Source organism: Cervus elaphus, chromosome 26 (assembly GCF_910594005.1).
Source record: "Cervus elaphus chromosome 26, mCerEla1.1, whole genome shotgun sequence".
In the NCBI taxonomy this organism is placed as follows: Eukaryota; Metazoa; Chordata; class Mammalia; order Artiodactyla; family Cervidae; genus Cervus; species Cervus elaphus.
Genome location: NC_057840.1, coordinates 23,635,166 through 23,738,159, shown reverse-complemented (window position 1 = coordinate 23,738,159; position 102,994 = coordinate 23,635,166). Strand labels below are relative to the sequence as shown.

Genomic DNA, 102,994 nt, shown 5'->3' with positions numbered 1-102,994 from the left:
CACGTGGCTGTCTGCTAAGGTACACAGAGCACTTGTAGGTGGCAGCCGTGTGCTATAAGCATTGAAAACTGCATAAAATTTGTTTGACATAGACAATGAGAGTCGTAACAAAATGCTAGTTGGGAAAAAAATCAAGAAAAAAGCATATCGCTATTTGAGAACCCATGTATTTTTAAAGGCTTAAGACATTATAACCACAGGGTATCCAGCCAAATTCAACATTAACTGAAAATCTTAGAGATTTAAATGTTCATTTAATTCAGAGCCAAATATGCACTAGAACAATCTAGGAGGGTCTCCTTCCTCTTTATTTTCAGCAACTGAACTTCCAAGAATGGGTAAGATTAGATAATCATAGTTAAGTCTCAGTCTCAATGTTTACTGAGAGGAACAGGCAGGAGAGGAGCCAAAATCTAGTAAATCAAATATTCTAATACCCAAAGTTCATTTTTTTTTAATCCAGAAGCTTTCATGGCAACACATTACTCACAACAGTGTATATCCTGGGCAAAATTTCAGATATAATAATGTGCCTAAAATTTGCAAGGTTTAACATAGGCTTTGAAAGAATTATTTTAATATTTAAAGAATGTTTTATTATAGTCCTTTGGCCTTACTAATTAAAACAATAACTCATAAGACCCGAAAGAATAAGTAATTTCTCTTCTTTATCAAGGTCATGTAACTGATTCTAGAGGTAATAAGTCTGCTTTCCAGAAACACTGGAGTTATTGGTATTTTCTAAATTAAATAACTATAATTTATGTATTTATTAAAAAGGCTCCTCTCTTCCCACATGCTCCAGTAGTGGTTTTCTTTTTAAATTTTTTATTTATATTTATTTTTACCTTTTTTACTCCTGTGTTTCAATATTACCTAACACAGATTGTGGTTATATTCTCTTGGTTGAATTTTTAGTCTATGAATAGGATGTACATGGAATGAACACTTTGGAAATCTTGGTTTGTGTGTGTGAGAGAAAGAGAGAGGAAAGAGGGAGGGAGGAAGGGAGCCCGAGAGAACATGACGACCCACATCGAATGAGAGCAAAGAACCCAGTGGATGCCCAGCACTGCCTCAGACCCACCACACTTCAGTGCCAATCTCCCCTGAGACTAGGTTTCCACAGGTTTCTCTGTAAGGTGCCCTCTCTGAAATACCCTGAGGGAGGGAGTGTACAAAGGTGTCAGCTTATTTTCCTTTCTCTACCCAGTTCCTCTAACTGCCTTCAGCATTTTCCTAGTAAGACCAGAAGAGGCCCATTGTTTGCCTTTTGCTTATTCCCTCTCCCCAACCCATCTTGATCCAGGAGGGGCTTCTTGAACACGGCATTTCCTAGCACACTCGGAGAAGAGGATTGCTTAACTAGAATGTAAAGTAAGATTAAACCTTGCCCTTTTTGTATGTGTAGGTACACACTTTTCAAATATCTCCTTTTTCTGAAAGAATAAAAGTATTATGTGTTCATTGCAAAACTGAGGCTGCTTTTCAATAAGGCTAAGATATACCACTAGGAGAGAGATCATTTCAGGAAAATTTCCATAGCCCCTTCTCTAACCAGCAGTTACATCCAGTCTTTAGAAAAACATAAAGGTAATTTAAATGTTAAGAATTCTCTAAAAGAAGATATGAAAAAAAAAAAAAAAAACTCTGGTCTCTAAAATTTGTTCCCATCCTAAGCTGGCAAGTAGGATTTAGGAAGTAAGCAAGTAGAGTATATGGGTTAAATTTGCACAAGGCTTAAATAAAATTGCCATTTCTGAACCCGAAAATTAAAAGTTGTCATTAGCTTATCCATGAGAGCATGCCATGAGAATAGAAACATTCACAAATGATAGCATTAAAGGTTTTCCTTAGCACTGTTCGGTTGTATCCTCAATACCTAAAGTTGAGTCTCCTTGGTGGTATCCCCTGATGGAAGTTCCACAAATGCTAGTTACTGATGCAGATGTCTGTGAATACACACACACAGCACACATGTATAAAATTGACATAGATTTAATTCTGTTCCTATGAGTGAGTCTTTGCACCTGTATTTTCAAAGGATACTTAGCATCATTTTTCCTGGGCTAAGTATAAAAAGGAATCATTTCCTGCATGAATAAGGATATTTGATAGAAACATTTAACTAGCAAAATAAACCTACAAATTCATTGATCCATGGCATAAAAACTATTCATAGAAGCTGTTTCACTCTATCAGGAGATGAGAAATGAGATAAATCATTTCAGCAGGACGATCAAGCTCGGTAAAATCCAAATGCAAGTCCTTCCTGCTGGATATTAAAGCCTCAGACTTTCCATTAACACCGACGTCCATCTCATTTATTTCTTTGCAATATATAACAATACTTTTTGAATGAATGAGTTCAAGTGAGGGTAATAGGTGTTAAGAGCCACCAGATTTGTGTGTTCACACTGTGTATTCAAATTTTATATGCTTACATGTAAGTTTATTATATTACTTATGGAATAAGCATGACTATGCAAAGGCAAATACACAGCACACTTATACGTTGTTTGGAAAAGTTATGCAATGCAATTCACGTACACATTGTACCATTTCCAAGTAAATCTACAGAACATAGGCTAGAGTGAGATGTCTAAACCTAACACAGCTCAAAAATTATATAAAAATCAGAAACCTACTCTAAAGAAATACAAATGCCTTAAATAGCAAAACAAGAAAAAGTCAAACTCCAGTTGATAAAGTGACAGGAAACATATGATAATACCATCAGTTCAGTTCAGCTCAGTTCAGTCACTCCGTTGTGTCCGACTCTTTGGGACCCCATGAACCGCAGCACGCCAGTCCTCCCTGTCCATCACCAATTCCCAGAGTTTACTCAAACCCATGTCCATTGAGTCAGTGATGCCATCCAGCCATCTCATCCTCTGTCATCCCCTTCTCCTCCTGCCCCCAATCCCTCCCAGCATCAGGGTCTTTTCCAATGAGTCAGCTCTTCGAATCAGGTGGCCAAAGTATTGGAGTTTCAGCTTTCAGCATCAGTCCTTCCAATAAAGACCCAGGATTGATCTCCTTTAGGATGGACTGGTTGGATCTCCTTGCAGGCCAAGGGACTCTCAAGCATCTTCTCCAACACCACAGTTCAAAAGCATCAACTCTTCAGCACTCAGCTTTCTTCACCATCCAACTCTCACATCCATACATGACCACTGGAAAAACCATAGCCTTGACCAGATGGACCTTTGTTTGCAAAGTAATGTCTCTGCTTTGTAATATGCTATCTAGGTTGGTCATAACTTTCCTTCCAAGGAGTAAGCATCTTTTAATTTCATGGCTGCAATCACCATCTGCAGTGATTTTGGAGCCCAAAAAATTAAGTCTGACACTGTGTCCACTGTTTCCCCATCTATTTCCCATGAAGTGATGGGACCAGATGCCATGATCTTAGTTTTCTGAACGTTGAGCTTTAAGCCAACTTTTTCATTCTCCTCCTTCACTTTCATCAAGAGGCTTTTTAGTTCCTCTTCGCTTTCTGCCTTAAGGGTGGTGTCATCTGCATATCCGAGGTTATTGATATTTCTCCCAGCAATCTTGATTCCAGCCTGTGCTACTTCCAGCCCAGCGTTTCTCATGATGTACTCTGCATATAAATTAAATAAGCAGGGTGACAATATACAGCCTTGACATACTCCTTTGCCAATTTGGAACCAGTCTGTTGTTCCACGTCCAGTTCTAACTGTTGCTTCCTGACCTGCATACAGGTTTCTCAAGAGGTAGACCAGCTGGTCTTTAAGAATTTTCCATCTCTTTAAGAATTTCCCATCTCTTTCAGAATTTTCCACAGTTTATTGTGATCCACATAGTCAAAGGCTTTGGTATAGTCAATAAAGCAGAAATAAATGTTTTTCTGGAACTCTCTTCCTTCCAGTGGATGTTGGCAATTTGATCTCTGGTTCCTCTGCCTTTTCTAAAACCAGCTTGAACATCTGGAAATTCACGGTTTACGTATCGCTGAAGCCTGGCTTGGAGAACTTTGAGCATTACTTTACTTGCGTGTGAGATGAGTGCAATTGTGCAGTAGTTCGAGCATTCTTTGGCATTGCCTTTCTTTAGGATTGAAATGAAAACTGACCTTTTCCAGTCCTGTGGCCACTGCTGAGTTTTCCAAATTTGCTGACATATTGAGTGCAGCACTTTCATAGCATCATCTTTCAGGATTTGAAATAGCTCAACTGGAATTCCATCACCTCCACTAGCTTTGTTCGTAGTGATACTTTCTAAGGCCCACTTGACTTCACATTCCAGGATGTCTGGCTCTAGGTGAGTGATCACACCATTGTGATTATCTGGGTCGTGAAGATCTTTTTGTACAGTTCTTCTGTGTATTCTTGCCACGTCTTCTTGATATCTTCTGCTTCTGTTAGGTCCATGCCATTTCTGTCCTTCATCGAGCCCATCTTTGCATGAAATATTCCCTTGGTATCTTTAATTTTCTTGAAGAGATCTCTAGTCTTTCCCATTCTACCATCAATCACTGCTAAATAAAGGTCAGTGTTCTAAAGCAAATCTAATTTCTTCAAAGTTAATGAGACCGCTAGTGGTTTTGTTGCTCTAATGAAATGATGGTTGCCAGCACTAGCTATAGTATAGCTATTAAGCCAGGCAAGGCTAAAAACCACTGTAAGCCTGAGATTGCTCTAACATCTACCAGGCAGATGCAAACAGCCATGAAACAGTCAAGGATCCCATATGCTAAGAAAAATCAGAGTCCAAATTTATAAAAATAGTATGACAGAGGTGCCTTTCATCACATCTAAAGTCACATGGTTAAACATGTATTAGTTGGAATACTACCAGTGTGATAGCATAGGCAAGATTTATTAGAATTTAGCAATGCTCTACCCAAACCAGTGTAATTCCTCATAGACTATTGTAATATAGTCTATATTACAAGTAAGTCTCTGTTTTCTTACATTCTAATCAAAGAGCCATTCCCTGGAATAAAATCACTCAAGTCCAATCCGAGTGGAAAATGTAGATAGCACTAATCCAGGAATCAGGCTGTTGAGTCTCTTGTTCCCGTTCTGCTGCCCATTTGCTGTGTGACTTTAGAGAAACCACCTAACATCGCTGGGCCTCAATTCACTGAACTCTAAAATGATTACCTTGGACTAGATGATCTCTGAGGGTTTTGACATCTCTGATTAAATTCTCAAAAGACTTCAGAAGTTATGTGTGTTTTCTGCTCTCTAGGGAGGTTTCAGTCTAAGAGATCTGCACATCACCTTGGGCACGTCTACTTGAAGTTAGGCAAGGGGAAAGAGACAGGAAACTACTCTAATAAATTGTTTTTAATTTTAAACGTTAGACAAAGTGTTAAGGGGTCAATCACAAATTCCTTGATTTTTCTCGACAAATACTGAAGTCCTTCTCTGTGTGAGGTTCCCTAGCGGCCGCTGGAATGGCAGTGGCTACAAGGCTGAGCCAAGGATTTCAGGACCACCCACACCTTAACTCTGCTCCCAATCAGAGCGCCTGGTCATCTGACTCAGACTTGAGCATCCCTCCCACTGCCTGTCCCACAAATTTCAGCAGCCAAACAGCAGGAAGGGAACCTCTCGGAGCATCTTCATTACAAATGCTACCCAGATCCCCAGGTGGGAAAGTGTGTGTTCCTGATAGAGCAGGAAGATCATATGAAAGGTGTGTGTGGTTATTGGTGTGTGAATGTATATGTATATGTACATATGTGTGAATGTATACGTGTCTGAGTGTGTACTCGTGCGTGAGGGCCTTTACAAGATTTGTGTGTTATATGTACCAGTGTATGTATGCAGTTTGGGGCAGGTGTGTGCTATAATGCATCTCTATGTGAATGCTTATAGCTGAATGTAACTATACTGCTGCATAGTAAGTTGACATGAGCCTATGTAAGTGTGTGTAGTTGTGTCTGAGTTTATGGCATGTGCGTGATGTCTGGGAACTGAAAGGCTGAAATGCTATACATGTGCTTTTAGGCATGTGGCTAGCTTGTTTTTATGGGATCATGTCTTGTTGCAGACTTCCGTTTACACAGCTAATCCTTTATTTTTTTTGCTTGCAGTGTCATTCTCTTTTGGCTGACAATCTGCCTCTGAATAAACAGGCAGGTGTGTAAGGCTATAAGTGGTAGTGGCTGCTATTCATGAAATACTTGCACACACCACCAGCCCAAGGTGACATCCACCTTGAGTCCACCCATGAGTCCATCCTCAGGCAAGGCTATGGGTACATCTGGGGACATTTACACGGACCTAATGAGACCTTGTGAGCAAGGAACATAAGCAGCAGCAGCACAAAGGCCCGGTCCTTCCGTATGTAAAGTAAGTTGCTCACATGGTCTCTATCTCTAAAGACAGGATCCTTGGAGGCAGCGTTATAATCTCTATCTCTGCTAAACCAGTTTCCAGCTGAAACCAACCCCCTGAATATCAAGAATGTTTCTCTGAACTAAAAACCAAAGAGATGGTCCCCAATCTGTTTGTGCCTTAATTAGTGAGTCAGAAGGGAACCAGAGTTGATTGCAGACGCTACCAGTCCACCAGTCATGCCCATGATTCATCCTTCGCACAGAGAGCTTTTTGGCTCTAATACAGTTCATCTCCCCAAAATAACTAGTATTGATGAGCTGTGCTGTCATAGCTGGACCATCTGGCTGCTCCCTTGTCCATTATTAGAAAACTGATCCAGAAGTCCTCCAATTCCATCTGGGAGTCATTCAAAGCAACACCCAAAGAAAGGAGAGTGAGATTTCCTTATAACAAATGAACTGCCTGTCATACAAGTTAACTGATGATCTTCAAAAGTTCAGGGGAACAAAACAACTAACCATAAATAAAATTAAAAGACAAGCACAGATTGGGAGGAGTTAGTCACAATAAGTACAACCAAGCATTAACATGCAGAAAACAAACAGAAATCCTACAAAGCAATGTAAACTCAGAAGAGTTTTACACTGCTGGGAGGATGGGAGTTCACAGAAGAAATGTAAGTGACTGAAATACATCAGGCCAACAAAAAGTATAAAACAAACAAAAAAAATACCATCACTTTTGCTCATTAGACTGACAAAAATTTAAATATTGGTAATGTCAAACATTAGCAATTCAACAGACACTTAAATTGGAGCAGCTTGCCTCACCCAATCATCAATTGAAGTGATGTGAAGTTGGGCTTCTGACTTGAAGAGTCTTCTACTTCCTATGATATAGAATTAGAGAGTCCCATCCCACAGCCTGAGTTTTTGCCAGGACCCTAGATCATTGCATGCTCAGTCACTTCAGTTGTGCCTGACTCTTTGTGACTTAAAGAGCCTGGGCTGTAGCCCACCAGCCTCCTCTGTCCATGGGATTCTCCAGACAAGAGTACTGCAGTGGGTTGCCATTTCCTTCTCCAGGGGAAGCTTCCTGACCCAAGGATCAAACCCACATCTCAGGTCTCCTGCATTGGCAAGCAGGTTCTTTACAACTAGCTCCACCTGGGAAGCCTAGATCATCAGCTCTCTAAACACCAATTCTGTTCTTGATGCCCCATAAAACTATAGGAAGCTTTGCTGAGCTTCTCAGCCTCTCAGCCACAGTTCAGATTTTTGCAAGTTCCTTGAGGGAGAAAACCAGTCCAAATGTCACTTCATTTCTGTTTTTTTCCTTTTCTTAAGGACCTGTCCCTTCAAGTTTCTGCTGCCTGAGTAGCACTCCAGGGCCTTCACAGAGGCATTTTATGTATTTTCTTCATCTCTTCTAGTTGTTCTTGGAGCAAAGAACAACTGCAATGAGTGCTTCCTCCCTTACCAAAAGCAGAATTCCCACCCAGCTTGTCTTCTGAGCATCAACTTCATCATCTTGAGATTCTGGAAATTCATCCCATTTCTTTTGAGCTCTAAAATTAAATGATTCCCTATGGCTCTCCTTAGAGTTTCTGTTTCTTTAAAGAACCAAGTCTAGGGGATCTGCTTTGTCGTTTCAGCTAACATTTTGATCTTTATTATCTAATACAATGAAAATATTAAAGATCAACCATAGTTGAAACCAGACAAAGAAGTTTTTTTCCCATGTGCCAAAGACTCTGAGGCCACAACCGGTCCGGTAGGAAAGTGTGCCATGATAAATGAATAGTGCCTACACTTAAGAGCAGTGGTGGCCCATATTTGCCAGGCATTTGTCAGACACAAAGGAAATGCCCCACAAGTGGACTCATCTCTCTGAGAAGTTACTCTGTATCCATTCAGATTTTTAAAAGACACAGCTGATACCTCTCTTTGCAAGGTGGGCAAGGGTTTGCTAACATGGCAGATATTCATCCCATAAACGAAGAGATTGTTGTTGTTCAGTCGCTAAGTCATGTCGGACTCAGCAACCCCATGGACTGCAGCATGCCAGGCTTCCCTGTCCTTCACTGTCTCCCGGAGTTTGCTCAAACTCATGTCCACTGAGTCAGTGATGCAATCTAACCATCTCATCCTCTGCCACCCTCTTCTCCTTTTGCCTTCAATCTTTCCCAGCATCAAGGTTTTTTCCAATGAGTCAGTTCTTTGCATCAGGTGGCCAAAGTATTGGAGCTTCAGCTTCAGCATCAGTCTTTCCCACGAATATTTAGGATTGATTTCCTCTGGACTGACTGGTTTGATCTCCTTGCTGTCCAAGAGATTCTCAGGAATCTTCTCCAGCACCACAATTCAAGCATCAATTCTTCAGCACTCAGCCTTCTTTATGGTGCAACTCTCCCATCTATAATGACTGGAAAAACCATAGCTTTGACTATATAACTCTTTGTCCACAAAGTGATGTCTTTGTTTTTAATACACCGTCTAGGTTTATCATAGCTTTCCTTCCAAGAAGAAAGTGTATTTTAATTACATGGCTGCAGTCACTGTTTACAGTGATTTTGGAGCCCAAGAAAAGAAAATCGGTCACTGCTTCTACTTTTTCCCCTTCTATTTCTAAGAAGTGCTGAGACCTGATGCCATGATCTTAGTTTTTTGAATGTCATTTTCAGTCATCTTTTTCACTCTCCTCTTTCTAAAGAGGAACTAAAGAGGCTCTTTCATTTCCCTTCGATTTGTGCCATTAGGGTCGTATCATCTGCATATATAATGTTGATATTTCTCCTAGCAATCTTGATTCCAGCTTGGGATTCATCCAGTCCAGCATTTCACATGATGTACTCTGCATAGAAGTTAAATAAACAGGGTGAAAATATACAACTTGTATTCCTTTCCCAATTTTGAACCAGTCATTTGTTCCATGTAAGGTTCTAACTGTTGTTTCTTGACCCAAATACAGGTTTCTCAGGAGACAGGTAAGGTGATCTAAGTAATCCCATTTCTTTAAGAGTTTTCCACAGTTTGTTGTGATCCACACAGTCAAAGGCTTTTGCGTAGTCAATGAAGCAGAAGTAGATGTTTTTCTGGAATTCCCTTGCTTTCCCTATGATCCAATGAAAGTTGGCCATTTGATCTCTGGTTCCTCTGCCTTTTCTAAACCCAGTTTGTACATCTGGAAGTTCCTGGTTCACCTAGGGCCAATGCCTAGCTTGAGCATTACCTGACAAGCCTGTGAAATAAGCACAATTGTCCAGTAGTTGAGCATTCTTTGGTGTTGCACTTCTTTGTGATTGGAACGAAAACTGACCTTTCCGAGTCCTGTGGCCACTGCTGAGTTTTCCGAATTTGCTGACATATTGAGTGCAGCACTTCACAGCATCATCTTTTAGGATTTGAAATAGCTCAACTGGAATTCCATCACCTCCACTAGCTTTGTTCATAGTAATGCTTCCTAAGGCCCACTTCATTTCACACTCCAGAATGTCTGGCTCTAGGTGAATAACCACATTGTCATAGTTATCCAGGTCTTTAAGGCTTTTCTTGTATAGTTCTCCTGTGTATTCTTGCCACCTCTTCTTAATCTCTTTTGCCTCTGTTAGGTCCTTACCATTTCTGATGTTTATCGTGCCCATCCTTACCTGAAATGTTCCCTTGATAGCTCCAATTTTCTTAAGGAGATCTTTAGTCCTTCCCATTCTATTGTTTTCTTATACTTCTTTGCATTGTTTATTAAAAGAGATTAAAGTGAAAATCACTCAATCATGTCTGACTTTTTGCAACTCCATGGACTGTAGAGACTTCAGACCAGAATACTGGAATGGGTAGCCATTCCCTTTTCCAGGGGATCTTCCCAACCCAGGGATCAAAGCCAGGTCTCCCAAATGACAGGCAGATTCTTTACCAGCCACCAGGGAAGCCCCAAAATACTGGAGTGGGTAGCCTATCCCTTCTCCAGTGGATCTTCCCAACCCAGGAATTGAACCAGGGTCTCCTGCATTAGGGGCAGATTCTTTACCAGCTGAACTAGCTGAGACTAGCTACCAGAGACTAGCAAAAACCAAATCCCAGTGATTCATGGTTTCCCATCACTTTGTTTATAAGAACTGAAGTTTGAATTAGAAATAGGGGACATGTTGTTGATTGTCTTAGTCTTCATACTGCTATACCAAAATATCACAGACTGAGTGGCTTAAAAACAATACAAATTTACTTTTCACATTTCTGGAGGCTGGAAAGTCCAAGATCAAGGTGCAGGCAGATTCAATGTCTGGTGAGAGCCTGCTTCCTGATTCAGAGCGGGCCATCTTCTGGGTCTTCACCTGCTGGAGGGGGTGAGAAGGCTCTCTGGAACCTCTTTTCCAAGGGCATTCATCCCACTCATGAGGGTTCCACTCTTATGACTGAATCACCTCTCAACAGCCCCACATCTTAACACCATCACATTGTGAGTTAGCCGCTCACTGGTTCCGACTCTATCACCCCATGAGTCTGCCAGGCTCCTCTGTCCATGGAATTCTCCAGGCAAGAATACTGGAATGGGCTGTCACGCCCTCTTTCAGGGGATCTCATCACATTGGGGATTACAATTTCAACATGGGAACTTGGAAGAACACAAACATTCAGTCCATAACATTGCTTGAGACTCAGCTGTCAGAAAGTGGTAATTATGGTGACTATATATTCTACACCCCAAATAGAAAGAGGCACTGGGGGCTATTGCTCTTACATCAGTAATAAGATCGAAGGCTGGAAATCAAGACTGACCAGGAGGAGTCAGCTCATAAGTATAAAAATTATAATTCTGTCACTGGTTCAAAATATTCTTGATTTTCACTAAATTGGCTCCAAAATGGGGCTTTAGAGAGCTGGCCACATTGATGAGATTTTCCAGACCACAGTTACAGGAGAGAAGGGCCTGCCTGGACTCTGGTCTCAGCCTCCAAGCTGCTCCCGGACCCATCTGCAGGGAACCAGATAACAGACTCCTAACCTGCTTATTTCAGTCAGCGGTTTTGCTTCTTGCAGTGCCCAACCTCACAGATTCCAAAGGCCTTTACTCTGAACCTGCCTGCGAGCAAGGACAGTCAGCAGCAGCTGCCACTGCGCCGATAATGGGTTTATGCTGCTGCCGACCCAAGGAAGCCGCTTTGAGTTGACGATTTATCCGCATCCCTGCGGCCCAACCAACACCCTCCGCCATGGCTGCGGCACAGAGAGACCACGAGCGCCACCTACTGAGCGCTGCGCGCGTAGCCGGCTTCGCGGCCAGCAGGGCGGGCGCGGCACCCAGGGCGGGCCTGAAAACCACCTTTGTACAGACACTAAGGAGGCCTCATCTTCTGCCAAGGTTAGTCATTGTGTTTGAGGGTTACGCTGAAAAAAGTCACAAGGAAGTTCATTTTGCTCTGAACAAACTTGAAACTAAAGTACAGTTGGGATCCAGGCTGTATTCCACTTAAGTGAGCCAAGGGCAAGCCAGGAGCTGCAGAGTTTATAGCACACAGTTGAGGACTCACCCTCAAGGCGGCGGTGGGTGAGGCACCAGGGACCGGGAGGAATGATCTACACCAGACCAACAGCAGAAAGTGGGAAAGCTGCGTCTGTACTCCACAGCCAACACACGCGCTCACCGAGCTCAGCCACCATTCACGCCCCAGAGTCTACCTCCAAGGGTACGATCTGGGGGAGCCCGGGTTTTCCATCTTTCCCTGTGTTCTATCACCTCCGTCACTAAGCTGAGAAGGAGAAGTCATGAGGACTTCTTTACTGTTCTGTTTTGGTTTGATTTTTGAGTTGCCGATTGACAAATGATATGTTTGGAATTTTGTTCTCAAAATAGCTGCTTTGCAGATGCCCTAAGCCTGTCCTCTTGGCCAGCCTTTCTGAAAATACTGCCAGGAAAACTCTCAAAGTGTTCAGTCCCGTCCCTGTATTCACAAACTCCTCCACATATGCTAATAGCTCATTTCTGACAATGATCAATAAAATATGGTTTCAAATGTTTTTAGCACCTAATGACCCAATCTTACTTCCTCAATACATACAAACAATAGGTTAGTTAGTAAATAAACAATCTATTCAGTAAAAAACCCCAAACTGGATGATATGGTCATGCACTTTCGCAGCTGGGCAGCAGGACCTGAACACCCCAGGGGACCCTTCCTAATCCAATGAACTGCACAGGTATGCTTCCTTCTGCAGGAAGAGACCAGGTAAACACAAATAACAGGAAATGGGCAAAGAAGTATCATGTTGGATGCAAGATACACAGATTGAAGGGAGAATTTATTATTCACAAGCTAAACTTTCTTAGAGTCTCCCTGTTAGCTCAGTTGGTAAAGAATCCACCTGCAATGCAGGAGACCCCAGTTTGATTCCTGGGTTGGGAAGATCCCCTGGAGAAGGGATAGGCTACCCACCCCAGTATTCTTGGGCTTCCCTTGTGGCTCAGCTGGTAGAAAATCTGCCTGCAATGTGGGAGATCTGGGTTCCATCCCTGGGTTGGGAAGATGCCCTGGAGAAGGGAAAGGTTACCCGCTCTAGTATTCTGGCCTGGAGAATTCCATGGACTGTATTGTCCATGGGGTCACAAAGGGTCGGGCACAACTAAGTGACTTTCACATCACATCACATCACAAACTTTCTTAAGCTACTACTGTGAGAATTGCATTTAAGGCCCTGCTAAAGTTTCTGGTATTTTACTATGATTTTATTTTTGACTACAGTCCAGGTGGGCAATAACTTAAGGTATTAAATATATATGTGAGCTCATAGTTTTACCCATAAAGATTCAATCATCATGTTTTCCATCCATTCCAGCCCCCTTCTTTTTGCAAGGTTCTGTGCAAAGTCGTTTTGAAAACATGTTTCCAAACAATCATTCAACTGCTGACCCAGTAAGATTTCTTAGATGGCTTATTCTTTAATTCCTACAATTCAGTTCAAAGGGGGCACCTAAAGCAACTATCAGCTACTATAAATTCAAGTTTAACCATTAGGTGAGCTGCTGGCAGACACTTCTCTCAGTACCTTGAAAGCTTACTTCCTTGGCCCACATTAGAAATCCGGTCCAGAAATGTGTACTTTCAAAATGAGCACAGCTCCACAAGCAGACCATTTACTTCAAGGCCTTTCTGATTTTCTTCCGTTGGGGTTGAATTATAAATTTTGAAATCTTTAAACTCATAATTAGTATCTTGTTAACTTAAATTATATTTAAACCAAGAAAGGGCTTACCCAGGTGATGCTAGAGGTAAAAGACCCACCCGCCAGTGCAGGAGACCTGAGAAACGCAGGTTCAATCCCTGGATCACGAAGATCCCCTGGAGAAGGGAATGGCAACCCACTCCAGTATTCTTGCCTGGAGAATCCCATGGACAGAGGAGCCTGGCAGGCTACAGTCCACAGGGTCACAAAGAGTCGGACACACAAACCAAGAAAACTGAAAGTGTCCAAGTACCCACTCCAATCTCAAAATAGAGGCAGTTTTAAAAGAAAAAACTTCTCAACTGTTTTAAACATCATTCTTCTTTGACAAAATTATCTCTTTTGAATTTTAGAACTTAGCAATTTTGAATACACTTTTTTCCACAGCTTCAGTGATTTGCTAGAGATATTTTCTTAAAACTTTCAGCTAATACAAACCCAAATATGCACATCAGCTTTAAGAGAAATCATAAGGTTTTTAGCAACAGAAACAGAATTTGCCTGTTACTTCCCTTTTAATTTTTTCACCCCCTAAAGCTATAATAAAACATTAGTACCTCTTACACTCAACATCATATAAATACTTAATGTTAAAATCCCAATTTCAAAAGAGTAGGAACCAGAACCTACATCCCATCTACCTAGATGACAGATTAAAGACATCTGGAAAATGATTGTGATTTCAACACAATTCTTCAAAAAAAACTCTTGCCTCCTTGCACATAATTTGGTACATACGCATTAATAAACCTGACAAAAATGTAAATGAGAGACACGCCAGGAGTGAAACTTCTCCTTCAGAAATTTTTCAAACTAGTAAAATTCTTCTTAATCAAAAAATGCAAATCTTATAAGTCAAATGCTTTGTTAGAATTTCAATTCATTATTTTAAGATGGATCTATATTTAAAATTTCATTTCAGTGTCAGGGAAGATCACAGATGACACAGTAATTCTCAGCAAGAATATTTTAGGTGTACAATCCTTGAGGAGTCTCATCCCCGCTCATGGAATGCCACCACTTCAGAAGTAGAATTCAGCAGTTTTTAAAAGCTGCACACAGCTATCAAATGTGACCAGTCTTCTGAACAATCATGACTCCTTTTGGCTCCTACCCCTGCACATTATATGTGCTCAATAAACACTGAATTGACTAGCATTTAGCATGTCAAGCATGACGTGTGAAAGACAAATTTTAGTGAGATAGTCATAGCTGTTTAACACCAGAAATCAAGAGCATCTGGGATAGATGTTTTTTTTCTTTTAAGTAGAAATGGAGTCATTACTAACATGGTCATTTTAATAACCTCTTATGTCTGTTTCTCAGTGAAGTTTATAAATTCATGAAGCTATTAATTCATTAAACCTCACTCTAAGAATATTAGGAAGTTGGTATTTGTGTTTTCCTGTGGTAACAGAAAGCGTGACCCAAAAGGTTAAGTGATATGCCTGAGCGTGTAGAAGGCACAGTTTAAACCCAGGTTTCCTGCCTCCGAGTCCCCGGGTGGCTGAGTGAGTTCAGATGCCTGTTAGGGGTTACTGATCCTGTAGTATTTCAGCAGGTGCGTCGCAACCTTGATGCCTCAAGCTGGACCGGGCCAGTAGAGGCAGATACCAACACCACAGGGCATCACCCTGGCCAGCACAGTATGACCATGATCTGTTACTATCACACTCCAAGTGTTATCATTCGCAAGTGATGTTCACTGCACTAAGTCAGGAGTATGGATGCCAGCCTTCATGGGCATACTTGAGATGAAAAATATAATCACTTAGCACAACTGACAGGCCCCTGTCTGTTTTCACCATGAAGGGGGAAAAAATGGATTATTTCCCAGCCCAAGAAAGCACAGGTCTCAGTTTGAATCTAAACCCAAATAGGCATAATCAAACATGGCTTTAATGAAATGTCTAACGCACCTTACTAAATCAGATGTCACCTGTTTATTAGTCCCACCACCTTCTCACCCCCTTCTTTCCTCACTGCCTCACTGATGCTGGCTTTAGTTTGCTTCACACACCCACTGCTTTAGGCTGTGGGGAGGAATACTGACACTTCTAGGGCAGAACTCAGCAAACGTTTTTTAAAAGATGTTCACAGCTATTAAGATCTGCCTTCTGAACAAGTAAGCCTGCTCTCAAAAGCAGCTATTTTATGAGTCTGACATAAGGTGTGCAATTCCTCCCCTGGTATTAGAGAACTCTCAATATCTTCAGGAGCCCCTTAGGAAGAAACCTCCTGTGAAGCGCCCTTAGCATTATCCACTTTTGGCAAAATGCTTGCCAATGTGTGTGTTGTTGGGCCACTTTCCTCATCTGTAAAATAAATGGGTTGAGTCCATTTCTAAGGTCCGTCCTGCCCTAATAGTATAAAAATGCTTTCTGAAATAACATACATGATCAAAATAAGGCACATTTTTAGCACTTACTACCTGCCAGGGTATGTGCTAAAGCATTTTATTGCACTAAGCGCTTTATTTACATTCCTTCATTTAAACCTTAATAATACCCTTACCCCCAGGCAGACACTCTTACTATTTACAGCTGATGAAAGACAGCATGAGTGCTTGAGCAGGAGAATTGTCCTCAACCAACCTTGCCTTGGCCAATCTAGCAAGTGCACTGACTCCAGTTCATTTTGTAAATCTACACTGTGATGAATGACCTCAGCACTGTGGATGTTAGTAGCTGGTAGCTGCTCTTAGGCAGGGTCTCCATACAGTTTACCCCTGCAAAGCTGTGTCCTTATCAAGAGTTAGTCGTGTTTGTCCCCAAACTTGTTTGTGCCAGTTATACTTGGCACTGCAAAAATGTAATTTAATAAAAATAGTACATAAGCCAATGACATGTAATTATATAAAGAAAACACCATTTCAGTAACTCAGTAAGATGCTTTGGAGTGACAGGACAAATCATATACACACAAAAATGTTGTTGAGTATAATACACACAGGAGATAATAGTGTCAAAGATTAGGGGCCAGAAATCCCCAAAGTCAAGAGAGTTGGTAAATTTATATTGTTTCTCCTGCGCCTTTAAGTTCTCATTCCATTTTGAAGAAAAGCAAATGGGAGGTTTCTTAGAGAATGCATCACAAAAGGAGATTTTGCAAGAAAGGCAGCCTGGTCCTATAAGTGCCAGAATCACACGTTAAAACAAGCAAAAGAACCACATCTGCCCAATGAATGTGTATGTCTTATATACATTAAAAAAAAAAGGTTGATGGTATATAAGTCATTGGGAGTGGGACTTTTGTGCTTTTTGAAGGGATCAGTTCAGTTGAGTTCAGTCCATCAGTTGTGTCCGACTCTTTGCGACCCCATGAATCACAGCACGCCAGTCCTCCCTGTCCATCACCAACACCCAGAGTTTACTCAAACCCGTGTCCATCGAGTCGGTGATGCCATCCAGCCATCTCATCCTCTGTCGTCCCCTTCTCCTCCTGCCCCCAATCCCTCCCAGCATCAGGGTCTTTTCCAGTGAGTCAACTCTTTGCATCAGGTGGCCAAAGTATTGGAGTTTCTTTGGAGCTTCAGCATCTATAATTCACATAATAAACTACACATATATAAAGTATACAGTAAGTTTTGACATATATATAAGAAGTCATCATCAAAATCAAGATTATGAACACATCTATCACTGCCAATGGAGAAGGAAATGGCAACCCACTCCAGTATTCTTGCCTGGAAAATTCCATGGACAGAGGAGCCTGGCAGGCTACAGTTCATGGTGTCGCCAACAGTCGGACACTGAGTGACTTCACTCACTCACTCATCACCCCCAAAAGGTCCTCATGCCTCTTTGTAATCATTTCATCTACCCTCCCCCTCACTGTGCTCTGCTGTCGTTCAGTCATGTCCAACTCTTTGCAACCATGGACTGTAGCCCGCCAGTTCCTCTGTCCGTGGGGATCCTCCAGGCAAGAATACTAGAGTGGGTTGCCATGTCCTCCTCCAGGGAATCTTCCCAACCGGGGATCGAACCCAGGTCTCCAGCATTATAGGCAGAATTTTTACTGTCTGAGCCACCAAAGAAGCCCTCCCCCTAATATTCCTCTTTCCATCCCCAGACAAAACTGATCTGCCAGTACAGGCTCATTTGCATTTTCTAATTCTACATAAATGGAGTCATAGAGGCTATACTTTCCTCCTCCTGACTTCCCTTTAGTGTAATTATTTTGAGACTCAGCCATGTTGCATGCATCAATAGCTTGTTCCCTTTTATTGTGAAGTACTATTCTATAGTATAGGTAGCCCCCATTTTGTTCATCCATCCTCCTGTTGATATAGACATTTGTGTTGTTCCTGTTAGGTGCTATTACAAATAAAGCTGCCAGAAACTTCTAACCAAGTCTTTTTGTGGACATGCTTTCACTTCTCTGGGGTAAATACATAGAAGTGGAATAGCCGGGACACAGAATAGGTATATGTTTAACTTTTTAAGAAACTACTGGCTATTTTCCATCAGCAGCGTGTGCTTTTTATGTCACATTTTTTGCCAGCAAAAAAAGCGCCTGTTTTTTCTCAATACACCTTTAAAGGTTTTTAAATTGTTTCATATCTGGTCAAGTTGAGATTTTTAAGAACCTCATTTTTAATTTGTAATAAAAGTTTACAGCTTGATTTTTTCAAAAAAAAAAAAGTCAACAAACTGCAAGCACCTGTTAATAAAGGTCTTAAATAATTTAAAAAAAAAAAAAAAAGTCATTCCAATGGGTGTGTAGTGGTATTTCATGATGGTTTTAACTTGCATATCCCTAGTGACTAATGATGTTGAGTATCTTATCATGTGTTTGTCATTTTTATTCTTTTGGCAAAGCATTCAAATATTTTGCACTTTTTTTAAAGTGGCTCATTTGTTTTATTACTACATTTTGGAGTTATTATTTTCTGGATCTAAGCCCTTGTCTTCCCATTTGTGACTTTTTTTCCTTAACAATGTCTTTTGAGAAGCTCTTAATTTTAGTAAAACACAACTTATCTTTTCTAGATTTTACATTTATGATCCACCTTTAAATTTTTTTAATAAGGTAAGAGTCTTGATCCAAGTTTGGTTTTTCACATATGGATATCAAATTCTCCAGTTCCATTTGTTACATTATCTTCTCTTCACTGAATTCTTTTTATGCCTTTGGCAAAAATTAATTGCCCATCTATGTAAGTGTGGTTTACTTTGGGACTCTATCCTTCCATGGATCAAATTGCCCACATCTGTGCAGGCTTTCCTGATGGTTCAGATGGTAAAGAATCTGCCTGCAATGCAGAAGACATGGGGTTCAATCCCTGAATTGGGAAGACCCCATGGAGTAGCAAATGGCAACCCACTCCATTATTCTTGCCTGGGGAAATCCATGGACAGAGAAGCCTGGCGGGCTGCAGTCCATGGGGTCCCAAAGGGTAGACATGACTAAGCGACAACACTTTCCCTTTCCCTTTCCCATTTCTGTGCCAACTGTAGCAATCTATTCTTTTTAACTTTTTTTTGATTTACCAAACCAGCTCATGTCTAGGTTTGTCTGGGGGGTTTTACTGTATTCCTTCAATATGGGAGACCTGGGTTTGATCCCTGGGTTGGGAAGATCCCCTGAAGATGGGAATGGCTACCCACTCCAGTATTCTGGCCTGGAGACGTCCATGAACAGAGAAGGCTGGTGGGCTACAATCCATGGGGTTGCAAAGAGTCAGACACAACTGAGCCACCTTCACTTTACTATATTCCAGTGGTTAAGAAAACTGATAGGGAAGGGAAGGCAGAAGAAAGGACAAGATGGGCAGGTAGAAAAAAAATAAAGCAAAGGTATCACAACAGGTAATAGCACAAAGATTAGAAAAAGCTGACACTTCCCTTAATAAAAAGTGGCTTTTTCTCAACTCTGCCATCAACAAAGACCACTCCCCACCTAACAGAACTCTTATCTTATTCTGAAAGGTTATGTCTATAAAATAAACAGCATTAGATATTAATTCATTTATCTTCTCATGTATTATTCATCAAAGGCATATACCATTGTGTTTCTGAGCAGTATGAGATAACCAAGGTTGCTGTAACTTGTGCCAAAAATAAACTGACCTTTTAGATATCCTGTGCAGTCTTGCGATGGGCAATGTTCTGATCCCCATTAAGTTTTGTGAAATATTCCCAGAATATTTAGTCCCAGAATATCCTGGGACTGCCACCGTCTCAACTCTTGGCCCAAACCACTCTCTTCTGAGAGCCATGGGGTTCTTCTGGAGCTTCAGACAAACTCCAGCCCAGGGGCTTCACCTGGCTTTACTTTCTCCATCAACCACTTGCAGTGTCATCAGAGCCTCAGAAAAATATGTGATTTGTTGATGTAATAAAAAAAAAAATAACAAGAAAGTGTAAGGCACTGATTGCCAATCCATGGTTTTACAATCATTAGGAACGCCACTCATGATTAGTTCAAGAGGTAACCCCTGCACCATGAAGAAATATATTTCTCTCAGCACTACAAATAAACAGTGATCAGGTAGGGCAACTCCAAAAAGTCTGAAATACAAAGAGTACTGAGGAGAAACTAAACATGGAACATCCCAAGAGCAACTGTTTGAAAACTTAGAAAGAAAAACTCTGCCCCAGCTGGCGAGACCCAAGCTATCAAACCTGACAGCCTGACGTGTTTGAATCCAGAAACATCTTGAAGTCAGCTTCCGAGTGAAGAGTGATGGATTCTTAGTGTAGACTGTTACAATGTCACCCGACACTCAGACACAGCTCTCTTCAAGCAATGATTGATTTTAATGAAAGAACAGCAGTCAACAAATGAACGCACAAAAAAATGAGGGAAAAGACACAACTATTCTGATTTCAAATATTATTTCTCCTCTTTAGAAGTGAGAAGTGTTCCCGTTTGTTTTCTTCTTTCTGAAAACAGAAGCTGCTTCCCCACGTGCTTGTCACCCTCACACAGGGGGCTCAGCAAGCCTCTCGGAATTACTTCCATTTTAGCACCACTGCTGCTGAAGTGAGGGCTACTGTTCCTTTGAAATCCAGCACCTTGTCCAAGTGCTTCCCTATGGCTCAGTGGGTGAAGAATCTGCCTGGAATGCAGGAGACACAGGAAACGGGGGTTTGGTCCCTGGGTCAGGAAGATAGGCTGGAGGAGGAAATGGTAACCCACTTCAGTATTCTCAAAAATCCCATGGACAGAGGAGCCTGGCGGGCTACAGTCCACAGGGTTGCAAAGAGTCAGAGGCGACTAAGTACACACATGCCTTGTCAGAACAAATCCAAAGCTCTCTCTTAACTGAAAACAAAGTACACACTCACTGATGTCATTTTGAGAAACAGGAGAGGAAATCCAGACTTAAATCCCAGTCGGCCATTAACTGTGCAGACTTATTTATGTAGATTTCAGTTCTCTGGGCCTCAGTTTATCTTTAAGATGAATAGAACAGTCGATAAGATTGAAACGAACAAATGAAAATAACAACACAGAGAACAAAACTACTGGTTACCAACGGGGAGAGGGAAGTGGGGAGGGGCATGATAGAAGGGATTAAGAGGTACAAATTACTATGTATAAAATATGTAAGCTTTAAGGATATATGGTACAGCAGAGGGAATATAGCCAAACTTTTACAACTGTAAATTGAATATAATATATAAACACATAGAATCACTATGTTGCACATGTGAAACTGATATAATATTGTAAAGCAACTATACTTCAACTAAATGTATGTATGCGTGTGTATGCTGTCGTGTCCAACTCTTTGCAGCCCTAGCCTGCCAGGCTCTTCTGTTCATGGAATTTTCAAGGCAAGAATACTGGAGCAGGTTGCCATTTCCTCCTCTAGATCTTCCCCACCCAGGGATCGAACCCGTGTCTCTTGCACTCCTGCACTGGCAGGCAGATTCTTTACCACTGAGCCACCTGGGAAGCCCCCCCACCCCCACCCCCACACACGCACAACGTGAACATGACAAAAAACACAGTCCTCGCTCTAAATTCTGGGATCTCTAATTCTATGACTGTTACAGCTATGAATTTTCTACTTTTAGGCTTATGGGGAATGTAATTAGATAATTCCAAACTTGATTTTAGTTATGATCTAAACTCTCAAACAACTGTATCAGAACCCCTGGCATGGTGTCCATCACCAGGAAATGGTGCTATGGGGCCAGATTCCATTTGGATTCCACTTGGATACTGACAAATGTAATCAGTGTGTGTACTGAATACCATGAGACAAAGTGCTTTATTTATTTTTGCTGTCCCTGAGACAATACCAAATTGAGCTTATATGAATTAATTATCACAGTGTCAAAGATTGTCATTAGAATAAAAAGTATTCTTTAAAAATACATTATTTCTAGTATATCTGCATGACACTTTACTATCTTCAAAAATATTTCATATTCATTAGATAAGGTTTATCCCAGGTATAGAGAACTGAAAGAACATAAAAAGAATAAAAGCTCAAGCAAAGCTTTTTTTTCTTCCAAAATTTAACTCTTTACTAAACAGCCTATAAAATTAGCAATCTAACTGCTGCTAAATTTAAGTCAAAGCTACATAAGCAAGATTTAGAGAAATGGAAACCACTAGGAACAAATAAAATTTTCCTCCATTAAACATAATTCTTAATAATCAGTTTAACTTTTTTTCTTCCTGCCACAGTAAGAACTATATGTTCCTTACAACTGCAAAGGAATTTTGTTGAAATAAATTACACTAGTAGCAATCATGAGATCCCAAGTCATTAAGGCTTTGAATAAATAAGATTTATATCTCAGATGTCTGTAGGAAATAATGGTAAAACAAGCTTAGAATCCCCTGGAGACTCTTTCCTCACCCTCCTTTCCACATGTTATTATGTACTCTAATGATTTTGTGGATTTCAATTCTTTGACTAAGAATAATATGTGAAATGAAGGGAACAAGGAAATTTGAAACATAAAATAAACTAGATCACAGTGCCTCAAGTTAGCAAGAAGTTTAACAACTCAGTTCTCATTTTCTTATAACGAAAAAGGATATAATCTAGTCTTTTCATTATGCAAATTGTTACAGGCCTAGAAACAACAACAACAAATTGTAGAACAGGATTATCTACTTAGTCAGATATAATTCCCTATAACCAGAACAATAATTGTGGATCATCCACATGGAACCAACTCTGTTATGCAGAATGCTTGTTTTGTTGTAAAGGGAATTTGTATGTGATGCATCACTTTTAAACAGCAAAAAAAGTTCTGAGTCTTTATTAGCTGCAGTAGTGACTTTGAAATGGCTACATGAATAGTGACCAAACCTTTGGAAAGACGTCTATATTGTCTTTTCTGACCAAACAATCCCAAGCTCAAAAACCTAAAATCCCAACAGAAAATAAAGCGGCACGCTAAAGAGAGAATACAATATTAGTTTCTAAAATTTTATTATTTTTAATACATACATTTCACAAACAGAAACCTTCTAACACCACACAATTCCAAATGTTTCGGTTTTATCAACATTCTTTAACTATTTACACAGTCTTCTCTCAACCAAAGTGCAATCCAAGACATCTTGACAAGAAATCTTTACTGACAAGAACGTATTTTTGAGCTGGTGTTAATGACGCCCATCCATTATGTTTTCTTTCAATGACCTGGAATAATAATAAAGTCGACAGGACACAGAGATGAGTTGGGTTAGGCAGTATCCTTTTACAGGAACCAAAACATGAACAAGAGCACCTTCTCCTCACCTCCTCCCCAACAATGACCCAACAGCTGCCACCATGAGACCAAAGAGAAGAGCAAACTGGAGTGCCTGACCCGGATACAGGAGCAGAGACTGTGTGTTTAGCACTGATCTTACAGGACAAAAAGAAAGATTTCAGCAAGTTAGTCTGGGTGATCTAACAAGTTACATTCAAAGTTTTTCTGTTAGTTTTAGGATTTAAACACCTAGGGATAGTCTTTCCTGAGGAGTTAATTTCCCCCCAGACAGATATGAAAATAATTTTTATTCCCAAAATGAATACACTTCTTTTACAAAAACTGGAAATTAAAGACTGTTTGGAGAAAGCTCTTTCTTAATTACAATGGGATAATTCAGCCCACTCCCTAACTTCACGGCCATAGGTGTATCAATTGCTTCAAATGCAACCAGAAAACAGAAGAGAGTGAAGAACTGAGCTAGCCTGAAGAGAAGATGACGATACGATCAGAAATAGTCATCCCACTAAACTAAAGCAGGTAATTTTATTTGTTCAAGGTTTAACTCTTAAAAATAAATGATAAAACAAGTTAAAGTAGATAAAAATTACCTATAAGTGGGTTCATGTCATTGAACACTATCAGAAAAACAGAAAATGGACCTTTTGGGTGACTAATATCCTTTAACATCTGAACCTCAACCAAAATAATCATCTTTTTTGGTACATTCCAATTCTTATCAAGGTACTCAGAGCAAAGTACTTCTAGAAAGTACGATAAAAATACTAAGGTCAGCAGATTCCAAAATAAAATTTATTCTTCACATGGTTGCATACTCAATTATATTTTATTCTCGAATCTGCCAAATTTTCCATTTTAGTCAAGAATGCAATGCCGTAAAGGCATTATCAATTTAGCACCCACAGAATCTTAACAGAACCATCAAAACAAAGGCCACAAGCAAATTTTACTCAATTATAGTGAAACCTCCTCATACTTATTTCTCCAAGAGTAGACAACAATGTTAGGGGAAAATGTTGAACACATCTGCGCTTGCACTAGTTTTAGGCTGAGGGGCATGTAGGTGATCTACATGTAAGCTTTTAAGCTTCAGAACAACAATACAAGCAGGTTTCTCTTTAGAAATTTAGGTGGGTTAAAGAACAGCATTACAAATATTTTACTACTCATTTGAAATTCAGAAATAAAATCCAATGGTACTCTGAAAAGACAAACTCCTCAATTTTTTTATACCTGGTACATGACAGAGAATCAGTAAGGAAACAGCTGATTCAGTTACAGTTTTGTATATCAAAGACAGCTTTGCAAGAGCTATGTCCTATAGACCTCGTTTCCTTGCATCAAACACTGTCAGACCAGTAACAACTTTCTGTGTCATACGAGCGTTGAGCATCTCCCCCCACTGTGAAATACTCTTCAGGTCATCAAACATCAAACTACATGTGGTCAGCCAATTATCATCATCCAAACCAAAGACGAAGAGTATTAGTCAGACTCTCACAGTCGGCTGTGTTCCTTCAAACAAAACATCAAATATTCCACGTAGCAGAGCTGAAACTCACTTGCAATGATGCTTAAACACTTCTGAGAGGAAAAACAACTGTTTTTTCTGGAGGGTGAGGGAGGTAAATGATATAAACTAAATAACAGAAAATATCCACATAACCCCAAATTTAGTTACCCATAAAAGGATATTCTCAGCATCCTTATAACACATATGTGTATTATAGTTGAAATTACCAAATTCATTTCTTGAGAAATCATATTCCAATTCCAGTTTTATAAAGATATGGGGTGTCAGTCTATTTAAATCAGGAAACTCTAATAAACAGAGGCTGTATTTTAGAAAGCTCAATGCTCTGACTAACAAAGTTCTATAAATTACCATCTTTTTCACCAGTGGTAAGGTATCATGGAGATCTTCAGAATAATCTATTCTCAAACATATTGTTATGCATTATAATTGGTGATCTTCCAAAATGAAACACTTTAAAAAGAAATACTAAAATTATTCTTTTCCTCAAAGCTTCACAAATAATTTTTTTCCATTCCTTCTGAAGGTCAAATCTTTGATTTTGGAAACTCAGCACTAACAGAGTAAAATGCAGCCATAAGCAGTTTGGGGGGAAGGTAAGTGTGGCAATGATTGCTTGTGAAACTCACCAGTTAGGGTCTGTGGCTGTGAGATTTACCTGTGAGAAGGATCTGACATCAAATGACACTTCGCCAGTGTGAACCTATATAAATCAGTACCGCCCACATCATGTTATTCATGGAATTCTCCTTACAAGCTTGTTTGACCAACCTCAAAGACACAGTTCAAATGACTGGGCTCTGCCCTTGCGCCCTTGGAGTCAGTGTGCATCATTTCCAAATTCTTCTAGCATATTCTCTTTGTTACGCGTCAGTTTTACCTAAAAGTATGTGCAACACCCATTGTTTTCCTGTGCCTTTTAATTCGGATATCATTTTCAGTATGAAAACTGGCTGCTAGAACACCACAGGGACAGAACCAGGGCTCCGGTCCTTCCCGGTGACCTGTCAGTGGCGGAAGCTGCAGGGCAGGGTGTGCGGCAGGGTGCCAGACTAACGCGGACGAGCGCACCAGCAGCTCTCCAGGCACAGCTTACATTCACTTGTCGCATGTTTTCCCCAAGGCCCAGAGAAGACCTAAAAGCGGATCTTTAGACAGTTATACCTTAGTAAGAGTTTCTTCCCAGCTCCTTCCATGCTCTCAGTGTATGACCATGTGATCCCTTTCCTAAAGTCACCCCATCCTCCCCACCACCCTAAAAGCTGCCTGAGAGACTCTTAGTGAACCGCTCCCCCAAGCTCACAGGAGTACCTGGCTGGGCTCTGGTCATGGCCACAGACTAACACGTGGGAGTCAAGAGAGGGCAAGGGGCAGGCGCCCTGGAAGTGGCAAGTACACAAAGGAACTCTCCTTTCAATTAGAAAAGAAACGAATGTCACAGAAGGCTTCCCTAGAAAAGATATGTAACAAAGTAATACCAATAAAATAGCTATTACTAAAGCAAAGCTTTCATCAATAAGCTTCAAGAACTTTGAAGGAGGAAAATGGCTTCACGAAATGGTAGTCCAGGTTGCCACAGTGTGGACACTGCTGGACGTTGCTGTACTCGGAGAAGTACTGCATGCCAATCCGCACGTCGATCACCGGCTTCCCGCAGTGCTTGCAGTTCAGGCGGGCCTGCGGGGGGACACGAGATGCCGTGAGCCACACTAGCCCTCTGCCCCCCAGCGTTGCCGACCAACACTCAAGACTGCTTACCTGGGAAACGGATCAAGAGTTTAATAAAGCATCCCTTTATTACCCCAAACAGAGTGGGCAGAGCATCAGATAAGCAGGAGATATCATACAGGCAAACATTTACCCATCCGCCTAATAGATTAAAGATTCTTCATTTCTCTCCTGATGTGCAGCACTGCTTATAATTACTCTACTAATGGGAAGAAACCTGTACTGCCTAAACTTCTCCAGTAAAACACCTAACAAGCGAAAATCTCTTCCCTGTGGGTTTTAAAAAGTGGCTGAAACCAACCTCTCTCATCCGAACCTGCATGAAATTTCTTTGAAGATTGTTTTTGAGTTTATTTCTTAAATGTATATACATTTTTCATTCTACTCCTAACTATACTTCTGCTTTCTTTGAGGTAAAAATAAAATTTCCCTCAAATACTCTAGTAAAATTGAGGATCTGGAAATAAGGGCCAAGTTTACGCTGAGGCTTATGGAACCTGCAAGAACACTGTACCTTCATCCATGCCCTGGCCCCCCTCTATTAGCACCAGACCTAAGCTTTCAGCAACAGGTCCAAGGACTTCAGTGAATAATAGGAAATTATAAAGCAGCATCTAACATTTGTACCTTTCTCAGTGAACATAGTTAATTGATTTTTTTTAAGTCAAAAAATTTATTTTTTTTTTAAGTCCACTCCACTAAGGGGCCAGAATAAAAAAAAAACAAAGTGTCTGGGATTAAATTGTTGTAAGGAAGAAATATATGGTGAGTAACAACAGGCTGGGTGTGGCACGATACCACTCTGCTTTTCTCCCTGAAGATAAGACAGCAATCCCAGGGCCTGTCAGTGGGGAAGTAGAAAGAGCACCAGGCGAGGAGTGACAGAGGTGTGTGGTCATGCTGTGATACGTGTGGGTAGACCTGGGGAGTTCTAATTGTTCAGGCCTCCACTGCATGTGAAAAATAGAGTCCTTTCCAGTGCTAGCACTCTTACGAGTTATAGGCCCACACATTCTTTCACTTCCCCATTTCTTTAAAAGGTAACTGGTGTGTGTGGGAGAGAACTCTTCCTTTTGTTTCTCTCATCTCAAGAGCAGGCATCAAGGTACACTGAGTATTATAAAATGCTACAAGGAATAACTATTAGTAAAAGACAATGACATCTAATTTCCAAGGCTAAGTTTTAAAATGGAAATGTGGTCTGTGTATGAGAATAGCATAAAAGCAATCAATTATATCTAGAATCAGATGACAGGCTACGAATGACCATTCAGGGCTCTCACAACTACATTTCTCTTCTAAGATCAGTAGTACAGACACAGAAAGACTGAAATACCAACCCCGTCAACTTCTTCATTCAACCAACACAGCTTATCTTCTGAATAAATTGCTAATGGTAAGGATGTTCTCTTTATAAAAATCAAATCATAATGCTAAAGATATAAAACTATTAATAAACCACTGAAATGTTTATCAGGTGTTTATATTAAAGGCTTAACCACTTAAGAGGAAAGGAAAATAATCTCTCCAGCCTGTAAATATCAAGGAATTATACAAAAAGCATTTCCTTTTCCAAAGCACTTGGAAACAAATCAAGATATTTCCAAGGATTTTGTTTTGTCTCCTGTTTCTATGGACTTATTTAATGCATTTTCACATGCTAATACTTCCCTCTTTTCCTCATGACAGCTAAATTTCAGATGCTTTCTTAGCATCAGAATATGCCTCCCCTTAGCAGAGCTTTAAGGATTACAAATCTTTCCAGTCAGCCTCAGACACATTCCATGGCAGGCAGATCCTATATAAACTGCACTGTCCCACACAAAGGAAACAAAGAGAAAATCCTGTCTACGAGAGGAAGTGAGACTTTCTTCTTTCCTTTTAAATGACAACTTTTTCTTACATCTAAAGCTTTAGAAACTCTAAGTAAGCAAGAAGAAAACTAAAGGAACCATTGAGCATCCTACCCCATCATCCAGAGACAACCTCTAGTAACAGGCTAGCAGAGTCCTTTTCATGTTCACTTTTTACAAATCAAAGTGTGCTTTTCTGCCATTTAAGATGTGCTTTTTATGACTTAAAAGACTGAAACTATTTCCCACAGAATTATACATTATCCTGCAAGGTCCTGTTTAATGACCACCAAGTATTCCGGGAACAGCGGCCCCCCTCACCGCTGGACTCCTGGAGGCCCTTGGCCGCTCCTTCCTACGAGAGGTTCTGCGCGCCCTCCCACCCCTCCAGCGCCGCCCCAGGACTCTCCCATGTCCCCGGGGACAGAGCCCAAGCCCCCCGCTTGCCCCGCGGGTCGTCACCAACCTGGCAGCATGGCGAGGCGGCCAGGATGTCATAGGTGTACATGGTGCCCAGCTGGTGCCAGCTGCCGTCCCATCGCGACTTACACTTGATGCAGATGATCTTGTGCACACCCTCCAGGCAGTCCACGCACACGGCATACAGGTGCATGAGCCTCCCTGTGCAGAGAAGACAGGGGCTGAGAGGCTGAGAGCAGTCCCCTCTGGTCACCAAGGGGACTCAACAGTCGCTTACGTATCAGTTATGAGCCAACACTTCTTCATCTGAACAAATATAGAAAGCAAAATAGATGGTACACATCATATATCCCCAAGTTGTCCTTTTAGAATAATGATGGATTACCAACTACTGTCAATGAGACATGTACTGTAAGTTCAACCTTATTAAACACTGGCTTCAACTCACTTTTCTGAAAAGTGCTGCCAAGTTTACAATACGTATATCCAAACTCATGTGACCAAGCCACAGAGGCTCATAACCAACCTGGGATCATGCAGGACTTTCTGCTCAGAGGTCTACTGTGGAATATGGAGGCTGAACCAGTAATGCTGGTCTGTGCTCAGGGGTTCTCATTGTCCCCTCATAAAAAGCCCAGAGTCTGTCTTGGTATTGATAGCCCAGAATTATGCCACAACCAAAATTACTACGTTAACCATTCTTGCCTCCAAAATTGCTCAGCCATCACCACATCCAATTTAGGAACCAGAATTATATCTTACTTGTGTTTTTTTCCAAAAGGAGTTCGATGTCTTGTTATTTACTAGGCTCTTGAAAGTCGCAACCTCACCCCTCTACCATTTATCGATACCTAATGCTTATAAAGGAAAGACATCACCCTAGTTTATATGGAATGGTTTAGGTTCAAATCAGGAAGAGTTAGAATGTCCAGCACCAGGCAACAGGTAGCAGCCACAACGTGCTCTCCTCGTGGGGATCAGGGTTCCACTATGCTAAAAAACACCGTCAGCAGGACACATGCTCCCACGCGGTTTCTTATTCAGAATGTGGGGCCCACTGCCATCTTTTCAGTGGTTAAGGGCCAGCCTGCTCCTTACCCGTTGGAAAGGGATATATACAGTACTTATGAGGAAACCTTTCATTTCATTCGTTTACAAGACTCTCTCCACCTCTGTGAGAACTATGCCCTCCTTGAAGGTGCAATGTCTAGCACGGTATCTGGAACATGGAAAGCACTCCATAATGGTATGTTGCATGAACGGATGGAACATGTCAACAGCCAAAGACATTTTAACCTTGGCGGCCTCTGCCAAAAATGGGATGGGTGACAAGAGTTTCTTGCAATACTGCCCACCTCTGCTCTGTAGTGTTCTGAAAATAAAATGATCTCACATGCCATGCCCACTCAGAGTGGCCGAGGGCATTTCAGGATGTCAGTTCAGTATCCAGCTGCCACTGGAAAAGGCTTCATTTCCAATCCCTCTCCTAGACTTACTCACTGCAGTTCTCCAACACTCAAAGACACCCCGGTGGCTGGTTGGGGCAGGGACAGATGGAGAAGTCACATGTTGGTAGCAATAACCACTATGATGAAGTTGACAGTGAACCTCACTGAGTGCTTACCCAGGGCCTGGCACTGTGCTTGGAGGCTATGTGACTCATTATTGTTATTCCCACTTCAGATAGAAGGAAGTAAAACTTACTAGAGCTGAAGTAGCTTGCTCAAGTTCAAAAAGATAGTAAGTAGCAAAGTCCAGTCTTAAATTTCTATCTGACTCTTAACCTCCACTCTACAGCATGGGAATTCCTGGCTTGGACTGAGTCTCTGGATTTGTTTCAATTACTGTTTACACATTGTCCTAAGTACTGAGAATTTAAAATTTCTAAATCTATTCTAGGATTGTGAATTCAAACAAATAGTAGATTTCTGTTGTTCTAAGTGGTAAAGAAGTACCAAAAGAAATTCTTAAGTCCATCTTATCAGTAAATTAATAAATTATTAAATCTTCATAAATGATCACAACTAAGCAAAAGCTTCTTCGTCTGGAAAAGTCAGGGAAGAGGAGCTGGAAGCTAGGGACGACAGTGACGGGGACAGGCCCCAGGGCAAGGGAATGACAATCCACAGGATCCACCACTGGAAATAATACAATATTTCAGGAGTGTATCACCAACTGCAGCCTGGAATCTTACGGCCTGTAATGGGCCTTTCTACTGGAACTGAAAAGGCTTTGAGGAATACATGGTTGAAACTCTGGAATGGAAGAAAGAGTGACACTGGCTTGTTATATAAAAGACTGCACAGACTGCTCTTAGATGTGGCAATAAAAACACGGACATACGCCAAGGCCCCACTTGTGCACTGACTTGTCGGGTACTGATAAAACACCCAGATCCTCAGATTTTTATTATCAACAATCAAACTGTTCAAGACCTTTGTGGTACACACCTAATGCACTCATTATCTGTGGATGTATATGTACTTCAGGTGTGTACAGACACACGAATTTTCAGGCTATCTAATTTTTACCCTTCTCATCCACTCTCTGATGGGTATCCAAGATCAGTCCTGGGCTCGGTCATATACTCCTGCTTTTCCTTCTCTTTTCTCCCCACTCAAGAGCTCTTCCACTCTTTTAGCCACTAACATTATAAATAAGCTTCAATGTTCATCTTAGGTGTTTATTTCTCATAGCACTTGTGAGAGACATCTCCACACAAAAGTCCCAGCATCTCTTCAAACCCAATACACAAAAATGCCTCATCTTCTTTCGTCTAAGGCCTGGTCCCTTCCCCAATTTTCTCCACTCCTGTTCATGATACCATTTACTTTGTCTACACTAAGAGTGAGCCAACAAGGACATATCTTCATGCTCCACAGTCAAGCTGTCTTCAAAGCTGTAATCTTCCCTTTAACATAACCTCTTACAGCTATTCCCACCTTTCAATCTCCACTGTCACCACTCGGCTGGTCCCTTTTCTCCTTGCATCTAGAATGGAGATTTAAGTTACAACTGCATAACTTCCACCCCTTGCAAACAATTTTTCTCCCAAGCTACCATTGGCTTTTAAAAAAAAAAAACTTTGCTAAATTCTTCAACTCATCAACATGGCAAAGCTCTTTGTTATGGCTTGAAAGGACATCTATTATCTGTTCTCCACGTACTTTATACTCATTTTCCACTCGAGAGCCTCTGCTCCAGCCAAACGGTTCTCTCAGTTCTCTGTCTCCTGACCTTTTTATGAACCATCATTCCTTTGCTCACACTACTCCTTATCAACAAACACCTGACGTAGTAGTTAGACCCTGAGTTTATCAAAGTCCAGCACACCTCCTGATCTGTCTTCACACTGCCTCCTTTGACTATCCAGGTCAAAGTGCCCCCTTCCTCCTTGGAAATGATAAGATGCTGCTGTATGTACATAATAGCCAGGTGATACCACTTCCACAGGTGAGACTAGTGCCTTAGGCCTGGTAAGTTACATTTTTATAAATGCATCTTACATCCTAAGATTATAGACTGATGAGTAGCAAGAACTGATAGTACCCAGTTCAAGTATGCAATGTGTAAGTCTGGCTGGTTGATGAACTGACTAAATGAAAGGAATCTGTCCATCATGAATAGAAAAAGGACAACTCTCCTCTCTTGTACCCTATACCCTTGTATCCTCATTCATTTTCATGAAGAATACTTCCAGTCATGAAATGATGAAGATGTTTCCATCTTCTTTCCTCTATAATTATCCCTGCACAGTAGAAAGATCATGTAACAAAATACAAATTCCATCTTCCATGAAACAATGACATACTTGTAACTGTGAACCAAAATATGAGGTCAGAAATAAAATGGAGAAATAGTAAATGGTGCAGCTCTGAAACTGGACAAAAAGCACAGGGGAGGTTGAGATGAAGTGCTAAAGGAGAAAGAGTAATTTATTACTAAATAACCACACAGTGTATACTTTCATCAAGAAGCAGAGTCTACTGAATGATCCCCTGAATTTGGGATAGCCTGACAGCTTATTTTGAAGAACAGAATGTGACTGAAGTGAGTTACTCAGTCCCAAGCTTAAGTATCAAGACGGAAAGGCCATGCAGCTCCATTCTCCCCATCTTCACTGCCGTCCTGAAAACAGCATGTGAAAAAGCCCCGGCTGGTCTACTGGTGCATGAAAGGATGTATAAGCAGGGATAAGCCATTCTAGCCAAGGCTCCCAAGGTCAACCAGTCTGCCAACTGCGAGACGTGTAAGATGCCATCCTAACCAACCAACTCATAGAACTGTGAGAAATTATAAATCATCACTGTTTCACACCACTAAGTTTCAGAGTGGTTTGCCCAATAACAAAGGCGAAAAGACATAGAGGAATAGGTGAAATTCCAGAAAACGAGTAAGACCAAATTCAGCTCACTTTCCCTGCTGAGAAACATAAAATAGAAATAGCATCCATGAAATAAGAACAGGATGCTATTAAAAAGAACTTTAGGAAATTACAAATACAACACAGAATAGAAAACCTTAAACTCAGTAGAAATATTGGAATATAAAATCACAGAAATCTTCCAGAGAAAAGAATGATAAAGAGATGAACAACAGGACCAAAAACATAATGAAGCATCTCTTCCACCTCAAAAAAAAAAAAAAAAAAGACCAGTCTAAGAGGTCCAACATCTGATTAACTGTTTTACAGAGTTAAAAAAAAAAAAGGGAAGAAAATGAATATGGGAGTAAATCAAAGAAATAAATCAAAAGAAAATTTCCCCAAACTGAAGACTCTAAGTTTACAAAATCATAAAGTTAAGAAAGCATCTTGCACAATGAATGGAAAAAGAGAGTCACATCATGGTGAAACTTCAGAATACTAGAAAGAGAAAATCTAAAAACCTTTGGAGGATAGGAAGCCGGGATGAAGGAACAGGAGTAAGAATAATATTAGATTTCTCAGTAGCAACATGGGACGACAGGAGTCAGTGAAGAAAAGCCTTCAAAATTCCAAAGGGAAAATAATTATAACTTGGAAGACTATACGCAGCCAACTACCAATCAAGTGTGAAAAGAGAATCAAGATACTATCAGACTTTCAACATCTGAAAACATCTATTCCCAAGTCTCCTTTCTCAGAAAGTTCCTAAAGGATGCTTCTCAACAAACAGGAAATTAAGAATAAAAAAGAAAGTGTGAGATCAAGGAAGCAGAAGATAAAAAACAGGAAAGAGATGAAGGAATTCCTAGGACACCTAAATAGTACAACTAGGTAGTATTTAGGTGCACAAGGATGGACAGGAGCAGGAAGGTGAAAGTGTCCACAAAAAAAATTTCTAGAAAAAAATTCATAAAATATTTGACTGGTAATGTGGAAATGTTTTTGAAAGGTGGTTTGTAGAGTTGCTGGAGAGTTAGAACTACCAACCAAAGCTTCAATAAAGGTTAAGCAATTATTAACTCTGATAAAAACAAAAGGTGTCCTGGAACACATGACTCTCTATACAGGAAATACATCTATACTTGCTGGCTCAGAACAAAATATTTACATACTCATAACAGCAAAATCACTAAGGATTCAACTAAGAATTGTGATGTATTCAACTAAGAATTCTGATGCATTATCCTGAGAGAAAGGGGAAGATACAAGAAAGCATAAATCATCATCCACCTTAAAAGTAGATCAATACTTTACTTCTCTGTGGGTAGCGGTAAAGAATCCACCTGCCAATACAGGAGATACAGGTTTGATCCCTGGTCCAGGAAGACCCCACATACGGCAGAGCAACTAAGCCAGTGAGGCCAACTATTGAGCCTGTGCTCTAGAGCTGGGAGCTGAAACTACTGAGCCCAAATGCTGTAACTACTGAAGCCCTCGCGCCCTGGAGCCCAGGCTCCACCTTAAGAGAAGCCACCACAAGAAGCCCGCCCACGGCAACTACAGACTAGCCCCCCCCCCCCCCACCCCATAGCAACTAGAGAAAAGCCCACAGCCCAAAAATTTTTTTTTAATTTTTAAAGATATATCAATAGGTAATACCTAAAATTGGAGAATGAAGTTAGCCGTTTTAAAATTATGATGGTAAAAATATGAAGTTAGTTAAGATTTGAGTGTCTCTGAGAAGTGAGACAGCAGGGACTGGTAGGAAGAAGTTACGTGGGGATATATCCTTCTTACTATAGGCTTTCTCAGCACAGTTTTAAAGTTATAAACAGCTCGTATGTCATATATCCCATATTTATATAAACGCAACAGTTTTACGTGAATTGACAGAGTCTTCTGTCCACTGACCAAGGCCGTCCTTCACTTTTCAGCTGAGATGTCCCAGTCTCCGTATGCTGTCCGCAGCACTGACAAGCTCCCCACCTCCTGCTCTCGCCTGTGTGTGCTAAGTCGCTCAGTCAATCTCCGACTCTTTGTGACCCCATGTACTGCAGCCCGCCAGGCTCTTCTGTCCATAGGGATTCTCCAGGCAAGAATACTGGAGTGGGTTGCCATGGCCTCCTCCAGGGTATCATCCCAACCTAGGGATCAAACCCAGGTCTTCAGCATTGCAGGAAGATTCTTTACCTTCTGAGCCACCAAGGAAGCCTGAGAATACTGGAGTGGGTAGCCTATCCCTCCTCCAGGGGATCTTCCCGACCCCAGGAATCGAACCGAGGTCTCCTGCATCACAGGCAGGTTCTTCACCAGCTGACCTACCAGGGAAGCCACCCCTCACTACCAGAGTAATATCTGACTTTTCCTTTTGCTGTGATCAAGAAAGTCTCACCTTCCACAAATTTTAAGATTAATTCAACTAATCTAAAAACTCACTGTCTCTGACCCCTCCTTTTCCTTCACTGTGTTATGTTTACAAGGATCAAAGAGAATATACTATAGCTTGCTGAGTATATTAACACAGATTTCAAAGGCAACTATTTTATAGCAAGTAAAACATTTTTATGCAATTCCTTCTCTAACTTTCTTCCCAATTACTAAACACTACACATCCGAATCCTCTCTTCAAATTAGAGCAAGACAAAAACATAAAATTACCCACCAGGACCACTGTATACTTGGTATACCGTGACATCAGAGTGAAGGATACTATCTCCACCACCTCACTGGGCAGAGCTGAAATATTCAAATGTTAGCTAGCTCCTGACTAGAACAAAAACACACCCGCAGTTAAAATGAAGCCCAAACACAGCCATCCCTTCTCGTTGGCTTTTCACTTCTCACACACAGAAAACAGGCAAGGTGAGTGAACACCTGTACCTTGAAGGTGACAGGGAACATCGTATTCGATCTCATCGTGTCTCGAGGGGCTTAAGAACAGAGTTCCGTCCACCAGCGGGAACTGCTCGAACACCGGGAGCGCCCGGTGGCACAGGGCGCAGTTCACCACGTTCCTGTGGCTGGCGCTCAGGGCTGCCAGGATGAACTTGCGCAGGTCCTCGCCCTGGCCCATCTGGGCATCGTCCTCCATCCGCACGTGGAAAGTGTTCAGCTTGTGCCGGGGGATGTGAGTCAGGAGCTCGGACAGGTCCAGGCGCCGGAGGAACTGCACGGGCGCATCGAAGTGGCCCCCCCTATGAACGGACAACCCCGCCGGACTGTAGTCAAAGTGGGCGTTTCGGAACACGTGGCCCCCGACCAGGGCCTTTTTGTGAGGCTCCAGGTGGATGGCGTTCTTGAGGAACTCCCCGAGGTACCTGGAGGAGCGGGGGCCGCTGAAGTGGGCGGGGGAGAGGATGGAGTAGCCGGTGGGCGGGGACTGGCCCGGGGAGCCGCAGGGCGAGCGCGCCCCGTAGGCTGCCGCGCCGGCCCCGGCGCCGCCCTTCTCCTGCGAGTTCTGCCGGTCCATGGAGTGCCGGCGGGGCAGGTCGTGGCTCAGGCCTTTCTGGGGCTTGGAGGGCGGCCGGCACTTCTTGGCCTCCTCCACCGCCTCGCCGGGGGGCCTCCCGCTGTTCTTCTCCGACCCCGACTTCTTCTTCTTCTCGTCCTGCAGCCGCTTCACCGGGTACCAGTCCGTGTCCTTCTTCAGGTGGCCCTGGCCGCAGCGGCAGGAGCAGAAGCGGAAGGCCAGGTCGTAGCCCTTCTTGGTCCACATGTTCTGGCGGCACTGCTTCTCGTTCCAGCTGCGCGCGCGGCCGATGCAGTTGAACTGGACCAGGATGCTGCTCTCCCACTCGTAGAAGCACTGCAGGTGCATCCAGGAGCTGTGCGGGCACTGCTCGTTGTTGCACACCACCTTCTGGGAGTCGTCCTTCTCCAGGTCCACCGGCCTCCCGAAGCTGCAGATCAGGGGCGTCGCACAAGGGGCTTCTGGGGAGAAGCAGAGAGAGAGAGATTCAGCGGGCGCGCTCTGCCATTCCAGCCGGCGCCAAGAGTGAGGGCAAAGCGCACTCACCATCCCGCCTGAGCCCCTTCATGCCAAAGGGACAGCACGTTTCTGGTGTGGAGATTCCCACTTCTGGAATAACACCAGACCGGGTTAGAAAACGTTCACCACTTTCTTTGGGTGGGATGAATTTATTCTGTGACATTTGTTATCAGCTGAAAAAACCATTTAGCTTGAAAAAGCCCAAATCCTTCACAGTGCAATTAGCTGCACATCAGTACTTGCAACAGTCGTATGAGGTCTTCCTGAGACACGAGCGTAATGACAGGCAGTTTCAGGGCTCTTTTAAAAATGAATCACTCCGCTGAACTAGAAAATAGGATGCAGCTAAGGAACCAACAAGAGGGCTTCCCCAGTGGCTCAACCATAAAGAATCTGCTGGCCCAGCAGGAGATGTGGGTTCCACCCCTGGGTCGGGAAGATCCCCTGGAGGAGGACATGGCAACCCACTCCAGTATTCTTGCCTGGAAAATCCCATGGACAGAGGAGCCTGGTGGGCTACAGTTCATGAAGTCGCAAAGAGTTGGACACGACTTAGCAACTAAATAACAAGAACAACTGAACCAACAAGTTCAGATGGTAGCTCCAGAAGGGCTCTCAAACCCTTTCTCACAGGGTTGGGTAATCCTGAATACCATGGAGAAAAGAAAACAGACTTGCCTCATCCCCAGCACTCTAGAATGATCTGATACCTAATGGCGGGATGTTTGATTAAACTAATTGTTTGTCTACAGAGAATTACACTGCCAGTTCATGAAGAAAAAAACAATTCTCCTTAAGCTATGAGGACAGCAAGCAGGAACACAAAGGTATCTCTACCCACAGGGTGTACAAAAGGCCAAGCAGGTTCCCAGAAGGGAGGTAAAACTTGGTAACACAGAGTAGACCCCATTTCAAGAAGTAAATAAGATTTATGAACATTTGGAAGCTATGCAATTTCCCTAAACCTTCCCAGCATCCCCGCTGCCCACCGATGACAAGTACAACATGCCACCAAACGAAGCGACGCCAATGATGGGGCCCATCAAGCCGATGGTCCTCTATGGCCCAATCATCCCCTTCAGTGTGGGATTCCAGGAACTCAGCAAAGTGGCCCAAACTGACTTATCCACCTCCATGACTACTATGGCTTCCCCATCTACCTCCTGGGAGTCACAGTGCTTCATCTTCACTTGTCCAAGCCCCAAGTGCCCAGGGTAGCAATTTGCAGCATGAACTCTGCAGCCTGACTGCCTGGCTGAGATCTCCAGCAGTACCACCGATGAGCTGTGTGCTCGCCGACAGCTTACTTCTCTTTGTGTCAGCTTCCTCTGTATAAAACGCAAGTGTCAACTGAATAGACTTTATATGGTTCTTAAAAGGATGAAATATATGGACACACAGGTGGTGCTGAGAGCAGAGCCTGGCATGCAGTAAACCACCTCTGCTTCTTCCCATTCTTCAAGGCCCACCTCTAGACACCAGGACCCCCCTCTTGCCTTGCATCCTGATCTCCCCACTCCCAGGAAGGTTCTGATCTGAACCTTTTCTGAGTCCACACTGTGGTCTCATCAGGTGATAACTTAGGTGAGGATGCCTATTACACTTATCTGATTTCCTGGCACCACTGGGCTCAGATCTTGCACACATCCAGTGCTGCATAAAGGCTCCCTAAAAAGACACTGGCACATGAAACCCACACATGATAAGCAGAGCAGAAGGGAGAGGCTGTGATCCCAGCAGAAAGACTAGGGTAGGGAAGCACACTGCAAAGAAGAGTTGTGTGTACACTGGGTAAATTAGCTGTAGTCACCTAGGCTCCAGGTGACATTTTAAAACATAGTGTTTTAAATGTTAATTAGTCAATTAAACAAAGTTCAGTGGCTTTTATCATCAATCCTGCAGAGCAACAGCTTTGAAGGGAGCAACTCTGAAATGTACAGACAAAAACCAAAATGATATTAACCCAGGACTAAGGAAATCAAATTTAAGAATGACCCAGGAGTACCTCTGCATTCACAATATCCAAAACTTTAAATTTTAAATGTTGAGATTGACTTGATGTTTCTTTTAAAAGTATTTTTCACATTAAAGAAAGGTAGACTAAAAGGGGAAAAATTATTCTTACATCTTTTTTTTAAAGTTCCAAGTGCATATCATTCAACCAATCCTGAGCACTTCCTACATATCATGTCTTTGGACTTGGAAAGATTGGCAAGCCATGGTAAGAGCTCTAAAGATGTTCGTGCCTGGACCACATGCACAGAGGAGAGAACACAGCCCCACGTCCCTGTCCCTCTAACACTGTCCGTCTTCATCGCAGCCATTCCCACCTGCTTCTCCAGGGCGGACTCCACAGCGAAGTGTCTCCACTCCAACCTGCCAGCTCTGCTGGTTCACATGGCAGCCACTCTGATGTGGCCTTATGGTTAGATCTCATAAACATACATAAAACCAAGTGTATGCATGCTAAGACACTTCAGTCTTGTCCAACTCTCTGCAACCCTATGGACTGTAGCCCACCAAGCTCCTCTGTCCATGGGATTCTCCAGGCAAGAATACTGGAGTGGGGTTGCCATTTCCTTCTCCGGGAGATCTTCCCGACCCAGGGGTTGAACCCGGGTATCCTGTGTCTCTTGCATTGGCAGGCAGGTTCCTTACCACTAGCGCCACCTGGGAAGTGCTAAATATAGCATTAGCATGCGTGCGAAGATATGAAGTCAGGGCTTGTTTAACACCAAACATATGCAAAAATAGACACCTCACCCTGTTACATACCTCCAGCCTTAGGGCGAGCCTCTGAGGAACAGGGTGAGGAATAGGGGAGCCTTGGGAAAGCGCCTCTGACAAGGCTTTTATATCTACACAGCCTTCTTTTTCTTCCCCCCTTTTCTTTTTCTTACACAGGCTTCTAGTGAAGCCATGGAGGGCTTGCCTTCCTGCTCAAAGACACGATTTCCTCCAGGATTTGTTTGGAAAGGCAGCTGGGAAGAATGAAAGGGGTGTGGGCGCCAGTTCCTCTACTGACTAGTTGTTTGACTTGGAGCAGTTTCCTCATCTGTAAAGTAAGGATACAAATGCCTGCGCTCACTCACCTCAAATACAGGTGCAAGCGCTCTGTGACTGTACAGTTCCATAAAAACTCTTCTAAATTTAGTGCTCCCCCACTAAATGCAAGCTGCTCCAAGACATTTAGAAAGTAAGTCAATAAATGAATTATGTCATGCCTTTTTTTCAGTTTCCTAAGTTTTGCAATTTACTGAAACATATAGCAAACGTTCTTTTAACTGTAAAAAACAGCACTAGTGGCATTCAAATATCACACCTGTAACAAAACTTGCCACATTATAGAACGTATTTGATTGTTTCCTGAAAGCTACTTCTAAATTTAGAAAATTCCTAGCTATCAAGAATAGTAGTCACATAAAGGTATAAATGAGGGGAAGTGAGGAGAAGGGAATCCTCACGTTCAGTGAGGGCCTCTGATACACGCAGCCCTCGGGACTCTAGTCTGAGCTGTGTTGCCTAACAAGCAAAATAAGAAAATGTTCCTTTATATGAAGACAGTGTGGCTTTAAAAAACATACAGGAACTCTCCAGTACATGTTTTTACGGCTTCACCATCAAACATCTCACACTGTTTCTATTTCTCCCTGCCCAAGTGAAAATAATCAGGGCTCACCTCCTTCTGCTCCCTGATGGCTCAGTTCATAAAGAATCGCTTGCAATGCAGGAGACCCCAGTTCGATTCCTGGGTGGGGTAGATTCCCTGGAGGGATAGGCTACCCACTCCAGTATTCTTGGGCTTCCCTTGTGGCTCAGCTGGTAAAGAATCCACCTGCAACCAACTCAGGAGACCTAGGTTCGATCCCTGGGTTGGAAAGATCCTCTGGAGAAGGGAAAGGCTACCCACTCCAGTACTGGCCTGGAGTCGGACATGACTGAGTGACTTTCACTTCCACTTTCACCTCATTCTGGGCAAAAATCTCAAGTCGTTTCCAGTCTGGACAATAAGATAAGGAGGCTGACATCACTTGGGCAACATCTGTCCCTCTCCATCTCCTCCTGTATCCTTCCTCCCACCTCAGGCCTTGGTGTCCCCCTCCCCACCCCCACCCCCGGGACCTAATGAAAGGGAAGGATCTGACAGTGGCCATTTACACTGGCTGCCCAACCAACCCAATGCTCTTGATGATAAACTCGTTCACACTGACAGGAACCCCCAAACCAGACACTGCCATTTTCAGCTTCTTAACTGTGAAATTAACTGTTCTCACAGCTCTTAAAATAATTTCAAGCATCACAGGCAGGTGGGGAGTTTGGCGGGGTGGAGAGGCTTCTGAAGTCATGTGAGGCTTTCTAGACAAAGCCTAAGGTAGGGACTCGGTCACATTCATCCTTGCAAACCCACTACAGTGAAAACTATGTCATGTGTCTAATGAGCGTCTCGTGGAAGGCAACTAGGGCCCAGTTAGATTTAGATTTAGGAGTCTGCAGTGACGGAGTGCTGCAGGAGGGAAGGCGGGGAAGGTGGCCCCCGGGGAGCTCGGCCCCCTGTGCATCAGTCTCCCCAGGCCTTGGAGACTCAGCCAGGAGTCCCTCTCGGGCAGCACCTGGCCCTCACACTCACTTCCTCAAACTCACCGTGATCTGTTCCACCCTCCTTCAGCATCCAGGTACCAAATGCAAACTTTAAGGTTTCTGAACAACTGTTTTATGATACGGCTCTGTTCCCTGTTCCATACAGTAACTCCTCTTAGTGGGAGCACACCCTCGTGTCTGCAGAGCAAGTTCCCCGGGCGGGGTGGGGGTGGGGGGAGCGACTGTTCTGACCGGAGGATGCGCATCTATCTCCAAGCTTCCTGAGGGGCCAGAGCATGGTGATTGAGGATGCTGAGTCTGGAGCCAGCCAACCAGCCTGGATTGACTCTCAGCTCTGCACTTAGCAGTTTTAAGACCTCTGACTAGTCACTTCAACCTCCCTGGGCTCCTTCTCACCTGTAAAACGGCAGCAACAAGAGTGAGCACCTACCTCAGAGGGTTGCCGTGAATATCAAAGGGGTTATTGAGGCAGTTTGAATGATGCCCCGCCCATAATGAGCACCATTTAAATACAAGCTGTTATTATTAAAAGTCCTATCACTTTATATTACTTGATGCAGAAACAAAAGGACTGCATTTAGAGCAAAGCTACAACCAGGAAGTGACCATCCTCCTTTCTCCATCTGTAAGTAAGTGCAAAAAATAAGTGCTTTCCCCCCACAAACAAAGCAGGGTGGCATGCATAAAATAAGTCACTAAATATGTACTGACAAATTTTAAAGAAGTAGAAGGAAAATTCTGTTCTCCTAGCCCCTTAAAGATCTTCTACTCAGTGTCAGCCAAGTACCTTGCTATATGTAGTTTTCAACCTAAAAAGATCTTTTCCAAGCCTGGGTAACAGGGATTCACAAAAAGCATGGCTGCCTTTGATTCATGAGATGTGTTCCTAAAGAACTTACATAATTCAAGACTGATTATCTCACAGTCTGCGGGTGGAGTATGGGGAATGCATCCTCGGAACACATAAATCTGCAGCCCAGCCGCTGCGCTGCATTTTTGCTTTACTGCTGCTTTTTAATATCAGCATTATCTCTAATATTTCTCAGTTGTACCTCATAAATTGACAGTATGGCATAGCACAGTGTTTTATCCTATTTCTGTTCCAAAATTACAGATTTTCAGGATGTTTTCCAGCATGAGTATTATTAGCACAACTCAGATACTCTGAACGCTGTAATAAAGGTTTGAGTTATAAGCTAATTTGAAAATAATAACACAAATGTCACTTAAATCCATGAAGGATATCTGTAAGCAACAAGAGTTCACATAGTATTGCCAAGGGTTAGAAGGTATTTCTCTTAAAAAGAAAAGGATGTGACATTGGGTAACAAAGCATTTTTACAATTCAGTTGACCTGTTGGCTTTGAAAACAGAGATGGCCTGATGCATAATTTGGGCAATGTGCCTGCCGAAATTTTGCACATAACATGGAACTTTTATTATCATTTATGTTGCCATATGCTGCCATATGTTGCCATATCATTATGCTGCCATATGACCCAGCAATCCCACTTCTGGGCATACACACTGAGAAAACCAGATCTGAAAGAGACACGTGCACCCCAATGTTCATCGCAGCACTGTTTATAATAGCCAGGACATGGAAGCAACCTAGATGCCCATCAGCAGATGAATGGATAAGGAAGCTGTGGTACATATACACCATGGAATATTACTCAGCTGTTAAAAAGAATTCATTTGAACCAGTCCTAATGAGATGGATGAAACTGGAGCCCCTTATACAGAGTGAAGTAAGCCAGAAAGATAAAGAACATTACAGCATACTAACGCATATATATGGAATTTAGAAAGATGGTAACGATAACCCTATATGCAAAACAGAAAAAGAGACACAGAAATACAGAACAGACTATTGAACTCTGTGGGAGAATGTGAGGGTGGGATATTTCAAAAGAACAGCATGTATATTATCTATGGTGAAACAGATCCCCAGCCCAGGTGGGATGCATGAGACAAGTGCTCGGGCCTGGTGCACTGGGAAGACCCAGAGGAATCGGGTGGAGAGGGAGGTGGGAGGGGGAATCGGGATGGGGAATACGTGTAAATCTATGGCTGATTCATATCAATGTATGACAAAACCCACTGAAATGTTGTGAAGTAATTAGCCTCCAACTAATAAAAAATTAAAAAAATAAAAATAAATAAATAAATAAATAAATAAAAAACATGAAACTTTTATTATCATTTATGTATCAGTTGAAATTTACATAATTAAATTTGCATACAATGGGGTCACGTGATACTAGGAAATAAATTAGCAGGCTGCCTTTTCTCCTGCTTGGAGATTTAGATCTTGAGGGCACTGGATCACAGAGAACTACACAGCACCCTGGCATTTCATGTACTGCATGCACTCACTCTGAAGACTGGTCCATGAGCTCTCGGAACCAAACCACAATATCACAGGACGAAGACAGAACTCCAGGTTAAGTACATGTGTATGTGCACGTGTGTGCCTGGATGTGTGCATATATGTAACAACAGACAGACTGCCCAGCTATTAAACCATCCCACTGTTGAGCCTCCAGAAAAGACCTCATGTTATCCTCCAGTACTGTAATCCAATTTTAAAGTATTTTCCTTGCTTCCATGAAACACTAAAAAACCTGATTCTGATTATCCCTGTCAATGGCCTCCCCTTTGCATGCACAAATATTCCAAATACAGACATAATCAAAACTTCAAAATAATATTTTTATGTGATTCCCATTTACCACCTAAGTTATAAGTACAGTGTCCCAAAACTGTTGGCTTACTTCTCTCATGGTGCATCCAGAATGGTGCCTGAAGGCCAGAGGCCACAGTGGAGTTGGGCCCTCCCCTTGCCTCTGGATTCCCAAAGGCCTCAGCTGAAAAAACAAATGGCTTCACCTCCCCCCAGTCTGTCCGACGGGTAAAACATCCAGCTGTGTGATCAACTGGCAACAGGGGTCATCTGCAGACGAGGCACCTGTCAGAAAATATGCCCACGACTGACTGCTCTTCAATACCGTCCAAACATTCTACTGAGGGAAACAAATTTTAGGAAAGATGTCATAGATGATGTCCACACTCTTCTAGATCTGAGCTCCAGTGGGGTGGTCTGGCCTGCAGTGTCTTATTAAACCAATACAGGGGTTCTTGTTATGAAGTGTAAATGCCTTTTAGATGCATCGTGCCCTCTCTGGGTCATTCAGGTCTCCACTCCAGCCCTGTTCATGTACTTATTCACACGCCAGGACCCTGGAGGCATCTGAGTGCGTCAGCCTTGCACCAGGTAAAAGCGCTCTCTTAGTTGAGCCAGGTGTCACAGGGCTGGTCACCTGGACCACACTGTTTTATTCCCTGGACAGGCTGCTTTTCATGATGCGCACGCATGCATGCTCAGTTGCTCCATGTGTCCGACTCTTTGTGACCCCAGGGACTGGAGCCAACCAGGCTCCTCTGTCCATGGGATTCTCAGGCAAGAACACTGCAGTGGGTTGCAGTGGCCTCCTCCAGGGGATCTTCCCGACCCAGGGATTTGAACCCGTTGTCTCTCATAGTATGAAGGTATTACATGCATTGGCAGGTGAATTCTCTATCACTAGTGACACCTGGGAAGCCCCTTAATGATGTGAGCAGGCCTGATAAATCTGTTTTATTTATGAAAGGATATTGTTGTGGACAGTGCTCAGTATTTTATGACATTCTGTGACTCACTGGTTTTGTTTCACTTTGCTTTTTGCCTGATGGACCCTGGAGTGCAGGCCTCTGCCTCTGTTTGCCTCTTCCCTCCGGGTACGAGAAATCAGAAAGCCGCGTTTGTGACCCACCTCTTGCAATGCCCTAAGATATCCACTATTTTTCCTAACAGTATCATCCCTATTGCTAATATTCTCACTTATTTATTATTTCTTATAGTATTACATGTATTTTTGAAAGCCACTTTATTTGTAGGAGGAGGCTATAAATGATCAAAACAAAAATCCATTCCCCACCTTTTCCTGTAAATTTCAAACCAGCTTTGCCTAATTCATATCAAACTGTGGACTTGGGGTGGGGGCCAGATGATCTCCTCCCTCCTCACTTTCCAAAGTCGGCCAGAAAAGGAGGCAAACTGAGAGGAGAGGCCAGTGCTGACCCACAGAGCCCATGAGCCCCCACAAACACAGCTGTCCCCTCTGCCTGCCTGCACCCCACCCCTGAGGAGCGGCTGCTGCGGCATAAGCGCTGAGTCCTGGAGCCGCGGTGCTCACTGGCTCCACACTCGCACTCCTTCCCCTGGGTTCAGCCCCTTCAGCTTCCCATCCTGCTGTTCCTACCTAGCCATCCACCTGTTCCCAACCGGCCTGGTGTCTCTCAGACACATCCCAGGCTGACTCCTGCTGCTCAGAGCTCTGCCGGCCAATCCAGCCCCTCCGGCCTCCTTGTCCCACCTGGACCAGACAGATGCCTCGTCCATCACCTGCTCCCAGCCTCCCTGGTGAAGTTGAGACATGATGAAGTGGGCTCTGGCGCCTGCCAACTCCAACCTACCTCGTCGTCTTCTGGGAAGAAGGGATCCTGTCTCTGGGACTCTAACCCACAAAGCCTAGACTCTGTCATCCCCATGTGGGCCCAGTCTTGTCTCTACTCAGCTCTTCCCAACAGCAGACTCTTTACCTCCCCTTCTTCCCACTCCTCCCTCACCTAGCAAACCCAGGAATTCATTTCCGGCAAATAGGCAAAGGACAGTCCCATGTTCACTGCAGAGACTAGCTCTAAGGGGAAAGGCAGACAAAAGAGCAATGAACTGCGAAACGGCAAGTATTACAGATGTGGCCACACAATCTGAACCTGCTGCGAGGTTACGTGGCCACTGACAGCTACAAGAGTCCAACCAGCTTCACCTTCCAAGGATGAACGTGTCAATCGCTCAGCTGTGTTTGGCTCTTTGCGACCCTATGGGGAGGGTAGCCATTCCCTTCTCCAGGGGATCTTCCCCACCCAGGGATCGAACCGGGGTCTCCTGCACTGCAGGCAGATTCTTTACCATCTGAGCCCTTAGAGGATGGCAAGTAAAAAAAATGCCACTGTACAACCTAACAACAAGAATAGCAGATTACTACAGCCATCGAGCCTTTATTAATGGCATTAGCAATTATAATGACAACTTGTTTTAATAGTAAAAGTCACGTCCATTGGTACACTAATTATAAACACATGTACTCACATATAAGAATATAAGAAAAAAACAAGTTTATAACATGCCAACTGAAATAAGGCACACAGTCATACATAGGGGTATGAGTGTATCTATGGATAACCAGATATCCCCCTAACAGTGTAATTTCATACACATGCATGTTTACATGCATACACACCTACTCTAGATGCAATATTACTTCCACAGTGAACAACAACAAAAGACCCTGGCTTTTCCTAACCAAGTTCTTCAACAGTTAAATTTTAGCCTCAAGATCCACTGTAAACCCCAGTCCTTTTGGCAATTACAATTGCCAGTAAACAACTATTAGCTTTATAGTTTGCTCCTTCTCACGTCACTGTTTGAATATTGCCAGCCTAGCATTAGCCTCGGCAGGGATCTGTCAACACCTTTTGGAATTCTGACCACATTCTCCAAGATATTAATCTTCCCTTGCCTTCCTGCCTGGCATCAATGCAAATTCAGTGAGCATCTTCTCCTTGCAGTAATATGGGGTTTTGAGGCTTGCAGGTCCAGTAGGTTTGCTTCATCTTTCTTTTACAGACACTGGAGAAAAGAATCATGAAAAATATAGAAAAATAAATACACAAATAAATATCTGAAATCAGGATATACTGATAACACTCTGTGCACTGATGTGATGTCTTCAACAGTTCCACTTTCCTCCTCTGCTCCTGGGATGAATCAGGGGATGTCAATACAGTACATAACAACCCTGAATTTCTGCCATCCTCAAGACTAATCGTGAACACAGTAAAGGTTTATTTATCATCGGCAAATATTACGGATTTGAGGCCAGATTTGGTTTCCAGGTTTTTTAATAAGCATATCCAGATATGTAGATGTAACACTGGTTTACTAGGTCTGACACACTAGTTTTGGAATCTTTACTATAAGGAAGTCAAATACTGGATAACATGAGCACTTGATTACAGGTCTCTAGAGAGCTGGACATTTGCAAAACAGTACAGTAGTTATATTCTCAAAATGCTGTAAAAAGTCAAACTACACAGGCAAACTTCACACACAAAATATTTCAAACTAATCTGGTCTCTGAATGAGGTGGTTTTCTTAGCAGATTTATTATACCTAATTAATTAAAGAAAGAGCTTTCAAATTTTCCAGAATACTAATAAACACTCATCTGAGCAAATGTATGGCTTCTTTTAATAGTTATCATTTAATAAAGACCCTGTTCTAGGGGACAAAATAAACACACCAGGGTCTGTCTCAGGGTTAAACACTTAATACAAAAGGAAAGACACTTAGGGTCTCTGAAAATCAGCTAATTACAGGTCAATTCATTAACACTTCTGAACACCTGTTATGTGCCCCGTGCAGAGCTTCATATAGGGGCTGCAAATGATGAATAAATTTGTTAGCCACACTTTCCTGTGTCTTTGAGTATCTTATACTTTTCTTGTTGAAAACTAGACACTTTTAATAACCGTGGCAACTCTGAAAATCAGAGTGGCAACTCTGAAAACCAGATTTTCCCTCCTTCCAGGATGCTGCTGCTGTTCCTGCTGCTTGTTCGGTGACTAACTCTGTGAGGTCTCTCTTTTTCCATCACATGCAGCCACCGGAGTCTCTGCTCAGCTAGTTTAGTGGTCAGCTAATAGCTGGATGGAGACCTCCTCAAAGGCCCTGAACAGTAAGTGTCCCACCCTGTGCCAAGGGGCTGTGTGTGTGCTGGGTAAGCCTTCAACGCTTCAACAGTTTACAACCCTACTGGCCTTTACTTTCAGCTTTTCTGGAGTCTCAAAATCAGCCAGAATCAAGAATGAGGGGCTCTTCAAGTCTTCCCTGGGCATGCTCTGAGCCCTGCCCACGTGCACCGTCTTCTAGAGCAGCAGTCCCCAACTTCTTTGGCACCAGGGATCGGTTTCATGGAAGACAACTTTTCCATAGACTAAGGGTTGGGGGGATGGTTTCGGGATGGCTCAAGTGCATTACATTTACTGTGCACATTATTTCTATTATTACTGCATCAACTCCACCTCAGATCATCAGGCATTAGATCCTGGAGGCTAGGGACCCCTGCTCTAGGGCACCAGGAATGTGTCAGAGCTTCTCAAAACCACTGATGGACTTCGCACTTTCAGGACATTCTTCTTAAGTGTTTTGACCCATTTCTTGTTTGCTCCAACTGGTATCATGGCTGCTGGCTAGTATCACAATTAAAAGGACAAACAACTGTTGCTGAGTGTGTTCAGCAGACATCCTAAGAGGGCTTCTAACACTGGGTAACCTCTGAGCCAGGTCAAATAAAGACCAGCCTGTGAATGAGGTTTTACCAGGCAGCTTCCAGACACGTCAAACAATGGCAGGTCTCTGGGACTAGAGTTTTCTGGGAAGCTTCAAACCTGTTCTTCCCCCTCCAATGACTACTAGGCTGCTTGTTTTAAAACTACCATGCATATTACAGGGCTTCCCTCGGCGCTGAGCTGGTAAAGCACCCACCAGCAATGCAGGAGACCTGAGTTCGATCCCTGGGTTGGGAAGATCCCCTGGAGAAGTGAACAGCTACCCACTCCAGTATGCTGGCCTGGAGAATTCCATGCACTGTATAGTCTATGGGCTCGCAAAGAGTCAGGCACTACTTTCACAATGCATACTACTATGTATAAAATAGATAAACAACAAGGTCCTACTGTACAGCAGAAGGAATTATATTCAATATCTTATAACAACCAAAGGAAAAGAATCTGAAAAGTATACATATACATATGCATGTAGAAAACTAAATCACTTTGCTATACACCAGAAACTAACACAACATTGCAAATCAACCATCAACCATACTTCAGACACACACATACATATGTAAATATAAATTTTTAAAAAAAAAACACACAAGCTACCATGGAGCCAGGGAGAGGGAACAGGAACAGAGCAAGTTAAGAGTAAACAAAATTCATTGTTCCTACTATGACTCAGTCATTTCCCTTGAATAAAAACTCCAAGGATTATAGCAAGTCTTTTGTTAATTTCTAGAATTCTGAAAAGTTGATTTTGATCATTTTTTCCGGTGTTCACATTGTTTTTAAGGAGAGGCAGATATCTAGAGGTCTTTCTGCCATTCCGGAAGTAGTTCTTAATATAAATTTAAGTTTAAAGACATTTTGTTATAGAAAAATGACAGGATAATAAAAATAGAAAAAAATGTAAAATTTCTGACCATGATCTTTTAAATGACTATGGCTATCAAGTTACTATGCTATTTGGATTCTGTTTAAATACATCAAAATGACAAGATTTACAATAAACTGAAGACTGTACCCTCTGCATTTAAACTTAAACAAACAAACAAAAACAGGGTGAAATAGTATTAAGTAAACGGGACTTTGCTTTCTCAAATTCCTTTAGGGGATACACAAGCAAAAAAAGTATTTTTCAAGTATTTTGTCAACTTGTTTTAATACAGGAGCTATAATAAAGCTCACTTAAGTATATCTGTCTTAAAAAAGTTTTATCAACACCTTCAAATCAGCCTGCTGAAGATTACACGATGATGACATCACACATGCTTTCAGCAATCTCAGAAACTCCCAGCCCAAAGCCCCACGTCCCTCAGCTACACTCAGAGAGCGCCACGACCAGGCCCAGGCCTGGATCTCCCACCCGGCCACCCACGAGGCCCGTGTGCCTAGCCTCTGCTGCGGTCACCAGCCGGCCCCGTGGGGCAGCACTGAGCGCAGACCAGAGGAGGAGGAGACCGGTGCCCACAGCACACCTCAGGCTCACCGGGGGTTAGAAATCATTTCTTGACTAACTGCTGAGTATTTTCTCAAGTGAAAACTAAAAAAGTTTTTAAGTAAATTTTCTCAACTATTTCGAGACCTTTCTCTACTAAAACTTTTTAAAAGATACTAAGTCCTGTAACGAAGGGAAACTAATACTTTCAAAGTATTTTGTCAACTTGTTTTAATTAGTATGGGAGCTATAGAAAAGCTCACTTAAGCATATCAGTCTTAACCTATGATTTAGTTTATCCTCTCTGATGTTATTTTAGTGTGTGAGACTGTTCCAAAGAGGGTAGCAAGTTGAGTACATGGAGATTAAATTCAGTTAAACATGTTTTCATGCTTTGAATAGGATTTAAACACAAGACTTTTACTCAGACAAACCACTCTACCCAAATAAACATGGAAGCCTCATATTTCCCCCACCAACCAAAAAAATAAAGAACAACAATGTGCTCTTCAACTATATTTAACAACTTGGGTTTTTAAAGTTGTCTCAATAGATTCAGTTTATTCTCCTAGACTCACTCTTTCTTAGGTTCAGTTAAAATTCACAAGCCTACCTAGTCTGAAGTTAAAACTAAATAGAAAGCTACAGACTTACATTTTATCCATCTTTAAACTTCCATTCTGGCTCAAAAACCCTGATACCAGTAAGAAATCTGTGTCAGTAATGACTTTAAAGTAGAAAACTGACAGTTTTCTTGTCTACCAGAGATCATGTCAAGACCTAAAAAGACCCAGACCCTAAATACGTCTGCTTTAGGCTGAATTTCAGGATGAAGATAAAGGTTTCATAATTTTCCCTGAATGTTCCTTAAAAATACCAAAATTTCACACAATGCAAATAAGACAATCCCTTGGTTCAGATTCTACAAACATGTCCTAAGTCCACAAGGGAATCCTTTAGTGCTCTGCCCAAGGTCATTAAGCTAGCAAGGCGCCTTCCCTCTTCCATACCCACCCACACTGCAGAGATCAATAAAGAGCACAGAGCCAGCTTAAAAAGAGAGGCAGTGACCAATAATTCTGTGTAACAAGATATAGTAAGCAGTTCTCGAATTTGAAATAGTGTCTCATTCAAAATTATCAAACTACCTACTATGATCTGGTTACACAAGTTTATTCAGAACAGTCAATGCCCACATCAATCCAGAATTATTTAAAAACTAGGTCTACAGAAAGTCAAGTGAAAGAAACATGTGCTTAAACCCAATTACAATATAAAGATTTCCTGGCCCCAATCTTTGCACTCCTTAAAAACAAAGAAAGAGTGAGGTAAATCTACTCTAGCTAACAGAAGTACTAATCTCAAAAAAAAAAAAAAAAGCCATGAGCAAAGGCTTACTCGTCAACAAGGATAAAACAACTTTTCTTGGAAAGAACATACAGATTTGGCATTGTATCAGTAGACACTGTGGAATGAGACAGCAGAAAGAGCTGGCGTTGAGAAGCAGAACCTCAACCTGCTTTGCCTGAACCCTGCTTGGGTCAACATGCCAACAATCCCCAAGAAGATTTTCAGGCTACTGTTGTCATTAAATCAATAAATCCCCAGCACAACGTGGCTAAATTCATTTCCCTACTCTATCCACACTCCAAGCTAAATCAATCCTTACACTCCTTTGTTTTCCATATTCCTTCCTATCCTGCTGAACTCCCTGAAAAATACACTCTCTCAGGTCCCTTGCCTTCCCTTCAAAATAAACCTGGGGAAACGCGTTATAGCATTCCCTTCCACCCCTGCAGTCACTCCGCTGTGAGCCAGGGAGAGAAGACAAAGCTTTAGCCTGGAGGGCCACACTACTTGGCCTATTTCTGAAACGCTGCATCAGCAACCAACAAGCAAGTTACAGAACCTGTTGTGACAAGGAGAGACTTGTCAAAGGAGAGGGTGCGTCTAAGCCTTATACATGCCTCAGTGAAAATGAACACTAGACTCAAAAATAAATCGCGTCTACGTCCAAACTCAGTAGTTCACCACATATACACACTCAATAAAGCTGCTATGACTTATTTTCAGAAGAGTACACCATAAAATTTCCTACTGCAAAGGGAGCTCAAAGTTTTTACCCCACTGATACACTAAGCCAAAGATGCCATTATATTATTAACTAAACAATCACTCCTTTCCCAGTTACTAACTTTTGTGGAACACAAAATATAATTTTATAGTATGACTATTTTCAAAGGCTCAAAACTATTCATTTCTAAACTAGAGGGGAAATATACCATTTATAAAAGAGTTAGCAAAAATATCTAGAAAGTTCTCTTTGGTCATAAAAGAATTTGTCCAGTTAAATACAATTATATTAAAATTTATAAACATATACAAATGTATATATAATTATACTCTGTAAAAATTCTAATCAGTATTTCCAAATCTGTCAAGAGAAAAAATTTCAAATTAATTCTTCAAAAACTCTTCCAAGTCATCTTTAGATCACACATCTCATGGAACATTAAAAAATAAACTATGAGGAAAACTGATACAAAGTCAAAAATTTCAAATCTGAATATCTCAAAGAGAAGGCTTGTTTTTAATCAACCAAATACCAAGAAAAATAATGATTTAAAAAAACACATCCATATTTAAAAAACGCATCCATACATTTATAGAAACAACTGACACAGACACATACCAAGTGTCATATGCCTATAGAAGTTATCTTGTTAAAATCCATAATACAATTTGGTATATTCACAATTCTTTAATCTTATTTAAGAGGTAAAATCTGAAAGGCAGGTAAGGAAACAGCCCAAAGTGTTATGACCTGGAGGAGGAAATGGCAACCCACTCCAGTATTCTTGCCTGGAGAATCCCACAGAGGAGCCTGGCAGGCTCCATAGGGTCGCACAGAGTCAGACACGACTGAAGTGACTTAGCACGCATGCACAAAAGTGTTATGAAAGTATCCCAAACGCTTTTACAACACAAACTCCTACTCCACAGAACCCAAGAAGCTGGTAAAGAGCAGGGAGCACAAAGGCCTGAAGTGAGTGGACACAAACTAAAGAAGGCACGATTACAGACACAGGGACACCAGTGCAAATCATGCAGTACAACAGGCCAAAAGCAAGGCTCTGCTAATCAAATGGTTAAAACCACAGCACAGTTTGTGGTTATAATGAAACCTGGGGACAGATGATTCACAGATCACAACGAAACAATCCACAAGTCAGCTCTCCTCAGGCTGGGGGAGAGCACCGCCCCATGGCTTCAGCCTCCGCAGGCCTTCCCCTCAGCGGGTCAGAAACCCTAGAAGAGCCCACTCAAGGAGGGCGCTCACCCTGAGACCAGCAGGTCAACACTGCAGATTCCTTGGGAAAACCCACACGGCAAGAGCTGCCTGACCTGAACCTGCAGAGAAATGAAAGGCTCTCCCAAGGAAGCAGAATCAGCATTTTGGAAGAGCAACATTCACTGCAAGCTGTGGGGCAAAGCCCAGGTTGGCCCTGGGTTCTTTCAACAAATCAGAGCATGCATTCACCATTAGGGGACGCGGACACACAGCCCCATGACAAAGAGAAAACCAAAACACCAACTAGAAAACACCCAAACCCCAAAGCATGACACAACCATGGGCTTTTTCAAAGAGCACTACAGTTTTTTGCAACGAGTTAGTCACACACAACATGTTATCCTGCTTTCCACAGATAAGAATAGTTAGCCTCAGAAAGCACCATCAGCCTTGCAAAATGGCAGACCTCAAGCTAGGACCTAGGGCTCTCAAATCTCACACACTTTAAGAAAGTAGTGAGCTTGGGAATCTCCTGCAAGTCACATCTATCTCTGCTTTATTGACTATGCCAAAGCCTTTGACTGTGTAGATCACAAGAAACTGTGGAAAATTCTGAAGGAGATGGGAATTCCAGACCACCTGATCTGCCTCTTGAGAAACCTGTATGCAGGTCAGAAAGCAACAGTTAGAACTGGACATGGAACAACAGACTGGTTCCAAATAGGAAAAGGAGTATGTCAAGGCTGTCTATTGTCACCCTGCTTATTTAACTTATATGCAGAGTACATCATGAGAAACGCTGGGCTGGAAGAAGCACAAGCTGGAATCAAGATTGCCAGGAGAAATATCAATAACCTCAGATATGCAGATGACATCACCCTTATGGCAGAAAGTGAAGAAGAACTAAAGAGCCTCTTGATGAAAGTGAAAGAGGAGAGTGGAAAAAGTTAACTTAAAGCTCAACATTCAGAAAACTAAGATCATGGCATCTAGTCCCATCACCTCGTGGCAAATAGATGGGGAAACAGTGGAAACAGTGGCTGACTTTATTTTTTAGGGCTCCAAAATCACTGCAGATGGTGATTGCAGCCATGAAATTAAAAGACACTTACTCCTTGGAAGGAAAGTTATGACCAACCTAGACAGCATATCAAAAAGCAGAGATGTTACTTTGCGAACAAAGGTCCGTCTAGTCAAGGCTATGGTTTTTCCAGTAGTCACGTATGGATGTGAGAGCTGGACGGTGAAGAAAGCTGAGCGACGAAGAATTGATGCTTTTCAACTGTGGTGTTGGAGAAGACTCTTGAGAGTCCCTTGGACTGCAAGGAGTCCAAGGATCCAACCAGTCCATCCTACAGGAGATCAGTCCTGTGTGTTCATTGGAAGGACTGATGTTGAAGCTGAAACTCCAATACTTTGGCCACCTGAAAGAGCTGACTCATTTGAAAAGACCCTGATGCTGGAAAAGATTGAGGGCAGGAGGAGAAGGGGACGGCAGAGGATGAAATGGTTGGATGGCATCACCAACTCAATGGACATGTGTTTGGGTGGACTCTGGCAGTTGGTGACGGACAGGGAGGCCTGGCATGCTGCAGTTCACGGGGTCGCAAAGAGTCGGACATGACTGAGCAACTGAACTGAACTGCAAGTCACAGACGTTTGAGCTAAGTACAGGGCAGACTGGATCAGTGTGATGAACAGGGCGCAAATAAACTCTTGATCCAGGTGAGTTCTGTGTTCTCACTTTCTTAACACAGAAATGTAATTTCAATCCAAGTGCCAGAATGAAAAAAAAGTGAGAACTTTCCTATGATTCAGCATTTAAGTTTATGATCACAGGGAATTTACGGGTAACTTAGCCATTAGAGGCCTCAGTTTGTAGCAGAGGTGATAAGTAAACAGTAAGCTTTTATCTACAAGTTTCAAAGTCCTTGGAACTGGCTGAAATAAAAACTGCAAGGGACTTTAAGAATGAGCAGGAAACGACAGGTGTTGAGCATGGGAGCTCAGCTGTCAACTGGACAGGAGTGGTCAGGGAGGAGGTGAAGGAGGGTGGCAGAAACTATAATCAATCCTGTGAAACAAAGCCTTGCAAATTAAATACAAAAAGGAAACAGAACCTCACAAACCTAACAGTGCTACTATGTGCTGATACCCAAATAAATTCAGTCACTAGCCTGACTCCAGGCCCGAACTGCTTTTCCTACAAGTAATTTTACAGACAACTTTCCCACTCTCTCTTGTCTTTCTCTTGAGTTTCTATCTCTACGTGGATTTTCTGGGATCATACAAATCTACAACATTTCTAACCAGCCAGGATGCTTCAAACAAGGTAAGAAGATAAACAATAAGCCAGGGGAAATGTATGTCAAAAAGTATCCTGAATATACAAAGACCGTGTGCAGATCAATGCCCATTAGTTAAATGGACAAAAAACACAAACAGGAAAAAGCACAAACGAACAGTATACACACAAAAAGACGTTCACTCAGCTGGCAATTCAATAAACGGAAATGAGAATTACAATGGGATGTGACTTTTCACCTATCTGATTGGCATAGGGGAAAGTGGCTATCAAACTCCCAGTGGAGGAGTGTGGAGGATGGAGCACTCCATGCATCGCCGGAGTCAGTGGGAAGAGGGAAATCCTTTAGGGACAGCAGTTTGGCAACATGTATCAAAGCCTTGAAAATCACATGCCTGGTGACCGGTGGGTGATCTCACTTCACTTCTAGGACTTCGGCCTAAAGAAGATAATCGCATCCTCGCTATGAACTGTGATCCATTAAGAACTGGAAGTGTCCATTCAAATGTCCTGTTTCCGCCATCCCAAGACCAGGAAGTCCTTTTGTCATGAGAAGGATCAGATTAACATGAGTGTACAATGTGTAAACTAAGTGCTTCCTTGGTCAAGTGTTTTCTTGTTTCACAAATTTAATTTCAGTTCAAGCACCAGAAAGATAAGCATGAGGTCTTTTAAAAGTAATTTAAATGGCCCTATTGCTTTCTTGGGATTTCCTGGTGGCTCAGCGGTAAAGAATCTGCCTGCAATGCAGGAGGCCCGAGTTTGATCCCTGGATCGGCAAGATCCCTTGGAGAAGAGAATGGCTACCGACTCCAGGATTTTTGCCTAGGACACCCCACACACAGAGGAACCTAGCGGACTAGAGTCCATGGGGTCTAAAAGAGCTGAACACAACTTAGTGACTAAACAATAATAACAATGATTGCTTCCCTTAATGTTTTTATACTAAATTTAAGCCCTCTACTTAAAAACTTGTTCATTATTCATACACAGGTTTGCATATCAGTCTAAACAGACCCAGTATCACGTAAGATCTGATTGCAACATCAGGGTCCAGCACATCTCTCCAACACCAGTGTGCCTTTTCTGCAAAAAGAGAGGGAGGCCATCTCTGGAGCTTCGTGTCCCTGTCCTCCAATGCAGACTGCAGACGGCAGGGGGTCCCACCTGGCTCCCGGTCAGAGCGCCATAAAGGGAGTGATCATTGATCCTGTTGCCGACAATAGCTGCTCCTGCTTTCTGTGGGTCCCAGGGGTTCTACAGCCCCAACATAACTACCATCCAGGCATTTTACCTAATTTGCTACTGAACCACATCACATCATCAGCATTTGTAAAACAAAATGCCCAATACAGAGGGATCATATCATTATAGGATTAACAAGACTCCAACTTGTAAGCACTGCCCAGTAAGAACAGATCTAAGGAGGTGAAGTAGAAGAATTCTCCAAGCTGTCCTGTGTATCAGACATGCTCATTTCTGCCCCCACCACAGAAAAAAGCTTCCTATTTTCCAATGCCAGGCTCTCTCGTGGCCTCTAGCGTGCTGTGTCTGTTCGTAACAACCATCACCAAGCATCCCAGGTTCAGCCTCTCAGATTACAGACTGCACCTGCTGCCAATCAAAAATAGCCAGACCTTGATTCCCTCCATTCCCCATTCCCTCAATTTCTGTCCAGGCACTGAGGTCTGTCAGGCATAACATGTAATGTGTCAGTTTAATAAATTCTACAGTTCAACTAAATATTATATTGATGTAATTGTCACATTCAGGAGTGCTCATTTAGAAACCTAAAATAGTCTGTGATTTAGTTTCAATACTAGTGTCAAAAGACTCCTGAGATGCTTTTATGATTTACAGGGACATGACCTAAGGTATCAAACCTATACTAACCCCTAGGAAAAAACATCCATTTGAAATTTGAAGAGTATATCTTCTTTACTTATAGGAGCAAGTTGATATCTTCCTAACTTTTACCTAATTTATCCTCTCAGTTTATAAAGGCATATGCCTTAAGGCCATCTATTTCTAATAAATGTCCAATAAAATGAAAAATAGAAATTCAGAATTATAGCACTATCTTTTGTAACTGCTATTATGGGGGTGATACTGAACTTCAACAAGTTTTGAAGGGGTTCAGAATCTGCCACTGTGGCCTAAAAGTTATTTTAAGCTGAAGGCATTTGAGTTCCTAAAATCTCTGCCTAAAAACAGAGCCTCTCAAAAGAACTCAATTGTAATAAATCCCCTTTCAAAAGCAACCTGAGAACCTTTTACCATCAGAAATAAGTCTCCACACCACACCTAAACACACTGTCACAAAATGATCATCACCCGTGTCTTCTTTTAGGGCCCACTGAACTCTTCAAAAATTCGTTTGTTTTCCTATAGGCACCCTTTCTCCCTCTCCCCTACTCTTACTAAGAAGCCACTCGCTTTCCTAGAAGAACCCTTCTCCCCTCCCCTTCTCTTATTAAGATAGTATATAAGCCACAAATTCTAACCACCCCTTTGAGTCACATTTTTGTCTGTGAGTAAATCTGTCTTTTCTCTTGCTACTCTGTCAGTTTAATTTGCAAGCCCCAAAATCGTGAACCTAAGAGGGGAGAAGAAAAGTTTTTACCTCCTTGACAATCAGTGAAGTATCAATACACTGCACTATATGTGTACATATGAAAACCATGCAAACATTCTTATTAATCTAAACAACGATATGATTAACATTTAACACTTCCTTTTTAGGAAAGTGTTCACTTTTCTTTAAACTTCCTCTTAATATCTTTCTTGTTTCTAACTTTTAGATTGCTTTCAAGTACTATCCTCCTAAGTATAATTTAGCAGAAATAATTTGTTTTTCTATCCACTTCTGATAAATCAGAACATACAATTAAGAATTAGAAATGCTACTTATTTTTTGCCAGTTTACAAAAACCTCTCAAGTACAACTGAGCTAAAGCATCCTGTTGATTAAATAAAGCAAGCTACTATTTCACCAACCACTGAGAAATAGAAGCTTTCTGAAACGCACAAACTTAAAAACAGTTATTTTGTATAAAATAATGACATCTCCCTCACCAGAGTTTATTGTTTTAAAACTGATTCAATGAAGATAAAAAATAAAAGGACAAATATAATTAGTCCAACCTAGCACAGAGATAGGCACTTTCTATCAAGATGTGAAAAATAAACCATAGCGACAGCCCCTCCATCCAGAGGAAGCCCTTCGGCTCATATGGTACCCAGCCCTCCCTTGGCGTCAGGTTCTCTGAAGTTCACCTCAATTAGCTAACCTCCCATGGCTAACAGAGCATCAGGATGCTGGTGCCTACAATTACGAGAGACTTTTCCTTGGGGCTGTCACACTTTCATCTTGCTCCGCAGAAAAGCAGTGTGTGCCGTGTGCCCACTACTTTACTAAAAAATCACAATCAATGGTCAGCGGCAGGCTGGACCACCAAACCATGATTAGCGGTAATAAAAGAAAGACTGCCGAAAGATACCCATGATGTTAAAATAAACAACAACTTTACAAGCTTGCCAACCTATGATTACTCCCCCTCGCAGGCTCAACCAATCATGTCTTTGCTTATAAACCTCAGGGATGGTTCTGTACTGGTGACAAAGCATCCAGAGTTGCCCGTCTGGACCCACTTCCTTTCCACCACCGAGCCTCACACCAGCCACGAGCGACTACAGCAGCAACCAGAACTCAAGGCTCTCGCCCTCCTCCCCCAGCCACCCCCGAAACACCCTTCCTCTGCTTTCAGAGCTAACTGCTTCTGTTCCTCCAAGACTCAGCTCAAAGGTCCCCTCTTGCAGGAAACAAATCCTTTCTTGTACTGGGCACCTATGAGCATCATCCCTGACGTGTACATGTCTCTCTCCCAGGTTCACCATGAGCCTGTGGGGGTGCAGATTCTGGTGTCTCCACGTACAATTCAATGTTACACTCCCAGTCATAGAAGACAGCGGGCACATAACAAGTGTTTAGTAAATGCATGAGTGCACAGATGAACAAAATAGTGAATGAACAAACAAATAAACACAGGAGCTAATGAATGAACTTTCAAGCTGCTGCCTGGAGAGAGGAAAGGGTCTTTTAACTCTTAATAATACTAAGCCCCAGCTGACCCCCAAAGAACACCCGGAGCACCTCACCTCCTCTGAATTACTCTTCACTTTCATGTGTTCGGAGAAGAAAATGGCAATCCACTCCAGTATTCTTGCCTGGAGAATCCCATGGACTGAGGAACCTGGCAGTCTACAGTCCATGGGGTCGTAAAAGTCAGACACACACACACAAAAAAGTCAGACACGATTTAGCAACTAAACCACCACCTATACTGAAGAAGTCCCTAGAGAAGGAAATGGCAACCCACTCCAGTATTCTTGCCTGGAGAATCCCATGGACGGAGGAGCCTGGTGGACTACAGTCCACAGGGTCGCAAAGAGTCGGACATGACTGAGTAACTAACTTAACTTTATGTGTTCAGTTCATTTGCCCATGTCCTCAGACACAAGGCCCAGCTTTAATCCAATACGTGACCACCTCACAAGTTCCTGCTCCTCATTCCATAGCTGCCTTTGTGTAGCACATGCAATAACCTACTCTCATTCATTTCCATAAAGACTCCCAACTAAGCCATAAGCCCCCAGGGCCTGATTCTTTTGTCCTTGTAATCCCAGAGCCTAACACAGTGCCTGACAAATAGCAGGCGCTCAATACATATTAGATGGATCAACGAATGAATGAAGAAAGGAAGAGGAAACCGTTTTCACAGTGTGCTTTTTACTTTTTTCTTTTGGCTAAATCCTCTGATTTTTCCAGGTAAGCTACAGAAAAAGAGAGGTGATGAGGGAAAAATAGAAAATCGTGTATAGTCAAATCAATGCCTGAATAAAAATCTGTATGATACCACAGTCTTTTTATACATTAAGAAATCAGCTTATTGTCTCTCAGTGTCTGTTCTCAACAGAATAGTTTAACAAGTTTTGTAACTGGATAAGGCTGAACAAATCACAAAACTTATAAAAGACATTGTTAATAGTGTTCATATCTGCCAGGCCCTATGCCAAGATCTTTCACATATACCGTTTTTCTTAATCTGCAAAAACACTCCAAAGGGTTGTGTTCAAACAGTGGAGGCTGAGAGAGGTTAGGTCACTTTGCCCTTAAGTTGTGGCACCTTGGGTTACACCCAGGTCTGTTCAAACACCACGTTTTGACTAAAACTCACAAAAAAATTCTACGGCTTATTTTTTTAAGACTAGAATAACAGTGCAGAAAGAATTTCAAAAGCTTATGCTTGCATCCTCACTAATGATTGTGCATGCATGTTCAATCCCTGAGTCGTGTCTGACTCTTTGTGATCCCAGGGACTATCACCAGTTACTAAGACACCATTTACCATTATTAGGTATTTTGTTGAATCCTTGTTAGCCACCAGGTCACTAAAAAGCACAGGAGAAATAAATGCAGCCTTGGAAAATACCCCTAAGTATGGCAGCATCTGCCCCAGGCTCTGAATCCAAACAGGGCCTCCCTATTGCTGATACATTTGGGGAGTACCAGCAATTCTCCAGCACACCTTTAAAACAGTAAGAACTAGAAACTGAAGAGGCCGGGGGGAAAGGGCACTCTGACCACAGTGAAGTTAAAATGGTACAACCTTTCCATAGGGCAATCTGCAGGCATGTGTTAAAAGTCATAACAAAGGGCATATTCTTGGACATAGCAAGTCTACGGGTAATAGTTTATCCTAAAGAAGTAACTGAATAATGCTTAGAGATGTACAAGTAAGAACTTAAAGATCAAACAAGAGCAGAATGATCAGTTTATCCAAGATGCAGACACACAATGGTATACTACGCAATCATTAAAAACAGTGATGTACCTGTACTTACTACTCTGCTGAAATGTCCACAGAAGCTCTACAGCTAACAGTTGTCACCCACCTCCCAGATCATTCTCCCTTCCTGGGGGCACCCCATGTCCAGTGACCAGCCAATGTGTATGTGGGGGTGGGGGGTAGTTAAGGTCCCACCCACACGCCTCAAGGTAAGATAACTCAGGAGGGCCACCCCACTCCAGACCTCCCTCACATCACAGCTCAGCTCCTCCCTCTGCTCAGTCTTGCTTCCCTCACTCCCTGACCAGTAACAATGCAAAGAGCACATCCAGTAAAGAGCTGGCAGGTAAACCTTTGTCTCAAAGACTATTTCCAGAATCTAAGATGAGTGGCTAACCCTTAGTAGGCTTGTATCATGTAAGTCAGCCACTATATATATATATATATAAAAATGTATAATATTATATATTGCTGTTGTTGTTCAGTTGCTAAGTCATGTCTGACTATTTGGACCCTATGGACTTCAGCACGTCAGGTTCCTCCGTCCTCCACTATCTCCTGGAGTTTGCTCAAATTCATGTCCACTGAGTCAGTGATGCTACCTAACCAGCTCATCCTCTGTCATCCTCTTCTTCTCCTGCCTTCATCTTTCCCAGCATCAGGGTCTTTTCCAATGAGTCGGCTCTTCGTATCAGGTGGCCAAAGTACTGGAGCTTAAGCATCAGCTTAATATTATGTATAGTATTATATACATTATAATAAATGCAAGATCAATCACGGGGTAAACAAACCCAATCTACTACAAAGAATAATGAATGAATGGTTGAATGAATGAAGGCAAACTCAGCAACCCAGAGGTTCTGGCGGTAGTCAGGAATGAATGGAATGGTGAACCACGGTCATCCATAAAACAGAAACTTATAAAAAGGATTTGAGATTCAGGCCCAATAAAAAGTAGATTCTATGACCAAGAGTTCATATATTTTTAGGCCTCAAGCAAAACCCAGTGGCCTTATAGAACCAGAATTCCAGAGTGAAACTATACATGGGTATAATCTACTGCATGATTACTAGAACCTAAAAATAATCACTGGCAAATCTTGTCCATCTACAATCAAAATGTTGCAATATGTGCAGGCAGATGTTTACTATGTAGAAAGAGGACTGTGCTTCCTCATCTTTTACTCCAATCCCCACAAAAACTTCATAAACCAGTATCTGAAAATGTACTAATTAATTTCTTCTTAGGGGTACAAAGTCCTTACAATTAATATTCAACTTAACCAGGAAGCCTAGCTTCAAGTAGTTTAACTTCAGCTATAACCCAGCCATGGCTTCCTCAAGGTTTCCCTAACCACCAAATCTTTTTTATAGAATCAGTAGTTATAAATAACTACTGACTAACAGTGAAAAACTAAGAACAATATTACCCTGCCCTGGTGTCCACACTGCCCAGGAAGCACAAGACATAAAACCATCCTATGAACTCCAAACAACTACAAATAAGTACTATTAACTTTAGGTGAAGTCATATAGTTTGAATGCTTGCAGATGTAGGTCACAACGGACTTGAACAGTGAGAGCAAATCATTTAAAAGTTTAATAATGTAAATGTACTACACTCTTGAAATAACTGATGTGTAATATTCATAATCACAAAATCTAATGTCACAGCTAAATAAAAAAATTGACTTAGAAATACTATGAGTTCAATTAATGTCATCCTGAAATTTAAAACTCAGTGGGTTTTATCAGTTGATTGAGAGGTTGCAAGTATCAGTTGCCCCTTCCTTTAAAAATTCACCAATGCCACCTCTCCCACATCCACATTAAAAAACACATCTTTAAATGGAAAAAAAAAAAAGAACAAAAAAGCATTTATAATTTCCTTATTTACCAATTTTGCACACAGGAGACCTCAGCACCCATGTGCAATTATCATCAACGGCAGTGAAAGATTCTTCACATTAAGGTGGATCACTCACTGAGACTTCACACCATGTCAGAATCAAGAATTTGGCATCATAAAATTCAACTCACTGGGGACTCCTTGGTGGTTCAGTGGCTAAGACTCCACCCATGCTCCCAGTGCAGGGGGCCCAGATTCAATCCCTGGCCAGGGAACTAGATCCCACATGCTGCAACTAAAGATCCTGCACGCCCAACTGAGACATGAAACAGCCAAATATACAAATAAACAAACATTAAAAACAAAAAAAAATTGCAATTCACTGCTCTAACATAAGTTTGTACCTTCTCTAAGTGTGATTATTACAATGTTTGGCCCCTTTCTTCCTTTTCTCCCCCATTCATGTAATAAAACAAGCTCCAAATCACAAATACATACCTTCACATGGATACACACAGAACTGCTAAATATACCTGAGACTGCCACTTCAGTGGAGAGCAGTAACCGGGCACCATAACCACAGCCTAAGGAAAACATGCCCTCACACCGCCTTTAGGAGGGAGGTCTTCTCTTTTGAAGAAAGAAAAGGGAACAGTCAACCTGAAACTTTCAAGCAGATGCAGGGTAAACCCTCCGAGCCACCCCAGGAAGGCAAGCTCTGGTGAGGACCAGGGGTCCTTCCTTGACTGCCACCTGTCCTTTAATACTTAACACAGTACTTGTAACATGGTCAATGCTCAGTATCTTTCGAATGAGTGAATGACAGCTGTCATCCACTGATCACTTACTTTCCTTGACAAACCTGACCAAGCTGGCTACAAATGTAACCAGCCTCTAAAACAACAAGTCCTGGGGACCTGGTAGAGAAGGGACACTCTGAGCTTCATGATAACTTCCTGAGGGAGCCGATACAATCAGTATAATTCTTTTTCCCGATTTTACAAGGTAGGAAATTGAGGCTCAGAACAGCTGTCCTTCCCAAGATGACAAAACTGAATGGCTGAGCAAGGAGTCTCTTCTTTCTCCTCTGCCACATCAATACCAAGATGAAGTTTAGTACAAAAAAAAGGGGGGGGGGTCCATTAAAGTGACTCAGAAGGTAAAGAAGGCGGAGACCCAGGTTTGATCCCTGGGTCAGGAAGATCCTCTGGAGAAGGGATCGGCAACCCACTCAATATTCTTGCCTGGAGAATTTCACAGAGGAGCCTGGCAGGCTACAGTCCATGGAGCGGCAAAGAGTTGGACACCGATGAGCAACTACACGATTTTTCACGGGGGGGAAAAAAAAAAGAACACGCCAAAGACAGTCTGGCCAAAATTTGACTTTTCAAACATTCACAAGTGGGATGTTTGTTCCTGGGGGGCGGGGGGGGGGGGGGGAACTTCCTATTTCAAAATTGCACAGATATAGCCAATGGGGCCTAAGGTTCTGTTTCTAATAGGCTAATCTTCAGCCTCCTCTGCTCTGATCACCGTGGGGGTTCTTCTAAGAGCAGTTCACTTGTTTAAAAGTAAGTGATCTACATAAAGAAGGGCTTTGGAAGCTGAAACCTACAAGTTAAAAGTCAGATATTAAGAACCCAATCTCTCTTCATCAAAATATACCTATATTCCCCGCCCTGAAAACCTGCTTGACCAGAGGAATTCAAAGAACTGCCCAAGTCCGAAAAAGTGTTTGCCCAGTACCCTATAAGACTGTGTCTCTGAAGTGACAACGGCAATCCTGTGGCATCTTCACTATTCCTTAAATGCTCCCTCAAAAGGTGGATTCAGATTATTAAGCTTCCTCCTAAAATGTGAAGTCGAATTAAATAATGATTTTTTTTTTTTTTAAACTCCGGGCTGAGAACGGAAGTCAAGTTCAGAGTCTCTTCCTTCCTCAAGCGAACAGAATTAAAGAGCACACCCCCGCCCCCTCACCCCAGCGACACACACACACACACACCCTACAGTAAAAATGTCTCGGGGCCTCTTCACCTGTGGCAATCGACACAGCAAGCCCCGGTCGGCCGGGATGTGAGGCTCCCCTTCACTCAGGGGAGGGGAAGGCGGGTGGGTGAGGGGAGCACGGGGGAGAAGGAACTGGTGCCTAAGTTTTCAATCGGACCATTCTTCTCAACTTGAGCAGCTCTTTCTTTCCTTCCTTCCTTCCTCCCCCCTGGTCTGAAGCACACACTCGGCTTTGCCAGCGCGGGGACAACGGGCAGGGCCCGAGGGGAGCGCCGCCCCGACCCGGGACCCGAAAGCCCCTCAGAGTTTGGGGCGCAGGCTGCCCGGGGCGCGCGACCGGAGAGCCGCGCGGACAGAGCCGGGGCCGCAGATCGATCGCCGCCGCCGTGCGTGGGGACCGGGAAGGGGCAGCCGCGGAGGGGCGGAGGGGCGGGGTGAGCACTTCCTGACTCTCGCATTGTCCACGCATCGCCCGCGCCACCCTGGGCCCCGCCGCCGCCGCGCCGTCCCCGTCGGTGAGGAAGTTGGCGCTCGCCCGACCGGACCCGACTTACCGTTCTTGGCGTCGCCCGCGGCTGCAGCCCCCGCGGCGGCCGCGGCGTTGGCGGCGCCCGGCCCCGCGCCTCCCGCGCCCGCCGCGCCCCCGGTGCCGGGTGCGCCCGCCGCCGCCGCTCCGCAGCCGGCCGCCGCCGCCAGGGCCCCCCCGGCCGCCGCGCCCGCCGCGCCCGCCACTGCCAGGGCCCCGGCTCCATTTTCCTGCTCGTCCCCGCTGCTGTTGGCGCGCTTGTTTTTGCGGCCGCCTTTACTGTTTTTGGGGTTGGGCATCTCGCGAGCGTCCAGGTGCCCCGCGTCGGTGAAGGCGGCTCCCAGCGGCGCGACGCCGGGTCCGGGAGGCCGAGAACGGAGGGCGCGGGCCGGCGGCTCCGCTGGCGCCCGTCTAGCCGCGCGGCCCGCGCCGCGCCATCCCGGCTGCCGCGCCCTCCCCGGCTTCCTGGAGCCGGCGCGCGGTCACCCGAGGCTCGCAGCCGCGCGGGCGCCGCGGGCTCGGGGCGCGAGCAAGACGCTCTCCAGCCAGAGGGAAAAGGCGGGTCTCGGGCTTGTTTTGATTCGGCTTCGCTGACACGCTCTGGCCCCGCCCCCTCCCGTGACGACACTGGGGATTCGGCCTGGCCGCACCCACCAGGTGACCTCATGGTGGCCTGGCCCGCCCGCGTGACGTCACGCCCCGCGCTGAGCCGGCAGCCTTGGAGTGACGTCATCGGGGCGCCCGCACTCCGGGTCTCCGGCTGCACCTGGGCGCCTGCGGACCTGCCTTCCTGAAGTGGCCCTGAATGCCAATCCAGTGGCATCTGGAGCTAGTCGGGGGCCTTCTGACCTTCATGTAATCGAGGCTTAGAACAATATGATCGGGGAAAAATAGGGGGTTGACCAGAACAGAATTGGAAAACAGTGGGTTTCTAATTAATCATCCATCAAAAGGCTCTGCCATTCAGAAACAATTGTAGATTCACTAATTAAAGAAATCGAGTCAAGTTCCTAGACAATGAGAAAGGACAGAAGAGTCCGTGAACGGAAGGCCGTCACAGTCTAGCGGTGAAACCGCTGGTTCAAACAGAACACACCATCCAGGGATGATACTCAACGTCTCCTGGGTCGGAGAAGCAGGCCCTGCCTGGAGGGGAAACCCAATCCCCGTGGCCTGAGTTGTCCTGAAAGACCGGCGGCCACTGTTGTGAGCAGGTGGAGAGCAGAGGGCGACCCCAGTGATAAGGCAGTGACTTGAGTCGCAGGGGACCCCAGGAGCAGTTTCACGTGGCCTCTTTTTCTGCAACTCTTTTTCTGCTTTTTTGAAGACCAGCTCCTTCCCACCCTTCAGGTCTCAGCTCAAACGTATCACTTCCTTCAAAATGATAGAACTGACACCCTTCCCTAAAAGGGCTATCAGAAGTACCACCTCATCCATCTCTAATTATGTTGTCAATGTATATATGTTTACTTATTACCTGTCTATCTGCTTCTCAAATGAAAGCTCAACATGTAGGAGATTTTATCTGTCTTGGGCACCTCAGCAAGACACCTGGCATGTATTTGTTGAATGTATACGTTAAGTTCTTTTCCCATGAACTGTGGAGGGAAAACTATGATAACTGACAATTGACAGTTCTCCCTTCCTATACAGTGTGATCTTTTTTTAATTAACCCAGCTCTCCAGTAAAGAATCTTGGAACTCTGCTCAATGTTATGTGGCAATCTGGATGGGAGGGGAGTACTGGGGAGAATGGATTTATCTATATGTATGGTTGAGTCCCTTTGCTGTCCACCTGAAACTACCACAACATTTTTAATTGGCTATACTCTAATACAAAATAAAAAGGGTTTAGTTTTTTTTAACTTTTTAAAAAATCTTTAGTTGTGTTCTGAAACATAAAGAGGTAGACAGGGAAGTACTTGCCCTGTGTTCACGTAATGGGGAGAATGCCTGGGAATATTGGGCATTCATAACAGAGCCAGGAGCTGGAAGAGAGCACACTCAAGAGCAATTGCAGGTTGGACTTTTCAGTAGGAAAGTGATGCATCTTTTAATTCCCTAATTTTGCCAGAGGAGAGAGAGTTGATTTCCTTTGCATAAGGAAATCAACCCTGAATATTCATTGGAAGGACTGATGCTGAGGTGAAGTTCCAATATTTTGGCCACCTAATCTTTCATCAAGAGGCTCTTTAGTTCTTCTTCACTTTCTGCCATAAGGGTGGTGTCATCTGCATATCTGAGGAAATATCAATAAAGAGGAGAGTGAAAAAGTTGGCTTAAAGGTCAACATTCAGAAAACTAAGATCATGGCATCTAGTCCCATCACTTCATGGCAAATAGATGGGGAAACAGTGGAAACAGTGGCTGACTTTATTTTTTAGGGCTCCAAAATCACTGCAGATGGTGATTGCAGCCATGAAATTAAAAGACGCTTACTCCTTGGAAGCAAAGTTATGACCAACCTAGACAGCATATCAAAAAAGCAGAAACATTACTTTGTCAACAAAGGTCCGTCTAGTCAAGGCTGTGGTTTTTCCAGTGGTCATGTATGGGTGTGAGAGTTGACTATAAAGAAAGCTGAGCGCAGAAGAATTGATACTTTTGAACTGTGGTGTTGGAGAAGACTCTTGGACTTGGAGAGTCCCTTGGCCTGCAAGGAGATCCAACCAGTCTATCCTACAGGAGATCAGTCCTGTGTGTTCATTGGAAGGACTGATGTTGAAGCTAAAACTGCAATACTTTGGCCACCTGATGCAAAGAGCTGACTCATTGGAAAAGACCCTGATGCTGGGAGGGATTGAGGGCAGGAGGAGAAGGGGACAACAGAGGATGAGATGGTTGGGTGGCATCACCAACTCAACGGACATGGGTTTGGGTGGACTCCGGGAGTTGGTGGTGGACAGGGAGGCCTGGCGTCCTGTGGTTCATGGGGTCGCAAAGAGTCGGACACGACTGAGCAACTGAACTGAACTGAACTGAATTTGAAGAGCCGACTCATTGGAAAAGACTGGGAAAGATTGAGGGCAGGAGGAGAGGCGGGTGACAGAGGATGAGATAGTTGGATGGCATCACCGACTCAATGGACACGAGTTTGAGGAAATTCTGAAAAACAATGAAGGACAGGGAAGTGTGGCATGCTGCAGTCCATGGGGTGGCAAAGAGTCAGACACCACTTAGCAACTGAACAACAACAAGAGTTTTCATGTCTCTGTCTCCCTCACCCCAACTCCCCTAAGCAGTCAGAGAGGCAGGATTGTCTATCTTTCTAACTCGGCAGAGTCTAGCGTGAAGCCTGACCCGCAGTTAGTGTTCGATAAAATTTTTTAGAATGGATGATGCCTAAAGCATTCTTCTTCCGGCTACATTCTTCTGAACCTTTCAGTCTCAGCTACATCATCAGTTCTCTGGGATCCCAATGTACTCCCACAAGAGCTTGCCCACAGTATGGAAATTGCTTGTTTACTTGTCTCTTGCCTGGGCCCCCCATCCAGACACTAAGCTGTGTGATGGCAGAAGTTATCTCTCTGAGGTGTCACTGTATCCCATGGTGCCTAACACAGTGCATCGTACACAGTAGGTATTTAGTAAGTGCATGACAAATACATGAGTAAGTAAATGGACAAATGCTTTGAAGGTAGATGCGGCAGGATTTGGTGGCCATTTGAATGTGAGGGATGAAGGAGAGAGGTAAGAAATTTTGCAAATTGAGAGGAGGATGGTAGTTAATGAAATGAAGACTTCAAGGGGAGGCTATTGGAGCTGTGGAGGAAGATAGTAGTTCATGTGGGCCATTACACGTAATTTCATTACTGATATCCCTCCCTAGAGGTGGCTGAGAGATCTCAAAATATTTTTGGTGACTTCGGCTTTGACCTTTTTGTCTCTTTAAGGCTTTTGGGGTTTTTATTTTTAAGTGGTGAGGATAAAGATGGTTTAAAGTCCAGGGAAATTGAGACCATTACTTTTTTGAATAAGCACATTGCTGTCATGCCATATTGGATCAGAGTAATCATGCATGTACCCTGCAGACAGACATTCACACCAGCTGCCTCCCACCTCTACATAACTGAGACTTCAGAATTGGAAACTTTCCCACAAAAATATCATAATTGGCTGAAAGAACACAGACACCCAGCCAGTTGCTGTTCTTGTTCATTGTGTGAGCCACCTCCTTCTCATTCAAACTGAAACAAAATGAAAGGGAGGAAGGAGAAGCTGGGCCACTTCTTTCATGCTCAACCTTGCTAGCCTATTTTTAGCCTTAGTCAAATTTGACACACAGGCGATAGTTCCGATTTTATTGCAACAACAACAACGAAAAAGTGCTAAAATCAAAATGTTAAAAATAAAACCTAGGTAGGATTAAAGGATTCCATTTTTTACTTCCATACAACATGTGGAATTTTACAGAACTCTTACTGTCCCAGCCCTATTATCTTTCCCTTTTCCCCACCATTTCTGAAGGTGGGAAGAAGAGAGGGAGGGACGGAACAAAGGAGGGAGGGAGGAAAGGAAGGAAAGACAGAACCAGGCTAAAAAGCACAAGATGGCAGAGGTGATACAAAGCCCTGTCCTCAGATACTTCCAGAGGAAACATGAAGAGCTCTAAGAAACCAAGGAAGCTACTGTGTTCTGCACATCCGGCTTCTTTTCCTTTAATTTCCCTGATCAACTCATGTACTCTGAAATAAACTTCAAAAAATTGTACCTCTACCTAAGGTTTCCTTCCCCCAAACTTCATCACCCACTCCATCACTCAGGTCTTTGCACAATTAAATAAAACACAGCAACAAACCAAGGTCACTAAGCTAAACAATTTACACCCTTGAGAAAAGGGGCAACAAGCTAATCTTCAGGGCTGGATGAGAATAAGTGGTCATTGTTTCAATGTGGCTGTTCTGTTTGGCTTCTTGTTTGAAATTTGTGCTTGTCTTCTGAACTCTCAGGCTTCCCTGTGACTCAGATGGTAAAGAATTTGCCTGCAATGCAGGAGACCTGGGTTCAATCCCTGGGTTGAGAAGATCCCCTGGAGAAGGAAACAGCTACCCACTCCAGTATTCTGGCCTGGAAAATTCCATGGACAGAGGAGCCTAGCAGGCTGTCTCCAGGGTCGCAAAGAGTCAGACATGACTGAGCAACTTTCACTTTCACTTTCTGAACTCTCAGAGTGAACTGATTCGTTTGGGCCAGAGTTAGCCTGATCTGCTAATATCACTTCAAGTAAAGATACCTTGAACCATGTATATTATCTCTTTGCACCAGTGTTTTCCTCTGGAAATAGCTTCTCCTTTACCCTGGTTGGATACTAAGACCCCGCATGCCATGTGATCAGGAATAAGAATGCAGCATCCAAAGGGAGAGAGAAAGCCTTAGAGACTCTGGTGGTTTGTCAGGTTGAACTGGAACACAGTCAGATTACAATGGGCCCAGTGTAGCAGTGGACACGCCGCTGGTTAGACTCCAGACTTTGATAACTGGTAAGAAAACTAGAACTCCCTCCGTCTCTCCTTTTCTTGCTTCCTTTTCCCCCAGTAGTACTGAATAACTATACTACATGATTTTTCTTTTTGTTCGTATGTGATATGTCAATGTTTATTTACTTTGTTTACTGTCTTTCGTCACTAGATTTCAAGAGGGTGAGGATTTCTTCATGGAATCCTCAGTGCCTGAAACAGTGCTAAGCAGACAGTAAGTATTCGATACAGATCTGTGGGTTAAAACAATGTATAGAAGAACACCTAAAAGGAACAGTCCAAACCTGAGTTCACGGTGAGGGGGGTGGGAAGGGGAAGAACCTCCTATAACCACATGAGGGGCTTCCCTGGTGGCTGAGTGGTAAAGAATCTGCCTGCCAGTGCAGGAGACATGGTTCAGCCTGATCTGGAAAGATCCCACGTGCTGCAGAGCAGATAAGCCCATGAGCCACAACTATTTGAGCTTGTGCTCTAGAGGCCGGGAGCCTCAACGACTGAAGCCCACCCGCTCTGAGCTCCACAGCAAGAGAAGTCACCACAGACAGAAGACCATGCGCCGCCAAGAACAGCAGCCCCTGCTCACAGCAACTACAGAAAAGCCCACGTGGCAACAAAGACCCAGCACAGCCACAAATAAATAAATAAAGCAGATTACTGTGTTCCTGGTGGCCCTAACATCCTTCCCCCGAAACTAGCGTAATAGTTAAACCAAAGGGTGATCTCTTGGAGGCTAGTTTTGTATAACAAGGAGCCCTATGACAACCATATCTTCTTCAGCAATTGCAGTGACCACACTATTACCACTTTCTACACCCTCTGTCTCCTCCTGAACTGGCACAGAAAATGTCAAGACTCTTCTCACCTAGATTTCATCTTCAAGATCCTGTTTGTTTCTCCCCAACTAAATCAGGACTTTTCTACACCGCCACTCTAAAGCACGATTTCCCCACAATGCTTTAGTCATTTCTTCCACTACCTGCAAGGTTCGATTCAGATAAGACAGCACTGGTATTCTCTAAATACCTCTCTTAACACTGCACTAGTTGTATTGCTGCCTACCAAATTGCCCCACCATTTAGCAGCCCAGAACAACAAACACATTCTTTCACAGCTTCTGCATCAGGAACCTAGGCATGGCTCAGCAGGGTCCTCGGGCTCAGGGTCTCTCATAAGGCCAGGTTCAGGTGTCAACAGGGATGCAGTCCTATCAAGTCAAAGCTTAACTGGGGGATGATCCGCTTCCAGATTCACTCCTCAGGCTGTTGCGGGATTCAGCTCCTCGGTGCTGCTGGCCTGAGGCCTCCCTCAATTCCTTATCATGCGAGCCTCCTCACAGAGGGCAACAGCCTCATCTGAGTGTGTCAGAGAGCAGGAAAGAGTAAGCAAGACAGAAGCCAGTCACTTGCAACCTAATCTCAGAAGTAATATCCACCACCTTTGCTGCAGTCTGTTCCTTAGAAGAAACTCACTAAGCTCAGCCTACAGTCAGGAGAAGAGTATACAGGACATGAATACCAGGATATGGGCATCATTGAAAACTATCTGAGAAGTTGCCCACAAGTATGTTAATATACTGCTTGCCATCCAAATTCTAATTCCTAATGCTGCAAATTTAGTTGATAAGAAGGGTGGAGTGTGGTAATCATTTCATCATGTTTACATATATCCAAACATTGATCTCTATACACCATAAACAACTTTTCTTTGTCAATGTGACGAAAAATAGAAAAGGTAAAAACTTGTTCCGGTTCTCTCTTTCTAAATTACTGTTTCAATGAAATCTTTGAGAACTAAATGTCATGAATGTAAAATAACTTTTGCAAAATGATTTTTAAACTGTTTCAGTCCTCTGTGTTCAAAACACTGCTGATGTTTAGAACAAACACAGTATAGTACATTATTGGATTCAAGTGCCTGCTTCAAGGACAGCTTTTTTTTAAGTGCTGAGGCTGCTGCTCTGCCTGTTTGGGGAGTAAATTTTGATTGATCTTAAATAGAATTCTCAAGATTTTTCTTCCTCCTTTATTTTCATCTAGTATAATTTCTACCAGGGGTATCCTGAGGAACACTAGTTATGTAAGATTGTGCCTCTATTTCTACGGTTAAATAAGCCTAAGAAACACTGTATATTTTATGAGTTATGATATACACTACTAGAGTAAACACCCTAAGAAATCCAGCAGTAAAGAAACCTGCTTACTCCTAACTTAGAATTTCCTGAGCTTATACAACCTATAAATTCCTTTTTGTGTAATACCCATTAACATTCTGTGAAACTAGAGTTCTGCTTTTTTGGGAAAATAGTGCCTTAGAGTGGAGAAGGAAATGGCAACCCACTCGGGTACTCTTGCCTGGAAAATCCCAGGAACGGAGGAGCCTGGTGGGCTGCTGTCTATGGGGTCGCTCAGGGTCAGACATGACTGAATCGACTTAGCAGCAGCAGCAACGCCTTAGAGCAAATAATACCTGCTCCTAGCATTAGCATTCTAGTGGAAAGATACAAAGGTGAAAATTTAGATGAAAATAGACACTGATCCCTCTTGTAAACAATCAGTCCTTTAGAAAACATCTTGGGAAAGATCCTTAAAAGCTCTATAAACTCTAACTGTTATAATGACAAGGATGCATAAAACATTAATTCTAAATGATATAAAACAGTCAAACATTCACCATACTGCTTTCATTTTCAGGAGCATCTTTTTGGCTATCATTATTCCATCGAAGAACAAAAAGTTAGTATCAGCAACCTACTAAGGACTACTTATTTTTCCCGTGGGAAAATGTCTTTACCAATATTACAACCAGAAGTGGCATCCAACTTGTTCAGAACCTTTGATATAATAAATACAATAGAATCTGAAAATAAACACCTGTACCCTCAGAGTATGGTAACACTTCTTTTCTTTGCCATCTCATGAATAATCAGGTTCACCTTTAGTCCACTTATAAGGGCTGTTATGTATATTTCTGGAGTTAATTTTGACTGATCCTGAATACAATTGTCTCTCAAGATTTCCTTTCCTTCTGCTGAGTATTCACTCGTGAGTACTTGTAAATGTAAATATGGTACCACATGGATGAAAGATGACCACAGTTTACTACTCCTCACTTCAAGATATGGAGTCTATTTCCCCTCCCCTCCAATCTGACCTGGACTTGTGGCTTGCTTTGACCAATTAAAAATACAGTGAAAGTGATGTTGCTCCAGTTATCATTTGCTCTTATTGTCTTAAAGCTAGACACTGTGCTGTGAGGCAGCTTGAACTAGACTGCGGCATGATGAGAGTCCATACTGAGATGACAAAGACTCTTTTGTTGACCAAAGTTGAGTCAGACTCCTCAGAGTCCTCTTGCTGATTGGACTCTAATCTCGGGTTCTGTCCTTGGTCTGCTTAGTTTAGTTTTAGTAAGAATCATGCTGAGTCAGTTTATCAAGAATATTCCATGCTTGGTCTTTTATTGCCCAGGCTGCCTTCAGCAAGAATCCTATCAAGTTGGTTTAGCCAGTGTCTCGACCGCTGATGTTTCCTCTCAGTGATTTTTCCATCCATTGACCCCGCAACCCTGCTCTGTGGCTATAAATTCCTACTTTTCTTGCTGTATTTGGAGTTGAGCCCAATCTCTCTCCCCATGTAGTAGTCCCCCTGAATAAAGTCTGCCTAACCATCTTATAGGGCTTCCCCGGTGGCCCAAATGGTAAAAAATCCGCCTGCAATACAGAAGACCTGGGTTCGATCCCTGGGTTGGGAAGATCCCCTGGAGAAGGGAACAGCTACCCATTCCAGTATTCTTGCCTGGGAAATCCCATGGACAGAGGAGCCTGGCAGGCTACAGTCCACAGGGATGAAAGGAGTCGGACATGACTGAGCCACTAACATAGCCATCTTAAACAAGTTTCAGGAATACATCCTCCTTTAACAAAAGATCCTTGACAACTGGAAGAAAAGGAACAATCTTTGACGTTTCAGCCTCAGCCAAGCTTCTGGGTCAAAGGTTCTCAGCCTGAGCAATTTTACCCTGCATTTTTGGTTGTCCCTTCTAGCATTGAGTAGGTAGAGGCCAAAGATGCAGCTAAAATCCTGCAATGTACAGGATAACCTCCACCACGAAGAATTATCTAGCTCCAAATGTAATGCCAAACTTGAGAAATCCTATCCTAGCTGCAGGCAGCCGTAGAAGTCACCATAGCTTCACCATATAAAGCAGATCGCCCAGATGAGCCCAGCCAGCTCACAGAATTGTAAGAAGTAGTACACAGCTGCTGTTCTAGGGGGAGGTACTTTTGTTAAACAGCTGAAGAGGGGAAGGGAAGGAGTCACAACTTGCGATGTTTGCACCTGCCCAAGGTGCTCCTACCATGGCGGAGTTTAGGCTACCAACATGAGCCATTGGATACGAGGCTAGAAAGGAGTGTGACAACTGGCTCTTTGAGTCACTAGGACTTGATTACACTGTTATAGGCAACTGAGGCAACATCTCATGTCCAATGTCTCTTTAGATCTGAATTCTCGGCATAGGCTTTCCCCACGCTCCGTTGACTGCCTAGTCAGTTCTCTCTACTCACATACAGTCTGTGATCACATTTCTGTTGGAAACGTCTTTAAATGGGAGACACTGATTCTAGTCTTTCTGACTTGAGCCATTTTTTACACCATTAAAACTGTCAAATTGGGTTTAGTCAAGAGGCTCTCACAGAGGATCACAGCATAGACTTTACTACAGAGTAATCCCACTGCACTCTAATCTGTAGTACTCAGGCGAATGGTCTCATTTGGAATACAACACTGTGCTCTCTCAACTGTGGGTTTTCTTTGTGAAACATGTCTGCCGAACAATAACTCGAGGAACCAGACAAAAATGGAAGCAAGGTGGGGAGATGACCATCTAGGCTGGCTTTGGGCCCATGATAAATCACGATTTTGTTAAAAAAATAAAATAAAAATTTTCTTCCAGATAGATGGCATTTCTTCTACAATATAAGCCCAAAATATTATTTCCTAGAGCAGCCATTTCTTGAGTTTCAGGGTGGATACTGGATTTAGGTTCTATTAAGAGTTATTATAGGGCTTCCCTAATGGCTCAGCAGTAAAGACTATGCATGCAATGTAGGAGACGTGGGTTCAATCCCTGAGTCAGGAAGATCTTCTAGAGAACGAAATGGCAACCCATTCCAGTATTCTCGCCTGGGAAATTTCATGGCCAGAGAAGCCTGGCGGGCTACAGTTCATGGGGTCACTACAGTCAGACACGAGTTAGCGACTAAACCACCACCACCAAGAGTTGTTACAGTTGTGTGGTTAGGAGACAATTCCTGGAGCCAAATTTCCCAGATTTCAGGCTTGGCTTACTGTGTGACCTAGGACAACTTGTTTGTGAAATAGAAATAATAATAGTATCTATTTCAGAGTTAAGGTAGACAACATTTGTGTAGTTCCTAGCATATAGTAAGTTCTCAATACATAATAGCCATCATCACTTTTATTAGCAGAAGCATTTAAAGTCTGCATTCATTGTTGCTACTCAAACACCCTCCTTTTAACTGAAAATGCGATTTAACTTTCACTTCAACTGTAAACAAGTCTTTTTTTCTACAAGCAGCACTGGTTCTAGGTCAAGGATAAACTGTTTTCAGCACACAACTTTAGTCTCATCCAAGAACAAACCACACCCTACTTCCTGTTGTGTGCAAATACGGGTACTTTAAAGGGAGAGTCAAAACCAGGGACCCATGCGGATGCTAAGATTGCAACAGAGCGCACTCTGGTGTACACAGTTGGAAACCAGAAAGGGAGCTGTAAGAAGCAACGCTTTCTTTGCCCAAGTTTGAAGTTGATTTGTGTGGGTATAAGAAGTTATAACAAGTTACTAGATAAAAAATAATACAATGAAAATAGTATTTTTGGAAGAATAGTCTGACAGTAACATTCAGGACTGACAGGATAGAAAAAGTGGTGACTCAGAAGCCAGAAGAAAATCTACTGTACCATTTTGGGGATGAGATCATGAGAGTTTGGGATTAGGAGGTCAACAGCGGAACCCAGAGGAAAGGATGTACATGACAGACATTTTGAAGGAAGAAATCATAGATTCTAAAGACAAAAGTCTTTGATCTTAAAGAAAGGCAGTCTCATCAATATCTTATTTGGTTTAGATTGATACCATGAATTCCAATACTCATTAATAAATTTGTAGCATATTCTACTCTGGGAAAGTCCATAAGGGTAAAAAAGAACCATATTACCATATTGTTTTGTTTGCTTTTAAAGATCAAAATTATTTCATTACTAATCAAGATTTGAAAGTTCTACATAACATTGGGCATTTTGCCATTGAAAGATGCTGCTCAGTGAGCTAGATGTCTTTTGTACCAATTCTGGATTAAATCAATAATCCCAATAATCCCAATTTCTCAAGACATTTTTAAGTTTCAGTCTGAGATGACAAAAGTGCCAGACATTTCCTGCTCAGCCTTCTAGGTGATTCTATTTCTCAACCTCGTATCCAGAGAAGCAGATTTAACTACTCAACATGTATTTTTCTGGTACCAATTTTATGCAAAGCCCTGTTATAGATGGATAGCAAGACTGTTCATTTATAAGTGACAAAAGTGTCATCACCATAGTATGAACAGGTAAAACAGAAGGAACTTTGGATTTAGTTCATCTAATTTATCTTTGACTCATATATGATATATCTTCTGCCTTTTGTCTATAGGTGACAATTTGATTCACAGTCTTTTCCCTTTATCTTACCACATGGCTGTTTAGCCATGGATCAAATTACCAGATGATTCTTTTCTATAATGGCAACTTAATTGTCTTTATTTTAAATATGTTTACTGAACATATAATGAAGGTTTGTGCCAGATCCAACTGCAGTGATGAAGAAACAAACCCAGTCCACTCTCAGGGGAGCTCAGAGCCTGATGAGATACCTACAGATACTGTCTCCATTCTTGTGTTTTTCTTCAAAAGGTCTTACAGAGAACAAAGAGATGTGCAACAAAAGAAAATGAAGTATATCAGCAGAAAATAAGAAAGACGCAAAGGGAAAGCAATGATGGAATCATACAACAGAGGTGGACTAATACACAAAATAAATACAATGAAGGCCTACATGTGTTTGCTAAGGATCCACCAGGAATCTGGCTCTAATTTTTTGGCAACCTCTGTAAAAGAAGAAACACAATGCACAGGCTCCACCAGATAAAAGCAACCAACTGCTCAGGAAAAATATACCTAATCCTGATATAAGGCCAAACAAAAAAACCCTCAAGGATCCTTCAAATGCAACACTATTGATATCCTGAAGAGCATCCTCAATAATATCCTCACAGCCAAAGAGTAGGTCTATTTCTTACAACACTAAGTGTGTGCTGATGGCTTATCCTCAAAGTCCAGTTCGGTAAAAGCAATTTTGCAGGGGTTCACTTAAGCAGAAAAATTCATTATAATGTGATAGAAATATGCGTAAAGTGCTATAGAAGAACAGAGGGGACACAACTGCAATTTCATTATTCAAACTACTGGAGCAGTTTGAGGAGGAATCACTCTCATCATTGAGGAGAGATTCTGGGAACTGCAATTTCCAAAGGAAATATGCAAGTATTTTGCAAATACTTAACCTTCTTAACCTTCATTATGGATGGAATATTGTTTTAAAAGGCCATTCTCATCATGGTAAAATTCACATTAAAAAAATCAAAACACTGGAACTTCCCTGGTGGTCCAGTAGTTAAGAATCAGCCATCCAATGCAGGGGATTCGGGTTCAGTCCCTGGTCGGGGAACTAAGATCCCACATGCCATAGGGCTACTGAGTCCAAGTACCACACCAAGACCTGATGCAGCCAAAAATAAATAAATAATTGTTTTTAAAAATCAAAACACACCTTCAATTGAAAGATTCTCATTTTCTCTGTAGTGTACATATCTCAGTTCACCTGGAATATTAAATATAATGAATAATAAATTTAGAATAAAGGAGTCTACTAATATGAGATGTGGATGCCCACAGAATCAATGAGAGGTTAGCATTAAATCAAGTTTATAGTAGGCTCCTTCAGAAATCCAAGACCACAGAGCAAAAGGAGTTTGGGAGATAAGTTCTGATTCCATGCTAACCTGCATTTTTAAAAAAATGATAGGGTCATGAGTTTGATTTCCACCTGATACTAGAAAAAGAAACAGCAAACAGAAAAGGAAGTTATCAATATAAAAGAAAGAATTAATACATCTGGTATCAAAGAGTCTTCAATTTCTAAGCAAATTCAATAAAAAGGGGTGACAAGATTTGTCTTGAAGGGAAAGGAAAGAAAAAAGAATGCAGAAGCTTTTATGGTTGTTTTTATGAAAATAGTATTTCTCTTCAGTATTCAAACCGGTGTGAAAGGGAAGTAGTATTTTCCAGCCCTTTGTACCATGACTAGCTTTCTCATCAACAGGTACTGGGCAGACTGGGTGAACCAGACAAGTGAGAGGCAGAAAGACCTCCATAGCAAGGTGATTGGGACGAACAGAACAAAAAGTAAAGTGAAAGTGAAAGTCGCTCAGTAATGTCCAACTTGTTGTGACCCAATGGACTATACATATGGACCACAGAATGGACCCATAGAATTCTCCAGGCCAGAATACTGGAATGGGCAGCCTTTCCCAAATCTCTGCAGATAAAAATAAGCAAAACAATAAAGATTGGCACAGATGAGAAATCTACTTGCCCACCACCAGTCAGAGAGCACTGGGAACCGTTTGCATTGATTCTATTATTTCCTAGTACCTTTGATTGGCTGCCGAGATTACAAAATGATATTTAAGATCTGCACGCAGCAGTGCTTTTAGATACTAAGGTTGACAAATTTGTGTGTGTGACAGAAATAAAAATTGAGTATTTCAAATCCATCTGCCACCCTGTAAAGAGGGTGGATCGTTCAGCTTAAGGATCTTTTGTCTGTTGAGCACAAATGAAGTCATCCTTGGTACTACAGACACTTGGAGACTGTATTAAGTGAGGGTGAGGAGGTGGGGTGATAAGATATATTTCTGTGCAGAGGGAAGGGAAAGGTGGGTGGGGAGGAAACCAAGAAGGGGAGCAAGATGGAGGTGTTATGCAAGGGAGAGAAAAGGAAAGTCAGGGAGCCAGAGACGCATCAGTTGTGGGGACAGAAGGGAGTAGATCTGGGGGAGAAACAAGATTTGAGGGAGAAGACTTGCCTCTTAACAAGGAAATGACTTGCCCCGTAACAATCCGCCCCAGTCTCCATATACACACAAGACACAATATAAAACCTCCTGTACAGTTATCAGCCTCTAAACACTGGCTTCTGGGGTGGATTTCCTTTGGGGGAACCAACAGTCGTGTTTGATCCTACTTCACAGCTGGAGTGAGGCAAGAGCAGAAGGGGCCCTGAGAGGACAGGCACATCCATCCCAGATGTCTTCCTAACTCTGCGACGGACCAGTAAAAATCACTGAAAAGTTGCAGCCATCTTTCTGTCCCCCTCACTTTCCCCACTTCATCCATGGAGAGTCCAGACGCTGTGGATTCTGCCTCTCCCCGTCTCCCATCAGTAAACGCCCTTCCTTTCTATCCCCGCCGCCATTTCCGCTGTCTGACCTGCGCCGACTTCCGGAAGGGTGCCATCTCTCCCAGCCCTCAGTACCCGCCGCACTTTTCTGCATTTCACTTATCCCTTAGATCTGTTCTAAATTATTTTTTTAATTCTTTACGAACATACAGACTCCCTGAGTGCAGTGACAGCTCTATGAGGACTGCTTTCTCCTCAACTTTATAGATTTGACAATTTTAGGAAATCTTTGTGAAAGCAAAGGAGCGAGAAGGAAAAGGGAAGGAAGAGGACAGTGAAAAGGGATGGAATAAAATGAAAGGAGAGAGAAGGAAGAATGTGAAGAAATTCAGTAGCATCTTTTTATCCGGGGCTTATAATAGGTCTTCGGTACTAGTTTAATTGTTTTTCTTCTCAAAACAAGCTTTTTCATACTTTTTCTTTTTTTCATAACTGCATCCCTATTTTATTTGGAGTTGGTAAACCACACGTTTATACATATTCAAATATCAGTGTTTAGCCCCATATTTTCCTCTTACTCCAATACCTCTTCTACTTTGATTTGCTGTACAATCAATGTTCTTTATTCTTAAGATAGAAGGGTGGGTGGTTTAGTCACTAAGTCATGTCCGACTCTTGCACCCCACGGACTGTGTGCAGCCCTCTAGCCTCTTCTGTTCATGGAATTTTCCAGGCAAGAATACTGGAATGGGTTGCTATTTACTTCTCCAGAGGAGCTTCCTGATCCAGGGATCCAGCGGAATCTCCTGAATTGCAGGCAGGTTCCTTACTGACTGAGCCACCAGTAGAAAAATAGACTAAATAGCTTAGAGACTGTTCAAAATAATTTTACAATGTACTTCATTTATTTTTCCTGAGTATTGGAGGTATTTCATGAGGGCCAGTATGTTATATTTCTAAAACGATTATTTTTCTCATTTCTGTGGCTCAGAAATATCTGACAAGAACCTGCAGCTGCTCTGGTTATAGTCTCAGACTGTGATTCCCCAGCCAAGTGCAGGGACAATGGCTATCTATTAATATCCCATGCCAGCTGTTACTGCAACATGTGGGATGCCGAGGCATTGGGGAGAAAGACTCAATTTTATCTGTGGCCTTCCCTTACATTTTTGGTAAGGAATAAACTTTGCTATCAGTTTTGAAATAGCTTCTAATAAGTTAAAAGAAATACATTATGTTTTATGTAATATATTTTTCATCCGGAAGCTCCAATGATAGATCTTTTTGGCTATCCTAATGTCTGCAGTAGACACAGGACACAGTATGCAAAAGTTATTGGTGAAATGATGTATATATGTTGGTTTCACTCTAGTCTGCCACGGAAATCAATCCACCATTAAAGTACCCCATCTTCCGGTATAAGTGAACATAATGAACAGGTAAAACATGAAACAGAAGAATATATTGGCAGCTAAGATATAAGAGGACCAAGGGAATATGTGTAAAAGGAATCCAAGACAATAAATATGAGTGATACTTCAGGTTTTAAAACTAAGGAACTCAGAATATAGCAAGAGGGTCTCCAGCTTGCAATTAGGCCATATTCACCATTCTCTCAGTTGTAAGTTAATGCCTCATTCATAAATGCTTGATGAATTATCATCTAAAATCAGAAAGGTGGCAGAAACCAAGGCATTCTGTGTCAAATTTATTTTATCCAAAGTCGTATAATCTTTTAAAAAAGTATATTAATATTTTAAATTATTTATTTGTCTTTTTGCTTTGTGCAGGCTTTCTCTAGTTGTGGAGAGCAGGAGCTACTTATTGTAGTTCAGGGGCTTCTCATTGCTGTGGCTTCTCTTGTTGCTGAGCACAGGCTCTAGGCATGCTGGCTTCAGTAGCTGCAGCATGCAGACTCAGTAGTTATAGCTCATGGGCTTAGTTGCTCCGAGGCATGTGAAATCTTCCCAAACCAGAGATCAAACCCCGGTGTTCTGACTTGGCAGAATGATTCTTACCCATTGCTCCAGCAGGGAAGTCCCCAAATCATATAATCTTATATTGGGAGGAGACTTTGCAATCTAAGCTCTTACTGAGCCCTGGAATTCCTTCTACTATGTCCTGAAGCAGATGATCATTTAGCCTTAGGCCAACTCCAAACTTGCTTCATTTTTAGCCTTAACTTGAAATCTTCCCAAGACAGTGAGCGAAGGCAGACTCCTTATTGGACATTTTTGTTTCCCAGAAAGTTCCTTTGTATGTTGTGGTGAATCTTGCATACTTATAATTTTTCTCCATTGATCATAGTTTTGCTGTCTGGAAGATTCTATGTTATAATTTGTGGAAAAATCTTTGAGTAGCTAGAGTGACAATTTAAGATATCCTAGGCCTGAAGAGTACAGAATTAAGAGGGATGAAATAAAATACATATGTATATATCCAGTAGTGCCTTTTGAATCAAAGTGAATAGCATAACTCATTATTCCAACTTACATTCAAGGCATATAGTGTATGGAGTTAAAATTTAAGTGTCGACTCAATGGTAAAGAATCCACCTGCAATGTAGGAGACTCGGGATTGATCCCTGGGTTGGGAAGATCCCCTGGAGAAGGAAATGGCAACCCACTCCAGTATTCTTGCCTGGAAAATCCTATGGACAGAGGAGCCTGGGCTCCTCCATATGGGCTACAGTCCATATGGTTCCAAGAGTTGGACCCAACTTCGTAACTAAACCACCACCACTACCCCCAATACAATGCTACACTCTCTGTAACTAGATTCAGCTGTCATCACTCAATGATTTCTTACACTGTCCCAATTTCTGTAGTCTCTCCAGCTTACAACCAAGCAGATGAAAGGCTTTGGGAATAGGAAACAAAGGGAAATAATTTTTCCAAGAATTTTTTTCCTTAAAAAAATATTAGGGAATGGCATTTATTTTTGTTTAATTCTTAGCCCAATAAACTTGATGTTAAAATTTGTCACATGAAATCAGAGAGGCCTTGGGAGACATCTGCATCACTTCAGCCTCAGGCAAAACTTTAGACTTTACAAACAACACCCTGAAACTCTTACCACTTCCCCTGCATCTGAGGTTAAAAGCAAGTGCTTGCCCTCATTACTCTGGTTAAGATCTTATCTTCTGTTGTTTTTCTTCCTCTGATAGGCTGCCCTGGGCATAAGAGAAAAGAGCTTTGATATTTGCTTTCCTTCAGGCTCAAACTAGAAGACCATCAGGAAAATACAGTCACACACACAGAGATACACATGCACACATACACAGCATTAGTCTACTGCATTTCTAACACTCCTTTCTCGTTTGTGATGGGTAACTCACAATGTCCTCTAACTGCTTTGGGTTTTTATAACCATAACTTCACAAAGAAGTTTGCTTACTTCAAGTAATTAATTTTTCCTTCCTCTAAACAAATTTTGAAAGGGATATATTTTCAACACTGTAGATTAGTTCTCTCATAGGTTACTAATATGATAAATTCCTTTTGAACAACAACGGAGCGTGTATTTCTATCACATGCTTCAAAGAATAGAGCAGGCTGAGTTCTAGAAAGCTGGAATACTTTCTAGAAATGGACACAGTTTTGAAACCAAAAGGCCAAAAACCCCAGATTATGCTGGGAAACTTTGAGATGTTTAAAAATCATTAGAGTTGGCAGAATAAAGAAATACTTATTTAAATGCAAAAGAGTTTTTTCTTTTTACCTTTTTAAGGTCAGTGAAAGAAGCTTCTCACAATTTTACAACTGTTAAAAAATTAAACTATGTATCATCTACTTTCACAACTATTTACCCAATTTAATCTTCAAAACAAGCCTGGAGGCATTACTGTCCACATGTTTGCAAATAAGGAAACAGGCTGAAGGAGGAAGAGCTGAGACACACTCAGTATTCCAGGAGCCAAACTTGACGTCTCAGAGCCAGATGTGTCCACCACAGCATCACTGTTCCACTGATCTCTGGGTTCACTCTTGTCTGCTACTCCAAATACAAAGGACCCTTGCATTTGCTTTCTAGATAATTACATTCCAAACATCTTTTACTTAGTAAATCTTGAAATTTTTCAAATGGTGCTTTATTCATGGATTGAGTAAACCAGGTCCTTCGCAGGAGATTTCCAAAAATAAAAAATTAATTGGAAGAGATGACCTATGAGTTTTAATTTTAAAACTAGTAATTCTAGTCCTTGGTGGTCCAGTGTTAAGACAATTCCACTGAGGGGGCATAAGTTCCATCTCTGGTTGGGGAGCTAAGATCTTGCATGCCACGTGGTGTTGTGGCCGATAAATAAATAAAATGGTAATTCTGTGAGATTACACACACACACACTCACACACAAAGCAAGAAACATAGACAGGTGTATTAGGGTACTTGAAAGTCCTGTTTTGTGCAGCACAGAGTCTCACCCTTAGACCAATATTAAAATGATCTGAAAATTTTAAAAAATAAACTGTGAGAGCCTCACCCTCAGAGACTATGATTTAATTAGCCTGACCAAGATCTCCCAAATTAGGTTTTTCTTAATCTTCTTAAAAGAACTTCTTTAAAGATCCTTGTATCATTCTAATGTGCGCTCAGGAATAAGGACTACTGGTCTGGGCGTATTGAGGTGTATCTGTGGGAAATTTGGAGAGTGGAAGTTGGGCAGATGGCAGTTCATACTTTCTCTTCTTGAGAGTCAATATTTCTGCTTCTATGAAAGAGATTGCGGGGATAAATGCCACTTGAGGCATCCATTGGTATTAGTCTGGGAAGGCTTTTAAAAGAGACGAGGCTTAAGCAGAATTTTGAAAGAGAATGGAGCATAATTTGATTATAAGAATAGAGGAGCCAAGATTAGGTCAGGGAGTTAGATGTGTAGGCATGTATTATGTTCAGAACCGAAACAGAGCTTTTAACTGAGAACAATTAAGGAATACCAAGAAACCCATCATCAAAATTTTGTTTCTTCTAGGCACTCAATAAATAGTAATTAAACTTCATTGTTATTGAATTGAAATAACCTTAATGGAAGATCATTAAGTGGCTCAGATTAAGTTCTATATTTGTCACTATATCTGTTTAATCCTGGGTCTGCTCTCAGAGATTTAGAAATATTAAGACCCAAGGATCATGCTCTTCACTCTCTCTTCCTACTGCATACTGTCTTTATTTGAATGGAAATGCAATCTATTAGTAATTTCTTATTTTCAGCAGACTAAATGTTACCCTGATCGCACTGAGTGAAAGATAACTCTGATATCATGTAAAATTTCCCAATATCCCCAAACATAGTAGGTAGCTGTTAAGGGTTTTATGTTGATGGTCCTATAACCATTGGGGGAAACGGATTATATTTCAATAAAATATTTTCCCTGAACTTTAAAATCTAATAATACCATTAGAGTTAGTTCCCTTTTAAAAATTGTGAAGTATTTATCATCCTGTTTTAAATATTACTTTTGTTTCCAAGAGAGAGTGTGACCAACTATGGATAGTTTGTGAGATATATAAAGTAGATATTCACTGGCTCGGAGAAGGCAATAGCAACCCACTCCAGTGCTCTTGCCTGGAAAATCCCATGGACAGAGGAGCCTGGTAGGCTGCAGTCCATGGGGTCGCTAAGAGTTAGACACGACTGAGTGACTTTACTTTCACTTTCATGCATTGGAGAAGAAAATGTCAACCCACTCCAGTGTTCTTGCCTGGAGAATCCCAGGGACGGGGGAGCCTGGTGGGCTGCCGTCTATGGGGTCACACAGAGTCAGACACGACTGAAGTGACTTAGCAGCAGCATTCACTGGCTAATTAACTGAGAGTGAAATTTTAATGAGACTTGCTCGAAAATCAAGCATGACCTTCCTGAACCATCTTTCCTTGTTGCTGTTGTTGTTTAGTCACTAACTCGTGTCTGACTTTTGCAACCTCATGGACTGCCAACACCTTGATTTTGGACAGGCTTTCCTGTCCTTCACTACCTCCAAGAGTTTGTTCAAACTTATGTCCACTGAGTCAGTGATGACATCCAACCATCTCATCCTCTGTTGCCCTCTTTTCTTCCTGCCCTCAGTTTTTCCCAGTATCAGGGTCTTTCCCTGAGGACCATGCAATCAGTATGTGTAGCTCCAATAGCAAGCATTTATCAGCAGTTGTCATCAATAGGTAGCAAGACATGGCAGGATTAAACAGAGCATCCTTGTCATCTTCCAGTGAAAACATGGAATAAGATATGCTGGACTCATTCATAGGATCTGTGGGAATGGTGTAATGAAATCTTGAAAAATATTGAAAGAGTCACAGTTTGTCTTTGAGGCCACAATCCCTCATAAATTCATTCATTCACCCTTTCATTCGTTCAACAAATACTGAGGCTGCACTAGTGCCAGATGCTGAGTAGGCCAGGCTAGTCTCTGCTCTCCCAGAGTTTATGGGGGAAAACTATCAATAAACAGGCAGACAAATTTAAAATTATAATTAAAAATTGAAAAATAAATACTGTGAAGACAATAAACAGCTGGTTATGTGAGGGACTAATGAGAGGAAACCAGCCCTGCATACAATCAGGAGAAGAAATTAGAGCAGAGAGAAGAGTCTAGGGGCTTCCCAGGTGGCGCGAGTGGTTAAGAACCCACCCGGCAATGCAGGAGACTCGGGTAGTCCACAGGATCACCAAGAGTCGGACACGACGGAAGCAGCATAGGCTGGCACATGGGGCTGGATGGTAAGGCATTCCCTACCAGGTTGTTTGCCCAGGATCTTTTGTTTCTGTTCAACCTGGATCCTCTCTGCTGCTCCATAACACCTTCCGCAGGAGCCAAACCGAGTCAGTGCCTCACTGTCTCCTTTGTGAAAACTCTTCTGTAGCAGATTCAGCCTTGAATTGTGTATATACACACACACACACATGTGTGTGTGTGTGTATGTGTTTTGTGTGTATGTATTGGGGTGGGGGTGTTGCTAGCATAATTCAGGTTTTTAAATAAAGTTAATTATTTTTTTCTCTGCAGATATAAACTTAATTTTTCAAGAAAACTACATGGAAAATTACTGTTGACTATTGCTCATCTGGAGAGCCCAAACTTACTGACAGTGAGGAACCTAACCTAGTGAGGCCTCTGAATCCTCTGATTTGCTGAATTTGAGGGGTGTTTTGAGGTGGGGTGGGGAATAGGAGTTCTATAGCAAGAGCTTAAAATGCTGTGATATATGTCAACAAGTTAGAGAGTATCTCAAGGAAACCAATGTAAAAAGTCAAAGCTGAGATGGCTACACTTTTTAGCTTTTTAACATTCTCAACCTTTTGAACCCAATATCTATTTTTGATAAACATAAAAAATTCATATACTCTGTTATGGGGTGAATTGTGTCCCCTCCCGCTCCCAAAATATGTTGGATTTCTAATTCTCAGTATCTGCAAAAGTGACATTATTTTAATACAAACAAAAAGTGTTAGTTGCTCTGTCATGTCCAACTCTGTGTAACACCATGCACTGAAGCCCGCCAGGCTCCTCTGTCCATGGGATTTCCCAGGCAAGAATACTGGAGTGAGTAGCCATTCACTTCTCCAGGGGATCTTCCCAACTCAGTGATCAAACCTAGGTCTCATGCATTGCAGGCAGATTCTTTACCGTCTGAGCCACCTTGCAAATGATCAAATTGAGGTCATTAGGGTGGGCCCTGGTCTAATATGACTATATCCTTATGCATGCTTAGTCACTTCAGTCATGTCTGACTCTTTTGCAGCCCTCTGGACTGTAGCCCACCAGGCTCCTCTGTCCATGGAATTCTCTAGGCAAGAATACTGAAGTGGGTTGCCATGCCCTCCTCCAGGGGATCTTCCTGACCCAGGAATCAAACCTGTGTCTCCTGTATTGCAGGTGGATTCTTTACCACTAGCATCACCTGGGAAGCCCATATCATCGTAATAATGGGAAAATTTGGACACAAACACTGTCACACAAGGTGAATGTCATATGAAGATGAAGGCCAAAATCAGGGTCGTGCATCTGCAAGTCCAGAGAGGAATGGAACAGGTTCTCCATCAAAACAGCCAAACCTGTTGACACTTGATCTTGAACTTCTAGACTCTAGAACTGCAAGAAAATGATTTCTGTTGCTTTAAGCCACCCAGTTCGTAGTACTTTGTTAAGGCAGCTTTAGCAAGCTGATACACATGACTTTCCATTTTTTAGTTTTTAATTTTTAAATAATGACAGATTCATAGCAATTTATTTTTCCAATTATTTTCAAATCTCAAATAGACTTGTAGGAATGTGTATAGGTTTATTGAAAGTGGCTATTGAATTTAAAAGGTTCAAAACTTCAACAAAGTTAAACAGTGTAGCAACCACAGCTGACTTTTCACATAGGTTCCCAGAATGTTCCCTAATTTGCTAACACATTTTTCAAAAATATGTCTTATTCCCCACTCACTCCTGAAAATTCTGATATTCATCATGGTAGAGAGTTTCTATCCCATATTGACACTGTCATAGTTGAGAATCACTGTTCTAGCTTCTCTAAATTATATAGAAGTAGAGAGGGAAGGCTTGGGTGCCAGTCAGGCCTCGTCTCAATCCCAAAGGAGACCTCCACCAAGATATAATATTGGGGGGAGGTAATAGAATCCTATAAAATGCCCTCCCTGAAACCTCTACCTGATAACACCCATAAAATACTCCAGTAGCAGGTTGAAACGGACTTCCCAAGTGGCTCAGTGGTAAAGAATCCACCTGCCAATTCAGGAGACACAAGTTCAATCCCTGGGCCAGGAAGATCCCCTAGAGGAGGAAGTGGCAACTCACTCCAGTGTTCTCGCCTGGGAAATCCAAGGACAGAAGATCCTGCGAGGTACAACCTATAGGATCACAAAGAGTCAGACAGACTGAGCACCTGAGCGCGTGCATGCGTGCGTGCACACACGCACACACACACACAGCAGGCTGGACAATTATTCCCACCCTTACGCATGGATATCTGGGAAAGTACCAGCTTAACAGAGGAATGGGAACCAGGAAAACGATGAATGGAAACCAAGGAGACCTTTATATCATCTTGGCCCCAATCCTAATATGTCATGGAATAGGGGGTGAATTTCGTCTTGTCTTGGAACTAAGGTTATAGATAATGTTTCTTGGTTGAGGGGGGCGGTGTCATAACAAAGTACCACAAACCAGGTGACTTAAAACAACATAAATACATTGTCTCAGAATGGAAGCTAGAAGTCCAAAATCAAGGTGTTGGCAGAGCTGGTTTTTTCTGAGGCATCTGAGGGACAATCTGTTCCATGCTGTTCTCTTACCTTCTGGTAATGAGAAGCTTGTAGATACATCCCTTCAATCCTCTCTCTTCATGTGGCATTCTCCCTGTGTGACTGTATCTGTGTCTAAATATCCCCGTCGTAAGAACTGTGATATGAATACAAGTCACCTTGGGTTGTGACCTCATCTTAACGTGATCATCTGTGAAGACCCTATTTCCAAATAAGGTCATAGTCACAGGTACTGGAGATTAAAACATCAACGTATTTTAGAGAAAGGATGTAACTCACCTCATAACAGGTATCAACCTGACTCTTCATACTATGAGAGACTGAAGAACAGCAGTAAAATTTCTCAGATCAGGACCTAATCCCACCGGCTCAACTACTCAACCACTGGCAAGAAGCTCTGATGAGGATGGATACTGTCAGTGGGCTCCCCCTGCTGGAAGAGTCGATGATACACTCAACCTGCTCTCTGGCTGCATTTTTACCTGTGTCTCCAGGTAAAATTAACCAACAATTTTCCTTTCTTGTTCAGTCCTTAGATTCAAGGTTACATTATCCTCGTAACATGAATTAGAATATTGATCCCACCTAACTACTCTTTGGAATATTATGTATAAGATGAAAATTATCTGTTCTGTTGCTTGAAGAGTCAGTCAACTTGCTTATAAAACCATTTTTGGCCTTATGATGTTTAGTTTTGCTCACAGGCAGGTTTGTTTGTTTGTTTCTTTTTTTTTGTTTGTTTCTTTTTTTAAAAAAACTATTGATTCTTTTTCTGTGTGTCTGTCTGTGTCTTTATCATTCCCTGCTTTATTTTGATTAAATTTCATTTTATATATTTCCTTTTATACTTCAACTAGTTTGAAAATCTTCCTCTATATTCCTATTATTCTACTTTCACTTTAGTAGTGGTTGTAGTATTAGTCGCCCAGCCGTGTCTGACTCATTGCTACCCCATCGACTGTAGCCCACCAGGCTCCTCTGTCCATGGAATTCTCTAGGCAAGAATACCGAAGTAGACTGCCATTCCCTCCTCCAGGGGATCTTCCTGACCCAGGGATGGAACCCAGGTCTCCTGCGTTGCAGGCAGATTCTTTACCATCTGAGCCACAGGGAAGCCCCTAGCTTCCCTTTATTTCTTCTTAAATGTTAACGTGCTATGGCTGGTTCTGGTCAGTCTTGCTGTACCTGATTAACTTCAACTTTGAAACCCAGACGACAACAGATTGCATAGTCTAGACATTATTACACAACTGTTATGCATAAAGCCAGATATTCAATGATATAACTATATAAAGGAAGCTTTTGAAACTATAATAGCTAATTATGTTGAAATTTGAGAAACGAGGGTACAAGGACTTGGTCAACATTTGTGCTCATGCTTACTCACTCAGTCATGTCTGACTCTGTGAGGCCAGGAACTGTAGCCCACCAGGCTCCTCTGTGCATGGGATTTCCCAGGCAAGACTACTGGAGTGGGTTGCCATTCCCTTCTCCAGGGGGTCTTTCTGACCCAGGGATCAAACCCAGGTCTCTTGCATTGCAGACGGACTCTTTACCATCTGAGCCACCAGGGAAGCCCTCATAAACATTGCTTTACCTTAAACTGGCAGAACAGTATTGCCCAGTTCAAGCCTGTCTGAAGCCTTTGGGAAGACTCAAGAGCGCACACTCACTAAATTTATCTGCCTGTCTGATGTTCTCTGTTATGTTTAGAGACTGCCACAGTAAAATGTACCTGATACACTTCTTGTCAAAGTGCTCGCTTTCATCAAGACCTTGAATCAGCCATCTGCAGAGCTACTCTGCCTTGATAATTAACATAATCTAAGTGCCAAGGCTTAGAATGTTGTTGTTGTTTAGTTGCTAAGTCCAAGTCTTGGACTGGAGCCTGCCAGGCCCCTCTGTCCATGTGATCCCCCAGGCAAGAATACTGGCGTGGGTTGCCATTTCCTACCCCAGGGGATCTTCCCCATCCAGGGATTGAACCCCCATCTCTTGCACTGGGAGGTGGATTCTTTACTGCTGAGCCAGCCAGGAAGCCCTAATACTTAGAATGCTCCGAAAAGAGAAAAAGAAAAAAGAATCCTCCCATCTCACAACTATGTCTTTAGAGTTTAGTTTTACCTTATTTTTAACTCAATAAATAGACATTACTATTTGCTTTTCAGACTTACTTATTTTATCATCTTACTTATTTTATATTCAGCCCTTCTCTTCAGGGGACAGTCTGCTGAGGAAAGAGATTCACAGTTGCTGGGCAAACACAAGCAGACACGCTGAGTGAGCAACCGTGTTCCTCATTATAAACATAAATAGACATCACCAGGCATTTGAGGCATGTAAAGATAGGTCAAGATGAACAATCAGAAAGCTTATCCTAGAAGAACCCAAGGTACTATAGGAGAAAGAAGATAAGGTTGAAAACCATCTCTTTCAATATCTATTTAAAAGATTGATAAAGATAATAGAAAAGTTAAGCAACATAGATAATATACCTAGTAAAGTAAGAGATGATACTGAATTTGATACCTTAGCCTGGGATTGTTATAGTTTTACCTTTTTTTTTACTACTCTCAGTCTTTGGCATTTAGGAGTTTCTCATTCTTCTTTTCAACAGAAGAAAGCATTAAAAATCTAATTTATCTTAATCCATTATACAGGATTGGTTGTTGTTGTTTAGTCAGTAAGTCATGTCCAACTGTTTGTGACCCCATGGACTGTAGCCTGCCAGGCTTCTCTGTCCATGGGATTTCCCGGGCAGGAATATTGAAGTACGTTGCCATTCCCTTCTCCAGGGGATGTTCCTGACCCAGGGATCGAACCCGGGTCTTCTGCATTAGCAGGCAGATTCTTTACCACTAAGCCACATGATGAGAAATGAATTTACAACCTTTTCAATCAAGAGAGAAGCTAAGCCAAATTGAGTCTTGAGCTCCCTAATTTAACTTTAACTTTCTCAGGGAATGGAGCTTATATTTCAGGTTGGGTTAGGGGCCCACCCCGATACAGTCAACTGTAGCTTGAATGACAATGTATAAGAATATGGCTGCTCCCACTGTGACCTTGTGGATTGAACAAGTAAAGAAGAGATATTCCCAGAAAAGCAAGAAGTAAAACCGGGTGCAGAGAAATATGTAAAAGTTAGAGTTAAGTTGAAATAATTGGCAATTATGTGATTTCAAGAATCAATGTAACTACCAAGAAAGAACTTCTAAGATAATAGAAGCATAATAATGATCATCAGGAAACAGAAGTCCAGATGATTGCAATAAGAGCTGGTTTATTTGTTTGGGAATGAGATTATGTATATTAATTACTTCTTAATAGAAATGTATTAGCTAAATCTCCTGTATTTCATGAATTCTTTATAATAAGCAATCATTGCATTTATAATTTTTAAAACATAATGAGGATAAACATGTCCATATTCTAGAGTCCATTTATTTCACTGGTAGAAATCAATCCTAAGAAGTAATTTGAAATGTAAACAGACATGCACAGGATGTATAGTTTATTTATTTATAAGTATAAAAAATTGAAATTAACTTAAATGTATGATTATGGAGAAATAATTTTAAATAACTGTTGATACATTCATAGAACATATGCTACTAAATCATAGAAATGATATTCCCAAGAATTGTTAATAATGAAAACATTTTTAGACTAACCTAAGAAAAATTAAATATGAAATTGTATAAACTCAAAACAATTCTTAAAAAATGAATTCTGTGATGCCAGAAAACACATCAAAATCCTAGCTGGAGAGTCAGGACAACAGAGGATGTCAGAAGTTCTTGGGGTTTGGGGGAATCTTTCTCTAGAGAGAGAAAATGAGAGAGAAGTCATCCCTTACAAAGTGACAGATCCATGTAGAAACAGATAGCCAAGAATACCTTTGGAGATACGTAGACACTACAATTCAGATTCCTAAGCCAATGTGGAGTCTGAAGTCAACCAACAGGAAGATTACACTGGAGCACTCATTTTCCTGGTGGCTTAGAATATTGGCAGCTGATGGCTCTCAGCTGAGTTGCTCTCCATGAGTTGCCCTCAGCCAGACAGAGACACTTGAATGGATGACTGAAGGGTTCTTCAGTTCCCAAGCTCCCCACAGAATCAGCTGCCTCCCACTGCCCAAGCCTACTCTTGTCTCCTCACACCTGATACCAAGAGTTCTTGCCAGTGAACGGTATACAAACGTTTATCTCAAACATACAACACTAACACAGCAGAAAGCCGTATTCTAGAATCCTGATTACCACGATCAAGGCCATGGATCCAACCCTTGGTCTTCTTGGTTATATAAGTTAATAAATTTCCTTTTGACTTAGCCTGTTTGGTTCGTGCGGTTCCTGTCGCTTTCACCAAAAGAGACTTGTCAAAGTACAGCCCCTTGGATGCAAGTCTCAGAAATGATACAGTGTGATCAGCAGAGGAATGCTTACACATTCATTCAGTAAATATTATGGAGCATCTACTCATCTCCTTTGTGCCAAGTACTGTTCCAGGCACTGGGGGCACAGAAGTGCATAATTCAGTGCCTGTGTTCTCAGAAGGCTTACATTTAAGTGGGGAGAAGAGAAAATAAATAAGAAAGAAGATAAACAGTAAAACCTGGAGTAAAGGCTCCTCTTCCACAGTTGGTCCTAGGGGGTTGGAGTGCCGCAGAGATTAGCTCTAATAAGTCGGATGGCATTATATTTGAGCAGAAGAGGCCATTCCATTCTGAACCTAAGCTACCGTGTCTCCTTGGCGGTTACCGTGGCCTATTTACAATCATCCGCAGGGACTAGTGGGGCCCTTGCAATCAGCATGCTTCTCTCCAGTGCTGCCTTTAGGCTTACCCAGGGAGCTCTAGAGACTGCTACATCAGATCTTGGCATTCTGGAAAATCTATCTGTATGGACCTCACCTAAGGCTGCATTTCTTAGATCATTCCAAGTGCCTTATGTGAAATATTTCATTTAGCACTCAAAACAACCCTGTAAGGTGCATATGACCATCTTAACTGACAGGTAAATAATCCAAGTCATAGAGAGGATAATCAGTTCCTCCAAGTTCATACCACCACCAAGTGGTTCTGAGCCCAGTAAGTCTGACTCCAGAGACCTTAAGACCCTTTTGGAAGCCTGCACAATTTGGCAAAACTTGGCATAGGGGTTATAGCTGTCAGGGTGCCTGTCAGACCTGTATCTGGGTCTGCGTTTCTTGACAAGGTCAAAATCATTACAAAAGGGATTTATGTGTACTGGGCACTTACCTCGTTCCAGATACTTTCCATGTGTAAGGTCATTTAATCTTATAAGACAAATAACCCTGCAAGGTTGTCATTACAGTGACTGAGGAGTTAATGTCAGCACAGGTTAAAAATATGCCCACAGCTCTAACTAGTGCTCGAGATGGGTCTCAGACCTAGATCTGGCTGACTCCAAAATGTGTACTCTTATTATGTTTACAATTGAACCATGCTACTTTCCAAGCTGACGGTCATCTTCATCATTGAAGTTTAGTTATTTACTTTGATTCAGCTTCCTCTGAATGAAACCGATGTTACTGAAATATCAGATGTTATTGAAATATCTGAATAGAACTCTTTATCTTGAGAATTGAGAACACCCGGAGATTAATTGAGAGAAATCCAGGCTATACTATAGACGTGCCAAGCTTTTACTGTGGACATGTATTTGTATTCTGTTACCTATAAAGAGTAATAAACAGGCATGATTTCCATGTGGTCACCACATACTTTCTCATCAAAGAACTTGTCAGTATGTCCAGACACAGGTGAGTGTGGACACGCTCAGTCTTTTTTTTTTTTTTTTTTTTGGCCACCCGGTGAGGGTTGCAGAATCTTAGTTCCCTGACCAGGGATCGAACTGACTCCCTTGCATTGGAAGCTCTGAGTCCCAACTACTGGACCACTAGGGAAGTCCAACACAGCCTCAGTCTGAGTCATGGTCCTCAGCCTTGTCCTATCCTGGATTTTAGGATTGACCTGGCCAGATTACTCTGTCTTTTGAAGTAGTCATGACTTTGCAAGAATTCCTCAAATTTCCCTAGGTTTTTGGCCTTTTCTCAGGAGACCATTGCTACCTCAATGCTTTTATCTCATACCTCCTATCACTGTGGCATTCAGGTCCACTCACAGGCAATACTAAACCCATCCCTGAGTGCTAGGCCCTCTGGGTGAGGTCCCAGAGCTCTGACTCCTGGTTTGATCTGTGATTCTTTGCCCTTTGCTCTGCCTACTCAAAACTGTGATTTCTCTTTGCTCACCAGGCCCCAAAGACAATCTCCCACGGGGATGTGTCTTGGCTGCAAGACCACAAGATCAATAACTTCCTTCTGGCCCTTCTCACCTTCTGTCCATTCTTCCCCCCAGCCTCAGTGGGCCCCTGCTCTTTTCCTGGGTGCTGCTGTGGCTCACTCAGCTTCTCATCTCCAAATGCTCCTGTGTTTTCCTGAATCTTAGGTTCTGCTCACATCCTCCTGGAAAGAACTATTTCAACCATCCCTGTCGCTTTTGGCGGGGAGGATTAAGTTCCATAGGAATAGATGAGTCCTTTCTCTATAGTTGCTTCTTGAATCTCCTTTGAAAAGATCTCTCTTCTTCCACAGCTTCAGGGCAAGAGACAAAAAGATCTTTACTTAATATGCAGAACTTGCAACCAACCCTCTAACCGCTATCCCCACAAAGAGCCCTTTTCAATGCTTAAAAAATTCTTTTACTTTTTCATGCTTTTCCCCCTTGAATATGAGTTCTACATTTTTATCACAACATTATAAACTATTTAATGTATTTTTTAATATACTTAATGTCGTGGCAGTGGACTAAAAGAGCTGATGCCATTTGTAAGCATTAACTACCAAATATAGACTTGAACTTTAGGGCTGATAGTAAACACCATTTTCTTGTTATTTTATCATGAGATATTTACAAGTGCTCTGATAATAACCTCGGTATATGCTTATTCTTAATGTTATTTCCTCCAAAAATGAACCCTTTAAAAATTTAGGCATAATTTCTGTCCACTACAGTTTAACAACGTGGTCTGTAATTGTTCTCCGAGAATAAAAGAAATAGCTCCTATTTAATGAGAATTTACTATATGTCACATTCTGCCCTAAGTATCTCATAGATATTACTTTGTTCACTCCCTCAACCACACTAAGAGTCTGGTAGAGTCATAATAATTCTCAGTGCGTTAGCTGAAACTCAGATGAGTTAAATAGTGTTTGCAGAGTCCCAGAACTAGGCCACAGTGGAGCTTGACTTCAAAGTCCAAACTTAGCTATGGAGTGGCTTTGCCTCCCCAAACTGGGTAGAGATAAAAATGTGTGTGGAGTGTGCCTGTGCGTGTCTTTGTGTGAGAGAGAAAGAGACAGAAATAGAGCGTGGGGACAGAAATACAGAAATATGCAAAGGCAAAGGTCCTTCTTCATCTCAGTCACCTCCTAACCCATTTAACCCTGCTGAGAGCCAGCATTGTGAACACGGGCACTGCTGCTAAGACTCAGAGCACTTCGTTTATTTAACACAGAAAGTGTTACCGAAAGGTCTGTGTGGGGGGTCCAGTTGCTCCCTGCTCAAAAGCCAGTAAACAGGTCAGGTTGGTGGAAAGGAAAGTTTGCTTTATTTCAGATGCCGGCAACTGGGGGGGAGGGTTGTGGACATCTGTCCAAGGCCAATTCCCCCCCTGACAAGCAGGGAGTGAGAGCATTTATAGGCAAAGTCAGGGGAGGGGGCCACATGCAGAAACAGCACAGTCATCTCTGACAGTCATCTTCAAATTGGTCAAATAGGTGGTCTGCCTAGCAGCGTCTTGGTTGCTTTAGGTACAGTTAAATCTTCAGTTCCGGGGTGCATTTGTTCCCATTTCTTTGCAGTCAGTTCTCAGAATTGTGGCAGCTCACATCCTGGTCTGTTCTGGTCATCGTGTAGTTAACTTCACCTGGTGTTTTAGTATCTATAAGACAGCTCACAGGATATGGCTCAGAATATTATCTATAGCCCTTGAGAAAGAACTAAAGGTCCTTGACTATGCTTAATGACTACATTATTATTATTTAGTCTCCTTTGACTGTTTTCCTTTCTTTCAGCATCTCTCACCTCCCTGATTAAACCTATTCTTTGAAGTTTTCCACAGCCAAAAGGCAGGCAGAGAACATGATGGGGGCAGGGCCAAGGACCATACGGTCCTGCTCCATTTCAAAAGGCCAACTTTCTTTTCTCTTTTCTGACCACTGGAGAGGACTTGTCTTTCATTCTTTCATGAAATAATCTCCTCAAAATGTCCTTTATCAATAACCTGCATATTCAGATCACAAATGTATTCAGATTCAAATCTACAGATGAACCTCACTATACAAAAAATGTGCATGATATGTGCTATTTCGTTTGTTGGGACATCACAGGCTTAAAAAGAGTCTGGCCTTTTTGTTATCTCTAGCCTATTATTTATGTAGTTTTATCAGGATACAAGGAAAATCCTTAAGATACAGTACTAATGATCAGATCTGTCTTGATTACTTAAATGTAGTCCCTCAAGAGGGAGGGGGTATATGTACGCTTATGGCCGATTCACACTGCTGTATAGCACAAAGCAACACAGCATTGTAAAGCATTGGCCTTCAGTGGAAACATATACATTACCATATGTAAAATAGATAGCAAGTGGGAATTTGCCGTGTGATACAGGGAGCTCAATCCAGTGCTCTGTGACAACAGAGGGGTGGGATGGGGTGGGAGATGGGAGGGGGATTCAGGAGGGAGTGTGCATATGTATGTATGGACCTGCAGCTGATTCATGTTGATGTGTGGCAGAGGCCAACACAGTATTGTAAAGCAATTATCCTCCAATAGATAAGTAAATACATACATTTTTAAAAATAAATAAATACATTTTAAAAAATAAATAAATGTGCTCCATGAGAAACAAAACAGCAAATGAGCTAACTAATCTTTTTTTTTTTTTTTTCTTCAGATGATCTTTTAAATCCAAATCACATGTTCATGATAAGGTACCCAGAAAGTTGAATTCAGTTTTTCCACCTTGCAGCCTACAAAATTATCATTTGGTGTATTGCCCCTTTAGAGTGACAAACAGGCAGGCACTTTACCGAGATTTCATTGTAAAGAGGGTTGTAATGTTAATAATAGCATTAAGAGTGAGTCATCCCAGCAGTGGTAAGCAGCAATAGCAATCTTGATACTATATTTATTACATGGAGATTATTAAGGCTGTTATTAAGGCTACAAAACCAGAACATGGTAAATCTATCTTTTCCTCCTGCCATTTATCTGGAAAGATTCCAAAGACTCCTGTTCCACACCAGTTCAGTTCAGTTCAGTCACTCAGTCGTGTCTGACTCTTTGCAACCTCATGGACTGCAGCATACTAGGCCTTCCTATCCATCACCAACTCCCGGAGCCTACACAAACTCATGTCCATTGGGTCAGTGATGCAAGCCAGCTATCTCATCCTTTGTCATCCCCTTCTCCTCCCACCTTCAATCTTTCCGAGCATCAGGGTCTTTTCCAATGAGTCAGTTCTTCGCATCAGGTGGCCAAAGTATTGGAGTTTCAACTTCAGCTTCAGTCCTGATCCTGATGCTCTTCCACCACCAGAGTAGGTCCAAAAAGCCCTAATTTATCCTTAGTCTCTTGGCAACCTGATTCTAGGAGTACTTGCTATGATAAGGCTTAATAACCAGAGAATATAATTTCCACTGTGCATTAAATATTGATGCACTGTTACAACTGTTACCTCAGTCTTTTAAAAGTAGTCAAAGAAATCTAAATATACTACTGATTTGAAACCTACATGTGTCTGTTTTTTTTAAAAGATCTGAGCAAGTAATTCCATTTAGCAGTCAGAAATTTTACTTTATCCCTTGCTAAATACATTCAACCTCTCCCACATGAATTTATCCAAATGGAATATTACTCTATGCTCAGGTCTTTTCTAGATCACCATATTATACTATCTGCAAGGGAAATGTGTATATAAATGGAATTTTTTTTTTACTTTCTGTGCCCACAATGCCTTAAATGTTAAAATTTTCTATCATTATAATTACTAGTACACAGTTGATCAAAAAAATCAAAATGCTGATAATTTAGATAATCATTAAATCAGAAGAACGTTTTCTTTGGAAATGCTTCTCCTAATGAGATGAATAAGGGCATGTTTCTAAAGTTAGTTCATATATTCACTCATGAATATTATTATTACTAATATGATAAAGATTGGCATTGCTTTTATTTCTATTTTTCAATTTTATAAATGTGGGGACTGAGAAATCTTGTTGAGATAAATAAATATATGCAAATAGAAAAGATTTTGCTGAAACACAGTCACTCAATTCTTTGAACTCATTCTATGTCAAGAGCACCTAGTGATTTGTTATGAAATTCTTTTTCAGGTTCTACCAAATGACGACTTGATTAGACTTGCCTTCAATTTTGTTGGACAAAAAGAATTGGAAACCACCTGGCTTGCAACAGAATTTTTATCCAGTTATTAGGTCTTTCACCAGGAAAGCTTTGCCAAGACTTATCAAAAGGCTATTAATTATACATGCTCCTTTCTACTTAGAGGTACCTTCTAACATAGGATATATTCAAAGCGGGTTGATAAAATAAAAATCTTTCATTTTTAGTATAACTTTGCACAGTGATAGTTTTTAATAAAATTATTTTTATCTCATCACATGTTTTAAGTATTTTGTGTGTGTGTCTGTGTGTGTGTGCCTGCTCAGAGGCTTGGTTGTGTCTGACTCTTGCGACCCCATGGGCTGTAGCCCACCAGGCTCCTCTGTCCACGGAATTTTCCAGACAAGAATACTGGCGTAGGTACCCATTTCCTACTCCAGAGGATCTTCCTGACCCAGGGATCTAACTCACATCTCTTATGTCTCCTGCAGTGGCAGGTGGATCCTTTACCATTGAGCCACCATATTTTGTCAAAACTTTGATGAGCTAAAACAGCAGATTTAGGTCGCTGAATTTGTGGAAAATCAGCTCAGCAAAAACAGTCACTTCAGAATTACTCTCTTCAGAATAACTCTGACTTCAATTTCTGTTCAAACAAATCAATTAACATGTACATCTAAGAAATATTACATAAACTATTGAGAAATAAATTATGAAGAACATCTTATAAAACAGGTTGCTAGAGTAGTAAAGATGAGATCTAAATTATGTAGAGGTAATAGAATTAATTTTTTTCATTTTTAACAATAAGTCATGAAACAAGAAAATAATGCTATTTCTTATAACAAATCTGTAATTAAGTGACGTAATATGAAATTCCAGCTGAGTGAAGGTGTATTTTTCCCTTTCAAGGCGGAAGAGAACTTTTGGGAAAAGGAATATTCATAACGAAGAACCTTCATAAACAGAGCTACCACTTCTCAAGTTGATCAATTTCAAGTCAGAATACGTATGGGAATTGAGAACCTAGAAGTGGATACCCTCAAAACTATCCTCAGATGCCCTTTGGAAATTCTCCTATGTTCAGGAGTTCCCCTGTTTGAAGACTATTGCTGTTAGGAATCAATCTGCTTTGACATCTAAAGGAAACAGGCATATAATCAATAGTAATGATTGTTATGCTGAGAAAGGCCAATTGCCATTTACAGGCTAAGGATTCCTAAAATTATCATCAGTCATGTTTCTTCATGATTCTCAGATGCCAGCTGCTTATCACAAGTGATAACTCACAGTCACCTCAAACACAGCACATCCATAACTGAACTCATTGTCTTTCTATTCAGGTCTGCTACTCATTCTATATTTCCTGCCTCAGAGTATGAAACCAATATCCACCTCATCACCTGTAGAAAATGCATCTGTTGCTCACTCAAAGTCCATTCTTCACTAATAGAACCACTACTTAGTTCAGAGAGGCAATAAAAACTCCCTTGCAACTAAGGGTGGTTAACAGTCAGACTAGTTCTGACTGGTGCATATTATAGTGACAGGGATGGGACATGCAGGCAAGTTCCTTTAAATGCGGCTTCCCAAGTGACTCAGCAGTAAAGAATCAGCCTGAAATGCAGGAACCGCAGGAGACACAGGTTTGATCCCTGGGTGGGTAAGATTCGACACTCACTGCAGTATTCTTGCCTGGAAAATCCCATGGACAGAGGAGCCTGGCAGGCTACAGTCTACAGAGTCACAACAAGTCGGAGATGGCTGAAGTTACTTAGCATACACACATACCAGCCCCGGAATCCGTCATTTCTTCAGGGATTCCTGGGGATGTCACTAAATGGGGGCAGACTCAGCCTTTTCTTC

The 102,994-nt window shown here is 42.2% G+C and overlaps 1 protein-coding gene across 1 annotated transcript; it reads right to left on the bottom strand.

The window, feature by feature from the left end:
* Positions 1-22,920: 22,920 nt before the first annotated feature.
* On the bottom strand, positions 22,921-66,863 carry HECA (hdc homolog, cell cycle regulator). The gene is made up of 4 exons (XM_043888077.1): positions 66,455-66,863; positions 36,005-37,054; positions 28,805-28,959; positions 22,921-26,434 (listed from the first exon to the last, which is right to left on the bottom strand). Exons 1-4 carry the CDS (start codon positions 66,723-66,725, stop codon positions 26,270-26,272), a joined length of 1,641 nt encoding a protein of 546 aa, XP_043744012.1. The 5' UTR covers positions 66,726-66,863; the 3' UTR covers positions 22,921-26,269.
* Between the last annotated feature and the right edge of the window lie 36,131 nt (positions 66,864-102,994).

Bases quoted from the DNA above. Each gene is read 5' to 3' on its own strand.
- HECA (XM_043888077.1), bottom strand. From the start codon at position 66,725: ATGCCCAACCCCAAAAACAGTAAAGGCGGCCGCAAAAACAAGCGCGCC. The intron at 37,055-66,454 runs GTAAGTCGGGTC...GCTTCTCCCCAG, and splicing joins CGCGGGCGACGCCAAGAACG to AAGCCCCTTGTGCGACGCCC. The intron at 26,435-28,804 runs GTTGGTGACGAC...GTCCCCCCGCAG, and splicing joins CCGCCTCGCCATGCTGCCAG to GCCCGCCTGAACTGCAAGCA.